At 47.4% G+C, this 139,099-nt stretch overlaps 10 protein-coding genes and 1 long non-coding RNA gene across 17 annotated transcripts; 1 reads left to right on the forward strand and 10 right to left on the reverse strand.

Moving 5' to 3' along the window:
* Nucleotides 1-31,240: 31,240 nt before the first annotated feature.
* On the reverse strand, nucleotides 31,241-33,724 carry HOXA1 (homeobox A1). Its single transcript, XM_086741672.1, has 2 exons — nucleotides 33,054-33,724; nucleotides 31,241-32,639 (listed from the first exon to the last, which is right to left on the reverse strand). The coding sequence occupies exons 1-2, from the start codon at nucleotides 33,670-33,672 to the stop codon at nucleotides 32,284-32,286; spliced, it is 975 nt and encodes a 324-aa protein (XP_086597798.1). The 5' UTR covers nucleotides 33,673-33,724; the 3' UTR covers nucleotides 31,241-32,283.
* Nucleotides 33,725-33,898: 174 nt separating this feature from the next.
* Nucleotides 33,899-37,739, forward strand: LOC147601631 (uncharacterized). 2 transcript variants are annotated; one of them, XR_015257782.1, is made up of 3 exons: nucleotides 33,899-34,109; nucleotides 35,438-35,689; nucleotides 36,385-37,739. It is a non-coding gene; the product is annotated as an uncharacterized LOC147601631 (long non-coding RNA). The 2 variants fall into 2 exon arrangements; XR_015257781.1 differs by having other exon boundaries at nucleotides 35,438-37,739.
* Nucleotides 37,740-38,185: 446 nt separating this feature from the next.
* On the reverse strand, nucleotides 38,186-40,699 carry HOXA2 (homeobox A2). Its single transcript, XM_086742574.1, has 2 exons — nucleotides 39,889-40,699; nucleotides 38,186-39,142 (listed from the first exon to the last, which is right to left on the reverse strand). Exons 1-2 carry the CDS (start codon nucleotides 40,268-40,270, stop codon nucleotides 38,394-38,396), a joined length of 1,131 nt encoding a protein of 376 aa, XP_086598700.1. The 5' UTR covers nucleotides 40,271-40,699; the 3' UTR covers nucleotides 38,186-38,393.
* A 4,135-nt stretch (nucleotides 40,700-44,834) lies between these two features.
* Nucleotides 44,835-90,780, reverse strand: HOXA3 (homeobox A3). 6 transcript variants are annotated; one of them, XM_086742567.1, is made up of 5 exons: nucleotides 90,145-90,780; nucleotides 77,957-78,061; nucleotides 63,790-63,980; nucleotides 47,952-48,540; nucleotides 44,835-46,508 (listed from the first exon to the last, which is right to left on the reverse strand). In XM_086742567.1, exons 4-5 carry the CDS (start codon nucleotides 48,421-48,423, stop codon nucleotides 45,739-45,741), a joined length of 1,242 nt encoding a protein of 413 aa, XP_086598693.1. In that variant the 5' UTR covers nucleotides 48,424-48,540; nucleotides 63,790-63,980; nucleotides 77,957-78,061; nucleotides 90,145-90,780; the 3' UTR covers nucleotides 44,835-45,738. The 6 variants fall into 6 exon arrangements, with proteins under 6 accessions (XP_086598693.1, XP_086598694.1, XP_086598695.1 ...); XM_086742568.1 differs by lacking the exon at nucleotides 77,957-78,061; XM_086742569.1 differs by lacking the exons at nucleotides 63,790-63,980; nucleotides 77,957-78,061; nucleotides 90,145-90,780 and adding an exon at nucleotides 62,310-62,430.
* Nucleotides 65,061-67,839, reverse strand: HOXA4 (homeobox A4). The gene is made up of 2 exons (XM_086742575.1): nucleotides 67,218-67,839; nucleotides 65,061-66,670 (listed from the first exon to the last, which is right to left on the reverse strand). Exons 1-2 carry the CDS (start codon nucleotides 67,804-67,806, stop codon nucleotides 66,342-66,344), a joined length of 918 nt encoding a protein of 305 aa, XP_086598701.1. The 5' UTR covers nucleotides 67,807-67,839; the 3' UTR covers nucleotides 65,061-66,341.
* HOXA5 (homeobox A5) lies at nucleotides 78,956-83,555 on the reverse strand. The gene is made up of 2 exons (XM_086742576.1): nucleotides 81,163-83,555; nucleotides 78,956-80,044 (listed from the first exon to the last, which is right to left on the reverse strand). Exons 1-2 carry the CDS (start codon nucleotides 81,725-81,727, stop codon nucleotides 79,794-79,796), a joined length of 816 nt encoding a protein of 271 aa, XP_086598702.1. The 5' UTR covers nucleotides 81,728-83,555; the 3' UTR covers nucleotides 78,956-79,793.
* Nucleotides 83,702-86,190, reverse strand: HOXA6 (homeobox A6). Its single transcript, XM_086742577.1, has 2 exons — nucleotides 85,538-86,190; nucleotides 83,702-84,090 (listed from the first exon to the last, which is right to left on the reverse strand). Exons 1-2 carry the CDS (start codon nucleotides 85,971-85,973, stop codon nucleotides 83,831-83,833), a joined length of 696 nt encoding a protein of 231 aa, XP_086598703.1. The 5' UTR covers nucleotides 85,974-86,190; the 3' UTR covers nucleotides 83,702-83,830.
* A 650-nt stretch (nucleotides 90,781-91,430) lies between the features above and the next one.
* Nucleotides 91,431-94,793, reverse strand: HOXA7 (homeobox A7). The gene is made up of 2 exons (XM_086741547.1): nucleotides 94,316-94,793; nucleotides 91,431-93,246 (listed from the first exon to the last, which is right to left on the reverse strand). The coding sequence occupies exons 1-2, from the start codon at nucleotides 94,689-94,691 to the stop codon at nucleotides 92,966-92,968; spliced, it is 657 nt and encodes a 218-aa protein (XP_086597673.1). The 5' UTR covers nucleotides 94,692-94,793; the 3' UTR covers nucleotides 91,431-92,965.
* A 5,836-nt stretch (nucleotides 94,794-100,629) lies between these two features.
* HOXA9 (homeobox A9) lies at nucleotides 100,630-103,698 on the reverse strand. The gene is given in 3 exon segments (XM_086741548.1): nucleotides 100,630-102,100; nucleotides 103,088-103,508; nucleotides 103,510-103,698. Coding segments are annotated over 3 exon segments (804 nt in total). The 5' UTR covers nucleotides 103,654-103,698; the 3' UTR covers nucleotides 100,630-101,861.
* A 5,345-nt stretch (nucleotides 103,699-109,043) lies between these two features.
* On the reverse strand, nucleotides 109,044-112,970 carry HOXA10 (homeobox A10). Its single transcript, XM_086741590.1, has 2 exons — nucleotides 112,062-112,970; nucleotides 109,044-110,541 (listed from the first exon to the last, which is right to left on the reverse strand). Exons 1-2 carry the CDS (start codon nucleotides 112,903-112,905, stop codon nucleotides 110,267-110,269), a joined length of 1,119 nt encoding a protein of 372 aa, XP_086597716.1. The 5' UTR covers nucleotides 112,906-112,970; the 3' UTR covers nucleotides 109,044-110,266.
* An 8,878-nt stretch (nucleotides 112,971-121,848) lies between these two features.
* Nucleotides 121,849-124,883, reverse strand: HOXA11 (homeobox A11). Its single transcript, XM_010124211.2, has 2 exons — nucleotides 124,180-124,883; nucleotides 121,849-122,652 (listed from the first exon to the last, which is right to left on the reverse strand). The coding sequence occupies exons 1-2, from the start codon at nucleotides 124,847-124,849 to the stop codon at nucleotides 122,420-122,422; spliced, it is 903 nt and encodes a 300-aa protein (XP_010122513.2). The 5' UTR covers nucleotides 124,850-124,883; the 3' UTR covers nucleotides 121,849-122,419.
* Nucleotides 124,884-139,099: the final 14,216 nt, after the last annotated feature.

A 139,099-nucleotide genomic window follows, 5' to 3' on the forward strand; every position in this document is an offset into this window, starting at 1 on the left:
GTAACCATGTGCTAAAATCTAGCATTTTGATTGAGTTTTCCACAGTGATTCAACAATTTTTTTTTAAAATAGATCTTCATCTTGAAAATAATTTTTCAGTTTTCTAATTCTAAATTAAAAAAAAAATAATAGTAACCAAGTGGTAGATTTTGTAGATCTATATATTGCAAATCTGACCGATATAAAAGAAAATGTTTAAAAATAGCATTAGTATTCTATATACTTTATATACTTTGAAACTACATTAGGAGTTCCTAATTCCATACAGCTATTACCAAAATCCAAAAGATAGTTACAAACTATCTGCTGTAAGCACATCCAATAAATTTTTCTTTGTGACATTTTTGCAAAGCTGAAAGTGAAGCAAAACTTCATTGTGCCTGTGATTAGGCACAAAATAAAACCCAACACAGGGAGTGCTGTTGTAGCTGATGTTTCTGGCTTCATCGCGGACACATGCAGATCCATGCTGGACCACCTAATACAAGAAAGACATCGATAAGCTGGAGTGAGCTCAGCAGAGGACAACTGAGGTGGTTAGGTCTGGAACACTTTCCCAGTGAGACCTGTGCTTGTTCAGCCTGGGGAAGAGGTGGCTTTGGGAGGACATAAGGGCAGCCCCTCAATACCCACAAGGCAGTTGTTGAGAAAATGGAGGCGGGATCTTCACAGAGGTGCGTGGCAGCAGGACAAGGAGCAACGCTTATATATTGAAACAAGATGTTCAGAATGGATATCAGAAAAAAAAGCTTTTTCATGATGGAGATAATTGAATACCGGAAGTCACTGCCTAGGGAGGTTGCGCTGTCACCATCCTGGGAGGTTTTCAAGACCCAGCCTTGAGCCGCCTATTCTTCTCTCACAGCTGACCTAGCTACGAGCAGGAGCTTGGACTGGAGCCTGCCTGTGGTCCCTTTCAGCCTCAGCTTTCCCGTGATTCTGTGATTGTACCTGTATCTGTGGCATCAGTGGGATTTCGCACAACACAGATGCTCCATCAGCTCACTCTACTAAGCGCAGGCTGCCTCTCACACATAGATGGCAGCATCATGGACAGCAGTGGGTTGAGCTGTGAGGGGAAATTCCCTTGTTGTGTCTTCTACACCTTCAGTAGAAATCCCCAAGAAAGTGAGACTACTGATTGCACCCACACATCCTAAGGTGTAACTGTTGCATCAGGCCCACGTGTGCGGGCAGGCAGTGACTTGCTCACCACCAGCTTCAACCTCCAGCCTTCCCCTGAAGAAGGTGTGTTGCATGTGTCAGAGCCAAGCTGGAGGAGGCTGTGACGTGTTTAGAGAGGACAAACGGAGGCAGCTGGGGCTCAACTATGATCAGGAGCACAGTGGTGTGATAGTGTGGATATAGCTTGGTCTGCTGAGAGGGAGAGCCCTACAGAGGGGGACACGGAGCACTCCAGCACATGAGCAACTCTGCCCTTTCCTCTCGGGCTTTTCACAAGCTTGGGAGCTTCAAGTCTTCAGCCTGCAAGAAGCGTGTTATTTGCTCAATTCCTGCAGTCATAGGGAGAGCTAAGGATATCAAGGTGGTCCTGGATAGCCCTAAGAGCTCACCTTCTTCAAAGTTTTTGCAAAATCACTGCTTAAGCAGTACTCTCTTCTGTCACTTTCATTTTAATCACCTTCATTTCTCCGAGCATGGCAGTGAAAATGCACCTCTGCAGTCTCCTCCTTGGTTTGCCATGCAACTTTCTGAGCTACTTGCCAGAACCTGATCAAATGCCGGGATTTTCACTTTGCTTTGACTTAAATGTTTATTTAAACAAACAGAAACAAACCTTAAGTAAAAAGTGAAGTTAAGTCCTCAGGCCCTGGGTGACTGCTGTGGATTGATTGTACGTATGGGAAACATTGTCATAACAAAACAGGTGTTATATGGTAATTGTGCTAAGTATCCAAACAAACAAGGTTCACCTGGCACAATTCACCCAAAGCCTTCAGGGAACTTATGAAATTTATTTATAAGTGAGAGAGAAAAAAGATTCTCCTTAAGCTAAGGCAGTGTGGAAAAATGGAAGGCAGCCATGTTCATCCTTCTTGTGATGGCAAGCAGGACTGTTTAAACAGATCATGATCCTCCTAGGCACTTCTGCAGAAAGGAATGGCCTCCATTCCCTACTGGGTCTCCTGCCCACACAGCCTGGCTGGAAACTGGTTCTCTTAACCTTAAGCAACAGGGGAGGAGAGGAAGTACTGGGGAAAAAAAAAAAAATTATAGACTAACTTCATCCTGGTGAGTTAGGGCAGATTATGTTTCCTGTAGATTTGGGGCAACTCAGTAATAGAGTGTGTGGAGGATGTGATCAAGGGAAATGTTATGGAGGAGGCAATTTTGCAGGTAGATGTGGAATAAAATATTTGCAATATGTAAAAGGCAAAAGGAGGAAAAAAGAAATTCACCAGCTCAAGGGCAAAGGTCAGTGATGTAAATAGATGCATTCATGTTTGTCTGTTTTCTTACAGTTAAAACCCAAAATGTACTCAGAAGCATATCATCATAAATCCTGACTGGCTCAGACAAGTGTTTTTCATTGTTCGATCACCCTTCCACTGAAAAGAGTGCTGACAGCTTTTGTAACAGGTGGCGCTTGCTCTATTATGTGCTACTAAAGAGTGAAATGGTATGGGCTGTCATCCTATTCCCAAGTATCATGCCTTAAATGCAAAAGGGCTTTCAGCGTCTAACTCAACTTAAACTGACGGTGTGTTCTTCCATCTTACATCATAAACCTGACTACAAAAACATTTTGGAGTAAGTTTAAATAGGTGTATTTTTATAGATGATTTGTGGGTCTGTATGTCCAAGGTAAAGTTCTAGCTCTGCTGAAATCAGTGATAAAATTCATACCAACTGTAATAAAGCCAAGTTTCACTGAACTTTTATAAAGCCAGGCATTTTTAAATGTCAGAAATAATGCATTCAGGAAACATTAGTGCCTTTGCTCAACTGAAAGTGGGAACCCTGCTCATAAAAGGTTTGGCTGTTCTTCTAGCTTAGCTGTTTTCTGGACATGCTTTGCTGCCTCCTACACATCACAGAGCAGTGTTGAACCTGGCAGAGAACAGGATCTTTCTTTCCGTCCTGAAAGCTTTGCGTGCCAATACTCCTGGTGAGCCTAGGGTAACAGCTGGGATCTCAAAAAACACAGTGCTGATGGAAGGTGCAATTAGCAGTGCTCAAGTTGTTTGATGCTCGGAAGCGGGTTGCTGGAGCATGGCTAGACTAGCATTGGATCTGTTCCTAGGTATGGGTTAGGATTTGTTCTCCCGGGGCAATGAACCCTTACCCTGTCATGCAAGAAATGCTGACGTTGTGAACAGTGTCTGTGGGTAAAATACCATCTGAATTAGAGTCATTAAACCCAGACGTATCTCTTTAGGGTCAAGGAGGCAATGAATTGCAATTCACAGTTATGGGTGAGTGAGCACATAAATTATAGCTATTTAACTAATTCCTTACCTTACAAAGATGAATTGGACAAGGCTTTCCCAGAAATCAGAGACATTTTGGACATGCCTGTATATGGGAACACTTTCCCAGTCTTCACTCAAAACACTACCACAAGGTCATTTCTCATTACCTAAACTTTCTGAACTGTTTCAAACTGTCTAATGGGCCCACTATATCCAATGCCCCTCTCTATAGCAAGTATAGTACAATTCCCCTGGGCTCCCGCGGAGATGCAGCAGGCTCTCAACAACACAGGCAACAGCCTTGTGAACTGGCATAGGGACAGTTAAGATACACATGAATGAACTCTGGTCCGACCTCTAGTGACACTGGGTGTTCCCCATCCAGTCCAGCGCTGGGGACAAACTGTGAGACACCAAGCCAGCTCTCTGTGGCTGTATTTCCCTAAAACATTTGTATTTTTCCAAACACAGTGAATTTCCATAAAAATAGGATCTGCCCCAGATGACACGAGTCAGGAGCTTGTACTTTGTTCTCGCAGGAACAGAGCATGAGAAGTTATTTACTGTAGAAGGTGATGTGCAGTAACGGCCATGAACCAGCACTACTTAGCCCCGGGAAGAAAGTATGAAGTCATAAGTTCTGTATTTGAAAAAAGAAAAAAAAAGCTACAGGAATCAAAGACTTTATTTGTGAACCGAGGATGCCTGCCAGAAACAGAAATAGTTCTGTTGCCTGATGCTTTCTTTCCTCAGGCTCACAAACCCCAGAGGTGTCTTGGGGAGTGGGTGGAGTTGCAATGTTTTAATAAAGCACTCTGGAATTTTATTAATGTGAAGGGCTGCAAATGCCTGCAGTTCTGGTCATGTGAGCATCTGCATTCAGCTGTCCTGGATTTTAATGAGGTGGTGAAGAACATGAGCTATGTAATTCATGTGGCTGTTCTTTTGGCCTATAACAGGGTTTAGCAAGGTTAACGTTATGTTCACGTTCTGATTTTAGTGTTTGGCTTTCTGGGAAATAAAAATAAGCTAAAAAAAGTCTTTTACATCGGAGGGGATTAGAAGGACACTTGGAAATGAAAGGAGTGATTTGCAAATGTGGAGCTCATGGAGTGCAGAGGAAGGTTAGGCAGGAGAGACGAAGGTCAGAGTGTGAGAGTTTCATACCCAGAGACTTCATTGCAGGTCTCGAACTGACAGAAAGCACTGACTGTTCTATTTCATCCCCAGTTAGGAAGAGATGAAAGCTAAAGTGAGTTTTTAAAATATTTGTCCTTTCAAGAGCAAATTAGGTCAATCATGCTTCTTAGAAAGAACAAATGCTTACTGTCTGGGAGCTTCTTTATTAGGGCATATAGTTTACTCTTGATCCCAGTCCAGCTCTGACTGGAGCTCAGTCCCTGCAAAAGGGATGCCTGTGTGTTGATGCCTCCCTCGGAGAAGCACTGTGTTGGCCCAGGAGCCAAGCACTGCTACGGAGGTACCACTTGTATCCCAAAGGTAGCAGTTCCCTCTGCTGTGCCACTGTTCACATTTCTGGCCATAAATTCAGGGTAGCTTTCTGAGCACAGACTGGTAGGTTGTCCCATACCCTGAGCCTATATTTAGTGGTCCTTCAGCTTGCTTAGATGCGGGAAGAGAGCAATTCCATATGTGAATCCTGCTTTGAACATCAGCTTTCTTTATGGCTACAGTCAAGTTACACAGCTTTTCCGCTCCAGTTTTCTTCTTCCCCCAAAACCGACCCCCATCGTTGGATCTGGTGTAGTGCTTCTTTCCTACTCCCAGAGGAGGACTTGAAATTCAAAAGGAAGTACGCTGTGAAATCAATCAGCACACAAGCACTCATCCTCCGCATACAGTCCTTTCTCTGGCAAGTTGTTTGTTCTCAGTGTTTTGGGGTGGAGAGAAGTTCTAACCCAGCTCTGCCATTGCTTGCTAAAGAATCATCACTTCTCTGGGCTTATCGTTCCCCTTCTCCTGATGACAGTCTGAACAATGCAATTGCAATGTGTGACACTCCAGTGGTGGACATGTCAGGGGCTCCCGCTCTGTGGCAAGGCCATCAGAAGGGTCTGGTCAGACTCTAAAGATCAGGCAGGAGTATTTGTTGAATGCGCCTCAGAAACTATCTTTCCAGCTCCTCCCCAGCTTCTCAGGAGCTGGGGTGTCACAGCTGGGGAGAGGGACCAGGCATACCGGCCAGGGCTGTTGTGTAGCCCCTCTCCTGTAAATGCAAAGGCCAGCTTGCCTGTGAAGATATTTGAATAACATTTTTTCCCCTGTGCCAGATTGCAAGCTGTATGTCATGCTGTCAAGGCTAGCAATCAGCCTGATTGTTGCAGGCTTGACAAACACGCTTATTTTTAGAACTGCTAGATATTACACCTTGCACTCCGGTCTCTCTTTCATGTTAAAGACTTTAATCTTCTGCTGGAGTTTCTTATTGGACATCTGCCCAGAATATAAAGACTGATCTTTCTTCCCCCACCTCCCTCCCTTTGATAAAGTGTCAGAGCCTCACTGAAAGGTGTAGATGGCAGTCAAAGGATCGCAGCTGAAGTCATGCCTCTCCCACCTCTCATCCAAATTATATGTAGGGGTTATTGGCAGTATGTTGAAATAACTTTACCTTGGGATAATAGCCTTTTGCTTATCTCCCATCTATCTGTCACACTGTCTAACTTCTGTATTAACAGAGTCTACCTTTGGGCAGCTCACACAGTACAGTAGCTGTCATTCTGTCCTCACTCCTGGGTATGTAGCGTAAACTGAACTAAAGTATGTTAAAGGTGTACCAGGAAAGACAGTGATTTTTCCCTCTCTCTCCCCAGCAAAGTGAGAGGTAGCCAAAAGAGTGGCCCTGCAGCGCTCCAGATGTGAAGTAGCACAGTACATATCATTACAGAAGAAACATTTTCTGCCTCAGGGGTCTATTAGTAATTTTGGCAGCAGAGGCATTCTAATCCCACACAGAAGAGAACAAAGCTAAAATAAGCTGGGACCTAGAGAGTTCCCAAAATTAAGGCTCAGCTGAGATATGTTGGCCCTGCCATCAGAGCACAGATTGCTGCAGACTGTGTTCCGGAGTGTAGACCTCAATATTGCCTGACTGTGACGGCTGGGAATAAAGTGAGAGTTGAAAAGATGGGAAAGTTCACTTAAAAGCCTCATTTCTTTCATCCCGAATGTAAGTCTAGGTGACAAATGGCCCGTAAGGACAATGCACTCTGAGAAGTGGAGGCCCCAGGAGATGTGTGAGCACCTCTGTGACCACCACACTTCCCCCTCACTGCAGGAGGTGTTGCCCAAACACAACAGCAAGGGGAGGCAGAGAGGAGCTGGTACAACAACAAAACCTGTCCAGAGCACCAAGATTAGTCATTTCTGAGAAGGAGAGATCCCAGCACCTCAGCATCCTCCTCTCCAGGCTCACCTCTCCCTTACACTGTCCCATGAGCTCAATCTTTGTCTTTCCTGAAAGTTTAAAAAAAAGATATCTAAAAAGAAAAAGTGTGTGAACCACATAAGAATAAGCAAGATGCTTATCATTAGCTTCCATAAATTACTTTTTCTTCATACCTTCCTCCATTACTTCTGCTTTCTTTTTTTTCTAAACATCGTTCACTTGCTGTTCTATGTTTTGCATCATGCCCTCGTTCGATGGGAGTGGGGACGTAGACTTTTGATTCCTCTTTACTGATTTGAGTGTTAAAAGAGGGATATGTACAAGAAGTCTGTGGCATTTGAGTGAAAATATAAACCCATCATGTTCAAGGGAGTCTAAAAATCAAGACATCAGGCAAAAACTGTCAAAACATGGTGTAGCTTTTTCGACAGGATAGAATATGTCCAGTTCTTCACAGAGGAAATATGTGGAAATCTCCTTAAGGAGAAATCATTATACCTTTACAAGGTATGTTATCTTTAATACTGCAAAGATAAAACCTCCTAATCCTTTGTGCATTTAATTGTATTCAGAACATACCACAATTGTATCTATCCCTCCTAGCATACTATCCAGTTGATCCAGCTGGTGACATGAGCTGCTAAGGACATGCTTAGCAGCCATACTCCACATAGAACAAATATCAGTGCCTTACCTCATGAGCAAGTGTGAGAAAAGGTAGGAGAGCCACAAACAACAGGGAACTGGCCTGAGGCAGTTCAGCTTGTTAGCAGAGAGAGCAGGGTGGCCCTGAAACAGATGTAACCAACACCCTTCATCTGTAATCACTGTACAGTTCCCATGTCAAGAGAGTCTGGGCAATATGAGGATCTCAACTGCTGTCAACGTCCAGTCCATGAGAAAAGAGAAGATATGGCAAATTTCCAAGCACAGCTTGGCTTGATGGTCCAGCAAGTTAGTGTTATACTGGAGAGACACTTACTTTCCAGCTACTGATCTCAGTTACACCTTTTTTTTTTTTTTTTTTTTTTTTTTTTTAATAGATGGGGATAAGTGTAGCTAGCCAATATACTTAATCTCTGGAGAGCAGGAAACATTTTATGTCACTCATCAGGAGGCTTTACAGATGCTAGAGGTCACATTCACAGTGATATCTGAAAACCTAAATGCTATAGGGGTACTTCCCTCTGGCCTTGGTGGGAATTTAGGCAGTGGAGAATTAGAGCTTAGGAAATCGAGCCTAGAGAGCTGATGTTTAAACAGTTTCTTGGGGAGTTACTTCTTGAGTAGTTCCCAAGTTTCAAGGATCCCTACTTCAGTTATAGAGCTGGGGGAGGGGAAACAGATTATCACAGTATTTACATAGTGAGGAAATAATCCTGTAAGCAGCAAGACAGCTACCTGCTGTAGAAAAAGTACTGGCAAGCTTGTGCTTTTAAGCATAACACTGGCCTTTCCCCCTTAACTGCAGAGCTGGGAAGCTGTTGAGTGAGTGATATACCTGCAGTCACAAACCCTGAGAGTGTAATACCCCATTCATTCTGTTTAGCTGGAATGGTATCGGAAAAACTGAATTTTATATCAGACCTGTCAATAATTCCACAACACTGGCATTTTTCCACATTTGTTAGTACCGTGCCTTTTTCATATACTACAGGCATTACTTTAAAATGTTTGCTATGTCATCTCACCTGCAGGAAAAAATGAGAGCTGGATTTCACTTTGAAATGAGGATGTCCAATATGTGTCAAAACATGTTGCCTCTTTTATTAATTCCTTCTCGTGAGCATTTCAACAACCATGATTTAAATTAAAATTCAAGAGTGAAACCACTTAGAATAAGATATCGCCAGTACCTACAAGGACATTGTCCCTTTAAGGCCTTGCAGTCGGCCCCAATTAACATTCCAGTTTTATTACCTGTACCTGGTCTGAAGAGAGTCGGTAGCCACTGGGTGTAGCATAAATTGTTGGCCTTCAGCAAAATGAACAGCTGAAATGAAGGCAGTACCTGACCATGCTTGTTAGGCTGTTTGCTCCTTTAATCACCCACGGCGCTTGTGAATGCCTGCCATTCAATTATCTTCAAAACCTTCATCATATCGCTAGACAATAAAACATGACAAGACAGGTATTACTGTCTTATGGTCATCTGATATCTGGAAGTGTCTCATTATTCCCTTCAGTGATTAGCTACAATTACTGTTTTAACCCAAGTATTTAAGGCCATAACTAAGCATTGCAAATATTCATCATAGGATACTTTATGAGCTGTAGAAGTGTTTATGGATGCAGGACCAGCAGTTCCCTTCTGAGTCTCCCCAGAACAGCAGCAACCCCAGAGAAGGTGCTCCCAAAAATGCTTTGACCCCCCGTTTGCTCCTAAGACACAGCACTCACTAGCCTAAGGGTAAGCAGCCTACATCTTGACTGTGCTGATCGCAAGTGATGTCAGACCTTTCAGGAAGGATCCACGTGCAAGACCAATCTTGAGTCATCCGTTCTTGCCCTAAATCACTCCAGGCAGAGCTGATGGGGTAGTTGGAGGCCATGGATTTGTCTGAAGCACTCAAAATGTCTCTCGCAGGAGGTGCCAGAGAAGCCACCAGAAGGCTGCACCTGTGTACGCAGGTGATGTTGGCCCCAAGGAAGTAATGTTACCCCTCTCCGGTGACATAGGCATGTCTGGCCCCAAAGTTACTGCAGTTTCTGTATTCTAGTTGAGAAGCTGCAGTTCGATTGAAGATTAGTCCATCTTGTTTGTCAAGCCGACGCAATCCTATGCTAACAAAGCCCCTTCAACCAATTTAGGACTAGGACAGCTTTTTATTCCTGATACCTAAAAACAGCACATTGCGAGAGTTAGAAACAATAAAAGATTACACAATCCCGCGTTCCTTAAGTTTGAGTAAATTAGGTGACTCCCTGAATTCAATTTCTTTGTTTCCTTCAGGCCACACCACTTATGGTGAGCCTGAATGGGCAATGGAGAATTGCCTCCAAGAAGGGAAAGTCCTACAGGCAAGCAGAGACGAAGGAGGCAGGGCTGATATTTGTGCAGTGGGAATGCTGATTGCCAAGGAGAAGGCAGGACAGACTCAGGGTTTAACATTTCTCAGTAAATCTAAGTTACATCAGGATCAAACTAAGGCTACCTCTCTCCCTTCACCCTACCCAACCTAAGTCAAACCCTAGTGAAGGGGAGAATTTATCCTAATCTTTGAGTTCAAAGGCAAGACACACATTTCACAGCAGTGCCACGGGAGGTGGAAATAATACCTGCATAAAGTAGTAAACAAGAACAGCCAGCTTTTCACTGGGGGAAAGGCAGTTTTACAGGCACACTGCCAGTCGAAACCTCTCTCCCACTGCCGTTTAGAGTGGCCCCAGCATTCTCTCTGCTTTCCACACTGCATTCAACGTGACAAAGTAATAACCACAGCTGGCACTGCCGCTGGCAAAGTCAGCAGTTACCTCAAGCAGATGACTGCTAGGAACGGCAAAATAGCTTTTGCATTACCTACCAGCAGAGCACTGGAAAGTCAAGTAAGGGGATGTGGCAGATGTCCCATCCCAGTGGCGCGGGAGCAGCAAGCCTGGCTCTCCAGGACTCGCCTCCATTCCAGCCCTTCTTTTGTCCTTCCCCATCCAGCCCAGTCCTCCAGCCTTGGGGCTGCAAAATTCAATCCTGCCAACACCGCTGAGAAGCTTTGAGCTGGCCCTGCAGACAACGCGGCTCATTGCAAGAGAATGAGTTGCCAATTTTATTTCTTGTGGTACAATGAAACTTATTTAAATAAAATCCTGATTAAGGCGGGAAGTCATGGACTTGATTCACAGCAGGGAAAGCTGAAAACTGCTTGCTACATGCCGTTAAATTACCAATTTCTACCATTTTATTTTTAAAGCAGAGTGCTGTTTCTTTGAACTGGGAACAACGCGGCATGCACACCATTTTGGATAGTGTGTTTGGAAGGTCACTTGTTAATTTGATGTTATTGAGCCCGAAGTATGAAACATGGAGGGTTTTTTCCCCTCCAGTTGAGGAGTGTCTTTTGATATGTTGAAGTCAATGACTCTATGGCAGCAGCAGATCAGCCCCGATGTGCAAATGGTAAAGAAAAGTGGCCCACCCCACCATCACCAGTCGTTGTCCTGTGCCAGGGATGCATTGATGAGGCAAAACAAACTTTGTAGCTCTCTCCTCTATGCCTCCCATTTAAATTATAACCGCTGCAGGGCACAGTTAGTATTTGCAGATCATTGCTTTCTGTCTCGGTTACAGAGGACCTGTTACACATACCAGGCACAGTTGGCAAAAGTTCAATTAGACACACACTGAGATAGCCTGTAATAATGCACCAAAAATTTAGCTTAATGCTAACTGTGAATAATTTGGCTCATTTTGGCCATCTTTCCTTCTAAATCTTATTCAGCTAATCACTTATCAACTTTTCCACTGTGTGACTGTGACTGTTCTCGTGTTAGTCCATGCAGTTCTGTTGTAGCTGATCATTTCAGATCATTTCCATTTCCTATTGGGATAAGCATGCCAGTAATCCTGAAGCAAACACTCAAGCATATTTTGTATGGAAAGTTGTATCTAGAGACAGGAACGCAAGAACTTCCGTGGAAAAGGGCTATAAATAGAGCCTGATCATTGTAAAGAAAATGCAGTCACTGGAATTCATATTTGTTCATTCCTTGAGCTCTTTTCCTAGATCTTCTTGAAATAAATGTTTTATCTCCCATCAGCTAGCCTAGCTGTCAGTTTGAGGCACCGTGCCAGTTTACACCACCTGAGAATCTGGTCCTTTTTGTACTGTCTGTATTCAGCTGTGGCAGAAAGCCGCAGAAAACATGCCCAATACTTAACTGCTTTGTGTTCGTCTAGATCAGAGGAATGTGTTATATACATTAACCACCATAACTCCTGTGTTTGTTTTCAGTACCTAAGCAGAGAATTAGTGGCATTGATTTTTAGGTATCTACATTTTAGATGAGGGTGCCCTGCACAACATACATGAGTTTGCATCATTGTGAGAATGAGCACTCAGCCATTTTAGAGTGTCCCTTTGAAACTCATCCCTCGCCTTCTATGATGACAAAAGCTTATATATGTAGCTGTATCCTATAGTAAAAATCTTCACTGAAACCAGCTTCCTTCAGCAATGCCCTGTTTTAAGGGATCCAGCTATGTTAGATTCCCTTCCTCTGCAGAGTTACAAGGGGACAGTGATAGCCCACCGTCACCATCCTGCTGCAATTCCACTTCAGGCTGTGATGGAGAACAGTGAGCCCTGGCAGCTGCTGCCAGGACAAGCTTTCATGTTTTAATCATGTTAGGTCTTTTATACCCAAGATTGCCTGAACAACACTGATAATATGCTGGAGAAATCTAAGGCAGGTAAATTAAGAACTGCTGTGCTAAAACTGTTGCTTCTTATCAGCTGAGTTTTTTTCACTGGGTTTTGGGGAGTGTCTATATGTCCATTCTCTGGTGCCTAGCATTGTTACCTGTCCCCCTTCCCTTATCTCCAAGCAATCTTAACATAGCTGTTAGTGCAAAATGCCACTTATTCCAAACCATGGGTGCTCAGGTAGCGTGTGACTATGTGTCCATCTCTAACCAGGAAACTCCCTCTCCTCACCGAAATGTCCCTCCTCTTGGGCAGGATAAGCAGTCAGAGGGATAAGAACAACAAGCTGATCTAGGAAAGCAGAGAGGGTGAAGTAAAGAAGACAGGTGAACTTACCAATGTGCTGGTCTATTAGCCCAGAGGCCAATAAGGCATTGCAAAGCCTCCAGGTCCTACTAGACACTTGGATGCAGGTCACTATTTAGTGAGAAAAGTTGTTTTCAGCTGACTGCACTGAGGCTTCTCTTCACTATAACCGTCGGTATAGCAGCAGCGTTGGATATGAGTGGATAGTTTCAACTTCAGTCATTTGGTTTGTGTGGTCAGGTGTTTGGCCATGATGAAGCTTGTGCTTGCTCTATCTGGACTTTCTATATGGTCATCTGAGTCCACCGGGCAGGCCGGAGGGTGCTCAGTTTCCAAAGCAGGCCACGATCAAATTCATTCAACTCAATATGGGTAAGGCTTACTGAATTGTTTATTATAACAGTCCTTCAATGGGACCCTGAAGCTCTAAATAACTCCCAGCTACGGCCTCTGCTTATATGTCACTACTGAGACTTGTATTACAATAATAAGCCATTGCAGAGATTATTCGTTATATATAATTAAGATGTTGGTTAACCGTGACATCCAGAATGAGCATTAGAGCAAAGACACTTTGCTAAATCTGTAGCAGTATTCAAAGCCATCAAGATATCAGTTTGATTGACAGATCAGCTAATCTCTTCAGTAATCCCCTGAATTCTAAACACAAAAAACCCGTAACTCATCATCACATAAGAATATGCTGCAGTTATACTCCCTAGTGATGGAGAGCAGTTTCAATTGGCTGGGTTTATCCCCTCACAGTTTGCATAAGGTTCTTAGAGCATCTCCATTTCAAAGTAAAGTTTAACTTTACTAACATCAGGCATATTCACTAAAGTCAATGACACGTTCTTGCAGAGGTTCTGCTTTCTTTTTTACAAGGCACTAATGATGTAATAAAGATTAATTAGTGTAAGTTATAGTGTCTGAAGTGTATACCTTCAAGCTGTTAAATGTGTCAGTGGAGATCCATTACGACAACAACAGGCATATTATTCTCAATAGGGATTGCTCTATTTGCCAGTATGAGATGTGTGCTCGTTATTAAGACAAAACCAGTGAGAAGAGCCCAGATTTGAATGCGATTTAAATAAGAGCCTTGCTTTACACAGCGTGATAAGCCTTGATTTTGTAAACACTATTACTTTGCTTTCATTACATATTCCTGCTGGTATTATTTCATGGCATCAGCTGTTTTACAGGCTTTTATTTGTCATCATACAAATTCAGGCCAACAGAACATGCTTAGCACTTCGCAGCTTTAAAAGAAAAATCAACATGGTGATTTATGAATGGTAAGTACTTGAATTCCAAACAGAATCAGTGTATCCATATCAATATCTGCCCAGGTCTAGATAGCCCATCAGATGAAAAAGGTTAAAGCTCACTGAATTTCTACAGCAAATAGCACACAAGGGAGTGTTGTGGCTAACAGCTCATCTATATGCTTGGACATCCCGTAGTCCAGTTAAACAGGCATCCCCTCACTACCAGATCGGAGAGGGGTGATGACCACTGTAAATCCCAAATCCACCCGTGTCTATGGATCCATATTAACAATTTAGATACACTCCCACCATCTCTTCATTCAACCATCTCTTTAACTTGTTACAAGATTCAAACCAATTTTAAGGCCATTATCAACATATTTTAAAATAAATGTGAAATGCAACAGTAGGATGTTTGCTGCAAACTTGCTGTTTAAATGTTACAAACACTAGTAGAAAATGCATTGCTCAGAACATTTTGAGTGCATAAGCCAGTTATCAAAATTCAGTGCTTGAACTGGTTTTCAAAAAGGCTGGTAGTTGTGTGGGATGGACAAGTCCTCACTACGCTGAGGTGGGCCGTTTCCATCTGAAGGCATTTCCAAATCCCCCACAGCAGCCTGGCCCCATTGTAGTATTCCAGTCAAATGGAATAGACAGCTCTTCTCCACTTCCCAGGTTGTCGCACTAGAGGGTTTTCCTTTTTTTGTATTTCTCAAAGGATTATTTTTCCCATGCACACTTAGAAATTGTTTCTCAACAATTTTACATAGAAGTCTTCTGTATGTGGCATTCCTTGAATTTTGTGAGACTACAGCTAGGCAAGGACGCTTGCCTTATCAGAAGAACATTCAGACAGCAAAAGTAGATACCATTTTCTCTGGGGTAATTTTGGTTTTTTGCTTGCTTTCTTGTTTTTAAGTTGTAGCCTGTAAGAAGGTTCATTGTCTCACTCTTCTGTGACTCAAAGTTTAATCAAACAATTTTCCCAAAACTTCAGCAGAAAAAAAAAGGTCTTTCATGAGCTGAGATCAAGCGTCAAAGCTTTCAGCCCTAGAGAGGCTTGGGAGGAATTTACAAATATTTGAAATTGAGGAAAAAAAAAAAAACATCACAAGAGTGACTTCCCTAACACCCAGGGAAAGACAATTCCTGCCTCTCGTCCTGCCATGGCCTCTGCTTAAATCAAACTTCAGTTTTTTCGGAGCAACGTAAGTAAGGCTCAAGGCTGGATCTTCCGCTCACTCTTTGCTGGCATCCTGCTAGATGTCTCATTCAGGTTCACCTTAATACAAGAGAAGGAAAGCGAGGAGCGAAACGTGGGAAAAGGAAAGATCTCTCCTTCCTCTCCTAAATATAAGTGAATGATGGTGCTGAACCTCCAGCCCAGAAATGCTCACCTCATCTGCTCTCTGTTGGACAACTCATAGTCCAAGGGGACTTTTCGAGAAAATTGAGGCATTCACCACACCCCACACACAGTCTCTGAAGTCTTTTTCTCTTGCAGTCGTACTGGCCCAGAGCTGGGTTCAGCTGCCACCTGAGGGCTCAGCTGGCACTGAAGCAGCAGGATGACTGTTCATAGCTTTGCTCTGATCCTAGAAATCCAGAGTAATGCCTCTGCTTAGCCTTATACATCTGGGACAGAATCACGAGTGCATGCAATGTCAGAGCCTAAGCAAGTCAGTAATATCAGGTAGCACACCAAAAATTGTTTCCCAGTGTTGTCAAGGATTGAAGTATTGGTGCGCTATGCCTCAAGAGAGCCATGAAAACCCGAAACATAGTCTGTATATCACTGACAGTGATCTCAACATTAAAGCTGGATAAGGGAGAAAACTGTCTGCAAAACCTTCATTTTCTCAGAAACGAAGAGATTGTTCTGCCCAGTATGTAACGAAATCACAATTTCCTGAAATAACATGAAGTGTCAGGGCAACCCACCCTACAGGAGCATAGAGAGAGTGCGTAGCTTTTGGAGATGAGGTAGGGATTCACCTGAATCTGGCCAGTTCTGGATCTTCAGTCACAGCTCCTGCTGTTGACCCCTATGCCACAGATCAGGAATACTACCTAAGTGCCAGTGTCTGGGTTTGCTCTCTGTAAATTAAAAAAAAAATAGCAATTACTACTGTGGTATTGATCAGCATCTGATTTATGGAAGGTGTTTAAAGAAGAACTAAAGAGCCGTTGCTTTATATGTTTGAGTTCAGGATTAGGACTAAACTATCCTTAGGTTTTCTACTTTGCAATCTGAAGTCTGGAATTTAGCACATGCAAACTGTGGCTCATGTTACTTTCTGTACATTAATCATTCCTAGAGTTCAAAATATGTTCATTTGCTTAATATGAATCCATTAATGTGCTGTATGAACATGTATTTACTGAAGACTACATCTGTGCTTTGGCATATTTATAATTAGATGCACAGTTTATTAGGCAGTTACAGAGGATAGGTATCTCCCTGTGACCCACTTAAGCATTCCAGACATGTGATTACCTTTTTTTTTTTTTAGCAAACTAATCACTGCTGCTGTTTGGAACTACATATTAAAAATGCCTTAATTATGTACATTTCACTAAGAATTAACCTTTTTCTAATAACAGTATTGCACCTGAAGTAATTAAATAGCTGTAAAGCTTATAATCACCACAGAAATTGAATTCTCAGTTAACATTTTCAAAGTTCTATTGATGAAGATTCCTACTGATTACGATCCCTATTGATTGAAAATGATTTTAATCAGTTCAGTTGTTTTTTTAGAGGATTGACCACAAAATAAATACCCTTTTCCCATATGAGAATATTTGCATTACTAGGCATGAAGCTTAAAATTCAGCATTGGTTTACTTTGCCTAACTATCTCCCCTGAAGAGATAAAAACAACTCTTGTTTGAAGACACTAAGCACCATAATTTTAAATGCGTGGGCATATCCATCTCCTATGGCTAAGACATCAGAAAATTTTTAAATTCCATTTCTGAGACTGCCATACAGCTCAACCATCCAAACATCTACTTGCTTGAGTTCTTAAGAACTGAGCAAGTACAAAGATCAACTATAAAAAAAAAAGAAAGCTAATGGTTTATCAAATGTAAAACCAAAATTCTTAATTTCACTACATAACAAGGTAGCTTTCTAAAAGACTGTTAATTTGTTCATATTGTGCACCTGAAATATTTTTCATTGTTCTTTTTTTTTTTTTCTTCTGAGATATATAAACCTTCCACTTAGGGCAAAATTAACCAGTGGTGTGGAATAACTACCATGAGCCATTCAGGTTACTTCAGCTTTCACAGGGGTTGTGAGCTAGCATTTCTCAAACCTCCTATCAGTGACAGCCTCAGCCAGATCAGCTGCCTCTACCATTATTCCACCTCATAGTGGTTATTGATATTTTACCGCCAATTTTAGCAACCTAAAGGAGAATTTCTGTGGGGAGAGCATGAGCTAGTGGCTCTGAAGGCATCATCGTGGCCTTGCACAAACAAAACATCTGCCTGAGTGGGGACTGTGAAAAAAACCAGCTACTGGTTCCTTTTCAGAGGCATGGAGTCTTGCCACCAGTCTACTTATTCCAGGATGCATGGCAATGAGCTTTATTAAAACCATTAAAAAACCAGCACTGAACAAAATAAAAGTCAGTTCCAAGTCAGTCAGGTCTGATGTATGGAGTATAATGCCACAATATGTGGTAATATATCTCAGCCAATATTGTCCTACACTACAAAACCTTCCTAATTTTCGTGTGATCCGTAAGAGTATAGTTAAGCCAAAAATTCCATCACAGCAGGGAGTCCTTTCTCTCGCTCTCATGCATAGTGTGGACAGGCTTACAAAAAAAATGGCTGTAACTGGAGCCCTGAACACCTGAACTGCAATAACGGGCAATTGTCAAAATACTCTGAGTTCATCTTTAGATCTAATACCCTAAATGGTTCCTTTGCACAGTAAAATATCTTTGTTTAGGTATTACAGTGCACAAGTCTTCCTAGCAGGATCTTGATTAAGATAAGCTGATGTTCTGTCTTTTAATCTTTTAGCACCTTGACTCTGTGTGTTACTATTTACGGTCAATTCCAGAATCCTGCAATATTATGACTTCATCTTAGTGTCTAGCACCAGGTCGGGGATGCGCTTTGCTCCCCTGGCACTGTAACGCTATAGCTGAGGACAAAAAGTATAACGTCTGCGAGTGTTTTGATAAATCAGATTTTTTTTTAATTTACAAAGAAAAAAAGTTAATTGAAATAATTTGGATAGTGTGATAGATAAATTATTAGAGAAACTGCAACATACAGAAAAGATTCAGGACCCAGAGTCTGTTGATTTCTTTAAAATTTCACACAAGTTGAGATGACAAACAGATGGCACAGTAAGAAAAATCTAGAAGGCAAAATATTGCCCCCATGTCATTTTAATGATGCCTCTGCTTATCACAGCCTATATTTTAGATCAACTTATAAAGTATTTTTCTAAATCACAAAACTCTCTTGAGCTCTATTTTCTGAAGACAAACTGGTCTGTAAAGATGCATCAGTCAAGCAGAAGATTAATTCCTGTTGTACCAAGTTGTTGTTTTTGGCACAGAAGTCAATATTTATAAGACAGAAAGCAGCTGTAGTATGCAAGTTAGCATAGTGCATAAATCTTTGCAGCAGGTTATAGCAAGATGATGATACTATCCACAGGTAACACGATGGAAGCGCTGCCACCACAGAGCCTTCCTAATGGTGGTCATCCATTTACCAGTGTGAGCCACGCTAATGAGGTCGCACTGATTCACTTCTTGTCATTTCCCCCTTGGAAGCAATCAGCACAAATATAAACCAGTAATACATTAGGAGAGGTCACCCAGTGCAGTAGCTCTGTGAAGAGTGAGCTGTTTGTATAGGACTCCGAGCCAGATCCAAGCCTGCCCAGAGCAATAGGACATGCAGCTACTGACAACAGGGCCTGGGAAGCAGATTAACCCCCCATCCCCTCAAAAGCTGGCTGAGGTAAAGCAGTTCTCTCAGCTTTGCCTGTGATGCGATACTTCATCCCACCTCTCTCATCACCCTGCCACATCGGCATAGGGGCAGCAGGGAAGGCAGAGGATTAACTCTCAATTTTCCTTCTGCTAATTGAAGCTTTTGCCTCCCACCCAGTGATGCTGGACCCTGTGGCAGCTTCGGGGCAGCAGAAGGATCAGAGCACAGCACTACCAGCAGCTGTGCCAGATGTGGTCCTGCCTCCCTAGCAGGAGGACAAGAGATTTGTCCTCTGACAGACATGCTGCCCTTCTTCCCCTTCTGTCCACCTCTCTTGCCCACCTCACCAGCAGCTTAACTGCTGGAGGCTGGAGGGGAGTATTACTAACCACTCTGTTTTGGGATTTGTTCTTTTTTTCAGGAGACGAGATGTGATGTGAAGTCCATTAAGACCAACAGGACCATTCCCTTACTTGCAAAGGGATTCTCACAGGTGCTAGAGCTCCTGGGTCCAAGCAAGGGGCTTGGTGGGGACTGTTCAGCATTGTACTCCTGCTCAGGGCTGAATGCTGCCTCTGGGGCAATGAGACACACATCCTCACTTTCCTCCACATCAGAGACCTGGTGTGGTCAGCGGAAAGGTCAGGGCATGGTGACTGACCAGCCAAGTGGCTAGGGTAAGCCCCTTCCCTCCCCAGCCTCAGCTTCCACGTCTTCAGCCCAGCAATCGTTCCCTTTCGTGCGATATGATGAGCTCCGCAGAGGTGAGGCTGGACCTGGTCTAATTTTTGGCATGCAAGGTTGTAAAGATTATCTGGATCTCTATCAGCCTTTTACCTTGTGCTGAAATTGAAGATATCAGATCCTTTGCCACAGTGTTATCCCTAAGACTAGATATGAAGGAAGTTCAGCCTGGAAAGGTCCTCAGATATTTCTTTCCCTTCTTGAGAACTCTGTCAAGCCAAATTTTGGTCTCGTGGAGCTGCTCGCATGAGTGCGCATACTCACATGCAAGGCCATACGCAGTTTCCAGCCCATGGCTTTCTCTCTAAACACTGCTGTGCTCGTTCTGGTATTTCCAGCCTCACTTGACCGAATTATATGTGCTTTTAGGCGAAGATGTTCAAAATTTAATGTTGAATAGATGCAGATTGAGCCCACATGGGAAGCAGGAAATACAACAGAAATGTGCAACTCCATTATATTCGTTTATCATTGTACATTCTGCATGCTTTATGAATTTCACTAGCATGATCATCTGTTTCGTTCCTAGAAGAGAAGAAGCTAGCAAATATTAATTTCTTGAAATAGGCGGCAGAAAGAGATTGACTTGAAATAAACAAAATAGTTGAAATTAAATTTTCTTGGCAAGATTTGCTTGTGTTGTTCATCAAATAAATGTACATTATGTCTTGCACTGTTACTCAGCTGTGATCCTATAATGTGTTCTCTGCATCCTGTCAGACATACGATCCTTTGTCCCGTAATAGACCCAACTATCTCACAACCAGCTGAGCTCAGGGTCATCCCAGGGTCAGGCTGGTTAAAGATGGCTGTCAGTTCACTGCCTGACTCACAGGCGCACTTTAAATCACCTTTATCTTACTCGTGCTGATGCTTTCCAGCCATCACTGTAGCAGGAGCTGTAGCGCCTACGTACAATGTAGGGAAATGTTTTGTAACGTCCCTGAAAATTTCTCCCTGGATGTGCAATGTGCAATGTACCCGATACAAAGAAAGTGCAACTTGATGTATAATGTGAAATGAGAACTACTTCAAATACCTTCATGTAAGGTAGCTAAACAGTATGGTTCTCATCCATCTTGCAAATGAAAACAAAAATTCAGAGAGTGAAATATCACCTTTCAGGTCAGAAATAGAACTATTACTTAGCCTGAAATTTCCAGCAAAAAGAGTATTTGTGTAAGAGGGGCAGATAATCTGGGAAATGCATCACCTGATGTTTTCATTGTGATAAATACCTCCCTTCAGCTCCTAATGCTATACAACTTCTTAATGTTTGTCACTAGTCTCCAAGGTATAGAAGAAAGACAAGCCTTAATTGTAAATTTACACATGCTTTATTGCCAGTGCAATGGCATGAACACATTTAACAGGATTGTCATTCCAGTTAATTATGCTGATTCTGACATGTACCTATCACGCCTGAAATTGATAGTGCCTTTCGACCAGAGAGTAGCACCACAATATGTTGTCTCTTTCTCTCTAAGGTTAAGCATGCTAGGGGCCAGAGAATGGCAGGAGAAAAGAGTCCCTGCATACTAAGTAAGCGCCACTAGCTCAACAGCCAAGCCTCCTTTTAAGAGAACCATAGAGAGCTCAAACCCAGCACATGTTCTGCATTTCTGTGTGTGCTCCAGCCCCAGCCCACCTGCCCCAGGCAAAGACAACAATCTTCATTATGCCTAATAGTAAACAACACCGTCCCAGCCTCTCTGAATCTCTTGGCCTTGTTCACAATGTGTAATACCAGGCACCCAAGCAGATGGTAACAGTTATTAAAGATATTAAAGCAGAAGAAAAGACGGCAGAAAAGGAGGCGACTATTAGAAAACATTTTGTGGCAAGGGAAGAAACAAATTTCATGTTTTCCCTGCAGCAGGAGTTTGAGTCTATGAATTCCAGATTGAAGAAAACTGAGGAAGTCTTGAACTCAACAGCAAACCACAAACTAATATCAAATTAGAGTAAAACACCATTCTTACCCTCAGCAGAGTTATCATTGCTCAGATCAAAGCCTAATTTTAAACCCCACACTGAAAAGGCAGATAGAAATCTGGGGAAACCATATATCCTCCTTTCCTTCCCACACACCCCAGTATAAATCTTGTGGGGCATTCCAGAAGGGAATTGGAGGTGCATGTATCTTAGCATCACAGCTGGCTGACAAGGATAATGTTTTCAGATTGCCTGAATTTGAGGGAGGGAGGGAGGAAGGAAGCAAGGAAGGAAGCAAGGAAAAACATGTTTACTTTTCTAAAAAATTGATTTAAAACTCTTCAAATCATTCATTTGCTATCACGTGACCCATGCACCTTTTAAATAAAAGCAAGTTTTTATGCTGCACCCAAAAGCACAAAACCATGGGTGATGCGCTCCAAGCTAGAGTAAACACTGCAGAAACCCGGAAGGAAGAACCTGGAGGAATTATAAAATACATTAAGGAAGAGCAACCCTGTTGGATGGTCCTGTGAAATGCAACTTAGTTACCTCTCCATGCACTGCAGCAATTTCACATTGTGCCTGGGAAAGGAAGAGGTATCACCACCAAAACCTCTCTTCTCTATGCTGTCTCCCTGCTCCTGCCCAGCCTGGGCAGTGGTCTCTCCTGCCTGCCCTATGGCCAATATCCTTGGGGACAGTAGCAGAATGGCCAGCAGAGCCCCTGCACAGTTGTCCCCCTTCTTGCTCTGCATTAGCCTTGCCCTTTTGACCACCCTCATTCTAACCTGGATTAAAAGCCACAGAAGGGCTGTGCCAAGGGCTGGAGAACGTAAGTTCATGAGGTCTTGAAAACTGGAAAGACCTGGAGCACCAGTGAACGGATCCTCTCATAGGTGTGGATAAGCATCTGGGAAACATCTAGCTGAAGCTTTATTTTTTTAAATTATTTTAAATAAGAAAGTAAGTGGTACACAAGGAGGATTTCCTTTCCCCCGTTCTCCTAATAAGAACTTTCGCAGTTCTTCACCTTTCGAGTGCATCCATAATTCATTTTACTGGTCAAGAAAAAGCAGCATTTTCAGTAGTGGCATTCTGGCTAAGCACACACACTCACAGTTAAAGGGATGTTCACACGTGATAACTCAAGGAATGTCCCTCAGATCTAGCTGAGAGGATCTCTGGAGCAGAGCATGGTGCCTGCCTTCAGACAAAAACACATCAAGCAGGTATGTCTCAAGACAGGACTGCTGACAGACTTCATTCCTTTCTCCCTCTTGTCTTTGAGCTCAGACAGTGTTCGCCCGATAGGCAGTGACTTTTGGGGCTACTTCCACAGTCCTTTTTTCTGAGAAACTCTGGACTGAAACTTCTAGGGCATTTTATATAGCACAAATATAGCAGGAGTTAACCGATGTGATAAAAGAGGATTTTCTGTTTGATGCCTGCTGGCATTTTTTCACTTTAAACATTTTATTACAATTTAAAAAGTTCTACTCTCTGTGACGTGAACAATAAATCTTAAATTATTTAATCGTCACTTAAATAAAGATTGCTTTTTTCCCAAAGGCTGATATATGTATTCCTTGCCCTGAAGAATATTTAGAGATAAACAAATCTAATTTTAAGGCTCGGACTGGACTCCATCACCTTTAGTGCTGCTACTCTGAACTGATATGGAATTGCACTAAACAAAAGACCTGCTTTAAGGATTAAAAACATGAAAAAACATGCCCCATTCTCATGAATCCTAAAGGACACACCCATACACCCACAGATTACTGTTTTCCTTCGACATGGACACTTCAGACGTGTTAGCACACAAGATAGCTCTCAGAGGTGCCTCACTGAGGAGAAAAACTGTTTGAATTTCCCATGTGAAGTAACAGCATCCTTCTCCCCCTGAGTGCAGGCACCAGGGGTACAGGGGACCCTGTACAGCTGTGCAGCGACCGCCATCCCACATGGCTGAACATGCACACTGGCCCTGAGGAAGGGGCCGGCTTCCTTTCGTCTCCCGTCAGCCAACAAACACCTGAATGCAGTTAATATCGCTCAGCTCTTCCATTCATCTCCAGGCTGGATTTTTCGATCTCTAAGAGGAAAGGAATTCTATGAAATAAAGATCTAAGGGTTGAAAATGTGTGTGCAAAGGAGGGGGGAGTGTGACAAACCTCACAGCTCATGTGAAACGTAGTTTTGCTTCTAGACCAAAGGGGAGGAGGCCTGATCCTGCTCCCGTGCTAGATAAGCAGATATCCTGCAGGCAAGCAAAGCTGGCAACAGGCTGAAGTGGTGGTGACAGTTGAAAAGCTTGTTTTTCTATATGCGCAACAAACCAGAGATGCTGACAGAAAAGCAAAAGAACATCTGCTCGTGCTGATCTATGAACGCTTTCCCTGGCTCCATTAACCTCCCTTCTCTCTCTGTCTCTTTTTTTTTCCTAAACTGAAAATTATCATTTCAAATGTTCGGGGCTTTCATTTCTCTATTAATCAAATTAAATCTCCTTAGCCACAGTTAAAATACTTTGTGAGGTTCTTTGACCAAAGATCATTTGCCTTGCAATTAGAACTCATTTTTAATACAACAGGAGGGAAAGAGAGCCGCAGCTTTAGAATCAATATGACTATAAATTACACAGAAAAGGAAACAGTAGCATCCTAGCTTGAAATAACAGATTTATTGTCAAAGTGGGTAGTATTGTATCGACAGAGTACGTAAGTTTTATGAAGAAAGAGAGAAGGAGACACACAGAGAGAAATCAATGTTAACATGGGCTCACTGTTGCTTTAAATGCTGCATTTGTGGTAAATAGTTTTCACTTACTATTTTAAAATATAAAATGTCACATTGAAAAATTGTCAGTGGCTAAAAAAATCCTGTCTGCAGTATTTTCTAAGGCAAAACACCACTGATTTTAATGAAAAAGGTCTGCAGAAGAGGATCCCATTATGTGTTCTGTATTTAATCCTGCTTAAGATTAGTTTCTAAAGGGTCTGCTCCATTCCTGTATTTTGAAGGGGATCATAGTTAAGGTTGCAGCTAAGATTTGTGTTTAAACCTCAATGATTTGTATTTATTTTTATTCACACCCACTGGATAGGGTGGGCTAAATTGTTCTTTCTGATAGCAGCAAATGTTTTAAATGCATCATCTTCCTCTTCCACAACCAAGATTTACCTGTGGTTTTTCACGTACACGATAACAAGAGACCCTTGAATGTCTGAACAGAAGATTTCTTGTTGGGTTTCCATTACTTTCAGTGCACAGCCTGCCCTACTGTCTTCTCAGTAAAGAGCAGAGGGGAAATTTTCGCCTGTTGTTGAATATGGAGTTTGCAGTCAGGGTCTGATCCAGCGCCCAGGGTAACGGGTGTGTCATCTTCTGTTTCAGCTCCAGTGAAAGTGGGAGTCAACCTGTATGGTTGACCGGTCTCGAAAAACATCACTGTGTTCAAAAAGGGGATTACATGGAGATTATCTGGATTTCTAAAGTCTCTCGTCTGATTCGCAATCGAACCATTTCATTAGAGGAGCATCAGCAGAATTTTCAGGGCTTTTTGTCTGTGTTCCTTATACGCTTTACTGTGCCATTCAAACCCTGGGGTGAGAAGGGTGTGATCCAAAGACAGAAAAGTTATCTTTACTGATGGATTGCCAGGTTCAATGAGCCTAATCTCTCAATTTGCAGTCCTGTGGGTCTCAGGTGAGTTGAATCTGCCTGGGCAATGGGCCACAGTAGGTCCCACTCAAACCCAATGTAAGCGTGCATTCGGGTACAAGCCTCTGCTAAAATTTAAGCCTTTCCGTTTGTGAGGTGACTTGACAGAAGCTCAGGTAATGCCTCTTTCAATTAATCTAAGTTCTAGGGGAGCATATATGTTCCTATGGACACCCCCAACACAATGTGAGCCAAGATGTGCCGTTCCTCATCCTGTTCTGACCAGATGATGGGTCTTCTCAGACCCTTTTTGCCTCACCCTCCGTTTCTATTATCATTGCCTTGCTTCCTAGCACTGTCAGAAATACAAAAACTGAAATATATAGGGAGGAGATGTAATAAATTGCAAAGCCCCACAGGCTCTTGCAATACCCACTTCCGTGTCTAAACATTTTGCTCATGCTAATACTGTTTGCTGAAAGGAGTGTTCCTCCAAGATAACATTTTTGCACAGTGAAATATGCATGGCTTTTAGATGGCTCAACTCGGATGGGATCACCTTTCCATTTCTAGACAGTGTAATTTTTTTTACCTTTTTTTTTACCCAGCATAGCATGAGGAATACAACACTACCCTAGCCAATGCATTTTGTTTTATGATCTGTCTGTCCTCAGAACCATGCATGGAAGTTGAATCCACTGACATTAGAGAGCAGTGCTGCAGAAATTTTGTTTATTGCAAAACAGACCAGTCTGGTTAAAGTCTCCACCTGTGCTGGGTGCTAGCAGGAATATTTTACAACTACGCTAAGAAAATAAATTGAGGCTTGGACGGCATTTCCACCGCGAGTGATGTTTTGCACAGGAGTCGGTTGAGGTGGTTTCTTGACCTGTTGCAAAGGTCAAGAAAAAGCTTTATTTTATTGGTACAGAGGAGTTTTTATTAAAACAGTGCAGAAATCCCCACCCCTATGACTTAGGCCCTTCCATAACCTTCACCTTCTTCTGAAGGCAGTGTGAAGCCTGGAGAAGTGGTTATTTTTGGAGACTCTTCCGATGCACTCCCCCTGATCTGTCCCCAGAGTCTGTGATTTACTCAGATGGGCTTTGCACCTTAAGGCTCACTGGTGTGCAGCGGAGGGGAGATTCCCACTCCCCTCCCACCCCACCCCCATTTCCACCGCCAGCCTCATCCTCACCCTCACCTCTTGTCATTACTTAACGAACCTGGTCTCCTATGTTTTCTCTGCTCTTTATTCCACGTCACCGGGGCTGAGTGACTGCTGAAGATGAGAAGGGATGAGGAGTGCAAAGAGGGAAGCTTCTGCTTTTGGTCTGAGCCTGACGGGGAATGATTAAAACCACATGGGCTCTGAAAAAGTCCAGTCCAACTTTCTGTTTACTGAGCTCCCTAGAAACGTCAACATCTGTCACCAAGTTACCCCTAAAAGGGGCACCCCTCTTGCTACAGGACCCCGATGGCAGGTCCCATCCCTCTTCCCCTAGCACGGGGCTAGAGCGGAGGGGTGTTGACAGAGGCAAGGGGAGGTTATCCGCGGTTTGCTGATGGCTGTATTAATAGACAAAGGAGATCAGAAGCGATGCCCCTGGCTCTTTGCCCTCCCTGCAGCCCCGAGCCCTACGGAGAGATCGGCCCAGCGCGGTCGCCGGGCACCCCCCTCCCGCCCCGGGCCAGCCGCGGAGGGGCGCGGAGGGGCCCGGAGAGGCGCGGAGCTGCCCGGCAGCGGCACCCCCGCTTCCTTGTGGTTACAATGCACACAACGAATTTTCCTTGTATTAGTCATTTCCCGAAGATCAAACCCGAAGACAGCTGCGAATGCAATCGATCCCTACAAAATGCGTTAGCCAAGCGTTCAATCAAAGTAGATACTTCCTTGGATTTATTTCTTTTTTATTTTTTAATAATCGATAGCGTATTGCTTTTTTTTTTTTTCCTTTTCCTGGAGGCGAGTTACAGCCCCACGTAGGCTGGAATTAGAAAATGTGTAAATACTTCTGCTCAAAGCCGAGCATATCGGATGAGGAGAGCATCCTCCGCGCAGCTCTCGGACGCGGGGCTGGCACCGGGGCAGGGCGGGAGAGTCCCCCTGCTCCCGACCCCTCGGACACTTCCTACAGCTGTTGGGAGCGACACGCTCCGTGACTCCCTGTATTTTCCTAATCTCTCCGCTTCCCGCTGGCTACACCACATCTTAGACCGATGTGAACATCGGCAAAGGAGTTTGCGGCTGAGATTGGCTTCGCGTCCTCTCGCTGTCCCTCATGTGGACTTGTACTCTGTTTTATTTTATCTTTTTATTCTTTTTGCCACTTTTAGTTTCTTGAACGGGGAGGATTTTTGCAAGACTTTGAGTTTGTACTGATAAACACAGCACGAAAAAGGCGTGAACTAGGTAATGACTTCGTCGCAGTAGAGAATGATCATTATTCGGCCACATTTTTATACGAATCAATAGCCCCGACTGAACTTTACAAGATATACACTTTCAAGGAAAGCAGATCGGAAAGCCAAAATAATTGTAAAAGTAATGGCTGAAACATTCTCCCTGTGGAACAAATGCTTAAAATATGTCACTGCCTTATAAAAAAAATAGCGCGGAAGCATTTTTCCGGGCCAGTTTCTGCTCATGTTACTGAAATGTGTAATCCTTTTGAAGTTATATGGCAAGTAGGACTCCTTGCATGATCAAAATCAACAAAGTTTGCCCCCAAATTCTTAGGCACAAGGGAAGATTTATTTTCTCTAGAGCTCCCATGGATTTAAATGGTCTTTCTGAGCCTGAAACAGGAGTAACTGTGACCTGTAATATTTTATGACACATAAACCATAAAAGAATAATGTTAACAGTGAAAGTCCGCCAAGTAGCATGCCTGGGGGAGAAAAGGAATGTTTGCCTTGGAAAGGGAGAAAGGGAAAAGGGAGAGAGAAAGAGGGAGAGAAAGGGAGGAAAAGTGAGTGAGAAAGAAAGAGAAGAAGAAAAAAAGAAGAAGGAAAGAAAATAAATAAATAAATAAATATTTGTAAAATAATATTATGGTGCTATTTATTAATTTAGCATTTATCTTATTATTTCTGCATTCCCTTTTTGTGGTTAGCAGTTTACTGCCGTCGCACAGAACTAACTGCTAGAGGAAAACAGACAAGAGATACTGTTCATAAGCTTAGGAGAAAAAAAAAAAAAAAATGTTCCAGAACGATTCTTTTTCCCCCCAGGAAAAAAAAAAAAAAAAAAAAAAGACAGCCCCCTCCTCCCCGCCGTGCCGCGGGTGGGGAGCGGCCTCTCCCGGGGGCAGCCCCGGTTCCGGACCGGGCCGGAGCCTCCCGGGGGCCCGGACAGCAGCTCGTCGCCTTTCGTGCCCGGGGTCTCCCGACAGTGCCTGGGCGGGGGGTCCCACTTTGCGGGTGGAAACCCGCACGGGTCTATTGCCATTAGAGAGGTGCTAATACATCCCTGTTCAGCATGCATTTATGCAGTGATTACGTGAACTTTGCCCTTTGAAGAGTCCCTGCAATTAGCAGCCACGTCCATCGCGTGTTGCCAGATTTCTCTCTGCTCTGTTCCCCTAAAAAAAGCTGGAGCAGGGAACACAGCCCCACGGTTCCCCCCGCATCTCCAGCTGCCGGCCACATCCCCCGCCGCCCCTCGTCCCTGAAAACAAGCCCCGAGCATCCCTCCCTTTCCCCCCGGACTCCCCTGCCCCTGCAAAACGCTGGATGCCTTGCAGAAGGGTTTGTTTCCCGCATCTCCGGTACCCGCGGCGCCGGCTGCAGCGCGGGCGCGGGGGAGATGCTGAGGTTTTGCCGTCTCCGAGGAAAAATAGATAGATACATAAATAAATAAATAAATAAGGGAAAAAAAATAAAATAAAAAGAAAAATTTTAAGATTTAGTTAAAACTGCTGGGCAAAACCGAGAGGAAAGTCGCCGCTGCCGGGGAGACAGCGAGAAGGAGAGCGGGAGAGGGATGGCTCTGTAATTGTTGCCTTTACCAAGGCTGGGAGATTAACCACTGGGACTTATTCTAAAGTGACCCATCACCGAATTCATTTCTGCTTGAACTTTCGGTGAACCTGAGATTAAAGAGAGGAGAGCAGCTAAGCAGTTTGTTGTTAGCTGGCTTTTCAACAGCCCTTTCAGACTGAGTAAATATTGATCGGTTTCAATCTGATTGCCCCAGAGGAAAACACCAAAGCATCTCAATAGCCTCCAAAAGTAAACTTTAAAGGTGAACTGCAGAAATGGCCTTAAAGTATGATAGGAAGATGCTAAACTCCGTTTGACATTTGGACGAGGTTTAGGTTGACTTTTTTTGGTGTGTTTTTTTTTCCCTTCGTTTTTTTCCCCCGAGAAAAATTAAAATAAATTTAAAAGGTGTAAAAATAAAAGGATCCTTAAGACCCGAAGGGCAAATGAGTGTCTCTATCAGGCTAAAGCGCGCTGTGGTTTTGGTTTTTTTTTGTTGTGTTTTTTTAGTGATATTTTCGCGGTAGGAACTAAGCTAGAGATTTTCACTCCTCTTCCCCACATCCCCTGACCCGAAAGGTTGATCGCATCGAAATAGTAACAACAAGGCTAGCAAAATCAGTAAGAATCGAGAGGTTTGGGGTGTCTTTGTTTGAAATCGATCTGGGCTGGGGGGGGAAGTGGTAAATTTTTTTATTATTATTTATTTTTTAAAGAGAAATAAGCCGGAGTTTGGGCTTGGAAGGAGACGGGATTCTTTGCCGATGAATCGCTGACGGCAGATTGACTCGCTGACAAGTGTCTTGCCTCTCGTATTTAGGCTATAATTTATGGCCACTCTTTCTAACACATTTGAGTCAACACCGGGGGAGCCGGGTTGCAGATCCGGATTCCAGCAATGTTTAGATCCAGATTTCGATATTGAAATGCCCTCATTGGCATGCAAATGCCACTTTAGCACATCCAAGTGGCTGGAAGAAGGCCATCTGTTTTGCTTTGTGGCTTTACACTAATAAACAAAAGGTAAAGTATAGGGCAGGCGAGGAAATGAAAGAAATAGAGGCACGGGTGGGAGCCTTTGGAGACAGCCCCGCTCCCTTGCAGATAGCTCGGCTCTTGATATGGCCGCCGCTCCTTGCAAATCAGTGCTTGTCTCTTTTGACACCGAAGTGAAAGAAATTTCGTTGATTTCTCTGCAGATCCCGCAAAGCCGAGCCTGGACGGGCGCGCCTGGTCCCGGGAGAAGCCCGGGAGTGCTCCGCCCGCAGCCGGATCGGGTGAAGGAGACGTCCCCCGTGTTTGGGCTGAAAGCCGAGAGGCAGCAGTGACCTGAGACACCCCCCGTCCCCGTCACCACTCCTGCCACCCGGTTTCTCCCCACACGCCCCCCAAACCTCGACCCGCTCTTTATTTGCCACCTCTTTGAGATCTGCTGATATTTACCTGAGAAAATTTACACTTTTTCCCGAAAAATAAAAAAAAAAAAACAAGGTGGTGGGGAATGGGCTGGGGTTAATGCCAGCAGCACATTGCCAAGCACCTGGCAGCCATCTCCCACCTTGGGACCCATCGAGGATGGCAGCCTGGGGAGGGGGGGGGGGCGAGGAGGGGACCAGTTTATTGCCCGGGCTAATTAAATGTGCAGCCCTTGGCGAGGGGCCTGCCATGTGAGGAGAGACTGGCCGAAGACAGGCTTTGCTTTTGAAGGGTGCTCTGTTTAGGTGAGTGTCAGCATCCAGCCCGAGGTGAAAAGGTTAGCACTTGACCCAGGAAGTTCTCGTGTTTGCGCTTCGGAAATCGATGTGGATAATAAATTCCTCCCAGTTACGGAGGAGGGCCTTATATTTTCTTTAAAAAAAAAAAAAATATTTGAGCATAGGAAAGGAAGGGCAGCCAGAGCTCTGACCCCGGCGAAACAACGCATGAGAAGTAACGTCGGGAGACTCTTCCTCCCTTTCCCCCTTGGAAAGGCCTCAGCAGCAGAAAATAAGGGAAACGAAACCGCTGAGCCCGGCCTGTGACTCAGCGCTGACGTCACACAAAGGTAGGCAGACTAGGGCTACCTGAAAGTGGAATATATTTATTACAGACATTATAAGGACCCGTAAATCCTGCCCTGGCTTCCATCACCGGCGGAATCCCAGAGCCTTTCATGATTGTACAGAAAATCAGGAGGACATTTCGTTCACACACGACAACTGATAGAACTCAGTGTACCCGCGAGTACAGCAAAGCACGGCGCGGCATGCAATGGTCCGGACACCAACCACAGAAATTATACATTCATTTGGCCATTCGTCACATTCACGAGTAGGTTGAAAAGACATCGAGTCTAAAGGGGGCTTAATACGAAAATAGGAAAAGGTGAGGTCTTTTTGGACAGTTATACCCTTCGCTTGAGTACAGTCCAGCACAGCTTTCGGGGAGGGGTTGGGAGAGGGCGGGAGGGGGGTGAAAGGAGGGTGGGCAAGCACACCGGGTAAGGTTTACAAAACCTAGTGCAATCGAAGCCTTGTTTGTCACATTGAAAGAAATAGCGCTACTTTTTTTTTTTACTTTTTTTTTCTTCTTTCTTTCTTTTTTTTTTTTTTTTTTTTTTTTTTGAGGTATCTGCTTGAGCTTAAGACGTTTACTTGATAAGGTCGTCAGCTTTACCGATATAAAAGTGGATCCAGTTTGGTGAATGCGCTCACCCTGCTTAACCTGATAATCGAAACGTCGGTTCTAGAAAAATCTGTAAAAAGATAAATCTCTCGGACAAAGTATTTACAAGCAACAAACTCATAGACACGAACGAAGAATACATTAAATTAAGGGGATGAACGTCCTGTAAGTCGTGTAAACACTCGCAATAGTGCATCTCTCCGTAAGGTTATGTACCCTAGGTCACCTGTCTTTCACTCGGGGAAAACTCGGAGGAGTGTCCTTGCAGCGGAGGAGGGAGAACCCCTGTGCGTGAGCCGACACAGCTCCTCTGGCAGAAAGGGTCGGGGGGTAGGGGAGGGCGAAAGAAAACCCCTTGGCACCCAGGCGCCGGGGAGGGGCGGGAGTTGGGGGGGCCAGGACCTCTCGGGGAGACTGACCGAGGGACCGATACTATAACGGCAGTGGCTGGAGGGGAACTTGGCGGCCGTCGGGTCTCAGTTGGAGGCAGGGAGGGTGTCGGAGGCAGAGGAGGCAGGCGAGGGGGTGCAGGGCGAGGAGCAGGACTTCTCCGAGGAGTCCTCAGCCTTCTCCTCGCAGCCCGTGGGGGTGGCGGGGGAGATAGGCAGCAGACCCTCTTTTTCCCGTTTCTTTTGCTTCATCCGCCGGTTCTGGAACCAAATCTTCACCTGCGTCTCGTTGAGCTGGAGGGAGGCTGCGATTTCCACCCGCCTGGCCCTGGTCAGGTACTTGTTGAAATGAAACTCCTTCTCCAGCTCGGTGAGCTGCTTGGTGGTGAAGTTAGTTCTGACGGTGTTGGGCTGCCCCACGAAGCCGTACTCGCCAGCTTTGCCTGCCAGGGGACACGCGGTGGTTAGGTAAAGCGCAAATGATTTATCGTCCACGTAATCAATATGTCCACACCGGCCAAGAGATAGGGAGCAAGAACTTCTTAGGATAAAGTGGAGGGGGATGAGGGAAGCCCCGTCGGGGTGAGTGATGGAGTGCGAGGTGCTAAACCAGAGTCAGCCTCTCGTGTCAGAGGAAACTTGATAAGTGGTTTATGAATTACGAGAAATATGACCGCGGGAGAGGCGGGGAGTGGGGAAGAAGCGGCGCCGGCTTCCAGCTCGGAGGGCAAGACGGTTGCCGCTGCTCCCGAGGGTGCGGGCCGCCCCACCAGCCCCGCGTTCCCCGCACCCACAGCAGACAGAGAGAGAAAGAGAGGGAAAGAGAAGCAGCCCCGGCCCTCCCGCCGGCCACTGACCTGTTTTGGGTGGATTTCTTTTCACTTTCATCCAGTCGAAGGTTTGCGCCGGCGGCGAGGTCTCGGCGGAGGGGGAGCGGGGGTTTTCCCGGTGGAGGGGAGACAGGGCATGGCTGTAGGTGCCCAGGGGCAGGCTCTGCTGCTCCTGCCCGTAGGGGGGAGGCACGTATTGGGCTGGACCCCCGGCGTAGCCCTGGTGCGGGTGTTGCGCGGCGGCGGCGGAGGAGGAAATGCTCCCCGAATACACGGCGGGAGCGCAGGGAGGGAAGCCGCCCCCCAGCTCCGTGTCCTGCCCGAGGGGGTAGGGGCCGTACGGCGGTCCGAAGCCCTGGGCGCCGTAGGTCGGGCCGCAGCCGGGGTGGGCGTAGGACACCCCCAGGCCGCCGTGGTGCTGGTAGGCAGCGGGCTGGGCCGGGGGATGGTGGGGGTGGTGGTGGCGGTGGGGGCTGACTGGTACCCCACGGCCGGTCAGGAAGCGGTCCTCCCCGCTGCAGCTGCCGGCGCTGACGGCGCAGGGCTGAAAAGTTGTAATCCCGTGGTCAGGGTGGTAGGCGCGGGGGGCGCAGCCGCCTGCCTCTCCGCCGAGGAGCGAGGGCGGATACTCGAGGAAGGAGCTCATCCTCGCCGCGTCCCTCTGTCACGCCGCCACCGGGTCTTCAGCCTCCGGCGGGGCCGCGACAACTTTTCCCACTTCCTCCATGGGGCCGGCAGGAAAATGACACGAAGGTACCGGCAGCGGGCAGGCACGTGGGGGGCGGCAGCCAATGGCTGCTGCGCCTGCGGGACTTTCCCGGCTCCTGCCGCTGATAGATCTCCGCGTCGGGGGCATTTAAACGCCGAGCGCTCCGACGGCGCGGCACGGCACAGCACGGCGTGGCGGGGCAGGGCGGCGGCGGCGCCCCCCCACCCCAAGGGGCGGAAGGGGGGAGGGGTGGGAGGATGTCGCCCCTCTGTCGCTACCGCCGGGGTCCCGCCCGCCGGCTGAGAGAGGAAAAGGCAGGAGAGACCCTGCGGCTGCGCCCGACCCGCGGAGCCCCACTGGCCGTCCCCTCCAGGGTGAGTGCTGCTGCAGCCAGGTGCCCCGGAGCTTCCCCTGCTGTTGGGGCTGTCAGGCCGGGGCTGAGCATCTCCGCCGTCCCACATCCCCCAGCCAGGGCGGCGGGTGGGGGGTAGCGGCTGGATCCGGGATAGGAGGCTGAGGGGAGGGCAGCCGGGGCAGCACCCAGAGCATCAGCCCTGGGGACGGGGATGAGGATGGGACCGTGGATGTGATTGGGGACTGTTACGGGGACGAGAATAAGGATAAAGCGGAGAACAGGGATGAGGCCGAGGATATGGATGGGGATGGGATGAGGGTGGGGATGGAGATGGGATGGGGACGGGGCCGAGGCATCTCGCTGCTCCTGCCCTGCAGCAGCCCCAGCGCGACGCGACGCCAAGAGTTAAAGGGGCTTGTCCAGCCGCATCACCAGGCGGCCGCAGGCATTAGCATGGAAATGAGTCGCTTTTGGGACTGACGGCCATTGTGCTTTCCCGGGCCCGCATCCCTGCTCCCCCCGCACCTCCGCCGGCCTCACCCTCGCCAGCCCCGGGGCCGGGGTAGGGGAGGAGGAGCCGAGGGCAGGGGGACGGATGGTGGGGCGGAGGCCTGCGGGCTCCGCAGCCCATCTGCTGAGTTCCCCGCAGCGCCGCTGACGCCCACCCTGGGACCGGGGCCGGGAGAGGCTGCCCAGGGTGCCACGGGTCGCAGCACGGCGGCCCGAGGAGGCGGCCCGGAGCAGGGGCAGGGAAGCGGCGGGAGGCACAGGACTCACCGCCCCGGTCCCTTTGTCCCTGCGCTCCGCCACCCGGGCCGGCAGTGGCGGGAGGTGGCAGATGGCCAGTGGCGGAGTAGCCCCAGGACCCTTGGGAACCGCGCTGAGCATCGACTCAGACCTGCCCCTCCCCACCCCCACGGGAAAAAAAAAAAAAAAAAGAGTCCGTGGATAGAGAAGAGAGGGCGGTGGGATGTGGGTTGCTACCTCAGGTTCGGTTTACGTATGCGGAAAAGGAAAAACGGAGGTAAAGGCCGGGCACCCGCCCGTTTAAGACACCCAGCCGTCTGCAGGGAGGGGACGGCACCGCCACGCTGCAGAGAGGCGTCCTGCGAAACGTTGACCTCGGGGGTGGATGGAAGGTCATGTTCCTCTGCTTCTTGCGCTGCCCCCTCTCTTGCTGCAGGTGCATTTCCAGCCGCCTCCTACGTCCCTCTGTTCTCGCGCTCGGTCCTTGCTTGTTTTGAAACCCAAAAGGTTCTTCTACCCCCCCGCCTCTCCCTGCTCACCAACACACGCCCGAACCCTCAAGCTCCTCCCTCCCATATGAACCACAGCATCCTCTCCCAGGTGCAAAGCTCTCCTGCTGCCGTTGTGTCAGCTCTTATCCCACGCCACCTCCACGGCCTCTCTGCTGCCAGCTAAAATCGAAGAGCTGTTCTCCCCAGCACCCGTCTATCCGCATGCCCTCAGCATCTCCATTTGTTCTGATTTACTGCGCAAGCACGGATGGTTAAGGGCCCTCTTGGAATGGCTCCGTTTCTTAAACTCCAGGGAAGCGGGGTGGAGGACAAGAGCAACAACACTCCAGAGACGCTTACGGTATTACACCGGACCAATTTTGGCTGTGGTTACGGCCGTAAACACATTTACTTCATTCTTGCAAACCAGTTGGGATAAATGCTGCATAAGGCAGAGGAAAAAAGGGCAGGCCGCTGAGACTGTTTACTAACGCAAGCGCTGGCATCTTCTCAGTGCTTTTCCAGCCAGCCAAGAAAAAAAAAAAGTATATTTTACTATAAATAGATCCCTTTTATGCGTAAATTCCGCCGAATCACATCACCTCTCTTACAGTCTCCAGAGTCCTGAAATCCTTTTTTTTTTCTCCCGCTTTTTCGTGCCATTGTCTCTTTTGTTGCTTTGTCTCTCCGACTGGGCTTTGCTGCCTCTGCTATGCATAGGGGCAACATTATGAGAAGGGCCGGAGCAAAGAGGACCCCCCCACCCCTCCCCTTCCCTCTGCCCGCAGGCCAGCCCGGCCCCTCCGAGTCCCTCCGCGGCTCTGCTCCCCGTTTCCTGCCCCGGGACTGGGGTCGGGGGGGCGATCTCGGCCTTTAGGCTTTTCCGTGGGAGTGTGGCCCAGCTGTGGCCCCAGGGCTCACCGGGGGGGGCTCGGGGGTGACTTCTGCTCTCTGAGTCCCCCTATTTATTTAAATGGAGTTTGCGATAAGTTTAAATCTTGTATTTCTTGTATTTTCTTTTTTTCTTTTCTTTTTTTTTTTTTTTAATTTAATAAGCGTTGTCAGGCAGCATCCAGAAATCTGGGCACAAAAGAAAGCCCAGCCAGTCCGTCCACGTTGTAGTCCAGTTTAACCCAGTGGCAGAGGAGTTAAAATGCCGGTGAGGCTGCTCGCTTTCCGCAGGGACAGGGCTGGAGAGGAGAGAAGGACAAAAAGCCGAGGTTTCACCGCGTCCGCAGCTCAGCCAAGCTGTTGTTTTAAAAGAGCAATAAAAATGAATTATGACTAAACGCCTTCTCACTTAATGGTTTTAGACGGGGATCCCCAGCCCCGGCAAATACGTAAGAGGATTTTTATTTGTGCATGTGTTCCTGCAATTGATCTCTTTGATGACATCCTCATTCATAGAAAGAGTTTGATTTATGACTTTCGGAAGAATCGCGTTCAGCCCTTCCAGCTATAACCCACGCAGCCCAGCTCCACAACGTGTTGCAGGGCTGGGAGACAGCACTCCTCGTACGGGCCGGCAGCTGACCCACGGCCACAAACCCCCCAGTCGCCCGTGTCATGCAACCACACGCACTCCCTCACACGCACTCCCACGCACACGGGGAGCCGCGATCGCACCCGCCCGGGACTCCCCGGCCCCGGAGCGGGAGAGCCCCGCTGGCATCTGTTGCTCGGTTGTAGCCCGAAGTTACGGGGCTCACCCTCCGGTTTTGGGGGGCGGCGACGTCGCTAGCCGGGTGGCAGGCGATTTGGTGAGGATTTCTGAAAGCCCATCTTTGCTGCCGCCAGCAGAGAGTGGGGAGCCCCGAGGAAATTCTAACTTTAAAGTCAGAGTTTCCCCTTTTCGTTATCAGTCCTTCGCCCCGTAAGAAGGTTTAAACAGAAAATAAATCTATTCCGCTGTGGCGCCCGCACTGCCCCTCAAAAGGACCTACCGGAGGGGCTGATTCCTTCCTAAATGTGTTTTTTTTTTTCTCCTCTGTGTTTCTCCCACCCTTTTGGTTTCATAGACGCTAACTTCTCCATCTCCTCTCCTTCCAGGGCTGATTTATTGGACCGCTCAGTGTGTGAGAAGGAACCAAGCGCATTCTCTGTGAGCTCTGATATTTTTAAAGATACACTTCCTGAAACAGCTTGCTGGCTGCTAAGCACTACTTTCTAGAAAAACAGGATTATTAAAAAAAAAAAAAAAGCAAAAAAAAAAAAGCCTTCCGTGTATGTAACAGGCTAGTTTCTGCAGGAGACGCTTATCCTACTGAGTTTCTCTTGTGTTTTGCCTGTAACAGAGAACTGTAACAGAGAAAGTGCTCTTTAGTGCTTTTGTTACAGCTCAGCATTTTCAAGCTTTGTATCCTCACTGAGATACGATGCCACGTTTACACATTAAAAGGAAGAAGTCTCCATCTAAGCTGTGAATTGATTTAGTTTCTTTGGTATGTTGGTTGGGTTTTTGTTGTTGTTTGGTTTTGTGTTTGTTGTTTTTTTTTTTCCTTCTGATAACACTTGCAATAAAGAATTTTAACGTGTTTTTCCTCTCTAATAAATGTCCTAAATTGCCAAAAGGGGAAAGCCTGTAGTTAGATTGTTGGATTTTGATTATTAGTAAATTAGGACTAGAGGGGAAGGGGAGAGATACCTGTCATGTTATCAGTCTTGAAAGGAGAAAGAAAGAGAGAGGGAGAAAGAGCAAGGAAAAAAAAAGAGAAAGCTCCTTGTAGCAAACAAGAATTTATTCTACAAAAAATACTTATGACAACGCATCCTAATGCAATACAAAAATAAAAAGAAAGTGAAGATACAATTCTTATATGATCACTTTCTTACAGACCTCATATATTGCTTTCGTAAAAGGACCTAGAATATGACTAGGTTAAAATTGAACACAACTAAAACTTTGTAAGAAACAGCAAAACGGCACAGCAGAGGGAGGTAACAAACAGAAAATACTGACCAGGAAATGAAAGGGGGAGGGAAGTAATTAATTCACAGGGGAAAAAAATAAAGAAGAAGAATAAGGAGGAGAAAGCAGGACCCTTGGAGAGGAGGCCTTTAATTTCTCAGTAATTCAGATGCTGCAAGTCAATTGTAGTGAGTGTGTCTGTAAAAAAGTCAAAACTGTCAGCAGAAATATCTACGGGACTGTCCAGAGATCCTGGCAAACTGGGGGAAACTGCATCTGAAAGCTGTAGGCAGGAATCTGTGGAGAAAACGTTAAAGTCCTGTAAAGAAGGGACATCTAGGGCCTCAGGACTGTCATTGTTCAGGCCAGCTGCACAGTTCTGGGCCATTGTTGAGAGGCAGTTTTGAACAGTGGGTGACTGATGTTGAAAATGTTTCAGATTTTTCTCATTGCTCGTTAAAGGCGAAACGGGGAAAGTTTGGGACTCGCCATTGTGCGCATTCTGCGCCTGCTGCTGGGAGAGGGCATTCTGCTGGAAAGCGTAGCCTTCCCGCTCCAAGAGAGCACCGGAGACGTTGCTGAGGGCTTGCTCAAAGAGGGATTTCTCTTCCTCCTCCTCCTCCTCCGCCGCTTTCTCGGGGTCCTCTAGGCCCTTAAATTTCCCCTCGCTGTTCTGGTTCTCCTTGCACTGGGTCTGCCTCTTGTGCTTCATCCTCCTGTTCTGGAACCAGACTTTGACTTGTCTCTCAGTCAGATCCAGCAAGGCTGCAATCTCCACCCTCCTTGGTCTACAGAGATACTTGTTGAAATGAAATTCTTTCTCTAGCTCCAAAAGCTGTGTGTTGGTGTAAGCCGTCCTCAGCCGCCTAGATCCACTGCTACCACTATCGGGGATTTCAAGGGGGTCTGTTAAAAAAGAAAAAGAAAAAAAAAGAAGAAGAAGAACACCACCACCACCACCACATGCACCCCAAAGCACCATGGCGAGGGCAAACCCACAGCTGGCACACACAAAACAGAGAACGGCACGGTTTGAATTTCAGCACCCGAGCATATCACATTCCGGGGGGAGGAGGTGGAAGCGGTGGGGGGGAGCCCTCTCCCTGCACGTATGTGTCTATATCTATATGTCCACACAGCATAAAATAGCAACTGCAACAAAATGGCCGCCCCTGGATGCAGCAAACCCATTGTGCTGCGCTTCTGAGCACCCGGCGTTGCGCGCCCCTCAGCCCCCTCGGCAAAACGCCTGCCTCCAGCTCCCCAAACCTCCCCACGCCGGAGCAAACTTTATATTAGCCATACCGCAATTTATAATTAATGCATCAGCTGCTTAGCTGAGCGGGAGCAATCTATCACTCTTCATTACTGTCAAATATCCCGACTCTGGGACGGCGAGACGAGGGAGAGGTCAGCTCCAACTCAAATAAATCATCCCGCATTAGGCAAGTTTGGGGGGAAAAAGTTTGGCTTTCCGGAGAGCCCCGCCAGCTCCGTCCTCCCCGCCCGCCCGTCCCTCCGCCTCGTCCCCCTGCGAAGCACGGGGGAGACCCGGGGAGCCAAAATTTAATGTTTTTTTTTTTTAATAATAATAATAATAAAAAAAAAACCAGCGGCCCCGACGGGGCCGGCGGCGAGTTTTTTGGACTGACCTTTGTGGCTGAGGCAGGCAGGTCCGGCGGCTGAGGCGGAGGCCGAGGCGGGCGGCAGGGCGGATCGCTTGGAAGCCTTTTTCTCTTTCATCCAGGGGTACTCCGGGGGCGGCGGGGGGCCGGCGGGGCCGGGGCTGCCGCTGCGGCCACGGGGACTCGCCTTGGGGCGACCGCCGCCGCTATGGCGAGGGTGGCTGCCGGGGTTCAGGCTGGGGATGGTCTGCTCGAAAGGAGGAGGAATCAGTGTCGAGTGTGAAAGCGTCGAGTTCTTGATTGATGAACTTTGAAATGTATCACCGACAGGGGGAAAAGATGTCAGGCACTCAGCAAGCGATGGCTGGCTATTGATAAAACCGATCTCTCGCTCAAATGCGAAATTCATGGCCTTCCACTGGCAGCCCCCGCGGAGAAAAAAGTTCCCTCGGATTCAGGGGGCGCGGGGGGTGGGGGGAAGGCCCAGGAAAAAGGAGAGGAGAAAAAAAATCCAGCATAGAAGATTGCTGGTGGGGTGGGTTTTTTTTTTTTTCTAATTCACTGATTACAGCCGTATGGGGACCGTGCTACTATTAAACTATTGAATTCATGGAGACAAGGTTGAAATTGGACCGAATTGGCTGTCACATGATTGCCTCTGCCCAATGACAATTTGGGCTTTAATCAAAAGAAGCCACTGTCTGTTTGATTGATCCAAAAAAGTCGGGAAGGAACGCCTCATTGGGGGCCAGAAAGGCTTTATTTACACTTTTTTTTTTTAAAGAGGGAAACGATATCTCGAGTATCTATCCCCTCGGTGTCCTAATCTGAAATGATCGGGGAGGGAGTGGGAGCAGGGAGGGTGCGTGTCCGTGGATGTGTTTCTGTGAGTGTGTGTGTGTGTGTGAGCGTAGTGTGTGTGTGTGTGGCTGCTTGTCCTGCAGCCTGCTGCCTCCCTCGCCTCCACCCGCACACTCTTCCCTCATTGTTTGGGACTGTCAGGAAAACGCTTTGCACCTCACAAATCATTTAAGCACCTCAATCTGACGCCTTGAGTCATTAACAAAGTAATCCATTAATCTTCAAAGTTTTGACACAGCCAGGCCCTTGCATAAGAAGTTGCACGCAGGCAGGAGTCTGAAGCAGAAGGCTCTTGATTTTTTCCTAGGAATAACACTTCCCCCAAAACTAGTTTCTCCTTCCCGATTCACCCTCGATGAGCTCGTTCTCCTTTGCTTTTTAAAAATTATTATTATTGTTTGTTTCCTTTTTGCTTTCTTTTTCCTCTTTTTTTTTCTTCCTTTTTTTTTTTCCTTTTCCCCCTTTTAATTTTCTTTTCTTTTATTTTCTTTTTTTTTTTTTTTGGTGGCTATCGATTGTACAGTACGGAGAACAATTGGCCGCCGGTGCCGAGCCATTGTTTAACAGGATCTTCCTCAGCAACCTTGCTTCTAGGGGAAGAGTCACATAGGCAGCAGCCCTTGCGCTTCATGACTTCCCTCTCCAGTTGGCTTTCCGGGATTGGAGCGTAAAACATAACCCTAGGAATACCTCTCTGGGAGAGCCAAATCGTGAGACTGCAAAACGCGTCTGGCTGTTGCCTCTTTAAAAAAAAAAAAAAAAAAAAAAAAAAAAAAAGCCAAACAAAAAAAAACCAAACAACCCAAATCCTCTGCCTTAGCTTGCAAAAGATACTCCCGTCTGCTGGCATAATTTGCTTAATAACCATAGTAGGCTGGGTCTGGTGAGTATTTTCGATTACTAGGAAATATAATGGGCTGGTAGCGGGTTTGTTTTTCCGGGGCCAGGCACAGAGAAATTGCGGTGGGGTTGTGACTCGAGAGCGGGCACTCGCCTCCGACGCTTGGCTCCCGCCGCCGCCGACTCCAGTCGCCCCTGCCAGGTCGAGGCGAGTTCCGAATTTGGATGCTTTGGACACAATTTTCCAACCAGATTGAGGCGAGCGGGAGAGCGATGACAATGATGGGCCACAGCCACCAGCCTGATGAATCCTACGGTCGCAGCCGCCCCGGGCAGCCCGGACGGGGGTCACCTTCCCACGGAGCCCCCGGGTGCCTGGTGGGTTGGGGGGCGCCGAGAGGCCGGGAGGGTAAGACGCTTCCGAGCCGCTCTTCGCGTCCTCCAGGAACCAGGGACCATCGCCAGCCCGGTGCGGTGCTGCCTCGCTTTATTTTCGGAGTTGCCAAAAAAAAAAAAAAAAAAAAAAAAAGGGGGGGGGGGTCGGCAAGCCTCTCTGTAATTAAAAAGGAAAAAAAAAAGGAGAAGAAGAAAAAGAAGGAGGAAAAAAAAAGACCTCAAGTACTCAGCGGATCAGTCTGCATCCAGACTGCACGAAGTGCATTTTAAAAATCGGTTTTAAGTTAATGCACCCACAAGATGTAGCATATCTGCGAAGGCATTGGAGAGAGGGGGAGGGGAGGGGCTGGGAGGCTTTAAATGGGCTTTTTGGTGGTTGCTTGTTTAAATAAAATATAGAACGAGACTTGTCATTTAATCCCTCAAAAGGGATGCCTTACAAATATCGATGCTGTTGGAAAATGCAAGGGGTTTAATTTTCTTGCTTTTAGTCCAAACAAAGCTCTGGTGGTGTCTGCGCGCGATCAATCTTGGCCGCCAAAAGGTTTGACAGCTACTGGCCCTTAAGAACACATTTAAAGCTTCTTGCTCTTTCCGAGATCAAATGTGGCCGAGAAAAGAGGCAGAGCAAGAAACGCAAGTAAACAAGGAAAAAAGCTGCTTTTAAAATATGCTGGCAGAGGACTGGGCTGCTTGTGGGAAAAGTCCGGTTTTATTTTGCTTCTCAGTGCCTACCTAGAGGCCGGGCTTTTATTTTTATTTTCTTTAATTTTTTTTTTCCCTCTCTGGAAAATATTGGGATTAACAGCAGGATGACAAATAATAAAGAGAGAGGTTTGGACTTTAACCAGGCTTTGTGAGTAAAACCTGTGTGGGTGTCTCTATTCTGCACATTTGTTTCTTGTGGCCGGTCTAAAACAAAAACCACCTGGAACAAAACCTTGGGAGAGGGGACGCGAAATTCTTGGGTAAATCAATTACTTCTGCCTCCAGAGGGATATTTTAATCCAGCGAATATTAAACGTGAAATTACAAATTCTTACTTGCAACCTACAGGCTCCGAAAAAGGGGTTGAGTGCGGTTTCCGGAAGGAAGGGGGCAAAATCGCCTGTATTTTTTCTGTGCGGAATGGGGTTCGGGGGGGGGGGGCGGGGATTGAAACGCCAAATTCCTTATTTTCGAAAATTTTTAGAAATCTAATTCGTCGTACTAAAGGAGCCGAGCAGTAAGACTCGCCGACCGCACCGTTACCTTTTGTTGGATGTAACCTAGCCGGTCCGGGGGGTGCGGGGCCGGCTTGGGCTTTGTGCGGGCGCTTGTTTGAAACAGGGCCACGTCCCGCAACGTTGCAAAAACCCTTCCTTCGCCCTCAGAATAATAACCGGTCCTTGGTCTGTATTGGATAACGGTCAGGTTTCGATAAAAAATATCAGACTGCATAACCTTTCCCTCCACGGTGACGTATATATATATACAATAAACAGCGCGGTATAAATAAATGTATTTTGAAACCCCTTTGCTTTGACTGAGCATGCTTTATCTATTTATGCGGGAAAAGTTCTATACAGATTCGCGGATGCGTGACAACGTTTCAGCATCAGGCAAGGACGGTTCTGGGAACAAGATAAAGCCCGCAGATTAATAATATTTCAGCATGAGACCAAAATGGCGACATTTTTTTCTGCGCTTTAAAAGATACAGATGGTGAACAGCGTGCGTTATTATCTACACAGCATAGGAATACGTCCTTATAAGCGTGCGGGGGTATATTTTACCTAGTCTATTAAGGTCCGTTTTGATTTATCTTTCAAGTTTAAATCTAAAAATTACGGACACTTCACCTGAAAGGAAGAAAAATCGGATTTAAACACAACGCTTGCGGGTTTCTGCCTTCCACCTCCAGTCGGTTCGGCCCGGAGACCACCGCGGGTGTCCGTTTTGGGGCCAGGACAGTCGCCCTTCTACAGTATCGTGTGCCCCCCAGCCCCCCAACACATATACATCCCCCCCTCCACCCCCGCACACACATCCGCACCCCCACGGGAAAAGAGGGAGGGCAAGGCTCCCCTCCCCCACAGCCTCAGGCTGTGGTGGAGAGGGAAGGCGGTTTAGCAAAAATGAAACAACCCCAAAATAAAATAAAAATAATAATTAAAAATTAAAAAATAATAAGAATAAGATAAAATCCACTTATTTAAGGAAAAGGGAAAAAAATTAGGGTGAGGGTGGTGGGTGGAAGGAATCGCGTCCGGAGGTAGTGGTGCTCGGCATCCACCCCCAGCCGCTTTTTGGGGTTCGGCGGGGGGCCTGCTCTGCCACCCTTGCCCCCAAGTGCCCGCTCCCCTCCTTCCCCAGCGGCCGAGCCCCTCCTCAGGAGCCCTCTCCGCGCCCACGCCCGCACCAACTCGTTTTTTTTTTTCCTCAGCTCTGCTCCCGTGTGCTCCCCACATACACACGCTTGTATACCCTCACGCACACACACACACCCGGCCGGCCTGCCCGAGTAGGGTCCCCGTGCTGCTCCGCCGCCGGTTCCCCCCTACCGGGGGGGAAGGGAGGGGGCGCCGATCCGATCCGCGCCCGCTCCCCCCCCCCGCGCCAGGCGGGCACGGCACAGCGGGCGCGGGAGGAGGCGGTCGCCGCCGCGGGCCGTGAAATCCCGCTGAGGGGGGAGGGAAAAGAAGAAAAAAAAAGAAAAAAAAAAAAAAAGAATCCCTCTTTCTGCCTACGAAATGCTGAAAAGGCGTCGCGGGGCCCTCGGGTGGGCGAGTGGATCCTCGTGTGAGTTTACAGTTGAGTTTCCCGACTCCCCACGTCATAAAGGGCTCTCCCTGCCCTTTCGCTGCGAAGAATGTGTTCTTAACTCTTTATTATTCAGAATAAAAACTTTATTTTTTTTTTTTTCCCAGAACGTGAGCAGCAAGGAATGTATAACTTTCAAAACAAACCTGGCCTTTTCAGCTTCATATGCTTTCCGCCTAGCTGGGTGTTACAAGCATAAATTATTCAAACCGTGATCTTTTTTTTTCCCAGATTTTATTGCGTCGTCATCATCATCGTTATTACCATTTTTAATAAAAGAAGTTATAGTTCCTTTTCAAATGATATTTCCTATGCTTGCCGATATGCCATCTAACATATGGCCAGGTAAATACCTCCTGAATATTCAGGGTACAGATATTTATATATATATAAATATGAACAAATGGGGATAAATAAAATTTTAAACACTTAGATTATTCAATGTTTGAAAAAAAAATAAATAAATCTGAATGTTCACCAGCATACACACATTGAAAGACTTACACGTATTAATAACTGTCCAGGGAGTCCCTGTCCAAGCGCTTTTGATGTCTTTCTCGCTATTTAAAAGAAGTGCAATAAAAAAAATTGCTTCCCCGTGGGATCAATCATGTACGAACAAATTCACATTTAAGAATTCCTTTTATAGAAAATTTGTTCATATACCCTGTTTTGATAAAAGTGTAGAAGGTAAAGTATAAAGCCTCTGCATACTCCCAAAGTGAGACACAAGGCTACAGTTCAAGAAGATAAATATTCACTAGTGAAACTATAGAGCAATTCAAGCAACAAATATTGCTACGTCACATAAACTAGAAAACGCTTTTACCAAAGGAAACAAAACAAACCAAAAAGAACAAAAGAAACAAGAAGGGGAGGGGTGGGCACATGGGGGAGGAGGGGAGAGAGAGAGAAGGGAAGGGGCAAGTACTTTCCAAAAGTTGGGGGCTTGGTGTTCCACTTAGTGACTCCTGTCTCTTACAGATGGGTGAGTTTGGGCGCTTCCTGAATTCTTCCCTGAGAAGGATGGTGAGCAGTAAGGTCTGTGTATGTCGGGAGCGGATCACAAGGTCCGTGGTGGTGATTGTTGGCCATTGGCCCAGCCCCACTGTAGTCCATGTTGGCAGAGGGAGGATGAGGGAGGTGAGTTAGACCAAAGATGGAGGGCCCAGAATTGGTCATGGTCTCCACGTAGTTGCCCCCTACATAGACGGGGCTTCCCTGTATATGTGGATTCCCATAACCGTTGCCTTGAAGAGAGTGAGCATCGTACTCAGGTGTCACAGCTGCTGTCCCCGTGTATCTCTTTTGAGGAGGTGGGCAATTATTAAGAGGAGCAGTATACGATGCAGGGATGCCATAGGTGTTTTGATGAGGCTTGTTAAATGGTGGAGGCGACTGGGGCTCGTAGGGGACACTGTTTACTAAAGAATGCATAGAGTTTAGATATCCCCCAGCAGCTGGAGGGACAGGGCTTCTGCTTGGGGACTGTCCTCCTGAAGAGGTCATCATGCCCTTGCCCTTTTGATCCTTTTTGTATTTCATTCTGCGGTTCTGAAACCAGATTTTGATTTGTCTTTCTGTGAGATTGAGCAAATTAGCCATCTCTACCCTTCGTGGCCTGCAAAGGTACCTATTGAAGTGGAACTCCTTTTCCAGTTCTACCAGCTGGGCACTTGTGTAAGCTGTACGGGCTCGCTTAGAGGAGGCTTGCCCTGGAGGGCTTTTGTCACCAGCACAACTTTCACCTATGTAAATCACACAAAGAACACAATCAGCATGGCAAACCCAGCCACAGCAACCAGAAACAACAGCCCGACAACACCAGTGCCTGGAGAGTCCATCTCAGGCACAAGGATGCCTACGTGTGCAATGAGTACTCCCCCATGGCACGAGCTCAATCATGCCAGTCTACACACCTTGACAGACACCTTCAGCTTGTTAGTGTCACTATATGACCACACTTGCTTCCTTGAAGAATGACGGCATGCAACGTATCTCAAGCTTTGCATAAAGGAGGAAGAAAGGTTCAAGGAAACACAGCAGAGTCTAGAAGGCGAATCTATGACTCTGCCTACATGGTGGGATCAGGGTCTTCAAGAACTAGCTGTTCTCCATCACTGTAAAGATCTGCAGTCCTCTTTTTCTGAAAACCCTGATATTTACACAGCAGCTAGAGATGCCTGAAGGTTAGCTATCTACCTGTAACATTATAATATGTCAGCATAGAATTGACAGCATAGTGTTTCTATCACTTCTAACATATAGCATAAACATCTGGTAGTGATTGGGAAGTATAGCATATATAAGAAGAACATATGGTGGCTAGGCTTGCATAGGCATACACGCATATTTAAATATTACTGTTTTTTAATAAAATAAATACCTTATGTGGAAAGCTGTAAACAGTAATGTTACCAGAGCTTTAAAAAGCAGTCTGGCAAGCCACGCACTAAAGTTTTGGACTCTATTTCCAAGGCACATTTAAAAGAAAAAGAGGAAGAGGTTAATATCAGCACAACTCCTGAGCATTGGAGGTAGCACTGGTGTTATCGATTTGCATTTCCTCAAGTAATAAAAGCATTAATATACACTTCCATCTCTCAAATAATACTTTATGGGCTGAAATTCATGGCACTCTGGAATGATTTTTGTTTACCAGGCTTGTAACTTTGCCAATCAGCTTGTTAAAACAGGAAGAGGTTCTGACTGCATGCAGGGCATTGATCCTGCCTGCACATGATTATGAGCTATTTTATTCCTGTTACACTTCAGCAGAGATAGGTCACTGTCTTATTAATCTAACAGCACCGTGCCAACAAAGTACTCGGGACAGGCCTCTGGCTTAAGGCCTGGGCTACTCTGCACTGACATGATTTACTGGAGGGGGGATTACCTAGGAAATGTGAGAGATGCAGGAGAGCACAAGTGGTTTAGCCACTGGGAAACAAAATTGCTTTGGACTCATCCTGCAAGGCTGGGAAAGTTTTGCAGGGGGTGATTTGTTCCCTCAGCTCCCCTTGCAAGCGGTGGGAGCTCCTTTCCAAAGGCGAGAAGGGGTCAGCTCGGAGAGGAAACCCTGCCCCTACCCTCCCTGAAGTGAAGGTGGGTAGAGCTGCCCACTTCCCTGCCAGATGCGTGGCTGGCCCAGGGGTACCCATTGAGGGGGGGAGGAGGCGCGTGTTTCATACCTGAACTGGAACTGCTGTTTTTCTGCTTCGTGTTTTGCCGAGACTCTTTCATCCAGGGGAATATCTGTTTGGACATGGTGGGCGAGTTAAGAGCCGGACTCTTGGTGGGGTTGGCCGGGGCAGGGTTGCTGCTGGCATTTTGAGATGGTGAAGCAGAGGACGGAGGTGGAGGTTGTGCCTGCTGGGCTGGAGGTGGCTGCGGTGGGGCCTGTGGGTCGGCAAGACTGGGCGGCTGAAGAGGCTGGCTAGGGAGGGTCCTCATGCAACTCTCACTGATGTCATTGGCCTTGTGGTGGGACACGGAGCTGCCAGGGGACTGGAGGGAGCATGCGGGGCGGTGGTACTCATTTTCCACAAGTGATGAAGATGGAGGATATTGCTGCTGACTCGCATTATAAGTGAAACCATTTGCTCCTTGGTAGGGGTAGGCACCATAGATTGCAGAGCTGTCGTAGTAGGTCGCTTTTTGCATTTCGTTGTTTCCCAATATTTATTTCACAAACTGACAGGGTCTTGACACCCTTGGAGAATAACATTGGCACCCCTCTGTCACGTGGACTTCCTCCTCCAATGGCCTCTCCGGGCAGACCTGGAGTGTGGGGAGAGCAGAGCAGGGTGAAGAAATGGTACAAATCCATCTTACTTTCAATAGCTAAGTGACATGAAAGCCATAAAAGAAAAAGTGGTCAGCAATATTTAGCAGCATGACTTGGCCTCGGGCACAGAGCATTTCGATATAAAGCTTCCTGGATTTACTGGCAGCTACAAATACGCGCTTTGCTGCACCGGGATAGGGGCTTTCTAGGGTTTTTGCTTTCTTTCTGCTTAAGAAACAGAGCAGGGCACCACACGGCAAGGGACGTGATGGTTTATCACTGAGAGACTGTTTTAACACCAGCCTCTGAGATAAGGGTGATCGAGGAATTGGTAATGCGAAGGGGCTGGGCTGTTCCTTCACCCACCCCAGCTCTAGGATCAAACCTTGTCCTGTAACGGGCATCGTTTTATTTTTAGCCTTTCTATCCAGGTTATGGCTCTCCACACAACTTCAAAGAAATGCATTAGATTGTTCCTGCCTACATGTGGCACGGGGCAGGAGCGGGGTGGAAAGGTTTGCTAGCCAGGGGTATTTACACATCCCGATCCCAAGTGACAGATTTTGGCTTGCCTATTAAACCCTCGATAGGAAAATAAACAAAGCCAGCGCCTTCTCCCCTCCGTACTCGCACACCACCCCAGGTCATGCACCCCCGGCAGCTGCGGTTTCAGCCCCACGCAGCCCCCACACCCACCTCCCACCCGCGAGTGGGTCTGGAGCCTCAGCTGCTCCCGGCCCCGCAAAAAGCCCCTTCGGTGAGGCCAGCGAGGGTGAGCTGGGCGCTTTGGCGGCTGCTGGTTTGGGTTTTTCAGCAGTTATTTTCGAGGCACTAACTTTTCGTGGAATCAGCCAGATCCTACCTGTTAAAACATGATGGATTGGGGGGAAAAAAAAAACACACCAGGAACCTGAAAAACCAGCGTTCATCTCCATGACCACGGCTTGAACTTTCCTTCCAACTTAGCAATAATAGGTTCTGTCTTGGAAACGGCTATGTAATTTGATGTATGAGGGTCACTTGGCTGGGGAGAGGGTGGACACAAACCCAGAGAATGCTTCTCCTGCCCAGGCGAATCCCTTTCTCTACCCCTCCCTTTTTTTTTTTTTTTTTTCTTTTTTTTGGTCCCACGTCTGTATTTCTGGGATTTTTGTATTTTCCCAGGTTAAAGTCTACTGGTTACCTGCCTAAAAATAACCGGTTAAAGAATCACCCGCACTAACGAGAGGGGAGACCTATGTGTAATCTCCCATCTAGGAGCTCTTTCCGCACGCACTCACATTGTTCTCAGAAATTAAAGTGTGTTCCTCACTGTCCCCCCTTGCTGACAAACCACCACGGATCAGAAGAGCTCTCACTTCTTTTGCCACTTTCCCTGCACTTAAGCAGCTGGATATTTCCCACACACACACACACACCCCCCAAACATCTAACGAGGACAAATGCTTAGGGGCGAAAAGCCTTACACAACACAGGCACCAAATGAGCTAATTCTGCGCCTTTCAAGTTATACAAGTTCTTAGGAAACAGTATTGCCTTTGTTAGACCGTAACAAAACGAAGGTAACACACCTACAGCGGGGCGACCACCCTGTTATTGCACTGATCAAGCTCTTTGGATGTTATTAAGCTAATAAGCCGATGGAGATCTGAGGCGCGCACGCAATTTCCAGCTCCTCGCCTCTCTTTCCTGATGCTATCGAGGCCTGGTGCGATTTTTCTCAATTCTTTTGAAAAAGAGAATATAGACACCAGTGCCTGAAGAGAAAGAGGAAATAAGGAGCCAGTGGCGATTTGACAAAGACACCCGCCTTTCGTGATCACGACATCAAGTATTTCGCCTTCTCCTGCCCGCTCGGGAAGTTTGCTGGGGCGGGTAGGGCTGAGCCGGGATGCGGGGAGAGCTGCTCCCGCAGCCTCCTGCCCACAGACAAAAGGCAACTTCACTCGGAAGGCAAAATATTATCGAAGCTTCGGCCGCCTGCCAGAAACGAAGAGGAAAAAAAAAAGAAAAGAAAAGAAAATAAAAGAAAAGAAAAGAAAAGAAAAGAAAAGAAAAGAAAAGAAAAGAAAGAAAAGAAAAGAAAAGAAAAGAAAAGAAAAGAAAAGAAAAGAAAAGAAAAGAAAAGAAAAGAAAAGAAAAGAAAAGAAAAAAAAGAAAAGAAAAGAAAAGAAAAGAAAAGAAAAGAAAAGAAAAGAAAAGAAAAGAAAAGAAAAGAAAAGAAAAGAAAAGAAAAGAAAAGAAAAAAAGAAAAGAAAAGAAAAATCAGCTCCCGCCTTTGCCTTCGCCAAGTTAAACGCTTCCTACAAAGTTATAGAGGAGCGGGGGTAACCTGAGGAGCGTCCGGCCGTTCCTGGGAAAGCAGGAATAGCGGGATTAAGAGCAACAACGGTCATGAGAATAACAGCATCCTAACGGGAGGGGGGGGGTGGGAGGGCCATGTGAGAAAGTTTGCCACCCCAGACGGTGCTTGGGATGGGAAGAGCTCTCCGCTCCCCCTCGGAGACAAAAGGCCAGGTCTCACAAACGCAGATGGGCCCCCAGTTTTTCCAGCGCCCGTTTATCCGGCTCCATCTCCATTTGTGCAATACACCTCTCTGCCCTTCACCGACTTCTTTCCCCATACCCAGACAGCCCGGAGACGGCAGACGAAAGCTGCTCTGGGATGGCAAATCCCCCCCGTTTCCCCCACTCCCCACTTCAACTCTCCTCTACCCTCTCTTTCCCCCCCTACCCCCCTCCCCCATTTCCCAAGCACACCAGATCTTTGCCCCGTAACTCCCAGCCGAGCCCCAAACTCTGACTCTAGGAAGAAAAAAAAAACCAACCAAACAAACAAAAAAACCCCAACAAACCCAGGCAGCCCCCCTGAAAGATTTCCTGAAAGATAAAAGTTGAGAGAAGGTAGGGTGGGGGTGAGGGGGGAGTGGAGGGGAAGAGAGGAGAGAGAGCTGCCTGAACACGAAGTGTAAGGGTATCAGTCACTGCCTGGAAGGAAGCCCCAGCTTGTGAACTCTTCTTGAACCGACATTTAAGTCTACGGTCATAAATCACTGGGACGTAAACTCCACCATTCACGACTGATAGCAGCGTATTTGTGGCCTGCTTACCTTAACTTCTGACGACTGAGGCGGAAGCCAGCATGCTCGCTCTCTCTCTCTCTCTTTTTCTTTTTTTTTTTTTTTTTTTTTTGAGGCGACACGACCCAGGGAGCGGGGGGCTGTCCGCCCCCAGCCCAGTCCCTACGGCCGCGGGGTGGGTACTGGCTTCAGCTCCTCCGTCCCCGGCACCCCCCGCCCGGGAGGGGTGAGCCTTGCCCCGCACGGGATGGGATGGTCGCTCCGGACACCCGCCCCCCCCTCCTTTCCCCTCCTGTCCCAGGCTGCCCACCCTACCCCGAGCAGTTCCCCCTGCGCGGGGCACGGAGGACAGGGATGCTTCCCAGGGCTGCTCTGGGAAGGGAAGGAGAGAGAGGAAAGGAGAAAGGGGGGGTGAGGGGGAGTGGAGGGGAAAAAAAAAAAAAAAAAGGAAAAAGAGGAGGAAAAAAAAAGGAAGGAAGAAAGAAAGGCGGCCTCCTGGGGAAGCCTGGGGCCGGGTGGGGGCTGGGGAGGGAGCGGAGGAAGGCGGCAGGGAAGAAGCGCGGCCCCCCCTGCACCCGGCCGTCACCAAAGTCCAGGAAAATTATGCTAATGAAGACAAACGGCGCTCACAAAGGGTCGCTCTCACCAGCCTCGGGGGATGCTGCTGGGGGGGGCGGTTTGTCCCTCTTACCGGTGGGCTTGGGGGGCGGCTGCGGAATAGCCCCGCCGCCTGGAGCCCCGCAAAACCCCGGCTGAGTCCCCAGGGATGGGGAGCAAAGCCCCCGGAGAGCCGGGGCTGGGTCCGGAGAGCCAGCCGAAGCCCACCAGCATCCTCGCTCTGGGCGATGCTTTCAGAGCCGCGCTGGAAATCATTAGAGTTACTAATTATTAACTCATGGGTGCGTGAGCGCGCGCACATCACAGATGTATGCACAGACGACACCCCCCCCCCCCTTCACTCCCCAAATATCCCTAGCGCCCAGGACGGGCACAGAGGCCCTCGCACACACACACACATGTGCTGCACAGGCGAGTCGGGGTCCCCGCAGCCTCCCGTGGGGGGCAGCCCCGGGTGGACGCGGGCCCCGGGCCGCACAGCCCGGCCCTTGGCCTCCCACTCCTCGGCAGGGCTGGGAAAGGGAGCTCCCCAGGTTTTGGTGGGGAGGTGGTGGTATCCCCCCTCCCCTTTCCCTGCGACAGAAACACGGCGGCGATCACGCAAACGAGAACTTAAATCAAGTTGCAGCCCCGGCCCCTCTGCCAGGCAGTAGCTGGACTATGGACTCAGTGCATTCTGTGCATTAAGCAGAGGCTCCGAACAGTGCCTAGGTGTAAATTTGACTTCACTTCGTTAATTAAGGCATTAAAAATATAACTAGTCCGTTTAAAGCACGAGGGAGCCCGGCGTCATCTTAAAAGCACAAACAAAGCGAGAAATAGAAAAGCACTATAAGGCTGGGGTGGCCTCTTACGCATACCAATGGTTTTTGTCATTTATGGCTATGCAAGATTTATGACTTCATGCACCAAAGCTGTAAACAGAGCACTAAAACAGAAAACACTTGCTCCTTATGGCATAAGTGAGAAGGCACCACATGAAAGGGGAAGCGGGCAGCGTAGGTGGAGAGGAGAGGCAAAAATCCCGCGTATGCGTTTTGCTTCAAACAACCCCTTGAAAGTTGCATCGGAAGGGGGGAAAAAAAAAAAAAAAAAAAGTCTTTTTAGTCAATAATCAACCCCACACTTTCTTCTGAAACTGCTGATCGGCCGTTCGCTCTCTTGCCCAGCCAAATAGCGAGAGGCAGCGCTGCGCCCCGACGGAGCCCCTCGGTCCGGAGAGGAGGGGATCTGGCAAAGGAGCGAGAGCTGGGAACTACAGGAACCTGAGTGGGGACGCCGGGGAGCCCTGCCGAAAACCTGGGCCGTCTTTTCCTAGAAGCGCCTTTAAACTTTGGAGCCGTCTCCAGCGGGATATTCTGACTCCATGTCTGTATTCCAGAGCGGGGACGGGGAAGTGGGGGGGAAGGGGGGGAAAGAGGGCTTTTTAAAACGGGAGGGATTTGCGAGGGATTTGAATTGTGAGAACCGAAGTGGTTCATAGGAATACTGAAGTGTTTGCTTCATTCGTCTAACTGTCTACAATGAGTTTTGGTGGTTTTTTTTTTGTTTTTTTTTTTTTTTTCCCGAGATTTCGCCTGTTTGTCCCGTTTCCCCACGTCCCCTCTCTCCCCAAAGAGGTCGTTTTAAACATGAGAATATGTTTTTTTTATGTCTTCTATGATGGCGGGATAAGTGTCCCAACGCACATATCGCCGCTGCTTTTATCTGTCTTTCCCTCCCAGAGGCCGAATATTTTCTTTCTGCTCCATTCCGCGTATAGGGCTCAGCTCGAGGCGGGGGGGGGGGGAGGGGAGCGGCAGGTTTGGGGGCTGAATTTAGCTGTGGTTTTTTTTTTTTCTTTTCTTTACGAAGGGTTCAACTTCTCGGGACTCCCCCTCACCCCCCTTTCATGGAATTACTCTCAGTTTCCGAATAAAATACTGCCTGTAAAGCACTTTGTCCTTGAATGCTCCGAAATGGAAAGCAGGCAGCACCGTAATTCATGGCTGATTTGGGATGGGGATGGGAGGGGGATCTCTTAGGGGTGAAATAGCAAAGCGGGGGAGTTACTGGGGAAGGAGACCAATTCTGGAAGTGGTGCCTGTCCGAGTCGTTAGAGAGTTAGGAGGGGGTTTTAGCTGTCTTGGCTTAGGACTGGACTATCGAAACAAACCGTGGTTAATCTGAATTATTGTTTATATTCTCCAACTCTAAAGAATGGCAACAGACGCTTTGCTATTTGTTCAGTAGACCGAGGTTATTTACACAACTCGCCGAAGTCCTCCTCTCCTCCAAAACTCTTATTGTTTTCTTTTGCTCTAGAGCAAGACCGCGTTATTTATGAGTGTTTTAACTGGGTCAATATGTATCTGAACTGGGTCATAAATCAGAAGAAACGCTGCCGAATAATTGAGTTGCAATTAAAGCTTGCGCCTTATTCCTGAGGCGCGTTTTTGGCCCATTTCAAAACACGGCAAAGCCAACCTTGGCTTTTAAACACACAGCTGGGAGACACCGGGTCTGAGAAAGGACAACGTCCTTCAGCATGGCAAGAAAGGGAAAGAGCAGTTTTTTTGGGTCAGTTCTGCTCTGAGAGCGGCTTAAAGAGCAGGAAAGACAAAAAAAAAAGAACCCCAGCCCAAACATCTCCGCCCTGCAGAACCGCCGCGAATAGCTCCGGGTGGAAATAACCTTTTTTTTTCTTTTTTTTCTTTTTTTTTTTTTTTCAGGGCAGTTTTTGCTTTTCTTCCTCTCTCCCTCTCTTTCTGGCCCCTTAGAAGATGAGTAACCATAACCGCCTGGTAACTGTACGGCAGGAACAGGCGAGAGGCGCAGAGCGAGCAGGAGGAAAGTGAGCCCCAGCGCTCCGACCTCTCCCAAAGCCGGGACACACCGAGGGAATGTGGTTTTATATAGCATTTTGTCCTCCTTGGATAGCCAAGTAATCCTTAATTTCTGTCATTTAAAGCGCATTCTTTATATATAGGTACGCACACATACACATAACTATGTACATATTCATACGTACGGATATATCTGTATTTATGTAAACGATTGTATGGAACATACACTAAGAACATATACTAAGACTAGTATATGTTATCCTATAAGATAATTTGCATTCAACACCTTTTTTGTTCTAGCTTTCCAGATCCCTACTCAGGAGAGAGGGAAAAAAACAAAACAAAACAAAACAACACAACAACAAACCCCACCACATTTTCAAGGCTGATTTATTGTTCGAAGCCAGGGCTGACTCTTGGTTCAGCTCCTTCTCACCGCGGAGAGATAAGGAGGAGCCTCTCGGCTCGTTTGGGAAGGGGAAGCTTTGCAACAGAGCCCTCCGCGCAAGGTAAACAAAGTACCACTAAAGCATCATAAATAAAATGGCAGCACGATTGCACGCACTCATCTCATCGATTTACGGAGCGGCGGCGGCCGGACAAACACCCATAAAACCAACAACCGCCGCTGCACGCTCGAGCACGACCCCGACCGAGAAGCATCCCACCCTCCCACACCGCCCCCCTCTGCATCGTTTTCTCCGACTTCCCCAAATACGTAAATAAACAAACACGCACATACAATAAAATAATGAAATCAACATTTAAAATAATAAAAAATAAAATAATAACATAAAATTAAGGGGGGCAAAAATCCAAACACAACAATAAAAGAGGCTTCCCATCTCCAGCCGATCATAAATAACGATAAGATGGCAATCGAGGGGCTGGAGCAGAGGCAGCTGGCCGTCAGCGGCAGTGTTGGGATCTCTATGGAGAAAAAATAAATAAAGCAGCAAAGTCTCCCTGTTCTGCTCGCTGCGAGGGGAGAGTTGAATATTTACCGCAGCAAATTGAAACAAAGGGGGAAGCAGCCTGGCTCCGGGTGCACAGACACCCGCACGCACACACACGCACTCCCTCCAGCCTTTGCTACTGACCTTTGCCTCGTACAGCAATAACTCACCACATAAATGAACAATCAACGGAAATACCTTAAAATAAAATCCATCCTTTCTAACGAAGCATTTCGTCCGCTCGGCTCGACAATAACCTTTCCATAAGGAACGAACGCTGTCAGCGAAATGGCCAGCTCTGGCGGGGACGGTGATGGGGGCAGGAGGGGAAAAAAAAAAAAAAAAGAAAGAAAAAAATAAAAAAAAGAAAGCAGTGCTTGCTCTGAACAGAAACTGGAAAAGCGTAATCGCAGACGGAGCCAGACCGGGTCTCCACTCCAAACGCCACAATAATGCGCTGTATTATGTGCTCACGTGGTCATACGTCAACTTAAATCCTTTTATTTGAAATAGGGAATCATTGAAGGAACAGGCTTTCTTAGAGCGAGCCTTTGCTTTTTAAAGCCTTAACCCGATATGTTAAAGAAGAGTTTTAAGGGAGGAGGGGGAAAAAAAAAATCCAAGAGATGCAGACGACTAGAGGGGGAGATTGGTTTGATTCTTTTTCCTCCCACACCGATATTTCTTTACACAAAGCCCATTGGAAGGTAAGAGGAATTCTTCTTCTGATACGGGATTGCGCTGCACTTTGATACTTAGCCTAATTAACCGGCGTTTGCTCCCCAGGCCTGCCACTCTGCTCCACGTCGCACACCCTCTGCAACCCCCGAAGAAAGCCCAAATCTTAACGGTATCATTTCCAGCCCCCTTCTAAAGGGAATGATTCCCAGCGTTCCCCCCACCCCCAGCCGCCTCTATCCTGCCATTGTACAGGGCTTGCTCAACTCCCACACGCTACATCAGGGCTCCTGTAGAAACTAAAAAGACCTGTAATTACCTGACAAAGGCAAAAAAGAGTCTCTTCTAAGATTCTAGTTGATTTTTGTCCTTGTAACACACTGTGAAGAATACACCTTCCTTCACTGGCGTGGCTCTGAATTTTGCAAAACCTTCTGGGACCTTGCTGTTAAACCTGTGCTTACGCATTTCCTATACAGCTAGTTTGAGTGATGCACAAAATTATAGGTTTCTAACGATGGGGAAAAAAAAAAAAAGTCGGGGAGGGGGAACTCTCTGCCTAAGGGAAAAAAAAAAAAAAAAAAAAAAGAAAAGAAAAAATAAAAGAGCAAAGTTGTATGTGGCCTCCACACCAGTCAGCTTTGCTTGTATGTGAACACACCACATCTTCCCTGTGAGATTGTTTAACTTGTGCTATTGACACAATAAGCTAAACAAACAGAAGAAACCCTCTACTCACATAACTTTTCTGGAAGGAGTCAAAGAAAATCAGATACTTGACGCTTTTAACGTGTTCCTGGCCCAGTTTTGTGACTCCAGCATTTTGCATCATGATGTATATACCCTTGCCTAAACCTTTCCACCATGCCCCATGAGCTCGAAGAAAAGTTTCAGCTGGCTGCATGTCCCCTCTTACTGTTTCACCTGCACTTCAATGAACGGAATGGAAAGAGTTTGCTTTTTAAAGGTGATTTTTGATGTTACAGGCAAGCCTTACCTACTCTAGCTTGGATTTTAAAAGTGGGACACTGGAATTTAAACCAAATAGTAACAGTGTGTAGTAGTGGACATGGCAGCAAAGTCAACCGAAGAAGAATTTACACTTTTTCAGTGGAAGTGACTGAGCTTGTAACAGGGTATACATATATCACCCCTCGCTAAGATCTGGAATAAAAACTATACAGCTTTGGAAAAAAAAAAAAAAAAAAGAACCAGCACTAGCCACACACGACAACCCCTAATCTGTAACTATCAGCATGACCGGTCACTCCACAGCCCTCATACTCAATGTAAACCGGGGCTAATAGTCACTCGAGATGGATTCACGGCTCTGTGAAATACGGGGTGTTTAGATCCCTTAAAAGAAACACGCGGAGAACTTCTTCTGCAACAATGAAACTGAAATCAATGGGGAACGGAGCAGATGTTGAAAAAAAAAAGTAGAGCAAGTCTTTCCTGGGGCTGTTGTAAAAAGTTATCGACTGCTTTGCGTCAAAAGCAGAAAGATGGCTTTAGAAGTTACAGTCCTGAGCAAATAGAAACTACAAAAGCGATAAATCACAATCATAAGTCAGCTTAAATGCCTTAACGCTAGCTATGGCTATTGGCTTCAAAACCCTGTTTCTATGAACATCTTTATTAGTATTAATGGTCAAGTTAATGTTAAAACTACTGTTTAACAATTAACTTCGCGTCTGTAGTGGGGAAACTAATTAATTCTTAAGAAAAGCAACTTCTTGACGTGTGATTACCTTCCACGGGATGTGCTTGGAGAGGGCAGGAGGGGGAGTGCGCCTAACTTTACACTGTCCTGGATCGCAGCTCAGAAATATTACCTTCCGCCGGTTTTGGAGCAAGCCTGCTTTGCTCCAGCGTGGTGATTGCGAGTTTTCAAACACATTCAAATCATCTTGCGAGTCGCAGACGCTAGATTTCCCCCGCCACCCCATATATTGCTTGGTTCCTGTTCCTGGACGTTCAGCATTGTATTTTGTCACCTCGACGATTTGGAGACCTGAAATACGGTTTCTAGCAGGAAAACGTGGAGTTTATCAGTAGGTCTGCTACCGATTTTTTTTTTCCTTTGCTTTATACACATGGCTTCGAGCTGAGCTGAAATTCCAGGCTCGGTAACAACGAACAGATCTGAGTTCATAACGTGCCTTCATTAAGAGAACCCCTTTGTGCCAGCTCTGGCATTAATGGCCACTCTTAGCACTAATGCAATTTAAAGTTAACTCAAATATGACTAGATTTAGAGTTTTTACTGTTTTTCAAGTTTACTTTCAGGTCAGTTGTTAAGAAGTAAGCCTATCACTCCCACGTGGAGGCGAAATGGGAATCACTGTACCATATAAGTATTTATTTCCTCGAAAGATTTGAGATCTGCTGGGACACAGAGCTGTTTACCTACATCTGTGCCTCTGATCGAGATAAAGCTGCCCTTTGATCATTTCCAAGCAGATAAAAATAATAGAGCTATCGGCTGTGCATGCCCTCCTAGAAGGAGCTCTGCTCAGAATCAGCTGAGCCTGCCAGCCCCGGGTCCCTTAAGGAATCCCAAATATCTCTGCCCGCGATGCTGCGGGTACATGCCACCGCATGAAGGTTCCTCCGTACCGTATTTTCGCTTTTAATTTCCTAACGCAAGCGTGAATAGGCATCTGCAGCGCATTTTTGTAGTTAAGATTTAAGCAGCCCATTAAGCCAACACAAAGAGCCCTTGTAGTCCTGTAATTTATGGCCTCTTTTAAAAGGTAGTAAAATACACTAATTGTACAGCAGCGTCCAAAAGTAAGCAGGTAAATCTAGCAGGAATTTGAGCTAATTCTCTATAATCCTCCCCCCTCTCGGCGGCCGGCATAACAAAATGGTCTCTAGGAAAAGCGTTACATTTCTCCTGCCAAAGGACCCAGCGCATCAAGGACTCCAGCAGCCCCGAACCACCAAACACCGACCTCCGCCCGGTGCGAGACAGGCCGGGGCTGCCAAACACTCGAAACTTATCTGCAAGCCATTCCGATGTATGCACTCAGACCCGGGGGGGGGGGGGAAAAAATAAAAAAATCAAGTTTTCTGACATTCTCACATGCACTCCGCCTTTGCAGGACTGGCTGCCGACCTCCTCGAGGAGGAGGCAAAGGGAGAAGCCGCGATGAGCCGTTCCACCCCGAAATGGCTCCAGCCCGCTCTCCCTCGCCTTTGATTTGGGGAAGGAGCTAAGAATGGACAAAGAAATTCTCAACCTCTTTCGCTCTTCAAATGCCTTTGCATCCTTCCTGTCCTCAATGCCTTTATAAGGATGGCGATCACTCAGGTTCCGTACGCTTCTTTGTCTGCCCAGACACGCGTATTCACCACCCACGAAAGATGAATAGAGTCAATCCAGGAAAAAAAAAAATCCTGTTAGGTTAAATATTTATCACAACAACAACAACAACAAAATCTCATTCCAGCAGGCTCGTCCTGCAGGCAGGTACTGGGCAAATGGTTTTCTTACAGCTGCGATCGGCGCAAAAGCCCAAACCCGGCGCTCCCCGGCTCTTACCTCCTCCAGCTGCGCGGAGTGGGGCTGAGACGCTCCCAGCTTTCACCGCCCCGGCCCAGCGGCTTGGTGTGGGTTTGGTTGTGGTGGGGTTGGTTTTGGTTTTTGTTTTTGTTTTTGTTTTCTTTCTGGGGCGCCCTGTAAACGGGCAACAAACAGTACCTCACCGGGGAGAGCAGGGGCGGGGGGAGGTATTGTGCTTTTTCATAGGCAATACACGGATGTGCGGGATGCGCTGGGTGAGCCCCGGAGCCGAGTGGGCAGGGATGGAGCGGGAGCGGGCTCGCCGCATGGAGCGTGGGTTTCCACCCGGGTGAAAAGCACGGGGAGCTGAGAAATAAACGCATGTGGTTGTTGTGTGGGGTTTTTTTTGTTGTTGCTGCCTTTTTTTTTTTTTTTCCGTAGACAGCTATGCCGTCTGTCTCCAAGTGTTTGGAAATATTGTCATTCCAAACTCTTGTTACATGAATGTCTGCTTTATTTTCCTCTGGGAAACCTTTGTTTAGGATCATTTAATCAAGAACAGACATTAAACACTCGTCGTGATGTTCATCTCTGCTGAATAAAACGCGGAAAGGGTTCCAGTTGAAATGCGGGGCGCATTGTGGTTGGGCTTTTATTCAAACTGTTAGCCAGGGCCCGATTCTGCCACCAGTAGCACCATAGGAGACTAACAATTGACCTCTCTGGAGCGGAATCGGGCCCAAAGTCTTAAAAAAAAAATAGCCACAAAAAAAAAAAAAGAAAAACATCCACAACAACAATCTACATTGAAAGCCATTGAAAAAGGAAAAAAAAAATCTCAGCGGTTTCTCTTTCCCTAAAATAAACAATATTGCACAATCCAAAAATACAATAGTCAGATTATTTGCATGCCACTTACTGAATCACGTTTACATATTAATTTGTCAGATATAATAATGCACCCCCGTATCCATTCTCACTAATAAAAGACATCTAACACATCTTAAAATTGTCAGTAAATGTAAATGCTAATAATTAAATAACAGTTCTTGCGGAAGGATGTTATCGGAGCCTTGGAAATATTAAGTCTGTCTTGGGAGAACTTTTCGAGTAGAGACTTTGCTTTGGTAATTTAGTAGTTCCATAATTACGCTAATAATTTTAAATTTGGTGCTGAACTCCAGCCGACATAAAAATCATGCAATAATAGCCTACTAAGCTGTTTATTGCCGTCTCATAAATTTGAGAGCGCTGACTTGCTAAGATCTAGTGGCAAACACAAAAGCAAACGGAAAGTTCAATCCGCAATCTCAGGGCGCTGCTGCCTGGGGTTGTTCTCAGCTCTACCTCTCGCTTCTCTCGGCTCCGGCTCAGGGCGAACCCCCTGGCATTTTAAGCTCGACCTCCGTACCTTAGCCCTTGTTTTGATCCCTAATCAATAGTCACGTTACAAACGGCAATCGATCAAGCGTGTCGTGACTGGGCTGCCCCACTCGTGTTAAGTATGGAGCGGGTATTGGAAAAGGGTGCCAGGGACTTTCTGTTATTTATTTTGGAGCTACTAAGTCACGCCACCGTATTTTACACCGCCACAGTCCTTTAAACTATGCTGCTTCCCGAAAGAGTTGCTAAGTAGCAATAAAGCACTCTACAAACGCTATGACTTTTTTTTTTGTTTAATTTGTTTTTATCCCAAACTCTAGTATTAATTGAGGCACTTTAAGTTCGTACATAAATCGTTCAGACTAATGAGTCATAGAGAAATTCGCCCGTGAGTTTTCCTTTACAATGCTCACTGCCTTTCCATTGCTTTTTTGGCCCTGCATTAGGAGCCGGTGATTTATTAACGACAGGAAAATTTAACAAAGCAGGTCCTCCTGCACTGTGGCACCCAACCTTCCACAGTGTGAATTAGAACATTATAAAATGTGTTCGCCTCGGTAACGCTTAATCACCGAAGCCGTAATGTGACCACAAGGCAGCGAAAACAAAGATTTAACATTTCTAAATATTAAACTTGTTAAGCAAATGCTCAGCAGACAAAGTAAGCACAAACAATTAAAGTCATCAAGCTAGAAATACACACTACCTACTTACCAACACAGACCCTACTGCTTGCTTAAGAAGTTTAGAATCTTTCAAGATAAATCAGGTGGGTTTTTTTTTTAAGGGAAAAAAAAAAAAAGAAAGAAAAACAAACTCCAGTAATAAGGAGTTGAGTTTCACTTCTGAGAGAATCACTCCTAGTGAGGACTGACGGCCACAGATCCATTCCTGACTATCTGCATTAATTATTTAATGAGTCACGTGACCCTAAAAGATTAAAATTTCACTATCTCCCTCAGAACAGACGCAACACCTTTATCTGCGAGCGCAGGGATCCTCGCACTCGGGTCCCCTAATCTCTGCTGGCTTTGACAGCTCCTCAGTTTCTAGGGAGAGCCCGTGGGCATTCGTAACGGGGGTCTGTCCCACTCTGTACAGCGAGATGGGGCAGTTTTGCACGCCCTCAGCACCACGGAATTAGCCAATTGAACCCAGATCCCCATTGTCTGCAGCGGGGGCCGGGGAGCTCTGAGTGTCGCCGGTATAGCCAGGGGAACATCGTGGGGAGGCCCTCCCCTGGGCTCCCCTCCGCGGGTCCGCGCTGCCCGTCCGCTGGCCCGGGCTGAGCCAGGAGGGGAGGTGGCCGCGGAGCTTCCCCTGCCCACGCGGGGAGCCCGGACTCCAGGGTGGGGGGTCCCACCTCACCGCGACCCGCCCGGACCTTGAGGCTCTGGAACCCCCAGGAGCCCCCCACCCCCCTTGGGACCGTGAGGTGCAGGGGCCCCCGGGGCCGAGCCCCCCGGCCGGCTGTGGCAGAGGTGGGGGAACGAGGGGCTAGCGGAGGTGGGGGCGGGGGGGGTCGGAGTGTCAGGGCAAGCCAGTACCAGCACTGGGTAGCCCTCCAGCGCAGGGTGGCTCTGGCTGTTAAATACCACGAGGCACTTGTCACAGCTGAGCTGTGTAACAAAACACCAGGTATAGCAAGGGAAGCGGGGAGGGGGACCTGGGGAAAAGGAGCATTTTTCCTGGCGGGTGGAGGGGAGGTGGGTCCCGGGGTTAACGGCGTGGCGTTCCCTGCGGCCAGCAAATTGACTCTGGGGTGATTTGGCCTTTCTTTTGAAATATTGACAAACTTCCACTTCCAGCGTTTTGGGCCGCGCTCGCCTTTGTGGCCAGAGCAGATGAATCCGCGTGTGAGAGACACCGGGAGAGCGGGGAGGGTGGGGGGAGACAGTTAGGTCCAAGTGCCCGATTAAAAAGAATACTGTCTTTAAAGGTCAAGGGTTTGAAGGGTCAGTCTGCTCCTCTAAAAAAAACAATTAATGGGATAGAAAATTTGTCCTCTCGGTGAACTCCCGGTTGCCTTAGCAAAGGGAGCACAATGCGAGAATTTAAGCTGGACGATGTAATTTTCGAAGTTATTGTAAAGATGGGCGGTATTGGATGGGGAGCAGAGGGCTCCCAGCCCGGGAGCAGCATCCCGCTCCCAGCACAGGCAGAGGGGGAAGGGGAGGGAAAAAGGAAAATTTACCTTAAACGAAGATAATCTGCCATGGAGTATTTTGCAGTCCGCGGTTCAATCTCCAGCAAGAGTGTACATTTTTTTAGCAGACAGCCAAGATGCTGTGTCTTTACACATGACCACTTTTTTTTTTTTTTTGTTCCCGAGGAAAATCCTTTGCGTCTTCACAGACTTTTCCAAGAGAATGCCTTTCAGAACCGCTGTTGAATTACAAAGAAGTATTTATTGTAGGAGGTGATTAATGATTCTCGCTAAAATTGCTATTTGCAGCGCGATTTCATTTCTCTTTACAATGGGTGCAAACCAGGTTTATACGCATACGCTGCACACTAAAGAAATCCTGCGTGGCCAGTTAATACGTTTCAGCTGGAATTTTGCTCGGTTGTGCTAATTTTGGCTCTAAATTTGTTGAGGGATTCTCAAGCAGTAAACAAAACGTAGAGTTACACACTTGCAAATCCCAGTTACTGCACTTTTAGTTATATTTTTCTCCCTTTATAAGGAGGCAGATGGAAATTCAGGATTTAGTAAACAGCAATGCATGAGTGGAAGCCCGCTTTCCAGGCCTGCTCCTTGGTCAGGTTTGGAGGCAGAAGTGTTTGCTGTGGGTGTTCACAGCTGCCACCTCCCTGGTGCTGGCTGTGCCCTGTCAGTGGCACTTTACATTTTACTCGGGGGTGGTGCATGTCCCTTGGCCAGGCAGGGATACTGTTGAGGCCTGGTGCTGCCTCTCCCAGGGGGTGATGGTGTACCCAGTCCTGGTGGCCTCGCTCACACAAAGAGAAGCACTAATTCCAAAAATCCCTCTTGGATTAACTCGGGGGAGTAAACAAGCCTTGGCCTTCAGGCCTTGCCTGGGAAATTTGCTAGCACTTTAGTTCCTTCCCATGGCTTTTCCTAGCCGACTTGGTGCTACTTGCTGTTGTGGAAGCCCCAAACAAGGTTCCTCATCAGCAGCTCCGTTTCACCCATGCTCCTTAGCTGCCTGGAAGCAGCAAGATGCACAGCCAGAGCTGGAATTGCTTGTACCCCATTTTGCCAAAGTAGTTTCAACAACCTCAGTCAAATAAAACTCTTGAATTGTACCCAAATGCATGTTTCTGCTGAGGCTTTCTCAACACATTTTGAAATAGTCTTAAAAAGAAAATAAAAGGAAACAGAAACAGAAAAGGCAGCTTAGAAACACTTTAGGCTACTGCCCATGTACTCCCCTTCAAAAGTGCTAGAGAAATCGTAATAGGGAAAAAATGAACGAATAAATCACGGATGGCTAAATATTAAGTGTTATCATGGGGAGTATGTGTGACCTCTCCTCCAGCAAAACCCATCAGGGGAGCTTACTGGCTCCCAGCAGAAGCACGGTTTCTCTGTAACACAGCTGAGAACAGTCTCAGGGACGGGGACGAAGAGCAGGGCTGATTCTGCCACACGTCTGCCAAAGAAAGCTCCGCTCACCTACACAGTGAAGTACGACCTTTCCTAGTCCTACAGCACTCCTTTTTTTTTTTTTTTCTTTTTTTTTTTTCTTTTTCCCCAGATAGGCAGTTAGGAGTCAGGACGTTTTTCACTATATTTAAAGCAACTGTTACCTTATTGACAAGATGAATCCGAGTTAAAACAAAGTGTTAAAGCATCGTTTGCCATTCCTGGTGCCAAACACCAGACAGGCACGAGGTGGACGAAACAGTACCGAGTGGACTTGTGTTTGAAGCATTTAATTTTTTTTTGTACAGAATAATCTTTATTACCGGTATCTGGCACTGTTATACATCACACCAAAAATCCACACATTGTACATGGACCCAAACGATTTAGACGGTGCCAAATATGAAGACAGCAACAGCCTTTATAGCAATATTTCTTTAAATAAATGCGAGAGGGAATGTGGAGAAAAACTAATAGATCACAGCTACTGCCACGGCTACACTTAAAACCAGTTAAGTTACCTTTGATACATAAAACGTTTTCCTTTAGACAACGGAAGGGGACATTTTTTCTAAGTCTTTAACCTCCCATGGACGTGTTCGTTCTCTCTCCCGTGTTGGTGCGTGTGCACCTCACCCACACACACACGGGAATCCACGAACACACCACTAAATAGACCTATTCAAGTCAATGCCTTACACAAGTGTCTCACGAGGTCTTTGCTTCGTTGTAACCGTCTTTTATTTTCAGTGTTCTCTCTAGGAAAAAAAAAAAAAAAGAAAAAGAAAAGAAAAAAAAAAGAATAAAACAGTCCGTCTTAGGTACAGAGAATTCGTCTGTGACAACGTCCAGCCCCCTCTTACACCGAGGACAAGAGAGTGTTTCCATAAATAGAAAAAAAATGATGGGCATGGAACCATTATCTATATACAATGTAGACAATCGTCCGGGTTTTGGTTTAAACATGTGCCCGTTCTTGGGCACGTCTCGTCTTCCTGTCCTGGTCCTGTTTTGTTTTACACGGTTGTTTGGTCCAAACGGCCAGCCTCCACCACAGGGCAGCTGGAAAACCCCAGTAGATAGGTAAATATATATATATATTTAAAAACAAAACAAAACAAAAAAAACCACCGTGTTTATAGCGCGGCTGCGTTGGGTGTAGCCCCATCGAGCGGATGGGGGTGGCCCTGTGTCTGTGCTTTGGACTGCTGGCTCAGCGCGGACTGGTTTGAAGAGCGCATCTTTGTGTTCGGCAGTTTATGGTCTTTCTTCCACTTCATGCGTCTGTTTTGGAACCAGATCTTGACCTGGCGCTCGGAGAGGCAGAGGGTGTGAGCGATCTCGATGCGTCGCCTCCTGGTCAGGTACCGGTTGAAGTGGAATTCCTTCTCCAGCTCCAGGACCTGCTGTCTGGTGTAGGCAGTGCGAGACCTCTTGGGCTCCCCTCCGTTGTAATTGGGGTTGACTGGGACGTGCACACACACACACACGCAGAGGGGAAAGAAGCGGGGGGAGAAGGGATGGAACATCATCATTATATAATAACTTGACACCGGGTTCACATAAGATACATAAACGGCAAGAAAAAAAAAAAATTGTTTCGCAGCCTATCGACAGCGGGGACAATCAAGGAATCGAGGAGCAATAAAAAATGGTGATGGGCATTTGGGTTAGAAGAAAAGCTTCAAAGACACATGGCCCAGAGCCACTGCAGGGCAATTAAATTTATGGGGGCTATAATTACTGCCCTAACAGTTTGGCGTCTCGTAAATCTTTTGATAAAAGACCCCGGATACAAAAGGTTTCTCACTTTTTTTTTTTTAATTATTATTAGGAAACGCGGAGGAAGAAGGAAGGAAAAAAAAAACATACAAAAAAAGAAGCCACACACGCAACGACCCGTCCCGGCCCCGGGAGCACCCTCCCCCTCTTCCCTCCTCCAACATCCCCACCTTCCCCCGCTTCCCCCCCCCCCACCCCGCAACCCCCGCACCCCGGCAAGGGCAACTCACCCGTGCTCACATGGATCTTCTTCATCCAGGGGTAGACCACCGGCTCCTTCCCCTTCAGCCCGGGCAGGTTCTTGTCCGGTAGCAGAGGGCAACCGGGCCCGGTACCGGTCCCAGCGGCGGGAGCCGCTTCGCAGCGGCGCTGGAGGGCATGGCCGGGGAGCAGGGGCTGGGCCGGACCAGGTTGGCCCTTGGCGGGCGGCGGCGGCGAGGCTCCCGGGGGCGGCTGCTCGGGGCCCGGGGCCCCGCTACCGGCGCTGCTGTAGCTGTAGGGAGCCTGAGGGTAGGAGGGTGCCTGCGCGGGGTAAAGAGCCTCGGGAGGCGGCCCCGGCGGAGCCGCCGGTGCCTGGTAGCCCGGTTCCCGGCGGGGTCGCGGGAAGTACTCGGGTAGAGCCGGGCCCGGGTGTGCGGCGTGCAGGTGCGGCGGCGGCGGAGGCGGCGGAGGCGGCGGCGGGGCGTGCGGGTGGTGCGGGTGGTGCGAGTGGTAGCCGGCGGAGCTGCCAGCACTGCCGCCGTGCTGCGTGTACTCCTCGCAGGGAGGGAATTTGGGCTCGATGTAGTTGGAGTTTATCAAAAACGAACTCATGGTCATTAATTTGTGAAGTGCAAAAATACTAATTTTTCTCGCGTTGTCGTTTTTCTGGGCTCGGCGAGGCCCCTCCCCTTCCCCCCCCCCCCCTTCTCCTCCCTCCCTCTCCCCCTCCCGCTGCTGTCAAGTGCTCGCCGCTGCCAAAGTTTGGGCCTCCAGCTTCCACCCCCGCCCCCCCGCCCTTCCCTGCCGCGCTCCCCTCCCTTCCTCTCTTCCCACCCCCGGAGCGCCTACAACACACACACTACACACCCCGCGCGCGCACACACACACATCCCCCCACCCGCACACCCCCGCACTCCCCCCCCCCCCGCACGCCCCGTCACCACCTGACCTCCAGCGCCAATTACCGCGCGGGGCCGCGGACCCCGGATCAGGAAATGGAAAGAGGGCGAGCGGCCGTGGGGCAGCTGCGCGTCCGCGGAACCACCGCGGGGGCTGCTCCCCGGGGGCCGCTGCCTCCTCCTCTTCTTCCTCCTCCTCCTCCTCCCCGTCGGAGGCTGCCCGCGCCCCTCGTCCGGTCCTCACCAGCATCCCCAGCTCCTCCCGCCCGCTGTCCCGGGCTGCGTCCGGTAGTCGCGGTGTCAAAACGAATCCCCTCTGACAGTCTTTTCCCTCCACACCCAGCGCTTTTTGTTTCTCCGTTCCCCCACAGGAGGAGCGGTTGAAGCGGGGTGCAGCCCAGCTGCGCGGAATGGGAGGGAGGCAGGCGTTGCACAAGGCGTTGCACAACCCTTTTAAACGAGCCCATCTCCAAAGGCCAGGAGTCCGAGCTTGCCCTCAGGCAGAGGGGAGGCAGCGACCACCGGGGTCTGCTCCCCCCCCCCCTCCAGCTCCGAACCGCCGGTAATTCTGGGGCTCGGCCCTTTGCGCTTTTGAAGCCGCGCTAACTGAAGGAAAAGATGCAAAAGTTCTGAAGAGGGTGGGCGGGGGAGGCCGAGGAGAGTCCTCGAGTGGCTTGTGGGGTGCGAGGACTGTAGCCAGCCTGAAAATAACGGGGAGGAGGAAAGAGGGAAGGGAGATGCGGGAAGGAGGGCATGGAGGGATCAAACGCTTCCCACCAGCGGTCGCAGTGCTCGCTCCGAGCATCCCTCCCCGAGGAGGAGCAGTTTCCAAACTACGAATTTAAGTCCGTCTTTTTGGTACGCCTCACCTTGGGTTTATTTCTCTATTTTTAATCTCCGCGAGAAATCACTAGCGCCTTCGCAGAAGTAACACGCAAAAACCCTGGCGTAGGAGGGAGAGGCACTCGGGCACTTCTGCCTTGCTCAAACGGAGACTGTTAACGATATTTGCAGCTCAGAGGGAAAAGAGGCAACCGCCCTGACCTTAGGTAATTGAAATTTGATGGTTAAACTAATTATACTCTTATTCTAGGGGGGGGGGGGGGAGGAATCTTATTGAATGTCAGCTAGTCTGCTACATTCGGAGTTAGGAGCGAACATTTCGGATTTTATTTTTCCCTCCTTTTCAGGAAAGTATATAAACACATATAAATATTTACCGCACCCTTCGATAATATAATTGCTGAGTGGGTAATCTCATCCGCTGGTATGGGAAAATACATCTAATATATCAAGCGTAAATATGATACGGTTTAGATCTTGCCCTCCTAAAGATATTACGTTTACAGTTACCCTGGTTTTAAATTCAGATTATTGTCTTTTGCAGTTTTGTAGATAATGGATACACGCAATAAAATTCTATTTGAATATATTTTCTACCTAACAAGACACACATCGTATCGATTTATATTTTATACACACACACGCAGGCACGCAGATTGCAGGCGGCTTGTAATGTGTTAGAACATTTCCAGCACTTGGGTTTACTGGGGTACTTATCTAAACAATCACTCATTTCCTCCTCCTATCGAATGTCTAATTTGTAAAGAGAGTTAAAACACATTTACTTACTCATTTCCAACAGGACATCTATGGAACCCTTTAACTGGGGTAATAGATAAGTTTCTCTATTTGCTCTGCATGGAGAGGAAATGCGGTTACACACACGCACACCGAGACAGCCGCAGCTGTTCAACAACACACTTTTGACAGGAAAGGGGAGATTGGTTTATTTGTATTAAAAAAAAAAATCACCACAACAAACTCCCTCCCTGCCCCACTCACCTCCGAAAACAACATCAACCCGTGTTGTAAAAGAATAAAGCTCCCACCTACATGGCTGTGGAAATATAAGGGATTGCCGAAGCCCACTACGAGCAGAGAGCATTTTCCCGGTGTAAAGAGACGCATGCACACATACAAACACGGACGTAGAAATACCTGCCGGCCAGTACCAGGCCAATTACACCGGGTTATGGTAAATATTGTCCTCAGCGTAAGTCCTGAGGCACGGTGGCCGGAGCAGTGCTCCAGACTGCCGTGCTCCCGAGTCCCGGTAAAACACAACGAAAAGCGGTGTCTCGGTTTGGAGACGAGACGGTTGGGAGAGCCGAGCAGGCTCTGTTTCCTATTTTTTACCGTGATTAGATCTCCAAATATACTTCTTTCACTGCCCCTCTTTCTACCGCGGGGCTCTGGCTCTCGGTTACAGAAAGAAGGACGCAATTTTGTGTACGACTGTAAATCTGCAAGGTGACCTGGGCTGCCCAGCTGAAGTCTGTTTTTTTCGTGTGGTTCTATTAGTCTGCGAAGATGTGCTGAGGCAGGACCTCCAAAAGGCCTGTTCCATGTCTTTGTGGTTTTGTTATCATAAACAAGAACCCAGCCAAGACCACCAAGTGTTATCTTGCACACGGCCATTTCGACATTTTACTGCAAGATTTATGGCTGTAATAAACAATCTCAGAAACCTTTTTTTTTTTTTTCTCCCCTCCCCCCTCCCGCGGTACTTCCCTTTCACAAACTTATAGCATCATCCCAAACTGTCAAAGAAAGAAGAGCAGAGGAAAATAGGCCAGAATAGACCGACTCCCTTATTTTTCCGGAAGGACTAAAGGCTCGATTTCACTGCTGGAGGAGACTTTAATCAGTTAATAAAGGAGCCAGAGTTTCCTGGCGGAGGAGGAGATGGGGACCTCACTGGAATCAAGTTGAGAGGGGAGAGTTAATTTCCATGCACCCAGAAGAGCCGACCTCATACATACCCAAAGAGGGGAACAAGGGGTGGATCCCCTTTTTCTTGTGAAACGGACAAGCACTCCTGCTATCTCCACACGCACGGCTAAAACATAATTACCCCGAGAGAGAAAACAATAATAACAGCAAGAATAGTAATAGTAGTAGTAATAATAATAATAACGATAATAATAATCATTCAAGTCAACCTTTCGCTGTGCCCGGGCGTCCTCCACCGCGAGCGGTAGGAGGAGGAAGAATCGCACTAGCAGCCTGGTTTGAATTTGATTTGAACCATTTTGAATATATTTAGCCCCAGCTTTCCCCTCTTGAATGCGAGGCTGTCCCAAGTTTCAAAGTGACCGAAAAGTGACACCGTGTGCATTTTGTTTCTTATTAATCTTACACATTGACAGTCTTTGTTAAATAACAAGGCGTGCCCTTCACCAGGCGACATTTTCATATTTGTTAGACGCGGTGACCTGAAGTTCACCTCGGCCTTGGACTTAGTTTTTCTAAAAGGTCTATAACAGTGTCTTTTTAGATAGCAGGGTGCTTTGCCCAGGTCACTACTTCTAAGGGAAAATTAAGGAAAAAAAAAATCGCGGGAAAAATGTAAACGTTATGGAATTTATCGACTGTATTCCCTCCTTTGTTCCTGTGAATGATACAGCAGCTCCTGCCTCGGAGGCCGGGCGCGCTCCTTCCCCACGCTCGCTGCCGGGGCAATGCTGGCAGTTTTGTCCCAAGTTCAGTATTCGGTAAAAGCAGTGATTTCTACGGCACCGGGGCTCTTGTGAACAACGGGGCGGTTGGCGGGATTTGCTGGCTCGGTCCTGGCGCGGTTAAATAAACCCACGTAAAATGTGACTTGTGCCCGGATTTTGAATGAATGGTCTTTTGAGCAGACCTTCCACGCCAGAGAGCAGTGTGCTGAACGCAGAGAGTGAAAGGACGGAAAGAGTTCGTCTCAAATTATTCACTGTTCTGCTCCAGGTTGTTGCCTATTTTGGTTTTGTTTGTTTGTTTGTTTGTTTGTTTTTGTTAAGGAATAATTTAAACAACAATTCAGAGCAGTCAATATTGATTGAGGTCGCAGTTTCCATGTATTTGAAAATATTATCTTTTATATTTTTATTCTAAACCAGATTGAAAATGTGGAATTCGAGTCACTAATTGTTTTGGTGGGAAAGCAAATGGGTTTCGGTCATCTACTATCGAGTAAGCCCGTTATAGTAACAGCTTTCGTTCTGGGTATATCAAAGACGCATTGTTATTCTTGGAAACAATCCGCCTGCTATTCTCTAAGAAAACAGATATTTGGCTACGGTTTTTAGCTTGTTATCTGGCTTCACTCTTACACCAAATAAATACTCTGGATGTGAAAGGTTATACACTATCTCCAGCCAGGGCAGGCTCCCCAAAACATGCGGTGCCCGGGCCGGCTACAAGGGAGCAACAGCAGCAACTTGCGAGCACTGTCCGCACGCCCAGCAAACACCCGCACTCTGGGCTTCTCAGGCTACAGTAGGTACTTTAGGAAAAAAAAAAAAAAATGGCCAATAATCACTTCGGCTAACCTGAAACCTAACCCCCGGTGTATTTGTTCCCAAGAAATCGCTCGACTGCCACGATCCAGCTGTGGCCCTGGCAAATAAGTCGCGCGTACCGGCTGCGGAGAGGCTAGGGTAGGCTTCTGTCGTGGGGGTGGCCAGGCAGCAATGCACGAGCTGGGGTGAGGTGCCCTCTTCCTCGGGCTTCCTCGCCACCCTGCCCCCTCCTCCATACCTTTCCTATCCACTTATGAATATTTGGGAATATCATTTCCCTCTATCCAGCCACCCCTCGTCCTCATCTTTTCGGGTTGAACCCGGTTTGCTGTGATCTCCCCCAGTAATTAAATTCCCTCTGCGATGCTGGCCAGGTCTCTCTACAGTCACGCCTAACCGAGGAGCTAAAGCCTCAACGTCGACGAACAACAACAACAAAATATCCCAGCAATGTGGGAATAAGTCTCTGCGCAAAGAAATTCTACTAAACTTTTTATTTGGAATGGGAGGTGGGAGGAAAATGGTGGGGGGATGTAAGGAGGGAAAACAACCCTCCCTGCTCCCCATTTCTCTGGGAACCGTCGCCTCGGGTAATTCAGAATCCCTCCAAATCACGGCCACTTCTCCGCAACATTTTATCCATTGGTAGCGCGCCACGGCCCCACCGTTCCGCGATTTCCACCGGCTCCTTCGAACCAAACATATCACCCTGATTATCGCCGGCATGTCCTGTTTAAGCACAGTTTAGCGGCGGCTGCAGAAATTAGAGCAAAAACAAAGGCGCGGCTGGGATCGATACGCGCGTTAATAGCTTCGCTCCTATCTTATCTCCCTGCCATTTTGCGGAGTGAGAGGGCTTAACATTAAACCTCTTAAAGCAGGTTATTATATCATAAACAAGGGGGAAACATTTTGCTACCTGACTCTCGGAGGAGGAGGCTGCACCAGCGGCTGCCGTGGGGGTAACACGCGTGTTTACCTGCCGCGGCTGAACCCGAGATATTCAGACGCAAATGCAGCCGATAATTCAAGATGAAATACAACGTGTATTACTTTTGAAAAGCGGAATTTTCTATCCTTTCCTCGGTAATTGAAGTCATTCAGCCAGTAGGGTTCACCTGGAGTCCATACTGTGATACACACGTAACTCAAAGCTATTTTATCTTTTGTGCTGATAGTCAAGATCTCGGCTATAACATTGACATCAAACTCTGTCTGGGCGAATGACTAAGAGTGGTGCAAAACGTAAACTTTTGACCCTCAACTTTTTGACCTGCAGTTGTAACGCCCTTAACCACAAAGATATACAAAAGCTATGCAGCTTCTTTTAGGAGTAAGAGACTCGCACTGTTTGTTTCAATAGTTCTCCCATTTCCCCCAGCTTTCTAAAAGCTTTTTGTTGTTGTTGTTCGTTTTTTTTTAATTATTATTATTATTTGTTTGTTTTCATTCTTCTTGCTGTTGAGAAAGCGGATAGTTTTGCATTTTTAATTGCTGCGTTTTTTTTTTTTCTTCCTTTCTTTAATCTCGCAGCATTGTAAAGCGCTGTTAATTCAGTTCGCACAGCCTTTCGGCAGCACTGGAGGGAAGCCTGTTACTCAAAGGCGCTATGTGGTTACAATTGCAGGTGAAATGCTGGGTAAGTTCTGGGCGTGAGGTTTGGAAGGAATGTAGCGACGAGCATTGGGGCGGGGGGGAGGGGGGCGGGAAGCTGCAGCTCTCTGCTGCCAGGGTCGTAGTCATTTCTCCTTGATTTAAACATAAAGAAACATCTCTAATTGTTTGCGAAGCCCTGTCTAGGCAAACGAGTTGACTGTGAACTTGGTCTAAAGCGAGCTCTGCTGGTGATTCCTAGGGTGTGCAGATTTATCTTTTCTGCATTTACTTAACCTGGCAGTGAACTGCACGGGCTGCCATTTGTTATCCAGAGACAGACTTCACCTCAAGCAAGGACTGTTCCACAAAATTGCAATAATTACCCAATAACCTTCATAGCAAATATTATTATTGAAAAGACATATTTTTGAGGGAGGGGATACGGGAAAGATTCCTTATGCGTGCTATGAGGCGAAATCCTTGCAGATTGTACACGCTCTCTATGTCAAATTTTATATTGTTTGTGCGTGTGGCTACAGGAACATGTGACTGCGATGGTCCATGAGTATTTGCCTTCCAGAGATGCTTTGATTTGAAAGGGATAATGCTTTCAAAGATGACCAGGCGGCTGTGGGAGCTGCATTTTTGTGCTCCGGCTAGCAACTCTAGCAACAAATTGGGGAGATTTTAAGGGTAGAGAAGAGAAAGAGCTAAGGAAGCAAAGTGATGTCTTAACTTGCTTAGGAGATTTACTTGTGTCTGCCTTTAGTGCGTTAAATCTGTATTTGCGGGGAGGGAGAAGGCATTGCTCCAGTATCCAGGGTTTGAAATCGAAACCTCCCGATCCGCCCCTCATGATCTGTTCCGTTCAATTTCCCATGGAGCAGATTGCAAACCCCTCCGTTGTCACCCTTCCAGAGATACACACTTATTAAATGTAAGGAAATGGCAGAATAATAATTTCCCCGCAATATTCTGCAATTAGGGCGTTTGCAGGGCTCAGGCAAGGCTGCAGAGCTGTAATTTACGGATGACTTTCCACCGGATTGTTACATTTCTGGTTTAGAGAAAGTTATGACTTGCGAAGTCACTAGTTACAGACATTAAGAGAGTTGCCTAATCTTTAATTGGCCTTACGCTGAGACATGACACACTACACTCAAGTATTTATTTCAAAGGATTAGGTAAACTATATTTCAAATCGCAGAACGCCGCTTGCCATGCCTGAAGTAAAACAAACTCTCACGCAATAATCCCCCAACCACAGCAGAAAAATAATGTGCACAGATAAGACCTCTCTCCTGATTCCCGGCGATTATTCTCCATGACATTTTCCCTCGGAAAACAATTAGGACCTGGGAATATTTTGGTGGAGTTCGGCTGTCTGGGGTGGTTTGAATTTCAAATTTCAAAGCGGATTAGAAAATCTTAATGCATTTCTGGATTTGAATGGCTTCAACTGTCCTGCTTAGGACAGGGCAGGGCCAGAAATACGGAGAAGCTGTCATTTCCAGCTAACTTTCTTTTGTTGTTACAACAGAGTTTGTTGCAGTACGGGTGGATATATATGCTTGTGGCTTTGGGGGATATTTTTGAATCTCTGTACACTACTTTACATGCTCCGGAAGCCACGGTCAAAAAAGTGAAAATACGTGGTAGTAAATATTTTTGTTCTAGACAATGAAAAAATACGATCCGCGGTGATACCCAGATTCCTAAATTGTCAGTCAAACGGGCGTGCGTGTGTGTTTGTCTATTTGCTAGATAATTTGGATAACGCAGTGTTGTTGAATGTTGAGTAATCGCGAACAGTTTGTCTCTGGTATCATTCTCCTTTACAAGCGAAAGGGTTTCCTTGGAAAAGAACTCGTACATAAATGAAGCCCAAACTTTTAAAAGGTTTTCATGCCTTTGCCTCAAACGATAAAATTTTATGGTATATAATATAATATAATACATGCCTATCATATATAACTTTCTGGTATTCCTATTGACAAAAATGTTACAGCTAGTGTACTATAAAATCTCCAGCTGTTTATTATGGAAATTATTTTCAAATGTGCATTTGGATATGCACTTTTAAAGCCATTCCCATTTTTAAAATATAAAATATATGCATATGTGTTTGTTTAGTGTTCATAGGAAGGATACACAGACACAAAGGCTTCAGACCCCATTTATCTTACATAGGGGGCTGACTCTACATATTAAATATTTGTAAAACGGTGAGGTCTTTGAGCTGAGTCAACCTCACATACTGCTGTTTCTTCAACATTAAAGGCAAATAAATTAAAAATAGGGAACACCCGGCAATGTGCAGACCTTGTAGAGGTACACAACAACCTTACCCTCCTGTACCCCTGTGCCTTTCTATCATTTTTGCTCACAGTAACAGATACAGCCTGAACTGCTGCATGCAAACAGGATAGCACTAGCGAAATAAAACAAAGCCCATCTCCCAGCTCACATCAAACCTGAGTTTACGGCATAGGAAGGAAAACAATGCAATCTGCTGAATCCGTGCTACTCCGAACCTGAGCAGAGAAAGATACTCACAGCTGGTTTGGAGATATATATACACACATTTTGTAAGCAATTCTCTAATTTCTTCCCTAGCCCCTAACTAGTTGGTCTGCACCCCCCGAGATCACTTGCGTAAGCAACAGTTCTGAGGGCAAGGATCAGGCCTTAATGCTACCCAGAGAAAGACAGAGTTCCTTTCACCCTTTCATTCAAGTCCTGGAAATTCAAAGACTAAAGTTAAATCCGGCCATAAAGTTTATTGCTGAGTAATCACACTCTAGTGAGAACAGTCCACTTAAATAAAAAGAATGTTGAAGTAAACACGCAGCTGGGGCCTACCCCACAATGGCAGCCAGCAATAGAAGGCAGAGGGGGAGAGAGCAAAGCTAGGGGGATATTTATGGTCTTCAATAAACCAAGCCTGTATTTCATAATTTGCAGCACTCTAATGACCTGTAGTCTCTTGTATTAATGCTACAAGTTACAGTCAATTGATTCGCTAAAAAACAAAAAGCCATCACAGGAACATATATATGTATACATGCAGACGCATCCTTTGTACACATAAATACACAGATATTAGCCACGTGTATATATGTGCACTGCTTTATACAGGTGTACACATCGACTTGTACATGCATGCACAGGCGCACATAATTTAAACATATTTATATTTATGCAATTCCATATGGGATCTGGAAAAACTTACAGCGACATTATAAATGCACATCCCCAAAACACACCACGCGCTCGCAGATGGACATATACACATAGCTAAAGCTCTCTGAACAACCTAATGCGGAAAACAGGAATCTCAAGCACTCCAGTACAGTCTGTGCCATTTTAATACCAGGTCTGATGCTCAACATATTTCACCAATCCAAAGATTATTACCATATCAGCACGCCTCCAACTCTATCATGCCTTCATAAGACAGTGCCCAGATATTATCAAGCCCTATCTATTTTGTTTCTCGGGTTTTTTTAATCGCCTGCAGTAACTACTCTTTGCTAAACAAAACCTCTCCAAACTTGGAGAGTCTATTGGAGCAAAGGAAGTAATTATCTTCTGCGGTAGTCAAAGTGATTAAAGCTAGGCCCCAAAATCCATCTCTGCCAGAGTCGCTTATTGTGGTTTACTTTGATTTGATCGCTAAAATAGAGAGCTAGCTGCTGCCAGTGCAGGGTTTAGGGGTAGGGGGGGAGTGCTGCAGCGCAACCTGGATCATTAGTGGTTGATCCTGCCTCTCTGGCTCGCTGGGACCGTCCTGAAAAGCTCCGGGCGGAGAGGAAAGGAAAGAGAAAGAGAAAGAGAGAGAGAGGCGAGAGGCAGCGAGAGCGAGCAGGAGCCTCGGCTTCCCCACTGTACAAATAAACTTTTAAGGAACTTGTGCACAAAACTTACCTTTGACTTGCAAGGAGCCATTTTTCATACAGTACTGAGACCTTGTGGTTTGGATACTTCTGTCCCTAAACCTGACAATTTGAATGGCCAGGAGGCACACGTAGCCTGCAAAAGAGTCAAATGAAGTCCAGCGTCAGTGAGATTATATGTTATGTGGTATATAATGTTGGATGTCAACTCCCCAAAACCATAAAACTTACTTTAATGGCACCACGTGACTTTTTATAGCCAGTGAGCCTATCTGTCTGTGCTATGGATGATTTTACGATCTAATTCATAGACAAAACCCTATTCATTTGGCACTCAAATGTCATATAGCCGGAACTGGGGCTTATAAAGTTTACTGTTTTATAACTTTTAAGGGAAGGCATCAATGTAACCAGTCAGTAAATGTGCAAATCTTTAGTTGCTCTTAGAAGCTCAGAGGAGTTAACCATTCAAGCTCTGACGGGGTAAGTAACATTACGTTTATAGCAAACTAATGGTAGTGAAGAAAATTTTTAAAATCTTTAAAGGGGCAAAAGTGGGATTGTGCCTAGCGAGGGTTACTAATAGACACAGAGGGCTCGGACGTGGCTGTCCTGCAAATACACTTAATGAAGCCACAGGAGAAATTCTAGAGAGATGCAAACGCGTCTTGGAGTTAGCAGCGTGTTTTAACAAAGCACATGGTTGGGTTTTGTTTAGTTTTGTTTTGTTTTGCCCCCTCCCTCCCCCCCATCAGCAAACAGCTAACAGCTGATTCACCCACAAAGGGTGTTGATTATGGTCCTGCGATGCAGCTTTCCAACTAGCGAGAAACCAGTAAGGAGGAACTTACGGTCAAACTTTCAATTAAAAATACCAGTAGCGGACAATCGCAGCATCTACCATTTGCAACGTGCAGCAGGAGCCAGGTAAAATAGTATTACAAGCTCCGCACGGGTTAATTTTTTTTTTTTTCGGTAAGAGGCAAATCAGGAAACACAACTTCTTGCTTTGCACAAACCAGATCACGAAAATTTTACAATAGAAAGTTTATTTTTTTTGTTGATTTCCAGTCAGTTTTTTTAAAAACAAATACAAAAAAAAAAAAAAAAGCTGATCACAGTTTGCTCAAACAGCCAGACTTTGACTATATTTGTAATTTTGTTCACAAAAAAACATACATCACAGAAGCTGCGCTTAATAAGAGCCACTTCTAAGAGTTCGTGCAAAGAGTCATATACAAAGGCACAGCAAGGACATACTGCTTGGAATCACAGTTTTCGTCACAGATTCACTATTCACTACACGTAGGACAAGTTCCGTTGATTTCATCATTTCACCTCTACAACAGCATTAATTACACAGGAATTATATAGGTAGTTTGAATAAAAATATTTTTAACAGCTTGGAGCTATACAGACATTAACACTTGACCACACATGCACAGTTAAGCAGGTTGAGTGCAACACATAACATTTGTACTAAACCAGGGGAGGGTTTATTTCTCTCTTTCCTTTTTTTTTTTTTTTTCTCTCCTTTTTCCTCTTCTTTTTTTTTTTTTGTTTAGTTTAGTTTTGTTTTAACAGTTACTTCAAGTAACACAGCTCGCTTCATATAAATAAGTTAAAACATCTATTATTTTTTTCAAGACAAAGCCATTCGAGACAAAGAAATGTACGATAAAAGCAGATCTACTTATACACGCGAGAGAATGGTAATAAACAGGCTCATGATTAAAAGATGAATAAGGGCGACAAGAACAGGGTTTCTTCACAGAAGTAACACAAGGAAGTTTTAGAAAGTCAACTTAGTACTGACATGAGACGCAGGGTCAGCTAATACTGCTCAGTACTTTTAATTGATCAAATGCTTAGGGACGAAATGCCCCTCCTGCAGCTGCCATGCTCATACTTTTCAGCTTATTATCCTTTTTCCATTTCATTCTCCTGTTTTGGAACCAGATCTTTATTTGTCTCTCTGAGAGGCAAAGAGCATGTGCTATTTCAATCCTTCTTCTGCGGGTCAGGTATCTATTGAAGTGAAATTCCTTTTCCAGCTCCAAGGTCTGATAGCGGGTGTAAGCAGTCCGAGCCCTTTTCCCTTCTGGTCCCCCTATGTTGTCTGGAAAAAAAAAAAAAAAAAAAAGTACAGGATTTAGATTCTCAGCAGCCACTCGGAGCCTTCATGTCTTACCGCAGCTACCAGCGACCCGGGACCGTTATTCTCAGTCCTGTTAGGGTTTGTTTCTGGTTTGGATGAACGCTCAACAAGTTTCCCCCCCCTTCATCCCCTGTTAGGAAAGCCTTGGGGGAGGGGGATTTGGTGGTCTCGGTAAGTTTTCACTTGGATTTGGGGTTCGATTTTTTTTTGTTGAATTTTTTTTTTTTTTTTTTTAAGGCTAATTCCCCACGTCCGTCCTCCCCCCGCCTCTCCCAGATAAACCGTTTTGGAATATGTCTGTGCTCCTGGCTGGGTTTTCAGGGCTGGGAGAGCAAAAGCTTGAAGCGTGTGCAGCCCTTTCCCACGGCTGAGCTGGGGAAGGGTCTGGGAGGCAGCGAGCCCTCCGGCCGCTCCCCAGGCAGCCAGGGCAGGGCAGCTACCCCGGGGCTGAAAGTTGGTCCGTTTCCCGCGCCCCTCAAGCCTCTCTTCCCCCGGAGTTTGGGGCGACTCGCCTCTACCCTCCTCCCCCCCTCCCCCACGGCTTCCCAGCAGTGAAAACTGCCCTTCTCGCCCTCTCCTATTCTCTTTTTCATACGGCTCGGGAAAATAAATGGGGTCAGCCGCGCCGTTCCCACTGGATGATTCCCCCTTCCAGAGGAGAGCCAGAAGCGGCCCCTGCTCCCGATTTCCCCTTTCAGGAAGGCGCTTTCTGCTCCCCCGTTGCCCACCGGGGCCGGTTCTGGGACCCGGGCGGGCGGTGGATTTTGGGGCAGGGTGGGGTGTTTTTTTTTTTTTATTGTTGGGATTTGGCTTTTTTGTTTTCTTTTTTTTTCTTTTTTTTTTTTTCTTTTTTTTTTTTTTCTTTTGGTGGGGGGCTCGCCCGGAGAAGGGAGCGTGCTTCCCTGCGAGCAGAGTTGCACTGTGCGCGGAGTCTGCCCGCTCTCACGCCCTCCTATCCCCTTCTCCCCGGCACAGCCACCCGATTTACATCAAATACTCCTTTTTTTTTTCCTTTTTTATTTCTTTTTTTTTTTTTTCCCCTCCAAAGAAATAAAGAAAGAAGAGGATATTAGCTTTACCATGACTTATGTGCAGTTTTCGCATCCAGGGGTAGATCTGGGGCTGTGAAGGCTGGGCTGTGCTTTGGTCGGTCGGGGCACTCGCCTGCTCGCTGCTTGCTGGAGTGTCTTCCTCAGTCCCAGACGAGGTGCCAACCCCGTCCCTGCTGATGTGCGTGCTGCTGCTGCTGGAATTGGACGAAGTGCTGGTGGAGTTGGCGAGGGAGTTTTTCACCCCGTGGTGGCTCTCACTGGCAGGCGACCCGGCCACGGCGGTGCAGGGCAGAGGGTCAGGGGGAGGCGAGTGGGAAGCCGCGGCGGGCTGGTTGTACCTGGGCTCTGTCGAGGCAGAGGTGGTGTTGGCCGGGTAACTGCGGGGTCTCTCGCTGGCACCAAAGTGGGTGGAAGCAGAGCGCCCGACGCTGAGGTCCATGCCATTGTAGCCGTATCCGTACCTGCCGGAGTGCATGCTGGCGGAGTCCCTGTATTGCTCGCTCACCGAGCTGTGATCTCCATAATTATGTAACTGGTAGTCCGGGCCATTGGGATAGCGACCGCAAAATGAGTTTACAAAATAAGAGCTCATTTGTTTTTTGATATGTGTGCTTGATTTGTGGCTCTCGCTCGTTTTGCGCGTCTATAGCACCCTTGCACAATTTATGATGAATTATGGAAATGACTGGGACATGTACTCGGTTCCCTCCTACGTAGGCACCCAAATATGGGGTACGGCTCCGCGTCACGTGCTTTTGTTGTCCAGTCGTAAATCCTGCCGGATGACCTCTAGAGGTAAACGCGCGCGCGGGTGGGGGAGCTGGGAGGGCGCGGGCAGCCCGGGGCGCGCCGCCGCCGCGCGCCCCCGCCGCCGCCGCCCGCCCGTCCGCCGGCCTCTAGCGCCACCCGCTGGCGGCGCGGGGGATGGCGGCGGCCCCGCGGGGTCGGCCCGGGGTGACGGACCCCGACGGCGGCGCGGAACGGCGCGGAACGGCGCGGAGCCGAGCGGGGGCGGCGGCGCCGGCGGTGGCAGCGGGCGGCAGGGGCGGCGGGGCCGGTTCCCCCTGCCCGGCGGCCGGAGAGCGCTCAGCTCTGCGCCTCTCGCCTGCTCCGTGCGGGGCTTTTTTACACCGTGTACATCGTTCGTTCTCGGATGCTGGCAGCGCTCATCTCCCTTCCATACCTATCTATAGATGTTGTAGGGTGTGAGGTTTTTTCCCCCATTTTCCGGCGCCGGAGGTTTCGAGAGGCACTCAAGTCCTGTCGGTCTGCAACGGCAGGTACCCACGAAAGAGAAAAACATCGCGCAGCGCTTTCCCAACTAGGGCGTCAAATTCCAGGCAGCTTTACGGCCACCGTTGTTTTTTCCGCTCTCGGACAGAACAAAACCAACCGAACAAACAACACACCACCTCTAAACGCGGCGGTAGCCATTTTGCATTAGGATTTTCCCAGGTTTGGCTTTTAAAAGATTTAAGAGCGGCCGCCCAAACTGAGCTGCCTTCTGAACAAAAGAGCCTTGATGCGTATACAAGAGTATTTGTACACAGCTTCACACGCACACTCATGCACATACAATATAACATAGAGAGATATAACGTCTACATTAAGAAATATTTTCGCTGCGCTTTTTTTTTTTTTTTTACTTAAACAGAACTCGAAGTGGAAGCATTTTATAGCAGCTACTTTTTTTTAATAGTATCTTTTTTTTTTTTTCCCCCAGTGCTAAGAAATGCCAGCGCGAATTAAGATACCACACAATCGGGGAAGAAGATCCCCGAGTTAACAAAACAGATATTTCCCTTTTAATAAAATAAAATATAAATTAAAAAAAAAATCGACCCAAACCCTCGTCGCCCCGAGAAATGTAGTCCATAACTCAAACCCCCTTCAGTGTACAGCAGAGCTCACCGAAACCTCAGTGTAAGCTCAATGGGAGCCACAGAAATTCGCCCGCTTAGAAACCTCTTCCCTCACTTCCCCTGAAGTTTAAAGCCGAGCTTTTACTTGAATACTATTAGTGCAGATTAAGCCGTTCAGCGGCATTAAAAAAAAAAAAAATCTCCCTGCAATTAATCTTCGCTTTAACTGCAAGTTTATACCCAGGGTTTCAAACCACGATTTTTTAAAGAGGATTTTTCTTCTCTTTGTTGTTTAAATATCTTTAACATGCCTAAAACTCTTTTTTTTTTTTTTTTTTCTCCCCATGCAGACCATAAGCTCCCAAACACAGCAGAATGAGACGGCCCGACATAGCGGGAGTTAGAAAAAGCACAAAGCCAAGTTTTTCTAAAATGTCTCGTATATCTACAATACGAATATTTATAATTAAAAAAAAAAAAACAAACACAGAACAAAACTCGCTTATCTCTTCTCACACAGGCATACCAGGGACACTCACCCACACGCAGATGTTCACCTCAAATATTAAAAAATCTGCGCTATTTCTCTAATACTTTAAGCAAAGCCATCTACTCTTCAGAAAGGTTGTTATATACATACATGCCTGTAGCTCGAAAGCTAGGACTTCCATATATATTAAAGTCACAGATGATCGCAAACGTACATCTTTTAACCAAGCCTTTTGGGAATTAATAGACGGTGACAAACTTACAGGATTTTAGTAGCAGAAGGAACATAAAATAAATAATAATAGCACTAAGGAAAGGCCTGGTAGCGTTTATTAAATATGGTTCTACTCCCCTGACTTTTCCTCTGTTTCTTCGCTGCTGGGCTGTGTGGAATTTATGAATTTGTTTTCCTTTTTCCATTTCATCCGCCTGTTTTGAAACCATATTTTAATCTGGCGTTCAGTAAGGCAGAGAGCGTTTGCAATCTCAATACGTCGTCTTCGGGTTAAGTATCTGTTAAAATGAAATTCCTTCTCTAACTCTAGCGTTTGGTATCTGGTGTAAGTTTGCCTCCCTCGTCTCCCATGAGTTCCATATACTGTACCTGTAGAAGTAAAGACAAAACGATCGCATTGGACAGGGCCCAGTGATTTCAGACCAGAAAGAGTGGTTACTATATTCTGCCTCTTTTTGCAGGCAAAATCACAGGAAAGGAGGGGGGGCGAGAGGGGGGAGCTGCTCTGGTTTCCTGGAGGATGCTTTTTTTTTTTTTTTTTTTTTGTCCCTCTTTTCCTTTTCTCGTGCCTGCCTAGCTGTAAATGCGGATGTGTAGCATGCTGAGGGTGGCAGTGGGGCAACTGGGACACAAAGGAGCTTTAAGGTGGACCTAAGGACCCAGGGCAAGTGAAGGAGGTAGCGCCCATGAGAATGGCTGCGCAGCGTCTGCCCTCCGCGCTTTGGGAGCCTGTGCGCACACGCACGCGTGTGCGCAATCCGGGCGCTGCACGCGCGTGTGTGCTCGCGTGTGTGTGCGCGCACATGCGGGTGTGTTTACACAAACACGCTCTATTGCCATGGCTGTGACTGTAGAGGGTCTGTAATTTAGGTATAATTATAGACATCAGCTACAAATCATAGAATAGCCTTCGCCATTTGCTCCGGAATTTATTGCCCTCCCATGCAAAGCAGCATCAGAATGGTATCGCTAAAAGTTTAAAAAAAAAAAAAAAAAAAAAAAGAAAAGAAATGTGACCCACGGTCCAGCAAATGTAAACTCGGGAGGAGGGGAGAGCAGGGTAGTCATTAGCAAACGCTGGAAGTAAACGTCTTAATATGGGTTTATGGAAAATAAGTGCCACCCCAGCACACACACCCGCCCCCCCCGGACCCACCCCCCCAGCACCACTCTCGGACAGAATGGTTCATTTATGCGAAGTTCACTCGCGAGTCAGAGAAAATCTGCGATGCCATGGAAGTGCGCCCACGGCCCCAGCAACGTGCTCTCGATGGCCAACCTTTCCAGGGTAATGAGCGGGGGGGGAAGGGGGCGAGGAGGAATGTGCCACGAACGCGTGGGGTCCTCGGCACAGAGGGCATGTTCCCTGCGTGAATACTATGAAGGAGGGGAGCAGAGGCTTTGGGATGGCTTTGGGAAAGTGGTAAAACCGCTCTTCTCCTTTTTTTTTTTTTTTGTTGCTGTTGTTTCCTTTTTTTTACCCCCCCCCTTTTTTTTTTCTTTTTTTTTTTTCTTTTTTTTTGCCTGCTTCCTAAGGACTCCTCAGTCACTTTCACCAACGGACCTACAAGCTGGGCTCTCGGGTCACCGTTCCCAGGGTGCCAACACGCCAGGTCTAAAACAGCCTGGGAAGGTTTCACTTTGCATCCTGCCCTGTCAGGAACAGCGTCTTTCCAGCAGTCTGGACTTCATATAAGAACAAAAACAAACAAAAAAAAAACCCCAAAACAACCAACCAAACAAAAAATATCTCGGGGAAATTAACTTTTCCTCTCCCCTCCCCACCCCCCCCCCTTGATTGCACCCAACGCCTTACCAGCGCAGGAGTTCATCCGCTGCATCCAGGGGTAAACAGGGCTCGTGTACTTCCGGTCGATGCCTTCGTCATTTACAATTTTGGCTTGGCCGCCGCTGCTTTTGTACTGTTGGTCGGGAGAAAAGGGCAGGTAGTCCCCGGGCCCCCTCTGCTTGCCACTGCTGGAGGGAGAGGGGCTACCCATTTCCTTGTCCGAATAAAAACAAGAGGCTCCGTACTCATAGGAAGCCCGGTTGCAAGCAATGACGGTGTTGGACTGTTGGTAGAAACAAGGTGAGGTGTAAGTCTTGTCCTGGAGGCTGCTTGCCCCGTAGGAAGCCGGAAAATGCCGGAGAGCATCATAGCCCGCCGGGTAAAGGGGGATCTGCCCGAGGAAAGAGTCCTGGCCCCCGGGCAGGCTCCCCGGGAAAGTGGGATTCACGAAATAGGAACTCATTTGCTCTTCCCCCTCTCCCGGACCGTGATTTGTTGTGTATTAGTACATCTGGCGATAACTATTAGGAGTCATCGAAGTGGTTTGTTTCTGGATGGCCGAGCGCCAAAAGCGACAGCAGAAAATAGGAGCAGCTGACGGCGGGGCGGCCAATGGGAGCGCGCGCGGCGTCCGCTCCCCCGGGGCCGCCGCCGCCGCCAACTTACCGGTAGCCCCGGCCCCGCCGCGCCGCCCCGCGGGGACCGGCCGCGCCCCCAGGCCGGCGCCGCCCCTCCCGAGGAAAAAAAATATTCCAACAATAATAATAACAATAATAGTAGTAAGAATTCCCTACGGGAGCAGGCATCGTGACGGCGGCGGATGGGGGACCCCCCTACACACCCCAGGCGGAGAGAGGTGTGTGTAAGGGGGGTGTCCTTAAAAGCTGGCCCCCGAGGGAGCTGCGCAGCCCCGCGGGTGAGGTGGGCGAGCAGCTCCCCCGCCCCGGCTCTCCGCTGGCAGAGGATGCTGTGGGTTGGGGACGGGGGGGGGGTTTGCAGGGGAGTGAATAAGGGAATGGGGCAGGGGAGCGCTGCGAGGGGGGCTGCCCGGCCTCTCTCCATTTTCCCACCGCGATGGCACAACCGCATCCAGGAGTGTTTAGGCGATTTTTTTTTTTTTTTCCCGAAATCACCCCTCCACTGAGGCTTCCCTCCAGATATCGGGGATCCCGCCTCAGCGCCGAACACGGCTTTTGTGAGAGCCTAACGCGTCCCGCGTTGAAGAGGTCTCCTCTCTTAATGAACATCCCCCCGTCATTAGCTCGGAGATTGCGGCTGGGGCAGGAAACGGCGGCCTTCTGGGGAGGGGGATTTTTGGTTCTCACCGAGGGTCCGAAAAGGCCCCGGGAAGGGCTCGGTGGGCTCCCAGCGCCCCCCAGGCAGTCCAGAGAAAATTCCACGTGTTTCTTCTCCCCGAGTCTCCCCCCGCCGGAATCAAACATTCAAATTCAAAACCTAGCCAGTAAGACTATTCCTAATTAATATAGCTCCCTTAATGAGTCAGCGGAAGCCAATCGGTTTCGTTGGTGCTGCGAATAATTCGATTAAACGCGGATGTGTGTCTTTAAGAGAGTGAAAAAAAAAAGCAACAAACCACTATGAAACAAACATTTCCACCTTCATTTTTCAATATGGCAGTTACCCCATAGCGGAAATATAATTCTTGGCCCAGGGCAGGGACAATAACAGTAACATCAGTAGCAGTTTCATCAGTAACAGTGCTGATGAAATTCGCTGAGACGCTTTTAATTCAGCCGTAACCCTGCAGTGCCCGCAGATAACATGAGGTTGCTTACTCCAACTCGTGTTTACTCATAATCCGTGCCCATTACAACAGATTGAACCACCTAATTTTAAACACGCTCTGACGGAAAGCGACATTCGTGGGAGCCCCCTTTTCTAAAGCAGTTTTCAAAGGAGAGTTTTGTTGTTGTTGGGAGGCTATTTGTCTCATTTCCGGGGGTAGATTACGATACCTATAAAACAGTAGTGAGTTAAAACATCTCTCCACAATAGTTTGTATTGTTCACAGTCTCAGCTGGACTTTCACATTCAGATGTTGATTGCCTCCAATTATTTTTTTTTCTCTCCCAACTTCCTTAACCTCCTCGGCACGGCTAATCCGTAAACACACCTGGTAGAATTACAGCCATTACAGCTCGCTGGCTGCATGCTTTGGGAGGTCATTTCGGAAAGACGTCTTTCCTGAAAGCCAGCCTTCTCCAGGAAAAAAAAAAAAAAAAGTTGTTTTTTTTTTTTAAACTTTGTGCGAATAGAGTTAAAAAAAGGAGGGAACACCAGCAAACAAGCTCACGGCACGCTAAATACGAGGAGGTTTCTAAATACGAATTGGTTTCTAAAAGAGCAGATTTTCGCCAAAGTAGGTCAGAACGAAAACGCGCTGTGAAAAAAAAAAGAATGCTCGGGACACGCGAAACCCACCGGCCCTACTTTAAAAAGTTGTGGCCAGGCCATCTTTTTTTTTTTTTTCGAATCCATCACAGAGAGACTGAAGTTAAAAAAAAAAATCGCGCAGGGCTTAGTTGTATTTACATTTTATAGTATCAGTTACAGGCTGATTTGTTTTGTTTCCTCTCTTTTACTTTTTGTTTCTTTCCTCTCTTTCAAGTTACTGTTAGCGTCCGATTCAAACTGCCGAAAGCCGGACCGCAGGCGGCGTAAACATTTATTCGCTGATGCCGTAATATGAAAAGGGATGAGATGTGCGGGTTTGCCCAGCCGGGTGGTATGAGAGTAGTTACAGTGACAGCTGAAAAAATCTACCCTACAATCTCCGCTTCGGTCACATTCAGGCATCTTCTCTGCTCCTCCCCCTACCAGCAGAAAACTCCCGAATTACAATAATTTGTGACCCCTCCAGCTCTGCCGGGACCCATTTCTCTGCAGTTTCCCCCCTTCCCACACCCAGGAAAGCAGAAAGCCAGCCGCCGCGTTTCGCCGCCGCCACGAAGTCCCACTTGGCGATACGCGCGTATTTCGTCCGCCTTTTATTCGGTTGCCGAATTCCCCGTACTCCCGACACCTCCTTCCCCAAGCTCTTCTCCTTCCTCCTCCCGCCGAAAACCCGGCCGGCTGCCCCACCATCCTCGGACGCAGGTGCGGGGGCAGTTACCCTCTTAAGCTTAAAAGCCCCCTTCTCCTCGGACTTAAAACCACTTACAAATCCTTCTCGTGCTCGGCAGCGTCACCACAACCAACCTTTGGCTAATAGCTCCTAATCCAAACAAGGCGAACCGTTGTTTAGACTGGCGGGGTGCTGAGAGCCAGGCCGGTGGGATGCAGGCAGATCGCCCCCCCCAGCCTTGCCCCCAGCCGGTTCCCACTGTGATATTTTACAGCGGACACACAAGGGGAGGCGGCAGAGCCGGCCCTGCCGCGGTAGCTGGCTTAGGGGCGAGCTCCGTATAAAAAGATAAGCAGGATTTTTTTTCCCCCCTCTTTTTTTTTTTTTTTTTTTTTTTTTTGGTGTGTACGTGTGTGTCTTTTATGTGGGCTCTTCCCAGGGACCGCTCCGCGCCCGCCTGCACCGTTTTACCACGCCGTGGCAGCACTGAGCACTCCCGGCCCCGCAATAAATAATCCGGCGCTGGCCGCAGCCCCAGTCCGGCCGGTACCGCAATGCCAACGCCACGCTCCACCAGCCCGGCACCCGACCCTTCCAGCGCTCCCAGCCGCTCCTTCATCGTGAGGAGACGGGACCGGAGCCGGGAGGCGACGATGGGGGGGGGGGGTGGTCCTCGGGTTGCCGTCCCTAGGGCCCCTCTCTCCTCCTCCCCATCCCCCGCCTCCGGCACCGACCGCGGAGCACCGGCCCGCCAGCCACGGCTCCCCCCCGCCCCAGCGCCGCACCGTAACACTCACAGCAAGGAGAAAACTGAGAGAGATTGGGGGGGGGGGGGCGGGGAATCTCCGGCACTGAAATCGGTTTTATCCACTGCAAAGCCCACTCCGCGCAGCTGAGGCGCGCAAGCTGCCCACGGGGGGAACGCCACGGACCTACGGCACAGGGATTTTACAGGCAGCGCTTGATCCGATAAAGAAAATCAAAGACACGTTCGCACTGTTTTCCCCCACCACCGTCTCTAGATAACCTTTCCCCTGGATGTGCCGAGGGAGCCAGGAGGCATTGTGATAACTGCTAGCTTTTTGGATTTTTTTTTTCTGAAAGAGTTAGAATTAAATCATATTTAAATTTCAGCTGCCGCAAATGAACTTTAAGTTAGTGTTGAGAAATTAACAACAGCAACAAAAAAACCCCCACGTTCCCCCCCCCCCCCCCCCGTGCTGGGGGAAAAAAAATCCCCCTCGGATTGATTCTGTAAACCTGAATTATTAGAAAACAACCTGAACGACACAGCAACCCCCCGGCAAATGCAAACATAAATAAACTTCTTAAAAAAAAATAAACTGCTTCCTTGCTAAATAATAGAAAGTAGACATTTTATTTAGGCATATATTCTTTGCATGCACTGGTTAAGTCGAAATCAACTGAGCTACAGCCACCTCTATTTTTAGTCGGTAACATTTCCATCTGGTTTAATTGCACATGTCTAATATTTAAACGTACTAAACCATGTTTCCCTGCTTACGGTAGTGTCATATACATTTCTCACCTTTTAGGTTCTGGCTCACAGGAGCCGCTGCGACTTTGACAGCTGTCGCTTTGGCTGCACAGGAGACGAATCGCCCTCCTTTTGGTGCCAGAAGAAGCAGGAAATTAGCCAGGTTGCAAGTTGAAAATCTGCCACGCCAGTGCTTTGAATCCAATATGCCACACCTTCCAGCGGGGGAACTGGAAATTGCCATCCCGGATCTGTGTTCTAGGCGGCTGCTTATGCCGAACCTCCGCACACTTTGTTCACTATTGCCTTACAAAGAACAAATGAAATGGGGATTGAAAGCCAGAGAGATCCGAAGCAGGACAGAGCTCAGCAAAAGAATGCGGCTCTATTCTCGCAAGGGAAATTATAAAAAAGTTCATGTTCACGGTTACCATCCACATGACCGACAACGACCAATGGAAAAACCGAACAACTCATAAAGTTGTATTGCAAAGTTGTAAATTTTCATAAACAACAACGGATTTATGGCCTTTTCCTCATCACTAAGAAGAGGCAGGTCTTAGAGAGGCGCCATCTTACCACAGAGGCAGCTCTGGAGTTTTTTTAAAGACCTGGAGTTTGCACTAATTTTATTAAAATTACATTTAGTACGTTGACCAGGAATGGAGCGTGGTAGAAAAAGGGAACTTCTGCGCAAATGATGCTCTGGTTCTACCTCTATTTACGCGGGCGAATAAAGGGATTTTTCGGGCGAGATTTTTTTTTTTAAATTTTTATTAAAAAAAAAAGAAGAAAAAAAAGATTGAAAATATTAGATCTCCTTGACATTACGTGGTACCTGGCAAAATAATGCATTTTTCTAAAGTGGGGGGATTTTTCTCCCTTTTTTATGCCACCTTGACACCCCCCGCCCCCCGAAAGCCGCAGGCACAAAACCACACGCTTACCCGACCAGATAATTTACCCTTGGAAGTTTCCCACCGCACTTTCTATTCATTACCAAATATTATTTCACTGCATGCAATTTCGGCTTGATCGCCGGCCGCCCGGCCTGGGGTTATGATTGCAGAAGGACGCGGGAACACGGTGGAAGGAAGCCCTCCCATAAAGAAGGCTTTCCGCTTTATTAATCAACTGCAGTAGGGGAAAAAAAAAATACCACGAAGTCGAGATAGAGAAATTGACTGATTCCTATCAATTCATCACCTTGGATTTTTTTTTTTTTTGCCTTCGGATTGGGGTGGGGGGAAGATTTATATGGTCTAATTTCTTTATTTATCTGTGTAAATTATTTTTTGATGCTGCCTTCGAACTGTTTCCCTAATAAAGAAACACAATTCATTGTCAACAAGCATATTTATTTTCTGTGTAACATAAAACACATTTATCGTGGGAGATACTTGTACACGGTATCACTTCCAAAGAGAGTTCACAGACATTTTTTTTTTTCCACTTCCAATACTTACAAGGCATAGCCTAATGTTCACAACGAACACAACGAAACACATTGTAACATACAATTTTTGAATAAACTTTCGCCAAACCTTCAAGACGGATTTATACAGAGGTCTTAACAATACATCATGCTACAAAGTTTCCAAATTAATTACATACTTCCCAATTTATGATGTGATCTTACAAATGAGCTTCAAGACGAATATAAATGGTAAAACATAAAATCGGTCAAATATACAGTATCTGCTGTTGTAGGAAAATTCACGGTATTACATATTAACACGTTCAGATAATCAGGACAAACAGTTGGGTTGTGTTTGTTTTTTTTTTTTAATGTGGTTACATGGTCATTTAAATTCACTTTTAAAATAACGCTTTCTGCGATATTGAGTAAGATCAGCCCAGAATAAGAAAACGGCCATTAGCAGAGGCAGACGAAGGTAGAAGCCAACGGGAGATATTAAACCGCTTTGTACAATATTAGCGTGTGTTTGCTTCCTCACTTGAAATAGTAAAGAATCGAGAATAATGATACATTGCAGCATATGGTTTTCATTTATAATTGCTTTGGAATAAATATATTATTTTAAATTTAAATATATTCAGCCTTTTCGGTACCAAATTCTATACCAAAGCTCTTGACGCGTGCTTTTCAAATGACTACACTTAAATTTCTAAAAGCATTTTGCGATTCACATTAGTAATGTTATCTTCTTTCGACTACTAAAATACAGTATACTTTCGAAGATAGGTAGGCGGAGCAAGATATATAGGTAGTCTGGAAAATAGGTAGTACAAGTCATTGCTGTAGATTGTAGTGGTTTGTGAAAGATCTTTTTTCCCCCCTTACTTACTGTTTAACCTTTTGTTAGTGTAGCTGTTAGTTATGATACTTTTCTAACAATAGTTAACAAAAAATAAAAAGAAAAAAATAGAAGTGCAGAGCTACTTATTTAAAATTAGGTAGTTTTTCTTAATGTGAGCCTAATGCACTTTTCCCCTTACATATGATTGGGACTGATGAGTCAGGTAGTTACTTCGGAAGGTCACGGTTTGCTATCTGCGCAAGCAGCAGTTCTCCCACTGAAACGTCCCCTGGACAAACCCACCCATGTTTGGGTGAACGAAAAACCAAATGATTGTAGGATGTCTTAGGAGATATTACCGAAAAGTTCGGCAAAGGCGGGTTTGGGGAGCACGGGAGAGTGGAGAGAAAGCTGGAAAACCACCCCAAGAAACGTTCTCATGTTTGCAAACGCTCGCTTGCAAGATGATTGTTAAAGGGATCCGATTTTTTTTTTTTTAATAACAAAACCAGTAAGTGTCTCTCTTTTTTTTTTTTCCTTTAAAGGGAGCTTTTCCAACTGTCATGTGCATACATTATATTAAAGAGATCGCTTTCCTCGAGTGGGACTCCTTAGTCCTCCTCCTCGTCTTCTTCCACTTTCTCGACAGAGGCTGCTGCTGACGTGGGCTCGTTGGGAGCCGGGGTGCTGGAGCTCTCTTCCTTGTGCTCCTTCTTCCACTTCATCCTCCGGTTTTGGAACCAGATTTTTATCTGCCTCTCCGTCAGGCAGAGGGCATGGGCGATCTCTATCCTCCGCCGCCGAGTTAGATAACGATTGAAGTGGAATTCCTTCTCCAGTTCCAGGGTCTGGTAGCGGGTGTAGGTCTGGCGCCCTCGCTTCCTATCTGGACCTGAAAGCAGACACACAGAAGGCCAGGAGTTAGGCAGGAAGATAAATGGAAAGTTTTCTCGTTTTAGTTTTTTTTTTTAATAAAATAAACAAATAAACAAACAACAAGCGGCCGAGCGAGAGTGAGTGATCCCTTCTCTCGCTTCCACCCGCCCCCCTGCTTTGCCCTAACAAAGACGTTTCAGACACAAGACCTGCCCTGCTCAGGCAGGGCAAAAATTAAGTTGCTTGAGACCTAGGAAAAGTGGAGAGAAAGCATTCAGGAAAGGAGGTGGGGGAGGAAATTGCTTTTGGGAGGAGGAACTTTCCCCCTCCAGGCGATGCATTTCCCTAAAACCTTCCAGACCTTCACGTTTCGCAAGGGGAAATAAAAAGCTGGAAGGCTGAGCTGTATTTATTTTATTTTAATGTCGGGGGCACCCTCCACCCTCCCCCACCCCTCCACCCCGCCTGGATCGTAAACAATACATCGCATTTAGCTCCAGAAGAGACCTCTCCTTTTTCACACACTCTTCCCCCCACAGCCTTCCCCCAACACCCCCCCCCCCGCCCCGTTTTCCTGTTTAGTGCATTTCTATAGATCCTTATCGCCGTGGAAAGGGCAGGGGGGACGCGAGTGGCACGTCTCGGCAACGTGGGCTGGCAAAACCCTCAGCAGCCCGTCCCCTGCTCCTGAACGCCCCTCTCCCCTCCGCCTTCCCCCAACGAGCGGGGTTGGTTTTTTTTTTTTTTTTCCTCCCTCGCCCAACTTCGGCAGAGGGGGAACTCTTACCCGTGGGGGGCTCTGGGAGCCCGCAGCCAACTCTCCCCACGTTTCTACAGCAAACAGTGCAAATCCACCCAACGCTAAAATTCCATAGCAAATGGAGTTAAATAAATTTACGAGGCTAGAACCCATTAATTGGGCAATAAAAAGTTTTATGGTACTCATTTACATACAATGCCACGGGCTTTCTACGCAATGGCGCCTCGGCTATAATTAAAACCATAAAGGCTGTGCTGACAGTATAATTCTGGCGACACGCTTTGCCTGGCTGCCACGGCTCCAAGCCCTCTCCGCTCGCCCCTACCTGAAGACCTCATCCAGGGGTATATCCGGAAATTAGGCTCAGCTTGGTTGTGCAGGTTGCTTTCCTCCGCTTTCTCACAGCTGGGTTTGGTTAGCTCATTGCAGAGGACGGGAATGTTCTGATCAAAAGAGGAACAATGCAGGTTGTAGGCATCAGAGCCCAGGCTGTATCCGGAAGAGAACGGGCTCTGATATATGGTACTGTTCACATTGTACAAGCCGGGCATGGAGGAGGCGAAGGCACCCGCGCCTGGTCCATAGCCGCTTCTCTGGGAGTTGCTTGCAAAGGAGCAAGAAGTAGGCTCTGCATTTTGGAAAATAGAAGCCCCCGCCGTATATTTGCTAAAAAGCGCATTCACATAATACGAAGAGCTCATAATTTTGACCTGTGATTTGTTGTCCGGCAGGCTTCAGTGTCGGTTTTACGAGGTAGCGTGATATATGATAACATTACACCCCCAGATTTACACCAAACCCCATTTTCTTTTGGACTGAGCTGCCGCGGGCACGTGACCGGTCATATGACGCCGCCCGCCAATCCCCGCCCGCCTCACAGGTGGTGCCGGCCGCGGCCCGTCGGTGCCCGGACGTGGACGGGCCGGGGCCGGGGCCAGGAACAGGGACAGGGACAGGTCTGGGGACAGGGCCAGATACAGGGACAGGGCCATCGCCGCCGCGCCCGGCAGCGCCCTCCAGCCGCTTCGTCCCTCCCCCCCTTCGGAGGGAAACACGCACAGGCCGTGCGGTCTTTCAGGCAGACCCAATGACCGGGTGTGGAAAAAATATAATAAAATAAAATAAGAGCTTTAAAGGAGGCTACTCGTCGCCCAGGCGTTGTATTTTTTTTTTTCTTCCTCAAGGAAAAGAAGCGCTGGGGTAAGCCCACAAAGGGGTTTCTGGGAGTAACTCCCCGCCACGCCCGGCTCCCGACGCCCGTTCCGAGGGGCTACCCGAGCCCTGAAAACTAAAGTATCCCCCTGGACTGAGCCTCGCCAGTTCGCCCCCCTAGGGAAAAAAAAAAAAAAAAGAAAAAGAAAAAGAAAAAGAAAAAAAAAAGGGAAAAAAAAAAAAAACACAAAAAAAAACCCTAGACACAAAACATCACCGACACCCTCCCGGGGAGAGGGAAGAAAAAAATACGAAAGAGGGAAAAAAAATGCTAGAACTCAACTTTCTGAACACCTAAAAAAGAAAACCAAACTAAATCAAAGCTCCAGAGTTTAAAAAATCTCCTACAAATGGCTTTGAATCTGAGCCGCCTGCTTAAAGCCCCTTCTACCTTTCGTCCTCCATACCTCACCGTCCTAAGCGGCGGCGGCGCGTTCAGATGATGGGGAGCGTTGCTGCCTTTGCTAAGCACCCCAACAATGCGAATGGCTCTCCATTGAGGATGCTGCAGCGTGCCCTTCCTTTAAACTGATCGTAAAATGAGTTTCCTTCCCTCAGACGGGGAGTCCTGGTAAAGACAGCTTTTACTGCCTGCCTGTATTGCACATCATAAACTGGAAGGAGCACAATGGAATTGCCCCGGAAATTCTCCTTTCAATTATAGTTTGGTGCCCCGTGTACAAAGACTTTCTCACCGGCTAAAATTGTTCTTGGCGATATTTCGCACGGACCCTAAACTTTATGTTTTGTAAAGGCGGGACACCCTGTCCCCCAACACCACCAGCCCCCCTGTCCGCACACACCCCTCCAGTACACTCGCACGCACCCTTTGGGACTCTTTATGCACGGTTATTGAGGCCCCATGAATATAGGTTACTGACAGAAGCAAGTAAATTCTCTACAGCCAGATCCCTGAGATATTGGCGCTTCAGAGGATGCAAATGTGGAGGCTGTATGTAGATATTTGCCAAGTGTTAAGTGCCTGAAAACGCAGTTGTTATTCACAGGCGCAAGGGAGAAACTGGCGAAAGAGCCCTCATAGGTTATTTCTTCCAATTCGCTAATATTAGACAATATCCCTGCGGTCGCAATCGCGATGTGAGAACACGCCGGCAGAAATTAGGCTGCTGGAAAGGAATAAAGGCCCAAGAAGTTAAACGAATGCGAAGCAAACAAGACGACGACTAAGGAGATCAAAGAGCCTGAAGTAGATGACATTAGACCAATAAATTGCTCCTCTGGTGACAACATACCAAGACGCAAGAAGAAAGAAACAGCAAATATAACCAATGTCTAGACTTAAATATGGATAGGGTAGGAGTGAGCAGATGAGCCGAGCGGTTGTATTTCGAGCTCTCTGATTCTGTACAGTTTCCACATTTATGTGTTTTTATTTGCCTGTGCGTGTTTACTGGCGCCACCTTTTTTTTCAATGTATTTTGCTCTCAGTTTTTTTTTTCCTGCCAATCATTAATATTTATCAAAAAGTCTTCGCTGAATAAATTTTACGAGGACCCCCAGACATGAGTCCGCACCACCTTGTTTACCCCCCCCCCCCCCGCCTCCGTGTTAGGCTTTACACTGCCTCTGAAACAGCCTCTCTAATCCCTCGTTTTGTCGCACGCAAAAGCAGGCTGGATCCCTGCGCCTGAAAACGCAATTTTCATTTTAATGTTGTTGTGGGTTTTGTTTGGTTGGTTGGTTGGTGTTTTTTTTTGTTTCGGTTTTTTTTTTTTTTTTTCCCAGTCGAGAAAACTGCAAACTAGCGCAGAGTACGATGTTTCAGTCACAGCAATATTCTCACATCCTTTAAAAATAATCCTCTAGGCGGGATTCATTGTAATTTTTTTTTTTTTTCCTATGAGCTCTGGACTAACTCTCTTTGCCTTCTGAGCTTTTCCGGGAAGTAAAAGGTGGTGATAAAACGGTGCTCAGAAGTTATAAGCGACCTGGGAGCACTACATGATTATGGCTTGTGTATTAAACAGTGTCTTGGTGAGGTTCATACCGGGGAGGATTTTCTTGTTTTGGAATCTCTTCTCGCCGTAATTTATCGACGATTATAATGGAGCCTACTGTGCCAAGTTATTACTTAGTATGACGATGCATAAACACTTTTTAATGTCAATATAATTTTTACTGCCCAAGGAAAAAAAATATAATTAACCATAATAAGTTTAGCAATGCTATTGTAGACAAATATTTGATAGGAAGCCTCTTGTTAGAAAACAGGGAGTGGCTGTTAGTCTTTATCCCTGGAAAGAATTAAATCTTTGAACTAGTGCGGGGAGAAAATGGGTCAGTCTACACGTAGGAACATTCAGCATTCCCGATGCTGAATTTCGATATAAAGAGATTGGCTTTGATTTAAGGAAATGTAAATAAAAGGGAAAGAGAGTAGTTCTGTTACGGAGTACTGTGTAGCGATTTGTTTACTTGTCTGGCTTTTACTGGAAAAATACAACGTTCATACTTCAGCCCACATTTTATGCTTATTTTCCTCCTGCCTTTATTTTCCTTCCCGTTACTTTTCCCCCCTCTCTTTTGGCAACTGCCGTCTGAAAATACCCCACAACTCCCCACTAAGCCTCATTCTCAAGACGCGAAAGCGAACAACATCAAAACGGGAGGGGGGGTATACAGGAAAACGACTCGAGGAAATAGAAATAGAAGGCGAGGAAAAGTTAGGAATGACTTTGAGAGACACGTCAAGTTTGCAGAGCATCAGCCTGCTCGCGTCAGTGTCGCATCGTTCCGATGGGTTCCACAGAGCTAGGACGGCCGGGGACACAAACAGAGCTTTTTATTTGTACCAAAGACGGCTGTTGAGGAATTTCGCTCGCCGGTAAATAATTTTGCAACGAGAGGTTCGCGGCGCTGCTGCCATTTCACGGCGTGGCCGTGTCTCTGGCTACAGCGGGGAGCTGGAAAACCGGTCGCTTTGCTCCCCTGACCCGAAGGCGAAGCTTTTCGGGGGGTTGATGCGGGGATACCCTTTTCCATCCTTCCCAACCCTTCCTTTCCCCTCTTTCAACAAATATCCCATTTCTCACCAGCCCTTCGGGAGATCGGGGGAGCCTGTTTGCAGGCTCTGAGCTTAGCCAAGAAGAGGGCGAAGATTTGGGGCAAGAGAAGACGAGCTGGCAGTTCGGTGCCAGGGCTCCGTCCTAGCTGGGGGGAAATGCCTCGCTGTTTCGAGAATAATAAATGCAGGGTGTGCCCTTGGTACCGAGCAAGATTTACTTTTGCCATGAGAGCACCGAGCGGTAAATGTCACCCTAACGGTGCCCTGTGGTAGCGGGGCGTCCCTCCCGGAAAAAAAAAACAACCAACCAACCAAACAAACAAACAAAAAAAAAACAAGCAAAACAAAACCCAAATCTATGGGCCTTTGTTGAAACCAAACCAGGGGTTCCCACCCCAGTTATGCTCCTATAAAGTCGACATTTTAGGAGCTTTCGGGGAGGCGGCCGAGCTCTTGATGGCGGGCGGGCGCGGGCTCTTTCGTGGGCTCACAGCGCCACCTGCCGCCGCCCGGCCGCCACCACCTCCCCTTGCAGCCCCCTCCGCCACCGCCACCGCCACCGCCCCGCCGCCGCCGCCTCTCCGGCCCCGCCGACCCCCGCGACTCTGCCCGCCAGCCCACGGGGGAAGATAAATGTCCGCCTCCCAGCCTGGATTTAAGCAGGGGAAGGCCAATAAAAGGTTGTTATTTCCGCTCGCCCGCTTTATCTAAAACAGCCAGACAAAACAAATGAAAAGGCTTTTGTAGAAAATCTTAATTGTGGCTGGACAGTTGTAAACTCATTAAGAGCCGAATTCCAGACAGTTTGCAGACCCGTCATTTATTACACACTCTTAATGCTGATTCTTTGAAGTTGCCTCCGTCTGCAACAACAGAGGGCGTCCCAGCACCCCCAAATACCGGCTCAGGGATCAATTAGGGGCTTTTTGTGTGTGTGCACACCAGAAAGAGCTCCCTCTCACTAATTAGAACTCATCAAATCTTACTCCGGATTTTTTTTTTTTAAGGTGAAGCCGAAAGCTTTCCTTTTTATTTTTTTTTTTTTTCTTCCCCTCCCGCAGTTCTGCACATCTGTAAACTTCTTGCCGGCTCCCTAAGTTTTGTCTTTAGCCCTGCAGCGTTTTACACCCCATAAACGGTTACAGCAGTCATTTTCTTTTATTGCACTGTATGGCTCTGAGTTTTCCTAACAACAGCTTCTGCCAAGGCCATAAGTGTGTCCTGTCCTATTTTGCTTTAAATACATATAGATATGTGAGCCCACCTCCGTAAAACAAGGCAGCTTTTATTGTTATTCGACATATTTGCAAACGAGGGTCGGAGTTGCGCAGAAGTGTGCTGCAGGCTCGTGGTATGGAGGCTCCGAGCAGTAAGATGTCCGCCCAAAACCCGGGTAAATTTCAGCAAGCTCACAGACTTAGCTATTTTCTTTTGTTGCTGAGCTCGGTTTGGCTTGGGGCGGCGGGGGAGGGGTGGGTGCAACGGGGGTGTATGTGTGTGTGGAAATCTCCCAATCCGAATAAACCTTATTTCTGTTTTTGAAAATAAATCCTATTTTGTCCTCTCTGCTCCAGCCTGCTGCCAGCCCAGCTCTTTCCTTCGGCTACATCAGCGAGTAAAACTGACACCATAAATTCTAGCATAATTGTCAGCAAAGTTTTATCTCTATCTATATCTATCTATAAATACATACATAATCCGAGGCGCTAGCAAAAAAGCTACCGGTTGTTTTTAATTGCCACGGGACATTTAAAAGGAAGAAAAACAGAAAAAAAAAAAAGTGAAGGAAAAAAAAAAAAAACGGACGATGTTTGGAATAACATATTTTACATGGGCAATTATCTCCAGAAGGGAATCTAACACGCTGGCGAGGCAAGTCTGCTCCCGGGGCTTGTGGAGCTGGACGTTTTCTGGTGGAGGTTAATTAACCACCTCCGCTTAAATGTCGCTGTCTGAGCTGATTTACATTATTATCCGCACTAAACAACACCGGACATTTTGGTTTGGTCCGAAATCCGCCACCCCCTCCCCCCCTCTACCTCCTTCAGCCCCGCCAGGCGAATTTATTAAAACCGCGTTAAGTGGGAACTGTGCCCACACTGCTGTCCGAGGGGCTCCCTCCCTGCGTCGCTAAGCCCCGCTTCCCAAATTTCATCCGGGAAGGGGGAGCCGCGCCTCCTCTCAGGGAAGCGATGGCATTTAGGACCTAAATCAACGTAGTTAGGACTAAAATGAGCCCAAATTTTAATCACCTGGGATCTAGTCTTTTCTAGAAAGGCGAGCTCAGAAATAACGCTGCTCTGCTTGCCTCTACAGCTGCCCTAGCCCTGCCATGTTTTCTGCTCAGACTCGTTGTGCCGTGGAAGAACCCCTCCTCAATAATCTTAAAGCATCACGAAATATAAAAGAATCAATATATTTTATTTGGCAAAAAGTTAAATATCATTTCAACACAACGATTTGGTCAGTAGGCCATGAGGTAACTATTGCAAAATAGACAGTGTATGTTCTGCATCAACATAACTTCCCAGATTATTTTTCTTAAATCGATACAAATTTACAATAACCAAATGTAGGCTTTTATAGTGTATAATTTATTATCAATAAAATTAACCTTCATTACAATAAGGATCAAATCATTCGATTAAAATCAAAACGTAAACCATAGGTAGTTACCTTTTTCACATATACGTATAGCTCCGAAATCTGATAACTGCTCACTGGTGCAAAAACAATATTTAAGCTAGTCTGCTTATTTACTTTTTTTTTTTTTAATATATAGATTATATGTACAACCGACAAAGACAGTACTCTATATATATCAACTGTGCATACTAAAATGACTTGCTTCAGTCAGACCGTAATTCCCAGACATCCCGGACAAACGTTTTTCCTCCTTTTTTTTTTTCCCTTTTTCTTCCTTTTTTTTTTTTTTTTGCCTTGGTATATATATATATATATATATATATAATATTTTACAATCAAAGGTTAACTGTCTAATTATACAGAAAAGACTTAATACACTACAGAGCTATACTCTATGCAATTTTTATAATAAACAACCTGAGTTCAAATTGAATTCTAGCTTACACCATTACATCCGGTACAGCACCCAAGCACATAAATTGAGTCACAAACATAATTACCACAATAAAACACAGTGTTCAAGTATTAGAGCAGAGATCTCTCTGCCAGGCAAAGAGCGAATAAAATTAACTACGTAGACTAAACTATACAGTCCGTAAATAGTTGTGCATTATGAAAAGGTAGTTTTTTTCTCTCTCTTTTTTTTTTATTTTACTTTTTTTTTCCGTAAGTGGAGAAACAGGTAGATTTATACAAGCCAGCTAAACAGCCTTTTCGTGCTAATGCCCCCTTTTTCTTTCCTATTAGAAAATTAAAAGTCTTACTGTACCTCTCCTGGCAAACTGGCCTCTGTGACAATCAATGTACAATCATAATCAGAAATTGCCATGGGAAAAAAATGAGGCCTGGACCCAGACGCATTGCATGGCAGGGCTTGAGGGGAGGAATATTTTTTGTTTTGTTTTTAACTTTTTTCTTTTTTTTTTTTTCCTGTTTTGTTTTGTTTTCCTTTACTTTACGCATCTTGGCTTTAACCCGTGCATCACCATCATTCATCCTTCGCTCGATCTTTGTTGATTTTCTTCATTTTCATCCTCCTGTTCTGAAACCAGATTTTCACTTGTCTCTCGGTTAAATTGAGGAGCCTGGCCACCTCGTATCTACGGTCCCTAGTGAGATACATATTGAACAGAAACTCCTTCTCCAGCTCCAGCGTCTGATGCTTGGTGTAAGGGCATCGCTTTTTCCTGGTGGACCTTGCGTGGAGCCAGTTTGCAGCCGGGTTATCTACAACGAAAAAGGACAGGAGAAGTTCAGGCTCGGGGGGCCGGGGGAGGGAAGGGGCTAGGGAGGGAGATCTACGCAGGACTGGCCGCGTAGGTGTCCCGGAGCTGGGGGTTCAGGACATGGCTCTCCCTCCCCCGGGCGCACAATGGACTCCAAAATACAGACACATGGAAAGGTCACACGCAACCCCACGCGGCAAAAGCTCCCGCCGCTCCCGCCTTTTTAATTGTTTGCAGGATGCAATTTTAAAATATTTTCTTCCCCTTCTCTCTGCTAGCTCCCTCCCTCCTCCCCGGCCTCGCCAAGCACAACCCCCCTCAAACTACCAGCCCGGGGGGGCAGCGACCGGCCAGACCCGACATGTCATCGAAATCGTTTCACTTTTTAAGTTTCGACCTTTTCCCGTCTCGGCGCTGGAGAGAGCCAGGGAGCGGGTGAGCGGGTCTGCGGGCGGTGGCAACCTCGAGCTGCCCTGCCACCCGTCCCTCGGCTCTGGGACCATCCAGCCGGGGGTTTTCCATCCAGGAGACGAAGGAGGGGAGGGAGCGAAGGAGAAAGAGGAGTGGGGGAACCAAGTAAACGGCGAGGTTTCTGCTCCCAGCCCCGCCATCGCCGCCCCGGCCTGCGAGCCGTCTCGAAAAGATCGGCATTCACATCCGACGCTTTGCGGGCACCCTCGCCCCGGCGTTTGCCCACGCGGGGCAGGAGGATGTGAGGGGTTTGCTGGGGAGGCTTTTGCCTTTTTTTTTTTTTTTTTCTTTCTTTTTCTGTTTGGAGTTGTAGGGTGGGTTTTTTGTTTCCTTTCAGCCTGGAAATCCCCAAGCCACTATAGATCCCGCGAAAGGGCAGCACCGGCGTTAGCGGACGGCAGAGCTCGGCTCGCCGAAGCGGCAGCCGGTGCTTGGCCGCGTCGCTAGCCCCAACGCCTCCTCCCCCAAGCATCGTGTCCCCCCCCCCGAAGTCCGCTCCCCTCGCGGTGCCACTTACTTGGATCGACCTGCGGTTTCTCTCCGTTTGCCTCGCTTTCTCCATTGCTTTCAGAGAATGCGCCTTCGTGGCTTTGCTTATCCCTATCAACTGGAGGAGAACCACAAGCATAATCAGAGAGAGACAAAGTGTGAGTGTCAAACGTGGTGCAGTCAGCCCGTCTGGCCGCCAGCGGTTCAGGTTTAATGCCGTAATGCCTGCCGGTGGGTAACCCGGGGAAAGACAAGGAGCCCGGCACAGGCTCAAGCCACGAACGCATGTACCTGCCGTCGGGCGGTGCCACCGGCGCCTGGTGGTGGGCGTAGGGGTGGTAGACGGCGGGGACGCCGCTGGCGCCGGCGGGGTGCGCGGGGCTCCAGGGCGGGCCGAAAACAGGCGCCTTGGGCTGGAAGCTGCAGGGGGCCAGCTCGGGGTGCTCGGCCCGGGGAGGCGGCGGAGGCGGCGGCGGCGGGGGGGGGGGGCGGCCCCAGCGGGGCGGGGGCATAGCGGGCCGCCGCCAGGTCGTCCCCCTCCGGTACCAGGAAGGAGTCCACGTAGTAGTTGCTGAGGGTCCCGGGAGCAGACATGGCGGGGACGGGGCGGCGGACCCGCCGCGGTTCGGGGCTGTGGGTTCCGCCTAACAACTTGGTGCCGGCGGGGAAGTAGAGTCAGTAATAAGTTGAGGGCAGCCTGGGCGCCCATTGGCTGCCCTGGGTCACGTGGCGGGGGAGCCGAACAATAAAGTATAAATCAGTCCGCCGGCTATTAATGGGTCACTGTTTTCCAGCCGTAATTTTTATAGCGAGGCCATATGTTTTTATGCAAAGGGATATTGGAGTTATACGGCGGGGTTTGTTTTAATTGCGGCCAACGGAGATTAAAATATCAGATTCCCTGTTACAGCCCTCTCTTCACTCTTTCCCTCTCTCTCTCTCCTCTCTATCTCTTTTCTTTTTTCTCCCCCCCCACTCCCCCCCGTTTAAGCGGACTATTTTATATCATAATTAATCATCCCATCAGTGTGGGTCGTGTTCCCCGCTGGGAAAAGAAAAAAAAAAAAGCGCACAAAAACCAACCACCACCCTTGCGATCGAAGACCTTCACATAAAATTATACAATAATTGGAGCAATAAAAAAAAAGCAGAGTAGTAGTTGCAGGATACTGTATTTAAATATATATTTATTATATTTCATAAGGAGTTATTGTTTCGGGAGCCACCGGGCTGTTATTAACTCAGCAACGACGAGCGCGCTCATTTGCATCGCTGTGTTTCGCAGCAGTAAAAATTTACGAGTGCTCGGAAAGGTTAAATTATACCATTGTGTTTAGTTTGGGAACCCGCTGTAAATAATACCGTTCCGTTCGGCTCCGAGCCGGCAGCGGAAAGTCAAATTCAAACGTGTCCCCTTTCCCGAACCGCGCCGCGGAGCCGGCCCTCCTCGCCGGGCCGGAGGAAGGACCGGGGGCAGGCGCTGGCTCGTTATTTTGGCTGACCCCCATCAAACTGTACTTCACTCCCCCTCACTATTCTGCCGGGCGAGAGGGCGGCAGTGACCCAACATCTTCCTCATCCTCCCCGCCTGTCCCTGCCCTTGGACGGGGCCGCGGCGGCCGGAGACCCCCCCTCCAACTCCTTCCCCGGGCCGGGGAGCGGAGCCGGGGCTGGGCAGCGATATTTACCGCGACGATTAATTTTTTAACCATGCAGGGAAGCAGTGGGGGAAAAGGGAAGAAAAAGCCCAGTCTCCCCGCAGCCGAAAGGCAGGCTGCAGCCGGCCATCCCGCGTCCTGCCGCATCCAATTTATGTGCAAATGTCGTTATTTATTCTCCGGCACCTCCTCGGGCTGCGGGACAGTGGCCAGCGGCACCGGGAACCGAGCGGAGGGTTACAGCCCCCCCCCGCAAAAGGAGGGGAGGGTGTGTGGACGGGAGTCGGGGGGAAGGGAAGTGAGGGGCGGCCAGATCCAAGTCCAGTGTTAGGAATTAAAGTGTTGACTGAGGGCTTGGCAAATGTGCCTGGGACTCCCCGATTTTTTTTTTTTGTTTGTTTCCTCCGGCGGAGACTCACGCTGTTTATCCTCGCGGTTGGGGAAGGAGCGCGGTCAATGGGATGCAGGGGGGCACAAAAAAAAATCTCCACGAGAGGCTCAATTTACTCGAAATATCTTTTATTGAAAATACAACCCAGCAAATGGTAGGGACGGCTGAGTAATAATTAAAATCACGTGTAAATATTGTGCATGCGATGTGTGGTTCTAATTAGTTTTACATCGCTATGTGGGCTCGCTCTCTCCCTCTCTCTCCTTCTTTCTTTTTCTTTTAATGTCTTCCCAACAGTTTAATCCGAAATCTTACGAAGATCCTATTTTAACAACGCGCTCTCCCTCCATTCAGGATTACAAAGGCCCATAATGAAACTATTATCCCCCATTAGAGTTTGAAAATTACGGAACGGTTGCAAAATCTCCACAAACAAGGAGTTCGTTATTTTCTAACAATTTAAAAAATGCAAATAAAACTCTCCTCTGCTTTTTTTTTTTTTTTTTTTGCGGCTGATGTACAGACACGCAGTAATAGAAAAAAATAATTGTGTTTCTTTCCTGGAAAGACGGAACTCGACGTCATTTGTATTTATTATTAAGAGTCAGCTGTGGTGAAATGTGATTGTAGAACTTCCTCTTTCCATTCAGAAAAAAAAATAATCTTAGCTGCAGGAGTCCTGAATGTTTATATTCGAATTTGGGTTCTCAACTTGCAGCGGGTTTCATTTTTTTGGTTCCTCACCAAAAATAATAGCAAATGAATAACAATAACAATAACGTTTAAAAGAACGTGCCTGCATTTTTATTTCCCTGTAAAATTCTGCATTTGTTCGCTGCCGGCATCCAAGCGACGGGAGAGGTTGTACAGAAAGCAAGAGATAAAATATAGCAAATAATTACAGACATTTTTCACGCGGTCACGTTGCTGATAACAACGCTCTTTTCGTCCTTTTAGACTATTTTTTTTTCTTTCCCAAACTACATTTTACATCCGAGCCACGAAGGCTAGTGCAAGCAGTGTGGGCTTCACACTATTTGCCTTGCAAATTACTTAAGGTTTTGGTGGCTCACACCCTCGGAGGCAAAGGACCTCAAAATGGGGCAGAAACAGTCTTTCACATCAAATTGAGATATGGAACCAGAAGGTCCACGAGCGACGAACCACTGGAGCGATCGTATCTGATTTTTTTTTTTTTTAATTAAAAAAAAATACTCCCTGGCCTAATCAAATTAGCAGAGCTCCCATTCTGCCACCTCTTACCCCCGGCAGCAACAGGAAGAACCCTGTCGGTTTTTAAGCCGGGGGCATCTGCAAACTCCGCTTCACGCACCGCGGAGGCGCGGAGTGGGCGCGGGGCAGGAATCCGCGGGCGTCGGCGATCTCTCCTGAGCGGGAAGTTCAGGATCGCCTTTCCCCAGGGTTTCCTGCCTCTGCAAAACCTCTTACGCGGAATCTCCTGTGCTACGAACGCACGGAGGTGTTTTGGCACAGCGGAAAGGGGGGGGGGGAAATAATAATAAAAAAGACACAATTTCGGGGAAGCACTCCGAAATCAGGATGATGTAGTTCAAACAGGGAATGAAGGGCAGAAGGAAAGCTGTATACGAACGCTATGCGGGCACATGCACGGTAAACACCCCCCCCGTCAGCAGGCAGCCCCGGCGGATCGGGCGCACGGTGTCTGCAGAGGCAGCCGCAAGCACTTCAATTTGACTGCGACGCGTGGCGCTGCTCCTGCCCCAGCCGAGAGCAGGCACTGGCTGGGACGGGTCCAGCTAAAATCTGCTATCCGACCTCCGCTGAGTTTCTACAGCCCAGCCTGGAGTTTCCAATAAGTTTATAGTTGGGTTTTTTTTTTTTTTTTTTAATGTGTATTATTGGGTTTCAGGCAAAAATAGTCACAGTAACTAACTAACTAACTAAATAAATAAATAAAGCAATACACCCCCAAGGAGTGAGTTTTCTGCCTTTCCGCTGCCGGGCAGGCTGCCGGGCGGAGGGCCCGGCAGGAGGCCGCCCCTGCCCGCCGTCGCGCTGCGGACACAAAAGGCGGTGGTGGCGGCGGCGGTGGCGGGCCCGGAGAGGTCGCTGTTGCCCGTTCCGCCGGCGCGGAGAGCGGCCGCGCCCGCGCCTCAATCGTGATCGTCACCGAGGCCTTGCGGGGCGGCCCCGGGGGAGCGATCCCGACGGGCGGCGGTGCGGGGCTGGCGCAGCCCGGCCACAGGGCCCCGGCGGGCACCAGCCACCCTCCACGCGGAGCCAGAGCCGCCGGCGGGGACGGGGACCTCCTTATCGCTAGTGGGGTCTGTCTGGCTGCGGGCCCTGCGCTCCGGGGCCTCGTTAGCGATGGTACGCGGAGCGGGACCGGCAGACTTGATCTCTCCCCACCCCCTCCCTCCCCCCAGGCAGGCTTTTGGGTCTCTGTTTTTGAACAAATCCAGACAGAAAAATAAAAACAGGCGCCCACCCACCCCACCCCCCTCGCCCCCCTCTCTCGACCCACGCCAAGCGGAATGCAAAACCGCACCTGACCTTGAATGTAGCCTACGAGATAGAGTAAAATCCCGCAAGCAGGCAGGGACTCGCTTGGGAGCCAGCTAACCTTGAAGAACTTGTCAAGCTTCCCCCCTCGGCTGCCGCGTTTATCTGAGGAATCAAAGGAGGCTCCGCTGCGGATGGGGAACAATGGCATTGGGACTTGACGCCTACAGATCAAGACTTCTTCGGGCGGAAAGGACCCTCGCACCAAGCGTACCTGGTGATGATATCAACTGAAGTAATTAAGGCAGTTTCGTGCTGTAGAGAGGAAGGTGGAGCCCCAACAACATGAAACTACCTAAACCACAGAGCAGTTCTCAGGCGCTAATTATTACTTTCCCCATTGCCGTGGTCCTTAACGCAAGGATCCCGCTACGAAAATAAAACCAGAAACGTGACTAAAACATCCATCTCCCCACCCCGGCAGCCCCACCGTCGCCCCTCCGCGCTCCCCACCATCCCCCCGGCCGGCTTCGGGTGGGTTAACAAAAACAAGAGAGAAATATAATAACAACCTCCCCCCGCGGGCAGCTTTCGCCTCTCCATGCAGATGCAATCGGGAAGAAAAAGGCCGTGCACGACAATGTTACATCACGAAAAGCTAACGGCTCCCAGTAAACCCCAGCTCAAAGTCTGTGACCCCTCCACCCACTCCCTCCTCCTCCATAGATGTACCCTGCAAGGAAGCGTTAGCTCTCGCTCTTCTCCCAGCCCTCCTTCTGCCTTCCCTTTGTGCGAGACTCTTATTAGCTAAACATGCAGCAAGGAAGGGAGGATGCACACACACACACAGAGAATAAATAAATAGATAGATAAAAGAAAGAACAGTAAAAAAAAAAAAAGAAAAAGCGCAGCAGCCTGGGTGAAATAAGCCCTTCCACATGCAGCCAGGTAGGGAGCAGCCTTGTCTGGAGGGGCCCGCTGGTGTCCCGTCCCCGTCCCCCCAACCCCCAGCATGCGCTCACCTTGACGATTTCTTTTCAGCCCTGAGATAAAGCTATAATTTTGTCACCGTCCTCTGGAGTTAAAGATCTCTGCACACTCGTGGGTGTTCGATTCAAAAAAAAAAAAAAAATCGTTTCCCTACCCTCGAGAAATAGTAATTTGCTTCCTCAGTCTATGCAGCTCCTCAGTCAACTGAAACCGCTCGTTCAAGACAGCAACAATCCAGATATACTAGCAAGTCATAAAACTGAACAAAAGCCGACAAACCTTAGAGCACCATCGCTATATGGCCCAGACAAATTACGACCGTCTAGGTAATATTTAAATAGATTCCTAAAGTAATTGCAGGGGGTTTAGGCAACTATTCCTGTTGTAAAAGTTCTCGAAGACATAAAGTAGAACCTGAGGATAAACAGTCACAAAGAGAAGTAAAATTAAAAGGATTAATTCCACGGGTTTTTTTTTATTCTTCTATGAGAACATAAACATCGTCTTTTTCACGCACAGCAGCATTACAATATTAATTTATTCCGATTTAAGGTAAGAACTAGATATAGCTAGAACTAACATTTATAATAACGATAGAATGTATTTGCTTAAAACAGTATCGTCATTTTAATAATAATAGACATTTATACATATCTGTATTTATAGTTTTTCCCCTGCTTTCTTTTTTTTTATCTTTTTTTTTTTTTCACCTATATGTTTGACCCTTTAACGCATGTAACTTCACAGTATAAAGGAAGACGAACATACTCTCCCTCTCAATCTCAGACTCTGGCTCAGAAAGTCCTTCTGATGTTCAGGATATATACTTTTCAGTGAAATTAGTGAGGAAAAAGCGACTACTTTATTGTCGAGGGGGAATTTCTGTGTGCTTGTCATGCATTACCAACGGTAACGCTATTTATAGACGAAGAAATCACTAATTCCACATATTTAAGCAAAACTACATTAAGTAATTATCTACAACCAGAAAGAGCGAGAGAAATTCAGAGGTAAGTGTCATAATTTAGTCCACGAACTTTAAAGATAATATATTTCATTTTCCTGGCCAATTTTAAAGCTGTAATATTGACTTTTAAGGTAAAGGGGGGAAAAAAATCGCTCTTAACACCCGTTCCCATGAAGGCCTTTTAAAGGATGCCTGCATTTCATTATTGTAAGTCCTGTTTTTCGAAGGAAGAAGGGAGGAGGAGGGGAGAAAATTAAAATGGCGGGGGGGAAGCTCCCAATGTATAGAAATATGGCAAGGCTTCAATTCTTAATTCTGTAGTTATGTACAGTCCAAGTTACACTGCTTATAATTTAAAAGAACGTGCCTTCAACCGAGCTTGTTTACTTTTCAGAGAGACATATGAGGGGAAAGATATTTGCAGCTCCTGAAATGGTATTTCTGGCTTGTTTTGTTTTGTTTGTTTGTTTGTTTTTCTCAAAGCTTAAAGGAACAAATCGGCCCCGAGGAAGGCTGAAGGAAGCGGGAAGGTTCACGCACAGCGTTTTGTGCATTAGCATGGCTTTAGTCCGGCCCCCCACCCTCACCCCAAAGTAGCTCTTAAGAGGTTAAGGACATATCGAGAACAAATCGTTAATCCGTACAGGTGTAGACGACTACAGCCTAGGAAAATGATACTGGCTCTTTAAACCATAAAGACGTGTGTTTATAGGTTCATCAAGAGAAATTAAAGTTGGCTGTGAGCTCCCGAATCCTATTCTCTCTGTTCATTTTCTTCAGTTTCATTCTGCGGTTCTGAAACCAGATTTTGACTTGTCTGTCTGTGAGGTGGACTGTGCGGCTGATCTCTAGGCGACGCTCACGAGTCAGGTACATATTGAACAGAAACTCCTTTTCCAGCTCGAGAGTTTGATGCTTGGTATAGGGGCACCGTTTCTTTCTGCCACTTTTTGCCGTGAGCCAGTTTGCTGCATTTTCTCCTTTTGAATTGCCTAGTTTTGAGAAAGTACACACACACACACACAAAAAGGGACGGTTACGAGCGGATAGGAGGCAAACAGCTGCGGGGGAGTGGAAGATTCGGGCGGGGGAGAGTGGAAGGAGTGTGCGTGTCTCTATGCATGTGTGTGCGGGGGCTCGCTTCGCCAGCTGCGGGGAGCTGGAACACGGGGTGTCCTTCTGGGAACCGGGAGCTTCACAGCGGTTTCCCAAAGGCCCTGGATCTGCCCGGAAGATTTACCTCTGCTCAAAATAAAAAACCTCCGGGCATCCTCCAGCGGGGCAGTTCGTCTCCCATCTCCCCCAACACAGGCTCTTACCCGCTCCCCTTCGGCCCATCCGAGCCCACTGTTACTGGGGGGCGGCTTGGTGAATGGCCTGGAGTCTTATTTCCCCCCCCCTCACCAGGCACCTGCTTCAAACAAAACAAAACAAAACAAAACAAAACAAAACAACCGCGAAACCTGCGGATCTGAATGTTATCAGTATGCTCTGGACGGGGAAAACAAGGTGAGCTGGGGAGCCAGAGCCCTCCTGCCTCCAGCCCCTGCCTTTCCGGGGAGCTTCGCCCCGGTCCTCTCTTCTCCAACCATTTCAGAGGAGGAAAAAATTAATAATAATAATAATAATAATAAAGTCCTCGTCGCAGGATATTTATTCCTAGCAGAGGAACCGGCTGGGAAAGAGGCAACACGGATCCCTCGATGGCTCGGAGTGGCTGGCGGTTTGGGGTTGGCTCTATTAAGTTTTCCGCTTTCTTTTTTTTTTCTTTTTTTTTTTAATCTTATTATTTTCCAACGGGGTGCCTGAAGGAATAACAGGGCGTCTGAAATGGGGCCGGAGAGAAGCGCCTGAAAACTCCCCCACCCAAGGAAAGGGAGGTTGTGGTTGGGTGGGGTTTTTGCTTGTTTGGGTTTTTTTTTTTTTCCATGGGGACCCGAAAGGGAAATAAATAAGCGAATGAATAAATAACAACCCTGTTATCTAGTATAGACGCTGAAGGATATTCACGGTGCATTCATCAGTTTAATTTGATAGCAGTTCATAGATGGCACATTTCAGCGCGGCAGTTACTCCAAAAGCATTCTGGATCGTAAAATATAACTTACCGCGTTAATAGGTTTATTTATTGGCACTGCCTATTGCTTATTTTGGATGCTTTACAAACATCTCTGTTATCTGGTAGGCACCTTCACCACACAGGGGAAAGACTGATCTTGTTTTTCTGTATGTTTAAGCAGCATGCAGGCTAACGTCGCGCAGAGCGGAGGCTCTGAGGGTTTTTAAACCATAGGACGGACATTAATTTTTACGGCAACCCCATGCCCGAATATTACAAAGTTCAGAAGGTCAGTCTGAGCAGCGCTTCTTGGCAGCCCCGCGGGGCAGCTGGGATCCTCCTTTTTCATTGCGATGCCACTATGATCCTCAACCGCGCGCTTTCCCCCCCCCCCTTTTTTTTTTTTTTTTAAACAAAACATCATCGCCACCATCACCATCGTCGCTCGCTTACCTACGGGCTCTTTCTCGGGGGAGGCTTTGCTGCTCTCCGAGGCGGCTGGAGAGAGCTCCTCCGCGGTGGAAGACGAAGCTGGGGTCTCGTCCTCCCTCTGTGAGAGGCAGGCCGAGGGGCTGGGGGAGCGCTCCCCATCCTCCTTCCTCCCCGCCTCCGGGACGGGAGGCAAAGATGGAGGTGTCTGGAAGCGGCCGGGGGGTTGAGGAGGGAAGGGAGCAGCCCCGGCTGGCCCGGCGCCGTAGCTCTTGGAAGTCCCGTAAGACTGGGAGAGGCGGAAATAACCCGGAACTGGGACCCCTCCGCCGGCGGGGCTGCTGCCGCTGGCCGGGCTGAGCTCGGCGCTCAGGCGGGGAAAGGGAGCCAGGTCCGCGGCCGCCGAGCCCTTGGGGCATTTATCAGAGTCATAGAGGCAGTAGGAGCTCTCCTCCTTGATGCTGGGAGCGAAGGAGCACGAGGTGGCCTGCTGGCTCTCCGGCTCTTCCATGCGACAGGAGCGGGGTGGCTCTAGCCAAACTTCCATCCCCGACGCGTAGGGGTGCGAGCTGGCAACCGCGCTCGGAGCGGGACCTTCATTGCGTTTGCCGAGGACGGGGAAAAGCCCGCAGCTCGGCAGCCCGTAGGAGAGCTCGGCCGCCTGTGGCAGGTAGACCCCGCTGTTGGGATAGTAGCCTCCTCCTCCTCCTCCTCCTCCGCCGCCTCCGCCTCCCGCTCCCGCCGCTTCCCCTCTGCCCGCGCTGATCAAGGAGTCTACCAAAAAAGAGTTCGCAGCCGGGCTCTCGGAGCATGACATTGTCGTGGAATAATTTGGCGAAGGGAGCGGATAGCCCTTCCTGGCTGACATTTCTTGTGCAAAACATGCTGAATATGATTAGAGATACCCCCGCACCGCGGCAGGCGCTTGCAGCCAATGGAAGCCCGGGGCCTCCCCAGCAACCCCTCCCCGTCTGGTTTCGTATGCACCGAGCTGCTCCCAGGTCGACCTCTGAATTTGGGAGATAGATGTATATTAATGTGTAATATGGATTTCCACACGCACATGGGCCGGTGCCTGCGCCTGGGCGGGAGGAAGGGGAACGACCGGGCTTTGCCAGGACCGGCTCCAAGTTTTGCTCCCCTCTTATCGCACGCCCCGCTATAAAATAAGCCCGGCGGTCCTGATGTTTATTATACCTGGGCTGGAGCGGTGTCCAGATGAAGCTTTTACTATCACTCCTCTCTCCCTGCGGCTGGGATTGCCGGCAGCAGTGCCTGCTACCCTCCCTGCCACTGCCTGTGTGTCTCCCGAAATTAATAAAAGCCACCCTGCTCGACCAGTGTTTTATGCTCAGGCGCCGCTCGTTTTATTTTATTGTCTCGTGTTTTGTTTTGTTTTGTTTTGTTTTTTAAGAAATAAAAGATGTGTTATTGTTTATCACGGATCATTGGGGAACCGTAAAGGGGCCTGGTGCCTCTCGTGTTAAACTGCTGGGGAAGGGGGCTGCTCCCAGCCTAACATCACCGCCACGACGCCAGGCTGGGCTTAAATTTCCTGGAGATAAAACTGTTCTCCGTTACGCTGAAGAATCTCTTAGGGAGCAGTGCCACTCTGGGAGGATTGATTGTGCGGTTGCAGCTCCTAATGCTTTAGTTAACGCTGCATTCTTCCCGAGGTCTGATTACCGTTTAAAGCCGGACATATGCCACAGAAAGAATCCAGACGCGCGCTGTTCAAATGGATCCTCGCAGGATGCTGCGCACCCTGTTTATTGAGGTGTTTATATATGGGCTATCATTTTTATATCTCCTCCTCCCTCCCCCCCACCCCCCTCCGCCGCCACCCCCCCGCTTCCATTTGGGTTGTTCACTTTTCGCCTCTTCAAAAGCACCGTCTCTTTCACAGGCAATGTACTAAATAATAGAAAGAACAGTGAGGAGATGGATCCTGAGATACTAGACAGCCCTGTCCACTCAATATGTGATTGTGGCGGAGAGACCAGACAGAGAGGCATGCAGACGGAGAGACAGATAGATTTTTCTAGTGAGTCGCCTAATGATGGCTTGCTTTCACTTCCATCATCTCTCGCCTATGCCATTTCGAAGTCGCCTGGCCGGCGGAACTGAGAGCCCTTTAGCCCAAGGGGCTGGCCGGTACTCTCTGCCCACCCCCGAGGCGCGGGGCTGGCTACTCTCGCCCTCGCACGCCTCCCGGGGAAGGAGCGGCCGGGACCGGTCTCTGCTTCCAGCGGGGCGGGCGGAGGAGAGCGGCTGCCGGTCGGCCGGGGGTCATCGCTTCCCTGGCACCGGCTGCCCGGAGCGGTTGGCGGCGGGGCGGACGAAGAGCCCCGCATCTCCCACGCCCCGCATCCCCCGGCATCTCGCATTCCCCGACATCCCGCATCCCCCGGCTCCTGCCCTTGGCGTTCAAACCGCCCCGGGGAGCAGTGCCGTGGCACTCCCCCCCGCCCCACGGATCTGTCAAGCCCCACGTGGTTTCGTCCCGCAGGGATTGCCTGCCACGAGGAAACGCGTTTTCCACGGGGTGACATTCCCATGGAGGATTCCCTACCAGCACTGGGGGGCCACTGTCCTCTCCCGCAGGAGAGCCGAGCCGGCCGGGTCCCCCTCCTAGCCTACCCCGGCTGGAAGAAGGGGCTGCCACAACTTGGCGATACCCAAGACCCTTTAATGGAAAGGCGTCTGATTTTTCCAATGTGATGGGGAGAGCATCACAGAGCGGCTTCCTTCTGACCGGCCCGTGGTATGCGGTGACAAGGGAGATCCCATAGCCTATAGAAACCCTTCGAGTTGTTGGTGGTTTGTCGTGGTTTTTTTTTGTTGTTGTTGTTCTTTTTTTTTTTTTTTTTTTTTGCATTTCCTCTGTAATGCTGTTTGTATTTCCCCGACCCGACTGTGTTTCCGCAATGTGTTAATGTGCGATGGACAAACTCCTATCAGATTCCTACGAGGGCCGTATCGCTGCTAACAAAATTAATACCGTATAAGGCACCGGTTTATTGGCTGGTATACAGGAAGGCCATTATCAATAGGCTTAGCGTTATAAATACAGATCTAAATAAAATGAAATATGAGCCCCAACGCCGCCTTCCAAATACATTTCTCTACACAAGCCAGGTATAAAAATTACTCCGGGGAAGTCCGCTCTTGCGGTATGTTTATTTTGCATTTGCCAAATTAAATAGAAATGGATTGCAAACCTAAAAGCCGTACGGAACCGAGGAGCAACGCTGGAAAGCCTTCCAAAGCTGTTTTAAAAATAAGCATCTCCCCTTTAAAAATTGTATTAAAGGAGGGGAAAAACCCGTGAAAGTACCTTGCAACCCTCGTCTGCAGAAATAAAAACGCCTCGAAAATCATCGGAAGCCACGCGGGTTGGCTTCTTCTCCCTCCCTGCAAGCTAAGGCAGGGGAATCGGACAAAGGGCACGGAGGCCGGGGCCAATTTGTAAAGTTTTCACTTTTCTGTAGGCTCCCCCTCCCAGATTTGGGGGCAGAGGGGCTGCTCCAGGTCCTGCGAGCGCTGTCGCCGCCAAGGCCGTGTGATGTGGTGTGTTTGGTGTGTTTCTCGTGTTGTGTCGTGTTTGTTGTGTTGTGCTGATCGCGGCTAAGGGGGCCGATGCTTTGATGGTCAAGGCATCGGCTCCTTCTGGATCGTGAACTCAGCTCGGCGCTGCGTTATCTCCGCTTTCTTTAATCGCTAACAAGGCCAAGGCAAATAGTAACCAGCATCATCAAACCCAGTGAAGTAAAACTAATAATGCTCTCTTGATTCGTAACTATAAAAGATAATGGTCAATTCCGACTAAACTTAACTAATTTGGCATGCACTGGGTGTAGCTACTGCATTTCCAACGCTTAACAATGTGTCCCTTGGAACTTAACCCCTATTTAAAATACATTTTAAAGAATATTGTGGACGCCAGGGGACGAGAAATAGTTTCTTTTAAATTCTACTTCTGTAAGTACAGCTATCTGAGGGTCTATAAAACCGAGCAAATAAAATTCTGATAAATATCAAAACCGGCGAGAAGGTGCTTCATGGAGAATCTAAATGCACAGCGTACACAGACAACATTATCAAAATAAAAATTTATTGATCTAAGAAAAATATAATAGATGCATTAATGGCATCGTTAAGCCGTTTTATTGCTTGGACTAAAATTAAAAACAAAAAGAGAATAAATAAAAAACCCCGACAGCTCAGCCTAAGCAAACTCTGACTGGAAATCTCAAAACGTACCGTGTTAAACCGTGATTTATCATTTTATTATTGGCCCGTATAACCCAAAAGATCAGCACTGTTAATCCAGAGATGTATTTTGCCAGCTAATTAAAATATGCTTTTATTTGCAGACACGGGCAAATTGCAATTTGTGAAAACGTAAATGGCCCGGCGGTCTGCTGCAGGAGTGCACGCGCCGCCTATCTGAGGACATAGCCGCGGATTACGTTTTATGCAGCTCCAAAAATTAATGCAATCAGGGCATAGTTATTTCACATTGGAACTGTCAGTTGTCATGAACGTGTGTGTGTGCCAGATTCCTCCTCTTCTTTTTTTTTTTTTTTTTTTCTTTCCCCCTCCCTTCTGGATTTGCTCCAAAGAAGGCGGATTCCAAACATGAGGTTTAGGAACTGCGTCTGTGCCAAGTTAGGTGACAAATGACGGCCCCACTAATTTTATCTTTACTAGAAATTCTTTCACGCTGTTTGGGGGGGGGGGGTAGGTTCGCTTGTTTTGGCGGATTTTCCTGTTAAAAATTAGACTGAGATTTAATTTTATTCCAACCATCCGGAGGCTAGTTCTCCTAACTGTGCTTTACAGTGTACGTGTATCGTTTTACTCATTTGGATTACAAACATATTTTACGAGTAATTCTGCCGAGCTCCGAATTCTAGTGTGCGGCAGGACAAAATACCCGCAAAACAATTCATTAGGGCTTTATCTCCTCGCCATTCCTCCGGCACTGGCCAGAACAACGGGGCTCTCTATTGTCCGGAGAGCCCCAAACACCGTGCAGAAGCAACAACGGTGTCGAGTTATATATGTTTCGGGAAAATCTTACATACTCCAGGACGTCTTTTAAATGTGTACCCCTTCTACGGCGAGAGATGGGCCTCACAGCTGTATTAAGCATTTGAAACTGTATCCCTTGTCCCCTTTTTGTAGCTGTCTTTCCTTTAAAGAAAGTCTGGGTGCATGTACAAATATCTTTTTCGGTTGCGGTATAGCTTGGCTCTCATGCACACGTTGGTTTGAAGTTTCGATTTCACAGCATTTAATGAAAAGATTGTGACCAAAAAAAAAAAAAAAAGACAACAAAACATAAACCCAGAGAGCTTATGAAAAAGCCTCCCAGGGGTTTGGATGTGGTATGCGAGCTGAAGTTGAGTACACGATTAATTAAACACAGTGTAGACACTGAGTTGGCTTCGCCTCTCCCCTCCAAAACATGCAAACCCAAATCATGTGAAATAATAAACAGTTATTGTAAGAAACAAGCTTGTTTTTTTTAAATATTATCCTGCGACCGCGGCCGTCAGTAAACAATTCGTAACCAGAGGGCGCTTTAACGGCTGCTGGGGTCCCTGTGATTTATTCAGCCGAGTATTGAATGGGGCACGGAAACAACAAGGGGAAAAATAAATATTTGATCAAATATGCTGAGTTTAAGTCGACTGGCGTAAAATGAAATGTTGCAAAGGGACCCTCAAATCGCCCTGCTCCTTCCCAAGTCCTGGCTTCTCGGCGCTGCCGAGGGGAGGTCAAAAGGGATCGACACCCCCCAGCTTTTAATGGAGCATCTTTGATGAAATCGATAGGTTCCGACAATCATCTAAGAACTGCTCTCTGCCGACTGAGCCTGTGTTTTTAACTACACTTGCAACAGTTCCCTGGAATAACAATTTTAAAGGCCTCTTTCTTAAAAAAAAAAAAAAATCTGTAGGCAAGTTCCATTCCTTTACACACACCAGAGCAAGGACAATTTCCCCCCCCCCAGATATTTAAAAATTGTATACTCTCTCATCAGAAACACGTGGATTAAAATATGTAGCCAAATCAGTATCTCCTCCATATAATATCACCTTCCCTCCCGCCCTTCTCAAATGGAGACATAACAAAAACATGTGAAACTTTTATGGGCGAGAAAAGTAACCTGGAGTTAGGGATACTTGTAGCCAGGATAGAGTTTCAAAGCTACAACCCAGAGCAGCCCTGAGCACATGAAAATGTGTGACTGTTGTTTGTTTACAGCACATGTGCCAGTTTAGAAAGAAAGAAAGGAAGGAAGGAAGGAAGAAAGAAAGAGGAAATCCAAATCTGAACATTAACTTAATATGTAATCACATGAATAGTTTTTCGCATAAGTGTGTCAAAACTTGTTTACTACAATCTCTGTCCAGCTGCGAAGAAGCAGACTACCCTTTAAAGTTACCAAACGACCCTAACTAAACTACAGTTCAAGTCCAATAATATGGTCAGAATTGTCTGTCATTTGGAGTCTGCGTTGCCATAGATCTATTTGATTGAAGACACCTACTGTTCCACACGTAAATGTCAAGTTTCATAATATTTCCAGTGCTACAATATTTTTTATAACTGGAAGAAAGCTACAAGTTGCTCTGAAGAAAAAAAAAAAAAAAGATTTCCAGATAACGTGGGTTTTCCACACGGCTGGCCAAAACTTCACGAAGAGAAAATAAAAGATCAACTGCAACTTAGAAAGTCCCTTCTATACTATTTCTCGTCATAGTCACCAACTTTTTTTTTTTTTGCATCGCTTCCCCTCCCGCCGTGTCCGGGGCAGGGCCCACCCCATCTCGCTGGGTACCTTTCCACTCGTCGCACGCTCCTCGCCCTTCTCCACGCGGGGTTAAACGGGGGTGGGGGGGGGGACACACCAACAAAAAACACTTACCTTGGAGGGTTTCCTAATTTTTAAGGAAACTTTTAACTCCGCCGAAAAGCCCCAAGCGGGTCCCCCCACCCTGGCATCTCGAGTGCCTTTTGTAACGCGGTGCCTGGTAAGTGCAATAATCACCCGTCCGACTCCAGGGATGCAAAATGAACAAAGGCCAAGATTTTTTTTTTTTTTTCTCTCACAGGGCTGCTCCCCTCTCCCCGGGCGGCTTTGACATTGATCTGAAGATCGCCATCTTGTGGCAACCAAGCCCCCAGACCGCTGCCGTTCGCCCGCCCGCCCGCCCCGCCGTCCTGCCGCGGGCCCCGCGGCAGGACGGCGGGGCGGGCCGGCGGGCGAACGGCGGCCGGTGGGCAGTGGCTACCGGCCTCCCGGTGTAGAAACCTTCCGGAGAACCTCCGCTGCCTTTATAGGGATGCATTTCGTACAGGCGAGAGGACAAGTCACGGCCGGCTTTTTTTTTTTTTTTTTTTTTATGGCCGCATTGTCTCAGCAGCACAGAGGATGCGATTTTTATTGGGCTAGGAAATCAAAACTCCGACCAGAGAAACTCCATGGGTTTAACTGCCTCTGGGGTTGGGTATGGATGCCGGTTAATTTTTAACCAGGAAAGGAAGCTCGCTGGCTTAACTTTCATTGCCATTCAGCTCTCCATCCGTCCCTCTCCCACCGCCCGTCTGTGTGTCTGTCTCCTTTTAACTGGCCTTCTCCCTTGTGTGCCAGACAAACAAACAAACAAACAAAGTCTCCTTGTTTCCCCCCCCCTCACTTTTTAACATTTCGTTCGGGTAGCCGTCGTCTGGCTGGGTGGCGGTTGTCAACAAAGGCCCAAAGTCAGTAAGTCCTTCACCTCAAGGTTATGGGTGATGTCCAAGCAATACAGAAGTTCAAAGCCAGTAAACAATGCGAAAACAGAATGTACTTTCTTCTCCTGATTAGGATTAGGGTCAACATGTAAGATTCAAAGACTTTTCCCAAAACACATTCCTATCTCAGCTATTGTTGGGGTCTTCTTTTGCCTCCCTCCTAACTTTCTCCCTCCAGCCCTCCTCCCCTTAGGCCCCCCGCCCACCTCAGTCCACCCTCTCCCTGCCTTGGAGATCAAGGACAATTTCAAACAGTCCACTTCCACCGCAATACCATGTGGATTTTTTTTTTTTTCAATACAATTATCTTAGGACTCTCATGCCTCTGGCCACATCCATCGGCTGGCTTGGGCTTTCTCTTTGGTGCCAAGCTTATAAAATCTGGCCCAAACACTACTGATACCACAAACATTTCCTTCTTTTGGACACACGTGGTGGAGAGCAAACAGCAATGTCACACCAAACCCTGGAGCACAGGACCTTGGCCTGCCAGCATTGGCATGACAAGGAAAAGGCCTAACAGGCAGCCAACTATGAACATCCTTCATTTTCCTTTTCCTGCGACCCTCTGAAAGGATGCTTGAACAAGCCTAGCTTCACTTGTTAACTCCAGAGTAGAGGATTTAACGGCGAAGTTCACAAAAGAATAATAATTTGCCTCAAATGACTGAACAAGGTCACAAGGCGTTTCGGGTCCCAGAGTTACACTGGATAAAAGAACATGCAGTAACGTAATACCAGAGTAAAAATATAAAGTTTCCTTTTTTTTTTTATTTTCCTTGTGCGCTGTTCCACTGCATACATGCAACCAAATACTTCCATATTTTAAAAGAAAACTGTATATACATATAGATTATGCATATTGAAAACAGTGATGTCGTATAAAGATATTGCATCTTGTGAACGTGTCAAAGAAATTACATCAATTCGGTAAATTTATTAATTAAAAAAAAACATTATTATCACAATTTTTTTTTGCACATGTAAAGAAATACCACGCCATTTAGCCCCAAAGGAACAACAACAACAACAACAAGAAAAAAACCCACACAGGAAAAAAAAAAGGCATTCAAACAAAATAGGTCATGGGTTCTTTTTTAATTATTTACAAGTCTTGTAAAACACCGTTCCTGTATGAAATATACATTCAGATATTCTCAACAGCAAATTACCTTAACGATAGAACACCGTACCCTTTGTAAACTGATATAGAATTTTAAATATTTTCCTTTTTTTTCTCTTTTATTTTTTAAATTTCTCTCTTTTTTTCACGCTTTGGTTCCTGCAGGGAAATATATATATTTATAGATATTTAAAATAACTCCAAACAACTCTCCATTCTTTGCATCGACTGGTCGACAAAGTAGAGCTCATGACATTTAAAGTAGACAACAACAAAATGACCATATTTACATTGTTTGGCTTCTGTCTAAGCTCGTTACTAGTCACCTTTAAACGAACATGCGATCAAGTTATTTTAATGATCCAATGTTAGTGCATTGCACAACTCCAAGTTTCAATTAAGTGTTGTGTGGTATTTGCTAAACTGTCGTTCTCCACAGGTATTTCCTGAAGAAAGTTTGTGAGCCAGAAGCCAGAAGGTTAGTTTCCTTTATGGAGCTGTTTCGTTTAAAACACTGAATTTCACTCCTTTTTTTTTTCTTTTACTTTTTATTTTTAGTATTTAAATATGATTTGTCTCCGAGAAGATGGCAACGCATAGGCAGTTGTCATAAATAAAGCGAGAGCTAATGAACATTCGCTTTTTTTTTTTTTTCAGTGATTGTTTCTTTACGGTATATGGCAAATTTATACCTGATTTTTAAAGTAAATAATTAGGTCTTTCATTTAGTTCTCTTTCTTCCCCTTACCCCCATACCTCCCAAAGGAAACGCTACCATACCCATCACTACATCCATATTACAACTGCTGGCGGTTGGCCTCATGAGGGTGTAGCCATGTCATCCCCTCCTCCCTTTAATTTTCTGTGTGTGTGTGTGTGTGTGTGCCCCTTAAATTCTTATTTCAAAGCCTTGGGCAACGGAGCCCTGCATCTAAACTAGACATTCTCCACCGAGGAAAAAGGATAAAAGATTCTCTCCCGGGGTTTAAATTCTGCCGGTGGTCCTGGTTTGGGTGAGCTCGACCTGGCCATGTCCATCCGGCTGTTCCACAGCAGTGCAGGGGCGAGAGAAGGCCGAGGTTGGGCGAGCTTAGGGCTGGAGGGGTGCGAGCCCCGCTGCCTTTCCTGCCTGCCGAAAGCGGTAGCAGGGTGAGCCCACAGTGCCTGCAAAGGTAAGAGGTATGGATTTTGCACTCGGAGGTGACGTGCACGTTTGGAAATGGATGCCATGTGTGTCAAAAGCAAATCGATTCCAGTTGATATGTATATATATATATATATATATAAAACCCCCATCACTGCAGTTCCAGAGTAGATTTACATGTATGTAAAACCTTGGATTATTCGAGTCCCACCAGATACACACCTCCTTCCTCCACGTAACCCCGTGGCTTGACCTTGTCAAGGGCGAAATCTGAATTTAATCTCGTCTTGAAAAGCGCTATGAGTTTTAAAGTAGTGGATTAGCTGAGTAATATTGTAACCGGTCCCTGTTAATTTTTTTTTCTTTCATTCTTCTGTTCTGAAACCATATTTTCACTTGGCGGTCGGTCAGATTGAGCATTCGGGAGAGCTGGAGACGTTTCTCTTTGTTTATGTAGACACTGAAGAAGAATTCCCTTTCTAGCTCTCTAATCTGATATTTGGTGTACGGGCATCTCTTTTTACGGGTGCGTTGTCCACCTGTGGAGCGAAAAAAGGCAGAAGCATTTGAGACCCGGCGGTGGCCGGCGGCGGGGGCTGAGGAGGGGAGGAACACACTCAGGCAAAACCTATTAATATGGAAAAAACGCTATTGTTTTTTTCTTTTTTTTCCAGCTCTGGGGCTGGCGTTGTCAGGTCCGAGGCCGGACCCCGGTTCTCCGCCTTGGAGGGTGCGGGCAGTCTGGGAGAGGGACTCACCGGGACCCTCCGGTTCCCGCAGCCCCTGAGAAATTCCCAGGGGAGGGGAGTAAACCCCTGCCGAGACGAGGGGATCCGGCCTCGCCGCCTCGGCGGGGAGGAGGGCGGCTGGAGGAAGGGGTGGTGGTGGCGAGTGTGTGTGTGTGTTGCGGGGAGGGAGGGGGTCCTGCGGATTTTGCGAGCCTTTGTGGGCTGCCCGCCGGGAGCCAGGCTCTCAGCGCTGCCCTGGGAGAGGCCATCACCTGGTGCTGCAGCAGGCAGCCAGCACCGGGGGAGGGGACACATGGGACACCCCAGCCCTCCCCGATCCCCTGCCCGCTCGGCTCTCGCCCCTGTTCCCTGGGCTGATCCCGGCTCTGCCTCCCCTGCAGAGGAAAAGCCCCTGAGCGCAGGGCTAAGGCGCCTCGTCTTCCCCCAACTGGCACTCTCCACCGCACCAAGGTATTCTCCTCTCGATTAGCCATTACGGTTTTAAAGTTCACTAAGCAGAATATAAAAGGTTTCAAGGTTCAGGAGCTCTTTCCTTTAAACGTAGCTGCTATCCCTTTAAAAACTTCATTTTCTGTTACAGTTCATTGTCGAGGTCTTTTTTTTTTTTTTTTTCCGAGCCGTACACTAGCTTTGCCTTTTAAAAAGCCCACATAAAAAAATCAGACTTTGACAGATTGAATAACAATTGTAAGTAACAAACTGTTGGACAGAAGGCAACACGTAATTGCCCCAGTGCCTTAGTAAAATGGCTTCCTTTAGACAAAAAAGGCCAGCTTTAGGTTAATTTGTTTCTTTTAATATATTGCTACAGTTCAGGCGGCTACTTTATCTGTTAAACGCTATTCTAGCGCAATCGTTAAAACGGCGAAGGCTTTGAATTCAGCTCCTAACTAGACTTCTGGTGCAACACATGGCTTTTATAAAATCGCTGGATTACATTGATACCAAAGGAGTTGGGATCTCCTTCTTTTTTTTTTTTTTCTTTGCTGAATTTACAGGCACCGAAAGTACGTTATTATATTTTCGAGAGTTGACCACAGAGCTCTTTTTAAATTATTGTTTAAAAAAAAAAAAAAAGGAAGGAGAAATTAAAAAAAAAATTTTAAGGCATCCATTGCCCGGTGGGTATTTCACGGCCAATTTCAGCACTAAACACGTGATCTCGCCTTTTATAACAAAGTTTTGTTGGGGGAAATCTAAAGGCCCTTCATAAACCTTATATGCTTATAAAACAGCATATAAAAATTTAACAGCGGCGGTGCGCCGGGTTTCAAGCTGCCTTCGCTAAGAGCGCTCGGGCGCTGCCTTTATACGTACTGGAGCTGCCGGATTTCTCCTCATTGTTGCCGGAAGATGACTCGGGGCTGCTGCTGCTCTCCGGCCGCCTCCGCCTCTCCTTCTCCTTCTCCGCCGCCGCCGCCCTGCCGCAGCCGCCCTCCGAACTTGAAGTTGCCGCCGTCGCGGTCGCCGCCGCCGCCCCGGCAGCCGCTTTCTCGCCACTCTTTTCTCCCGAGTAGTCCGCCGAGGCCAGGTTTTCCGCCGTACCATAAGCCGTCTCGAAAAACTGGTCGAAAGCCTGGGGCAGGACCCCGTTCCTGCCCACCGTGCTATAGAAATTGGAGGAGACGTTGGTGGTGGGGTGGTAGACGTTCGCGGCGTTTTTGCCGAACATCTCGCCCACGCTGGCGGTGTTGGTGGCCGGCAAGCAGTCTCTGTGCATGATCTCCTCTGCGGAGTAGCAGTGGGGCAGATTGTTCCTGGGGTGCCATTTACTGGAGGGATCAATGGCATATTCCCTGAAGGTAACTTCTCTCACAGGTTGGACCTGGGGTAGGTTGGAGGAGTAGGAATATGTCATAGGGCGAGAAGACGGGGTCTGGGGCAAAAAAGAAGGGAGGCTGGAAAAATCAGGACCCGAGACGTAGTAAGTACAACTTGGCAAATACATGTTAGAGGAACAAGGAACACGCTCATCAAAATCCATCATTAGGGGCTACCTCGGCTTCTCCGCATTAGCTGAGCTTAACATCATTCTCTAACGCAGCTGCCCCTTTGAAGCGGACCCGTGAAGGAAGGGATGGGGAGACGTAAGCTGACGTGGAAAGCTCTCCCCGGCGGCGGCGGGGGGGCGCGGTCACGTGGCCCGACGTTGACATTGACGAGCGGCGGGCCCGGGCCCCCCGCTCCCCTTTGTGGCCGTCGCGGATAGAGAAGAGTAGGGAGGGAGGTGGGGGGGAAGCAACAGCTCGCCCCCGGCCAACGGAGGGGCCAGCCCAGCCCCGGCCGGCTGGGGGGTGGCTTGCGGGGGGGGGGGGGGGAAGCACAAAGCCGCCCGGCCCCTGGAACTAGCCGTCTCTGGAGCAGAGAGGCTTAGCAAACCCCCCCACATTCCCCCCTCCAGGGTTAGGTGAGACCTTTCTGTCCGTCTGGGCGCTGACTGGGGCTTTCGGCCACTCCGAGACGGGGGGCATGGGAGAGATGCAGGCACGGTTTCTTCTGGAAAGCTGCTTCCGAGCAGGAAACGCTCCTGAAGAAATAATCCGCCGGGGTTTTTTTCTTTCTTTTTTTTCTTTCTTTTTTTCTTTTTTAAATTTATTTCATTTTCAGTTTGTTTTGGTTCGGTTTGGGCTTCCCCGCTCCCCGAAAAGAAGGGGAAGAAAAAAATAAAAGCCCCTCACCCCGCAGGGTTTTTCTGGAAACGTTACTAGAAAGAATGTGCCAGGGTCAAGTCTGCACTGATTTTCATGGTGAATAGATTACATGCTTGCATTCATGTTCACTTCCGAAGCGCTTAGTGTCTTCCTTCCCTTACTTACATATTAACCTCAAATACCCGGCTCGGCTTCAGCCAGGCTTTGCCGGGGGTTCCCGGGACGCAGGTTCTCCCTCTTCGCCACCTCCGAACAGCCCCTTGCCTCACTCGCCACGACAGAAAAAGCCCTTTAGACTGCAGACCGCGGAGCCGAAGGATGTTTGCTGATCTCCCCGCCTCAACGCCGCCGCTAAATGCTTGGAAAACCAGTGGATGCTGGGCTGCCCCGGCTTGACAAACACTCCGCGTTTAATTACCAGCAGCCTAGTTAAAATTATTTGACATACTGTTAACCCCGAGGAACAAACTTGCCGTACCGAGATACTTTTTCCTTTTTTTTTTTTTTTTTTTTCCCAGCTTCGTACTGTCACTGAAGACTGAGACCAAGGGAGATCTATTTTAAAAACGTGGTTAAACTTTTACTATTGTTACATGAAAGGGATGATATAGAAAGAGGATTGTACAGGGCAGAGACTAAAAAGTACTTCTCTGCCAATAAAAATGCACACCCCACCGAACGAGCAGAGCCAAAGAAAACAGAGAAATGCGCCAAAGAATACAGCACCTTTTGAGGCATGGACATCCCTAGGCTCGCGGAAAATAATATTTTTTTGCGATTCTGATGCTCGATTTCAGAAAAGAAATATTTGGGTTCCGGCTGGATTTAATCAAAATAGAAAAACAGAACGGCAGAAAGCTATTGTGAAGTCGGTGCTCTTAGGAAATTAGACGTAGCTCAAGATCCGTGTCCCCGCGGACTTTGGAAGCTAATGGAAGGCAAACGAAAATGTTAGGGAAAGAATATTTGGATTTTTCCCCCCTCTTCCTCTGCAGTTGCTGTAGAAGTATTTATATATCCGGAGAAAGTTCTCTAGTAAATTCTGGATATCTTCGGTATTTAAATGTCAACATCGATTTGTTTATTTATTGCTTAGCTTACCGTAACTGACTCAATAACAAATCTAATCATGTTGTGCACAGAGAAAATATTCTCATTATGTATTTTCCCTACATTATAGTTAACTATTGCGTTTGAATTCAAGCTGTAAATTCAATATTATCAAGTAATTACTTTGTAGTGGAGTGAACTAATTTATTAGCATTAATGTTTATATGCCTTTTTCTTATTTTACAAGGGTTACGTTCACAAATCAAACGCTCTGGACATATCCTTGTAATGAACTCTTTATTTTGTTTTCCTGCAAGAAATTCTTATGCTTACTGCACGTCTGTAAGCTGAACTTGAAATTAATGAATTGATCTTCCAACTTGATATATTCATGAGAAAGTGGATGGAAAGCCATCGCACGTCGTCAAAACCGCTAGCAGAAAACTGCAGCGTCGTTTAGGGATTGTAAAAGGGTTTGGGGGTTTTCCCTCTCTATTTTTTTTTTAACTTGGGGTGGGGGGTTTGCAAGAGCTCTGGTTGGCTTTTTCTTCAACGCTATACTTTTGCTCGCATTTATTCCCCCCACCTCTAGTTTTTGCGGGGGGGGGGGGGGGGGGTCGGAAGCTACCTGAGCATTGTTTATCTTCCCTGCGTTCCCCCCTCCCCATCTTCAGTTCGGTCCATGAGAATCCTCTCCCCGCACCCTGCATACAGGCAGACACCCCTCCCTTCGAACAAAAAGGAATGTATCAGGATTTCAGTGACTTTGAGATAACAAAGGCGCCACCATTGCAGAGCTTCGCCCCGCCTCTACGTGATGGCAAACAAATTCTTGCACTTGTATGAGGGCTTTTAAGGCTATAATTGAACACGGCGCGTCTAGGAGAACCGAAAACAGTTCTAGACTGACCTGCGGTTTTATAGCACTTTGGCAGTCAACTTCAGCTTGTGTCAGAGCAGACAGGCCAGAGCTGCCCAAGGCTTTAATCACGGGACGTCACCTCCTCGGACGCGGTGCAGCTCCCCTCCACCACCGCCCCAACCCACCCGCTACCCCTTGCATTTCAATAAATTTCCGACCTCGGGGCTAGAAATGGGGAGCAGAGCCGGCGCAGGTTTGTACGGGGGTCTCTTCCCCGCTCCCCTCAGCGGCCGGGGCTGAGGCTGTGCCGCACCAGAGGCCGGGGCTGGGAGACAAAGGGAAATCAAGGCAAGCAGGGCGAGAAGGCGACTGGAAATAGGCATGTGTGTGCCTGTGCGTGGGTGCGTGCGTGTGTCTGGGCATATGTGCGCTTGCACACGTGCAGCCCCGATGCCTGCTTTTGAATGGCTCCAGCTCCCTCCTACCCCACCTTTCCCCCCCCTCTTCTTCCCCAAAGCGAGCAGCCTATGGCTTCCAGCGCGTTTGCAGCGCAAAGGGACCCCAAAAAGCTGGGAGGGTGCTGGTGGAAGCTGCCACGGGCGCAGCTCGCCTGGAAGCCGGTAAACACCCAAGGCACAGGCTGCTGCCCCCTTTATTTGCTGTTAAGTGAAACAAGAGATAATGTACGCTTAAAGCCCCGGAATGTGTGGGTAATTGCAGGGAGCCTGCTGTTAAGTTGCTGCGCTCAGCACAATTATCAATGTTGATTATTTGGTCTGACGCTGAATTGCTCTTTTAATACAGTAATTGGGACTTCCGCGTTGAGGAAGGGGGGAAAATCGAACCTTCCCCTCCCTAACCTCAGTGCAAACAACATAAACAAAGGCAAAGCATTTCGTTTGGAGAAGCAAAATGCATTCGTTACGCCTTCCCGTGTTATTTCGGCCGGATTAGAGAGGGTAAAACCGCCCTGAATTTGGGAGCTCTGCTGAAGGATTTTTTTTTTTTTTTAAAGGACTAGCGTGGCCAAGATGTGGGGAGGCTGTGAGCACATTTACCCATAGCTAAGTTAAACAAAGCGAGGAGAAAAAGCTACATGTCTTCTTTGGAGGAATATAAACAGAGCTAGGACGCCTCGATAGCCCAGCTCTTATATATACAGATGGCGTGCAAAGGGAACTGTTTAACTTACTACCGCTCGTCTCCAAAAGGTCAAGTTCTATAGTATCTAAATTGTTGTCTTTTTTTTCTACCCTGTTTTGCTTGGAAAAAGATTTGAAGCCGACCATTTACCTTCCCAACAGGGTGGGTGCCTGTAATTAACAGAAGAAACTTGTGCTAAAAGGAATTTGCGTCAAGAGGAGCTAATTAAAATATTACACGATCGCTGGCTTCTATCGCTGCTGCTCCTTTCGTGGAGAAAGGATGAGGGGTGCTACGGCTCGAGTGGGAGAAAATATCTCAGGAATTAGGTCGGTGTTTTATAAACTCCCGGGCTGATTACAGACTGCAAAGACTTGTTAGAAAAAAAAAAAAACAACACGTAATATTAGGGAATTCGCGACCCTGTTGCCAAGGAAAAGCGCAACCCCTTCCCACCTTTTCCAGTGAAAATAAGGCCAAGAGGCGATAATTCTTCGCAAAATTTGCCAGGAATGCAGCTTCAGAAAAACATCGTTATTGTTTGGATTTTAAATATTTCGGACTCAGAAGTTCTTAGCTGGCGCTTCTTGTTTTCTATTTGCGTTTTTGTCCGCTAGGGAAAGGAGCTATACATACTAATGTACGTTTTGTTGTTGTTGTTGTTGTGGTTTTTTTGTTGTTGTTGTTTTGGTTTTGTTTTTAAACTCTAAATATACCCCTTAACACTGCAGTACAAGGAAGTCTTACAACAGTTATCTAAGATTCTTCAAATAATTTAGATAATAGTTAATTTTTCTTTTAACGTCGGCGAGATGGGACCCCCGTGCTGTGATATGGGGCAGACTACTTGTTGTCCAAAACCTGAAGAGGTATGGTTCCGATTTTACTAGGAAACTGCAGAATACGTGCAGCAAGAAAGGGCAGATGTAAGCAGGATTCAAGTCAAGGTTATTCTGACTTTTTTTGTTGTTGTTGTTGTTGTGTTTAATCGCATTACATTATTTCAGAGGCTTGAACATCTCGAAAGGCTGCACTTATCTGGGAGTAGAATATTTTAGATTTATTTTTAATATCAATTACCGAAATCCTTTCCTTTTCTTCGTCACCCTCTGTGCCTTTTTAAGTCACTGAGAGGGAACAGCTTCAGAGAGTGTTGGTTTTTGGTTTTTTTTTACCTCCTCCCAACCCTCCGGTTTAGTTTGACCATTAGGATTAAAAGGCTGCGGACCTAAAGAGATCTACCCGTCGTTGGCAACCAACCACGATATTCTTCATCCCTTCGCACTGATTAACATCCAAGGACTCTATCTGAAGGCAAACTCTGACTCCCATAGGTGCAACCAGCCGAAATACAGAGGGCTCTTTTTTTTTTTTTTTTTGTTTCAAACGGGAAACTTATTCCCGACAGAGAGCTTCTCTTTTTCACCAACTTTTTTTCTTTTTTTTTTTTTTTTTCCTTTTCCCCTTTTTCGCAGCCCAACGATTTGCAGTTGTGACAGACTCCGGCGCCTTCTCAGGCGCAAGGACTTTCTCCCAACGCCGGGGGTCTCCTCAACCCTCGGTTCTACAGCCTTGCGCGCCCCGGGCTCTGGCCGCTGAACCCCTCTAAAATTTTGTTTATATTTACTGCTCGTAGCTTGCTCCTGAAAGCCAGGGGAGACACATTTGGCGATAAGAGGGGCATAAGGAAGTATTTCGCGAACGGCCAAGTATATCAGAAATTGGTTGACTGACGGTGGTACCATAAATGTCTCCTTTTCTCCCCTTGAACGCACTGCGAGGCTTCCACGGCACATGAAAATGCACATCCAGAGTCATTCATTCCCCTCTCCGCTCCGTCTATCCATATACAGGTGCAAGTGAGTTCTGACAAAAGTAGGCTGCGGGAGACGAGTGTCAAGACCAAGCAGTGGGCTTTTAAACGAGTATGAAAGTAAATTTCTCTGCTTATAATCCACCGGTAGAGAAAAGCAGGCACTTTCCACCGACTGCCACCCAGACCCACAAGGAACTGGGTCACCAGCGCCGATTGTAGTAAGCAGGTTCCAGTTCTTTGTCACGCGGATATATTTTAATTTGTATTTAATCAGAGCGGTTTAGGGAACATCCCCAGCAATCCCTTGACAGTGCTGTGCTATTAAACACAGTGCAGTGATCCCTACGGACCGCCACATCTCAGGCGATGTTCCCATGAGAACTTCACCCGCAGCCCGGAATACCGCTTTACCCTACCCATTAAAAAAAAAAAAAAAAAAGTTTTTTTTTTTTAAGTATATATAAGAAAAGTCCACCAAAACATTCCCATGCAGCCTTACATTTAAAAGTATTGCTACAACTGATGCCTTGAACTTGACCTTAGATTTGTTAATCCAGGAAATATATTCAGTGAGAGGAAAAAAAAAATCCTACCGCGTTGCCGCTGATGAACAAGAGTTTTTCTGCCTACAAACTCAGGATGCAAAATACACACCAGAGTTATGAGATACACAATGTGCCCTCTAGACTAAGAGCAGAAAGCTACAGAAAATTAAATACCTCCACGCCGAGGCAAGCTCGTCGTAGCTAGACTGCTCCTGTGATGCCAAGATTCAGTTTTGCCACGGAAATTCAAGTCAAGGTAATCGACTGGGATTCTCAGCTAAATTGAGTTTTATAGGATATAAGGTTCTCTCTAGCGTACATTGAATTTTAACAGTGATTTATAAAGGTATTTCTTCTTCTTCTTTTTTTTTTTTTTATTTTGCCCAACTCGCCAAGAAACACATTAGATTTTACCATACTACGCCGCTAACTTTATAGGAGAGCCTTATTCACATATCGTGAAACCCACCGAAAGTAAAGACACATCTTCATCAAGGGCCGTTTCAGCGGGGGCGGGTACAGGAAGTATCGCTATACCGGGGCTGTCAAATCAATGACTTCAAAGCCCCAACTTCATATTTTGATGGACTCCCAGAACTGCGTTATAACGAAGGTACCTGAACTTGTGCACCCTTTCTGGGAAGCTGTTGGTCTAACACGAGCTTAAAACACGCGCCGCAGTTGAAGATGGGACCGTTTGCCCACGTACATCTCCGCCGGCTCTGTAAGGACTGCTTCTTGCCTCTCCTTTCCCGTGTCACGCAAATATACCCATAAAAATAGCTCTCCGTCTAAGCCTAATATGGCTGCTCTTGCCTATGCCGGGGTGTAAACCCGCTCCCCGTCCCGCTTATTTCCCTTTCCCGACTCATCAACAAACGCTAGTACCAACATCACTTCTTACAGAAATCGGGGAGCATCGGCAGGATAAGTCCACACCGCAGAGGCCAGGGGAATTTGGGCAAAATCCCCCGAATCAGACCAGACAGAGCGTGTGAGGTACTCTCCCTTTCTCTTTCATTTTTATTCCACCCCCGCCCCGAGTGTCCGCACAGCACGGTATTTTCATTTTACAAACCCTCACGTATTTAAACATAAACCAGCCACTAGCTGGAGACGAAGCCTATCCAAGACCTCTCAAGTATTAAAATCTATCTTTTTTTCTTTTTCTTTTTTTTTTTTTTTTCCACGTCTACTCGAGGGCATCTCGAAGGCTAAAACCAGTCTTAAAAACCCCTGCTTTTCCATCACTCCTCGCCCAAGCCGACCAGAGAGGCCGATTTATACGACCGGGAATAAATAAAAGCACTTCGCTCGGTGCGTGGAAATCAAGGCGATTACGACGAAGTTCAGATTAATTTAAACTGGCAGGTTACGACGCCCGGCTGGCGTTTTTCTCTCTACATACACATAGGCAACGGCGAGAAACAGACAGGTTTAGCATTCTTCCGCCTCCTTTCCTCCACACAGATACCTCCGTCCTCCTCCCCGTCTCTCGAAAGTTTAAAACCCTTTTAGAGGGAATAAAACCAACCGGGAATAAAACCAACCGGGAATAAAACCCGGGAGACGCTTTTTTCTGCCCCAACTTTACCAGAAAACCCATCGCAGCAGAAAGCCAAGCAACCAGCAGCTCTATCTGCAAGCCTGCCTGCATCCTGGGTTCTGACCCCAGCCTCTCCCGGCTCACTTTCCTGCCAGGAAGTCTTCTTTTGCTTTTCCATCTAGGTTAGGCTGGGAAGCAGCATCTCTGGGAAAGGTGGAGCCCTGCACCCAAGGTGGGAGAAGCAGTCAGTCTTACTTTTTCTCAACGGGCTCTCCGGCTCTCTTAGCATCAGCCCACGCAGCCTTCTTCACCCAGTGATCCCCCCCCCCACCCAGCCACAGCAGAAGCGGCACTTCGGCCTCATACAGCGTGGGAGAAAGGGAGAGGGGTGGGTGGGCTAGGGGGAGAGTCTGGGAAACCCTTCACAAAGGCCTTCCAAATGACTTTGCTCCAGTCACGCAGGGGGACCGGGTGGATGTTTGCTGTTGGCCTATTTGCTTAGTTCACCACCGAGCAAGGGTAGAGGAGAGAAACATTCAACCGATTCCAGGAAGAGCATGAAAATCTTACCCCAGCATCCAGAAGTCTCTCGCCTGCGCAAAAAATATATCCCCACGGAGACTGACAGCTAGGATCCCGCGCTGGGCTGTAGACCTCCAGATCAACGAGGATGGATTGCACATTTTTTTTTTGTTCATTTCCTCCCTTATAGATTAAATATACCCGGTCCACAAAACATTCCTTCTCGATCTTTCAGTGACTTGGGTTGCTGTTGATCTGGGATTTTATATAAATATATAATTTTTGTTGTTGTTGTTCTATTTGTTGTTGGTCTGCCTTTAGATGGAGAGAAATCTGCCACTAAGGACACATCGTCCTTCACACCAGCTTCAAGCAAAATGCAGCAATATCACAGGCTAATGACGATTATTGTTGCTATTGTTACTACCGTTACTGCTATTTATTTTTTCCTCTCTCTCTGTCTCTCCTGGTCCCTTAGGATTTCCGATGGCGATTTGCACACAAGGTGACGGCAGGAGGCTAAAATGCTGTCTAATGCCATAGATTCCCATCGCAAGAGAAGGAGGGAAAAAAAAAAAAAAAGTCCTAGTGTTTTTGATCACGGGACACCCAGCCGTTCCTCCCCAGTACACCCCGGGTCACAGTACAGTAATGACCGTGGGTTGTGCGTTGTAGGACTTGACCTTTCCTACGTAGAAGAGGGCGCTTTCCTCCACGCTACAGGGAGGGAAGGGAGGGGGGAGCGGCGGGAGGAAGAGAGATCCTCTCTTTGGGGATGGTTAATCACAGTTCAGATCTAGGAACGGGCAAAGCTTCTGCCTTTCAGCGCGCCATGTTGAAGCTATTCACTGGAGGAAAGAAAAAACCTTTTTTTTTTTTTTTTTTTTTTTGAGAGGGGTGCGGAGGCGGGAGGGAGGTCGAAGGGAGGAGGGAGGGATGAAAGACTTAATGAACGTTTGCATTTCGTACCCTAGTTAATGAATCAACTGCATTAAAGGGGAAGGGGGTCCGAGGGGCAGGGAAAGGCTCACTGCGTGATTAAAACACCCGCGGCCGGGGCACATCGGCCTGGCCCAGCACCCATGTCCCCGCCGACCCGCGCCGAAAAGCCACCCCTTGGTCCCCCTCCTCTTCTTTTTAGACTCCTTTAGCGGGCGAGAAGGCGCAAGGCCATCTCTTCAAGTCATCATTAAAGTGCATTAAAACGCGTCTGAAAGTTATGAATGGCAACAAGCGGGCTTTTGGCGCCTGCCAATATTTTTTTTTTTTGTATTAAACGCTGTCTTGATTTTATTGCTAATGCTGCCCACGGAGAATGCTGAAAGGCATGACTTTTTTTTTTTTTTTAATATATATAACTTTAATTTACAGGCTAAAGGCCGAGATACTGATGCGATCTTTCTGACACATACAAAATAAAGTCTCTGGTCTGGAAGCGATGGGGTGATTTTATTTTCTGATCGTTTCGATATTGAGCACCGTATTTTTCCCTTTTGCTTTAGAGGCCATCTGAAGTCTTTAAGCAGGAGTCTTTCTGAGCAAAAGGCGGCCGAAAAAAAAAAAAAAAAAGATGTAGCTTTGCAGTTTTACTTACCATTCTTTTTCGAAACTAAGTCCCTGTCAAGGTTTATTTCCCAGAGCAAACCACCTCTGCTACTGCCAAGTGCTCGAGGAGGGGATGGATTAAATACCGGATTATTCTTTTGATGGGAAAAAATACAAAACATTTGCTGTACCCGTCCGTCCTCATCAAAGACTCAAGGCCACTTTTTGTCCATGGGAATTTCAATTCTGAGGGACCAAGGACGTCTGGAATTAGGTGAATATAAACTAACATATCCAGACCCTGAGAATTAAAGCATATGTTGCTGAATCCCACAAGAATTACTTAAAGTGAAACTGAACTCGTATTTTTTTTCTCTTTAGTTATGTTTTGCGTTTTACACTGGGAATGAAATACTGCTCTGACATTAATGTTTCAATAAATACGCTAAATATACAGTAATAACTTGCTCCCTGCGTCCCTTGCGTCCCCCTGCACATCCGCTAAAATAATATACCTAAGATTTTAATTTCCAGGGAAGCTGAGAAAATAGAGACCCTACTCTGCTTGTCTACGTTTTGTTTTTCAATTTTGCCTTTGTTTTATTTACAAATTCAAATCCTTCTTCTGGCACTTTTTTTTTCATTTTTACCGCCTGCAAATAAAACTCCTCGCACATATAACTCTATACAGCAAGCCAGGCACAATAAGTTCCCCACGACCATTTAAAAACATTTATCGGTAACGCGGGGAATATAAATAATAATAATTATCTCCGGATCGCGTGCAGGGACAGACGTCGTGAAGCCCTGTATCACATCGCTTGATTATTTTCGTTGGTGATATATTTACTTGTAAAACATATTAGGGATGTATTTTAGGACGCTGGCGGCAGATTGGTGAGAGGGGAATATGTAATACAACAGCAATTTGTACTTGAAAACGTATGTGCCAACAGCTTTTGGACGGTAAATGAAGGTAATAAATAACACGAACACCCACCCCCCCGCCCCCCCGCACACCGGCTCTCCCGCAAGCTCCAAGGCCGCGTCCGAGGGATGGGGCGCGGAGGGATGCGTGGGTACAGTCTTGGGGAGTCATGAACGCAGGAGGACCGGGGCGGGGAAGCTTTCGCGACTCGGAAAACCGCGGACAGTCCCGTCTAGGTGCCCCGAGTGGGCGCAGGGGCCGCGGGGCGGGAGGGCTACCACTGGGCACCGCCGCTCCCCACAGGGTCCCCTGGTGAGCGGGGGACGGAGCTCCCGGCCTCTACTCACCTGACCAAGCCACTCGCCCCCGGGGGAGGTTTCCCAGTGGGGGCTTCGAGCCAGGTCCGAGGAGGAGGCAGAGGGTCCGAACTCGCGGGACGGGATGCGGAGCCAGCGGCGCGGCCACCGCACCACCCGGGTGTCTAGGGGGACAGAGAGCCCGTCGCGGACCTGATCCTGCTCCCCAAGCCGGCGCTCTTCGCCGCCGCGGGGCCGGGAAACACGACACACTCCTGCTTCTGAAGCCTGCGAAAGCCTCGGCGCTGACTTACGTGGGAGTAGGGGTCCCATCCAAAATGTTACCTTACTCCCGCCAGCGATGGCCAGTCCGACGCTCCCCTTTTTACTCTGTGAAATATATACGCGGCCGAGCTATTTCAACAGTAGTGGGAATTTAAATTCGCTAATCCACGGTCGGTCTAGAAACGCTTAGCAGATTTGAACGGTAGGTCAGTGTGAAAATATAATCTTCAAACGCTAGCTCGGCTAAAAGTAACCTTTTTTTAATTTTTTTTTATTATTATTCAGTAAAGCTGTTATTTTATTAATGTCGGCCATAGTCTCGTTGTGGGCTCTTTCCAAGGCGTCTCTGAATTAATATCGCTCTGAGGCACGGTGTGAAAGCAGCAGATCCAGCCTAAGATACGGAGGGCTCCACTCCTGCTTATCGCCCTCATCTTCGACCTGCAGTACATGTAATTTGCGGCATGCCTCATGGAATAATTAGACAGGTTGCGAAATATAACGGAATAAATAGAATTATTAACTCGGAGCGAGAACAAGTGTAATTCACAAGTGGCTTTCTCTAGGCCATTTATCTCCTTCAGGAAAAAGCGTAGCGATGAGTTGGAGGAAAGGCGGCCGTCTGGTGCCCATGGCCGAGGCAGGACGGCGGGGATCCGGCCACGGACGGCTGCTATCGCGGGTGGGAGACCGGGCCCCGCAGCCCCCGACCTCCGGCATAAGGTGCAGCCGGTTTGTTGCCCCGCTGAAAATCCCAGGCCGCGGGGCGGCTGCGGGGGATCGCGGCAGCGGGGAGTTGAGGGGGTTCCACTCAGGGTCCCCTCGCCCGTGGGCAAACTGGGCCCTGCCCACCAGAGACCGGTTATTGCCTTCTCAGGCCGGGTAGGGGCTGCCCCCCGTCACCTCACAGGGACACACTGTCACCCCACGGCACAGCCCCACCGGCTGCCACTTGCGTGCCCCTCCCTGGCTATTTTTGCAGCGGGACGGGGGACAAAGTCCCCCCCAAAAAGCCTCAGACAGACCTCCGACGGGATACAGCCCATATTCCCACGCTCCGCGGCCGCGGATGATAGCAGCCCCGAAAGTTGCGAGTGGCGGGCGGATAACGCGCCCGCACACGGCGGGAAGGCTGAAAACCCCCACGGAGAGCCGAGCCCACGGGACAACAGCCTCTTGGAAAAGAGATCTCACTCCTGCAGGCCTTTTTGACCTCAGTTATTGCACGAACGCGTGACGGCCCGACACGAGGGGTAGCAAGCTCCCCGCGCCGCTCGCGGCGGATGTGTGGCCCTTCGAATTTCAGAAATGTAAGGCTAGAAGCACGCAACCACCGCTGTGCGTGATGCCCCTCTAACGCGCCGCAAAGGTCCGCCGCCAGCCTTAATTATAGCCACAGACCACCGCAGGATACCACTCTTTCTGGCCGACAGAACTCGCCCGCTGCTCACAACATCGGTGGGACGTCGGCTCCTCACACCCCACCGGTATCCCCCCGACCGGCATCCCCCTCCGGTTTTCACCCCCAGCCCAGCCTCTGCAGAGATCGCGGAGCACAACCTGCTGTGTGCTTTGTCTCGCAGCGTCAGACATCTGACACGCATGCACACACACACACATATATAAAAGAGGATATGTGGCTGTCTCTGCGCGAGTCCCACGCGTGTGCGCGACCGTCCGTGGGGACGATGCTGTGTGGGCGCGGCCAGGTGCCGGCGCAGAGGGACCATTGCCACCAGGTGGCGCTGTCGGCCCGCGGATACCGCCAGCCCGGGGAGCTGTCAAAAGTCAAGGTCACAAATAGGCCTTTTTTCTTTTCTTTTATTTTCTTTTCTTTTTTTTTTTTTCTTTTCCTTTTCCCTCAAGGTCAAGGTTTCAGACCTTCCCCGTCCTGTCATCGCCACGCAGCCCCCCTCCCCTCACCTCCCCTCGCCACCTCCCCGCCGAGGCAAGGCGAGGCTGGGCTGCGTCCCCCCCGTCCCAGGAGCCGCCCGCCCGACTCCATTTCCCGGCGAGGGCTGTGCCGGTGTCATCCTGCTCTTCCTCCCCCTGGCCCCCAGCCCCGCTGCAAAACCACTGCTCAACATTACCGCAACATTTAGAGTTTAGGAACGCTGGTAAACGGGCGTGCTTGCCCCCGGATAAATACTCTCCAGGAAAAAAAAAAAGAAAACAACAAAATAATCCACCATATAAACTACATAATGGCAGACAACAGTATTACATTTACAAGACACATACATTCTATTTTTCTTACAAAATGCACGTAGGTGTGGAAAAATAAAGAGTATTCCTTTCAGGTTTTATTACAGTGACTATTTTATTAACACTACTAATACTACTACACCTATCTACACGTCTTGGGTTTCCATTTTTCAGTAGAAATATATAAAAAAAAAAGAGGGTGCACAAGTACATTTTCACAGTGCGCTGTTTTTTTTTATTATTTATTTACAAGATAGCTTCTTATAGTGAATAAAAACAAAATAATGTGCTGGTTGAAATAACTGATTGGATTAAAAGGTGCTGTAAAAAGAATCCCTAAACGTTCTACTGCGGCCTCATAACAGACAATAAACAAGGAGAAAAGACTAATTACTTATAGATCAAAATATAGATTATATAAATCAAAATACTTCTGGGGAAAATGCATGTCAGTTCAAAGTTCTTGGATATTTTTTCCCAGGAAGGGTTGTGTTTTTTTTTTTTTTTTTTCCCCACTGTAAAGAAACGCCAATGTTCACGGTTTTTTTTCTGTCCACCCAGAGTCAAATATTTAAAAATTTCCAGGGGTTTACAATATTAATTCTTCAATATTATTTGAGGTTTAAAATAGGTAGAGTCCTTCAAAAAGTGTCTATTGTACGGTCTGCAGGAGAAAAAAATAAACAGCAACAAAAAAAACCATCCCAGTTCAGATGTCAAGAAATCATCTTTCGAACACAAAAAAAATAAAACCGAAAGACATCTCCAAGCAAATATTTTCCTTTCTATACCCACTAGTTTGTGAAGTTTTAAATTTGCTATCAAGATAGATCCTCCACAGAG

This window comes from Chlamydotis macqueenii, chromosome 2 (genome assembly GCF_036417535.1).
Source record: "Chlamydotis macqueenii isolate bChlMac1 chromosome 2, bChlMac1.mat, whole genome shotgun sequence".
Taxonomy (NCBI): domain Eukaryota; kingdom Metazoa; phylum Chordata; class Aves; order Otidiformes; family Otididae; genus Chlamydotis; species Chlamydotis macqueenii.

Coding starts and splice junctions, on each gene's coding strand:
- HOXA11 (XM_010124211.2), bottom strand. CDS start 124,849: ATGATGGATTTTGATGAGCGTGTTCCTTGTTCCTCTAACATGTATTTG. Junction 122,653..124,179: donor GGAGAAATCCGGCAGCTCCA/GTACGTATAAAG, acceptor TTCGCTCCACAG/GTGGACAACGCACCCGTAAA.
- HOXA10 (XM_086741590.1), bottom strand. CDS start 112,905: ATGTCAGCCAGGAAGGGCTATCCGCTCCCTTCGCCAAATTATTCCACG. Junction 110,542..112,061: donor CCCCGAGAAAGAGCCCGTAG/GTAAGCGAGCGA, acceptor TCTCAAAACTAG/GCAATTCAAAAGGAGAAAAT.
- HOXA5 (XM_086742576.1), bottom strand. CDS start 81,727: ATGAGCTCTTATTTTGTAAACTCATTTTGCGGTCGCTATCCCAATGGC. Junction 80,045..81,162: donor AAAACTGCACATAAGTCATG/GTAAAGCTAATA, acceptor TTTTTTTTCCAG/ACAACATAGGGGGACCAGAA.
- HOXA4 (XM_086742575.1), bottom strand. CDS start 67,806: ATGACCATGAGTTCGTTTTTGATAAACTCCAACTACATCGAGCCCAAA. Junction 66,671..67,217: donor GAAGATCCATGTGAGCACGG/GTGAGTTGCCCT, acceptor TGCACGTCCCAG/TCAACCCCAATTACAACGGA.
- HOXA3 (XM_086742568.1), bottom strand. CDS start 48,423: ATGCAAAAAGCGACCTACTACGACAGCTCTGCAATCTATGGTGCCTAC. Junction 46,509..47,951: donor AAACAGCAGTTCCAGTTCAG/GTATGAAACACG, acceptor TGATTTACATAG/GTGAAAGTTGTGCTGGTGAC.
- HOXA7 (XM_086741547.1), bottom strand. CDS start 94,691: ATGAGCTCTTCGTATTATGTGAATGCGCTTTTTAGCAAATATACGGCG. Junction 93,247..94,315: donor CCCCTGGATGAGGTCTTCAG/GTAGGGGCGAGC, acceptor GTCTGCTTTCAG/GTCCAGATAGGAAGCGAGGG.
- HOXA2 (XM_086742574.1), bottom strand. CDS start 40,270: ATGAATTTCGCATTTGAGCGAGAGATCGGTTTTATCAATAGCCAGCCA. Junction 39,143..39,888: donor TGCCTGCCTCAGCCACAAAG/GTCAGTCCAAAA, acceptor CTTTTTTAACAG/ACCCCCTTGAAATCCCCGAT.
- HOXA1 (XM_086741672.1), bottom strand. CDS start 33,672: ATGAGCTCCTTCCTCGAGTATCCGCCCTCGCTCCTCGGCGGAGAGGCA. Junction 32,640..33,053: donor AAGAAATCCACCCAAAACAG/GTCAGTGGCCGG, acceptor GTCCCCTGGCAG/GCAAAGCTGGCGAGTACGGC.
- HOXA6 (XM_086742577.1), bottom strand. CDS start 85,973: ATGAGTTCCTATTTCGTGAATCCCACTTTCCCGGGGAGCCTGCCCGGG. Junction 84,091..85,537: donor GCGGATGAACTCCTGCGCTG/GTAAGGCGTTGG, acceptor TTACTTCTACAG/GTACAGTATATGGAACTCAT.